The sequence below is a fragment of the Episyrphus balteatus genome, chromosome 4, assembly GCF_945859705.1.
Source record: "Episyrphus balteatus chromosome 4, idEpiBalt1.1, whole genome shotgun sequence".
Lineage (NCBI taxonomy): Eukaryota > Metazoa > Arthropoda > Insecta > Diptera > Syrphidae > Episyrphus > Episyrphus balteatus.
In genome coordinates, this window is record NC_079137.1 from 48,444,751 (window position 1) to 48,561,532 (window position 116,782).

At 31.2% G+C, this 116,782-nt stretch overlaps 13 protein-coding genes, 1 long non-coding RNA gene and 5 other non-coding genes across 27 annotated transcripts; 10 read left to right on the top strand and 9 right to left on the bottom strand.

Moving 5' to 3' along the window:
• The first annotated feature begins 539 nt into the window (after positions 1 to 539).
• LOC129918278 (heat shock factor protein) lies at positions 540 to 15,169 on the top strand. Of its 2 annotated transcripts, XM_055998732.1 has the most exons (11): positions 540 to 872; positions 6,938 to 7,046; positions 7,118 to 7,449; positions 7,516 to 7,724; positions 7,800 to 8,541; positions 8,602 to 8,837; positions 8,911 to 9,016; positions 9,318 to 9,383; positions 13,280 to 13,355; positions 13,442 to 13,513; positions 13,574 to 15,169. In XM_055998732.1, the coding sequence occupies exons 1-11, from the start codon at positions 768 to 770 to the stop codon at positions 13,654 to 13,656; spliced, it is 2,136 nt and encodes a 711-aa protein (XP_055854707.1). In that variant the 5' UTR covers positions 540 to 767; the 3' UTR covers positions 13,657 to 15,169. The 2 variants fall into 2 exon arrangements, with proteins under 2 accessions (XP_055854707.1, XP_055854708.1); XM_055998733.1 differs by lacking the exon at positions 9,318 to 9,383.
• Positions 15,170 to 20,263: 5,094 nt separating this feature from the next.
• Positions 20,264 to 20,940, bottom strand: LOC129918600 (essential MCU regulator, mitochondrial). Its single transcript, XM_055999222.1, has one exon. It carries the CDS (start codon positions 20,766 to 20,768, stop codon positions 20,484 to 20,486), a length of 285 nt encoding a protein of 94 aa, XP_055855197.1. The 5' UTR covers positions 20,769 to 20,940; the 3' UTR covers positions 20,264 to 20,483.
• A 2,284-nt stretch (positions 20,941 to 23,224) lies between these two features.
• Positions 23,225 to 26,095, bottom strand: LOC129918952 (ankyrin repeat domain-containing protein 13C). Its single transcript, XM_055999721.1, has one exon. The coding sequence runs from the start codon at positions 25,977 to 25,979 to the stop codon at positions 24,648 to 24,650; it is 1,332 nt and encodes a 443-aa protein (XP_055855696.1). The 5' UTR covers positions 25,980 to 26,095; the 3' UTR covers positions 23,225 to 24,647.
• A 2,312-nt stretch (positions 26,096 to 28,407) lies between these two features.
• Positions 28,408 to 35,242, top strand: LOC129918528 (peroxisomal ATPase PEX6). Of its 4 annotated transcripts, none has more exons than XM_055999122.1 (5): positions 32,001 to 32,068; positions 32,151 to 32,214; positions 32,296 to 33,594; positions 33,653 to 34,898; positions 34,962 to 35,242. In XM_055999122.1, the coding sequence occupies exons 1-5, from the start codon at positions 32,016 to 32,018 to the stop codon at positions 35,126 to 35,128; spliced, it is 2,829 nt and encodes a 942-aa protein (XP_055855097.1). In that variant the 5' UTR covers positions 32,001 to 32,015; the 3' UTR covers positions 35,129 to 35,242. The 4 variants fall into 4 exon arrangements, with proteins under 4 accessions (XP_055855099.1, XP_055855100.1, XP_055855097.1 ...); XM_055999123.1 differs by having other exon boundaries at positions 34,968 to 35,242; XM_055999124.1 differs by lacking the exons at positions 32,001 to 32,068; positions 32,151 to 32,214 and adding an exon at positions 28,408 to 28,523.
• Positions 28,716 to 30,383, top strand: LOC129918529 (protein fuzzy homolog). Its single transcript, XM_055999127.1, has one exon. It carries the CDS (start codon positions 29,096 to 29,098, stop codon positions 30,311 to 30,313), a length of 1,218 nt encoding a protein of 405 aa, XP_055855102.1. The 5' UTR covers positions 28,716 to 29,095; the 3' UTR covers positions 30,314 to 30,383.
• A 3,339-nt stretch (positions 35,243 to 38,581) lies between the features above and the next one.
• On the top strand, positions 38,582 to 39,598 carry LOC129918598 (uncharacterized). The gene is made up of 2 exons (XM_055999219.1): positions 38,582 to 39,063; positions 39,131 to 39,598. The coding sequence occupies exons 1-2, from the start codon at positions 38,706 to 38,708 to the stop codon at positions 39,403 to 39,405; spliced, it is 633 nt and encodes a 210-aa protein (XP_055855194.1). The 5' UTR covers positions 38,582 to 38,705; the 3' UTR covers positions 39,406 to 39,598.
• Positions 39,599 to 42,091: 2,493 nt separating this feature from the next.
• On the bottom strand, positions 42,092 to 48,489 carry LOC129918852 (cysteine--tRNA ligase, cytoplasmic). Its single transcript, XM_055999597.1, has 6 exons — positions 48,120 to 48,489; positions 47,553 to 48,036; positions 43,353 to 44,039; positions 43,117 to 43,261; positions 42,450 to 43,051; positions 42,092 to 42,388 (listed from the first exon to the last, which is right to left on the bottom strand). The coding sequence occupies exons 1-6, from the start codon at positions 48,296 to 48,298 to the stop codon at positions 42,263 to 42,265; spliced, it is 2,223 nt and encodes a 740-aa protein (XP_055855572.1). The 5' UTR covers positions 48,299 to 48,489; the 3' UTR covers positions 42,092 to 42,262.
• Positions 48,490 to 51,277: 2,788 nt separating this feature from the next.
• On the top strand, positions 51,278 to 56,964 carry LOC129919557 (nuclear inhibitor of protein phosphatase 1). The gene is made up of 6 exons (XM_056000479.1): positions 51,278 to 51,449; positions 51,520 to 51,734; positions 55,856 to 56,073; positions 56,131 to 56,205; positions 56,257 to 56,692; positions 56,754 to 56,964. The coding sequence occupies exons 1-6, from the start codon at positions 51,421 to 51,423 to the stop codon at positions 56,861 to 56,863; spliced, it is 1,083 nt and encodes a 360-aa protein (XP_055856454.1). The 5' UTR covers positions 51,278 to 51,420; the 3' UTR covers positions 56,864 to 56,964.
• Positions 56,965 to 58,090: 1,126 nt separating this feature from the next.
• Positions 58,091 to 62,709, bottom strand: LOC129919623 (protein C1orf43 homolog). 3 transcript variants are annotated; one of them, XM_056000568.1, is made up of 5 exons: positions 62,519 to 62,709; positions 62,073 to 62,408; positions 59,109 to 59,268; positions 58,827 to 59,046; positions 58,091 to 58,747 (listed from the first exon to the last, which is right to left on the bottom strand). In XM_056000568.1, the coding sequence occupies exons 2-5, from the start codon at positions 62,283 to 62,285 to the stop codon at positions 58,387 to 58,389; spliced, it is 954 nt and encodes a 317-aa protein (XP_055856543.1). In that variant the 5' UTR covers positions 62,286 to 62,408; positions 62,519 to 62,709; the 3' UTR covers positions 58,091 to 58,386. The 3 variants fall into 3 exon arrangements, with proteins under 3 accessions (XP_055856543.1, XP_055856542.1, XP_055856544.1); XM_056000567.1 differs by having other exon boundaries at positions 62,073 to 62,415; XM_056000569.1 differs by having other exon boundaries at positions 62,483 to 62,709.
• Positions 62,710 to 64,280: 1,571 nt separating this feature from the next.
• LOC129919472 (uncharacterized) lies at positions 64,281 to 65,666 on the top strand. Of its 2 annotated transcripts, XR_008773076.1 has the most exons (4): positions 64,281 to 64,490; positions 64,582 to 64,652; positions 64,704 to 65,095; positions 65,154 to 65,666. It is a non-coding gene; the product is annotated as an uncharacterized LOC129919472 (long non-coding RNA). The 2 variants fall into 2 exon arrangements; XR_008773075.1 differs by having other exon boundaries at positions 64,286 to 64,652.
• Positions 65,667 to 65,889: 223 nt separating this feature from the next.
• Positions 65,890 to 67,530, bottom strand: LOC129919471 (cytoplasmic dynein 1 intermediate chain-like). 2 transcript variants are annotated; one of them, XR_008773074.1, is made up of 5 exons: positions 67,203 to 67,530; positions 66,866 to 67,148; positions 66,403 to 66,810; positions 66,185 to 66,344; positions 65,890 to 66,123 (listed from the first exon to the last, which is right to left on the bottom strand). XR_008773074.1 is itself a non-coding variant. In XM_056000354.1 (2 exons), the coding sequence occupies exons 1-2, from the start codon at positions 66,361 to 66,363 to the stop codon at positions 65,979 to 65,981; spliced, it is 324 nt and encodes a 107-aa protein (XP_055856329.1). In that variant the 5' UTR covers positions 66,364 to 66,395; the 3' UTR covers positions 65,890 to 65,978. The 2 variants fall into 2 exon arrangements, 1 of the variants encoding a protein (XP_055856329.1); XM_056000354.1 differs by lacking the exons at positions 66,403 to 66,810; positions 66,866 to 67,148; positions 67,203 to 67,530 and having other exon boundaries at positions 66,185 to 66,395.
• Positions 67,531 to 68,269: 739 nt separating this feature from the next.
• LOC129919724 (uncharacterized) lies at positions 68,270 to 81,536 on the top strand. The gene is made up of 15 exons (XM_056000703.1): positions 68,270 to 68,463; positions 68,526 to 68,655; positions 68,725 to 69,021; positions 69,094 to 69,427; positions 71,775 to 71,846; positions 71,906 to 72,839; positions 72,908 to 72,937; positions 73,005 to 73,163; positions 73,220 to 73,409; positions 73,468 to 73,596; positions 75,672 to 76,551; positions 76,617 to 76,750; positions 79,799 to 80,127; positions 80,188 to 80,555; positions 80,623 to 81,536. Exons 1-15 carry the CDS (start codon positions 68,384 to 68,386, stop codon positions 81,345 to 81,347), a joined length of 4,791 nt encoding a protein of 1,596 aa, XP_055856678.1. The 5' UTR covers positions 68,270 to 68,383; the 3' UTR covers positions 81,348 to 81,536.
• A 1,631-nt stretch (positions 81,537 to 83,167) lies between these two features.
• Positions 83,168 to 84,161, bottom strand: LOC129919728 (18S rRNA aminocarboxypropyltransferase). The gene has a single exon (XM_056000709.1). It carries the CDS (start codon positions 84,059 to 84,061, stop codon positions 83,264 to 83,266), a length of 798 nt encoding a protein of 265 aa, XP_055856684.1. The 5' UTR covers positions 84,062 to 84,161; the 3' UTR covers positions 83,168 to 83,263.
• Positions 84,162 to 85,926: 1,765 nt separating this feature from the next.
• Positions 85,927 to 87,840, top strand: LOC129919726 (CAAX prenyl protease 1 homolog). The gene is made up of 2 exons (XM_056000707.1): positions 85,927 to 86,202; positions 86,308 to 87,840. The coding sequence occupies exons 1-2, from the start codon at positions 86,107 to 86,109 to the stop codon at positions 87,571 to 87,573; spliced, it is 1,362 nt and encodes a 453-aa protein (XP_055856682.1). The 5' UTR covers positions 85,927 to 86,106; the 3' UTR covers positions 87,574 to 87,840.
• Positions 87,841 to 101,689: 13,849 nt separating this feature from the next.
• Positions 101,690 to 101,761, top strand: Trnam-cau (transfer RNA methionine (anticodon CAU)). The gene has a single exon. It is a non-coding gene; the product is annotated as a tRNA-Met (tRNA).
• Positions 101,762 to 102,182: 421 nt separating this feature from the next.
• On the bottom strand, positions 102,183 to 102,254 carry Trnam-cau (transfer RNA methionine (anticodon CAU)). The gene has a single exon. It is a non-coding gene; the product is annotated as a tRNA-Met (tRNA).
• Positions 102,255 to 103,419: 1,165 nt separating this feature from the next.
• Positions 103,420 to 103,491, top strand: Trnam-cau (transfer RNA methionine (anticodon CAU)). The gene has a single exon. It is a non-coding gene; the product is annotated as a tRNA-Met (tRNA).
• Positions 103,492 to 103,846: 355 nt separating this feature from the next.
• Trnam-cau (transfer RNA methionine (anticodon CAU)) lies at positions 103,847 to 103,918 on the bottom strand. Its single transcript has one exon. It is a non-coding gene; the product is annotated as a tRNA-Met (tRNA).
• Positions 103,919 to 104,803: 885 nt separating this feature from the next.
• On the bottom strand, positions 104,804 to 104,875 carry Trnam-cau (transfer RNA methionine (anticodon CAU)). The gene has a single exon. It is a non-coding gene; the product is annotated as a tRNA-Met (tRNA).
• Positions 104,876 to 116,782: the final 11,907 nt, after the last annotated feature.

Genomic DNA, 116,782 nt, shown 5'->3' on the forward strand with positions numbered 1-116,782 from the left:
ACTAACTATTAAATAAATATTTAAAATAATAATTGTCATTCCAAACATCAGTTTTGATGTTTATAAACATATTCTAAACAATTTACGAACAAGTTAATTTGGTAGCACAGATTTAAATCCAGAGAAATCTCCGGGCTAAACAACTAAGCCCACGGGGCTAAAGTGTTGTTGTATTTAACATGTAAATTGCTTAGCCCCGACTGCGTTTTTTTTGTCCAGTTAAGACCAGTTGTAATAAAAATCACACCTATAGATAAACAAAAAAACACACCTAATATAACAGAAACACCCTCTTTTTGAGAAAAAACAACCAAAGTTTGAGAATCACTGATGCCCATACCAAAACCACAACCAACTTCGCTCATATTTTCGCGCACATTGGAAGTTTGTGAAAGACTGGAAAACAAAATCAGTCGTCATTTTCTAATAAATACTTTTTTCGCCTACTTACAAAAAAAAAAGTGCAATATTAAAAGAATTGAAAAAAAATACCAAGAACTTGAAAAATCATAAATTATTGATAATTAAATAAAAATTTATTAATAAACAATATCGGAATATATAAAATTGATAGAAAAACTAACAAGTATTTGCTTGAAAATCGTGTTTAAGTTTTTATGTATTTTTTTTTATTTTTACAAATTTTTCATAACCCCACTTAAATAATAATTTTTTCTCTTTTTTTTAACTCGAAAGTAATAAATTTTTTTATAACAAAAAAAAAAAATAAAAAAAGAAAACAAGTAAAAAAAATAAGTGCCATTAAAATGCACACATTTAGTGATACAGGAGCTGGAGTTCCTGCCTTTTTGGCTAAACTTTGGAGACTCGTCGAAGATCCTGAGACGAATAATTTAATTTGTTGGAGTAAGGTAAGTTTAGTTCTCAACAATGAATAATGCACCTTTCAGACTTTACCTTTGTCGTTTTGTCGATGGCGATGTCGATGAATGGATCCACCATTTGTGTGTGGGTTGGGTAAAGAAAAAAGTGTTAACAGCAGAAAAGCAACAACAAAATGTTTTTTTTTTTTCTTTTATTTTCATTAAACTAATTTATAATTTCGTATTGATATTTTTTGAAATTCAATTAAAAGTCGAATCTTCAACTTTAGGCTTCAGGGGGCTGTGAATGACAATTTTCTTGCTTATTTTTGTCTGCCGTGTGTTCGACATGCATGTATTACACTCGTTGAGGGGGTGAGAGAGTATTGTGGTGTTTCAAAAAGTTTTGAAGAAGGAAGAAGTTGTTCAAAGTAATTTATTTTTTTTACCACAACTTATCTAAACTTTTTGCTGATTGTTTTCATTTTTGTTAGACTGCTTAGCGACCACAAGAAAATATAACTTGTTTGGGTCACACCATTTCCGACCATTTTGGGGCCGTAGACAGAGGGGGGGGGGGGGGGCAATGGTATTTAAAATGCCCTATCTTAAAAAATGTCATACCTTCAAAAATGCTCCAACGTTAAAAATTTCTTCCCTAAAAATGCCCTACTTTAAAACATGCCCTACCTATGAAAATGTCTTCAAAAAAGCTCTAGCTTTTAAAATGTCCAACTCATAAAGATGCCGTACCTTCAAAAATGCTCCAACGTTAAAAATTCCTGCCTTATTATTCACTAGTTTAAAAAAAAACATCTGGATGTAAAATTGTCAAATGTCAAAAATAAATCCAAATCCAAAATAGTTATCCCGATTTTAACTATGAAAATAGTTAAAAATGACTATTTTTTTTCTCTGTGTGATAGTGAATATTATGGATTTGGATTTATTTTTGACATTTCAATTCCTTTACATCCAGATGTATTTTTTAAACTAGTGAATAATATGGCTGTTAAAAATGATTTTTAAGGCCTACGCCGTGTGACAAAAACTAACATTTACGGCCATATTATTTACTACTTTAAAAAATAAATCTGGATGTAAAATTGTCAAATTTCAAAAATAAATCCAAAATAGTTATCCTGATTTTTACTATGAAAATAGTTTAAAAATAGTTAGAAATGACTATTTTTTGGCTGTGTGATAGTGAATATCATGGATTTGAATTTATTTTTGACATTTAAATTTCCTTACATCCAGATGTATTTTTTAAACTAGTGAATAATATGGCCGTTAAAGATTAGATGCTTTAGTCACGATTTAGTACGTTTTGTGGAACATAGAACCACTACTTTTGTTAAGGCATCATGAGACTTTCCTTAAAAAACTATACTCTGAAATCTTTATTTAATGAAAAATTTGTTATATACAACATGTAATCATAAAAAGTAAAACCCAAATCATAAAAATAAAATATTAAATGTTAATCATGAAAAATCATAAGGTAAAATTATCAAGTAAACATGCAAAATAAAAAGTATGTAAAAAAAATAATCTATGTACTTTCAAAGAACAGTAAAATGATCATCCAATTATACCGCTTAAGAAATGTAATGAAGGCAAAAAGATTAAACTGTAGACATTCTTCGTTGTACCACACATCAGTGAACAATATTAAAATTGAATTTATGTATATAAAACTCGAGTTGTACTTTTAATTCGTCATTTTATTGTTGAACGTTGATTAAATTTCGTTGATTCGCACCAAAGAGAATATAGTGAAAAACCCTTCCCTCAACAACTTTCTTTCTTCATTATACCCCAAAAATTTGGATTTAGGGCAAAAAAAAAAAACAAACAATTTTTTTCGACCTTTGTTCAGCAATTGCAAAAATCCTAGCATTGTCAATTTTCAACTGACTTGAGTGTAGGAAAAGATATTTAGGCCATTTCAGGAAGATGTGGTTTTGATTAAAAAAAACCTAGACCTTGTAAGATGAAGAATTTCAAGAAAACTGTTTTTAACTAAATTTTTTTCACTTTGTTATCAATTTAAGTTTTACACTATTAAAAAAAATGTAATTTTTTAATTTTTATATTATTATATAATATAAAATACATAAATACTAGGGTGGGTCAAAAAAATCGAATTTTTTTTTTTTTTTATTTTGTAGGTATACCTATCTTCTAAACAGTTCAGTTAAAGCAATCAATTTGATGCCAAAGAATTCTTTGTAGAACGTTTAAGCCCCTATAAGAATACATCTTGTTAACTTGATAATAATGAATTTTCAATGAATTAGAAAATTTTGAAAAGTAAAAAATGTTTTTATAATTTTTTTTTAACTTTAACCTCGAATAGATATGTTTCAAATGGTTAGATTAATAAAAAAAGTTAACAAGACCTTGATTTTTATAATTTTTCAATTTGTTACAAAATTAAGAACAAAAAACGAATTTTCAAAGATTTTCTCGATTTTTGGACCTCAAATGTCTATTAAAGGAAAAAAGTGTAAAAGGCCTTTTTTGTAGAGCGTTCAATTTCTTACAAGAATGTGTAACAAATATGCTAAAAAGTCAATTAATAAAAATATGATTTTTTTAGAAGCTTGATGTAAAAATGATAAGACCGTTGCCCTACTTTAAATTTATCTCTGGTTACGGGCCTGCACCATTCCTTTTGTGTTTTATCGATAAGAGTGGACTTCTTCATTTCTCTCACTCGACAAGCTCTTTTTCAATCACTTTCCATTCTACATAACTAAAAATTATTTAAAATAAATATATTTTTGTAATTTTCGAGTTCAGAGTGATTTGAAAATGCAAAAAACAAAAAAAAAAAATAAGCAAATAAAAAAGACGTCCCCCTTCTTAGAACTAATTCAATAGAAGTAGAGAGAAAGTTGTGTCGTTTGCCGAGTATGAAAATGAAAACGACTGAAAGAGCTTTTGTTGTGTGTGACTTTGATGTGAAAATTTACATTAAAGTGCAATGGCATTTGGTTGATAAGCTGCTGCTGCTGCTGCAGCAGGCAGGCAGAGGCAGGCATTCAATGTGTGTGCATTGAAATTAGAACAAACAAAAATGCATTTAAACTTTTTATTTTTGTTTTCAAGTTTTATTACGACAATTTGATTGATGATTTTTCTTCAACGACCTACCTCAAACAAATTTATAGAAATTTATTTTGCAACAATTTGTGTATTTTTGATGATAAGGAAGATTATAAATATCTATAATTGTCTTATTTAATGGCGATAACAATTGAAGGGTTAGTGGATAAAACGATAAGCAATTGTTTGTACTTTTATTTAGAATTCAAGTTTTTAACTTGCAAGTAAATGGGATTTTACAATTCAAAAAAATATTTTTACAAGAATACCAAATATGTCGAACACCAAAAAAATAGGTATATCTATGATCATATAAAGAGAGTCAAATACGAAAACTTTACTCTTATACCTTTTCTTTTTCGACCTGGTTAAGTAAAAAATTCGTTCCTTTAGTTATCATGACAATGATTAGAAATGTCTATACAGCTAGTATTGAACATGCTATTGAAGATAGGTATTATGCATCTTCAATTAGCCTTGCAAACCCCCCTTCGTCTTCTCAACTAGTCTAATTTCAGGACAACGAATTCCTGTCGAACTTTTATAGAAGGTGCAATCCTAAAAAAGTCAGTAAGTAAGATTTTATTGATTTCTGGTTTCTGTTATAAATTAAATATTTGTACCAATTTTCATTTGGGAACCATTTTGGTTGCAGTTTTTGTGGTACTAATTCTAAATTTCATCACGACAGATAATTTTGTAGACCATTTAGATTCCTTGTTATATACAGTTGTGTTCATAATAATAGCAGTGCTCCCCAAATAAAACAAAAAAGCTAATATTTTCAACGTTATAATATTTTTCACAAAACTTCAAATAGCAAATTAAAGTATTTTATTAATATTACCAGAAAAAATTCAAATTGATTTTTTACCGTTGCTTTTGTCGCGGATACATCAATTTTAAAAATTTTGTGGTTGTTCACAAAAATAGCAGTGTATAGCATTTTACTGCATCTATAAGGCAAAAAGTAAGAAAACTATTAAAAGTTGTATGAAAGTGTGTTAATTATTAAAGATTACCATTAATACTTTGTGCAGTAACCATTATTTTAATTACTGGAATGCATCTTCGGGGCATAGAGTCCATTTAAATTTGACACTTCTCGACTGGTATTGAAATCCACGAATCTCGCACTATCTGCCTCAAATCTTTCTAATTTTTTGGTTTCACGTCATGGACCTCATCTTTTACATTCCCCCATAAGTTTTAAAAGGGGTTAGGGTCGGGGGATTGTGCGGGCAACTTCCTAGCGCATACCTTTTTCTTCTGAAACCATCATTTTGCCGCTTTCGAAGTACGCTTTGGGCCATTATCTTGTAGTATACGGTATACCCAAACCAAAAGCATTTCCTCTTTAGCATAGGGTAACATAACCTCTTCGAGAATTTTTACGTACTCCAGAATACCCTTGATGGGCCCTGATGGGATTAATAGGCCCAACACCGTTGTATGAAAAGCATCAGTTTCGCTCTGATATGCTTCACCGTTTTCACGATGTATCGTGGATCGTTTGATGCATTTTTTGATCTTTTCACATACCCCTCTTGGGATCCAAGGGTCGTCGGGAGTATGTGAGAAGATCAAAAAATATTATGACGTTGAAAATATTAGCCTTTTTGTTTTATTTGGGGAGCACTGCTATTATTATGAACACAACTGTATATAAGGAAACGTTTTCATTAAGTTTAAAAATTTACCAAATTTATGTCAACCTTTAAAAAATACCCTTTCACGAAATTTTTTTTTAACAACTTTATGGATCCTTTGTTCCTGCTTTATCTAAAAGCTCCATTCCGAATTTCATCAGTGTATCATATTTTTCACATGGGTTTCGATTATATTTTACATGATGAAGTCAATAAATAAGCTTATTCGGCAATAACTCTTCTCTCTCTTCTTATGTCATTAAATTCAGCATCAAAAATAACCTATGATTATATTCAACAAGAAATTATTTTCAATGTTTTGTTGACCTTCATCCCTTCCACTCTTCCACCCAATTTTTTTATAGACCCTTTTGATCCTTAGCAAACTTTTATCCAAGTTTCATAAGGGTAACCACTTTTTTAAAAAAGCTTATTCTACCTGTTCATAGTATTTCAAAGTAGGCAGTTGTTTTACGAAATTTCACAAGAACTGCATTTAATCAAAAACCCTAAAAATTTGGCGTTATTAAATTAACTTAAGATAAACTTTTACCAAAATCCGTTTGAAACATCACTTTTGGGACACTCAGTTTACCCAGTCATGCATTTTATTTAGATCAAATAGAAATATATTTCTCAATGATTTGTTTTAGAGGGTGTCCTTTTGGTAGGTATGGGTAGGCGAAAGTGAAATTGATTGTAAATTTCAATCACCTTGTTTGTTATAAGAGTTGTATGTATTTGTGTTTTCATTTGATTGTCGCGTCGGAAATAACTATTGACAAAAGATATTTTGCGATTGAATAAAAGAAATTGAGAAAGTTACGCTTGACTGCATATAAAATTGTGTTCGTTGAATCGAAAAGTCTATGAATATTTAATGATTCTGTTTTATTGATTTTTTTTATTTTCTTGAAGAGCCCTTAACAAATGACAAGTAATATACAAAATTGACCTTTGTACTCTACCTGGTCAAAATGTCCAGAGTCACAGTATGCATTCATTTAATCTCATTTTGTTATCTCAATGTATTTCGTGTTTTGTTCGTACTTTTTTCATACAGCCGAAAAAATAAAATGCAACCTTTTGGAACTTCCATATAGAAATTTACATAATTCCACTATAACGTACTTTGTACGTATGTAAAATGTGTATACATGTGAATAACAAAGACGATTGTTTTAGGCAAACAGAGACTTTGACAAATCAAACTTAACTTTTGCACTGAAATCATTAACAATTCTTATTTAAAAATGCGCAAAGAACAACCCATGGCTTTTGAAACTCATCCATGAGGCAAATTCCTTGATCTTAAAAATTTACTTACAAACCTTCTTATCTTCTTTTCAGGATGGTCGAAGCTTCATCATTCAAAATCAGGCTCAATTTGCTCGCGAACTGCTACCGCTCAATTATAAGCACAACAATATGGCAAGCTTCATTCGTCAACTTAATATGTGTAAGTAAATACAAAATAATAACCTTTTTAGTAATGGTTTCTAATCTTAATATCTTTTTGTTCTACTTTAGATGGATTTCATAAGATTACTTCAATTGACAATGGTGGCTTGAAATTCGATCGTGATGACATGGAATTCTCACATCCATGTTTCAAACGCAATTGTCCATATCTTTTGGAGCATATTAAGCGAAAAATTGCAAATACCAAATCAATTGACGAAAAGGCAACTGTCAAACCTGAAGCCGTTAGCAAGGTATTGAATGATGTCAAGGCAATGCGCGGACGTCAGGATTCGTTAGATTCTAGATTTTCGGTAATGAAACAAGAAAACGAAGCTCTATGGCGTGAAATTGCATCACTTCGACAAAAACATGCTAAACAACAACAAATTGTTAACAAGGTATATAACCAAGAAACTCAAAAGACATCGACTTCATATTTATCTAACAAATCTATCTATTTTCAGCTCATTCAATTCCTAATTACAATTGTACAACCATCAAGAAACAATATGACCAGTGTCAAACGTCATATGCAATTAATGATCAACGATACCCCAGAACAAGCTAAACTAAGGAAGGCAAGTGAATCTGGATCAGAATGTGGACCTGTAATTCATGAACTTGGCGAAGAGCTTTTTGACGAAGCAAATGCTGAAAATGATTCTGATTTAGAGTAAGGAATAATTTGTCTCAAAAGTCATCTTGATGAATTTATTTAATGTATTTTTTTTTTTAAATTTTTGTTTAGTGCTCCAATGAGCCCATATGCAAATTTGCCATCAGTTGGTTCCAGTCACAATGACAACGATAGTCCTGTACCAAAAATTGAGCGTCCTCAATCCAATGGCAGCATCAACAGTCATCTATTCGAATACTCGAATCAAAGTGCAGATGATGCTCAGGCAGCGGCCGCCCCCGGAAACATTACACCAGGAAGATCAGGAGCTGTTATTAACACAGTCAACCCAGACGGATCTCAAATCGTTTATCATGTAACTGAAGTCGCTGATAGTGCACCACAAACTCCTGAGTCAGTTATAAATGATGATAACCATCTCACTACACCCATGGTAAAGGAAATGAATCGCAACAAAATGTCTCAAATGAAGAACAAAGCAAATAAACGCAAAATGGGTGCTGTTTCTTCAACAATAACAACCTCTACATCGACATCTTCAAGTCCTGCAACTAAAATGCTACGATCTTCTGGAAATGGAACTGAACAAATGCTAATTAAAACAGAAAAAACTGATGTTGATCCAATGACATTCTGGAATGCATTGAATAATGATAATACAACAGGAACACCGGAACCTCTTGCAAGTTCAAGTAACAGCACACTTAATTTGAATGTTACTTTGGATCCTCGTTTATTATCACCAATGAATGATCAGAATTTACAATCTGCTGCAAAAATGTCAAATGATGCGGCAGATATGTATAATGCAGATAACTTTATTGCATCCGATATGCCATCTCAACTTTTTGAAGTGAGTTTAATTTTTATTAATATCGCAAAGCTTTGAGTGCAACTTATATATTTCGTTTAGGATTCACCCATAATTGATGACACAAGCCTTGTGAGTGGTGGCAGCTATAATCCTAAATTTGATTTTCGACAAAATCCTTCCTCGTCTGGTGGTCTACAACAGAAGCAGTTGCAATCGCTTGGAAAGTTTGCTGACTACAATAACCAGGCACTTTCATCAACATCAAAAAATAATTCAAAACTTCAATTGTCCAAAGTGAACAATAGCAACAATATTCTTAATAGCAACGATATGCGGTAGGGTATTGATTTTATAAATTTATTTATCTTATTTTAATACAATATTACATTTATTCTTCTTATTTTTTAGTGAGGAAGTTTCTATGCACTTGGATACTGTTCAAGATGATTTGGATACACTCAAAGATTTACTACGAACCGATTCATATTCTCTTGATGCAAATACTTTGTTGGGAGTAAGTTTTCATTTTAAATTAGAAAAAAATAAGACAAATTCAAATGAATTGTGCATTGTTTTTAAACATTTTATTTTGAAAAAATATATATTTCAGACAAATGAATACATAAATATGAGATGTTTACCCTTTTGAAACAGTCACTATTTATTCAGGTTTTTTTTTTCCTTGTCTATATATTAATTTAAATTGCAAATGAATGAAAAACAAGCTTCAATACTGAGTGTATCATTTAATATTGTCTTTAGATTTTTTTCGGTTTCTAATCACAAAAATTATAAAACTCTATTCAATTCCACAGAATGGAACACCTCCAGCTGGGCGAATTTATTTACCTCCTCAACTGGAAGCTGATATTTTCAATAAGGTCAGAATGAATTCTTAAAACACAAAATAAAAAAAATTTAAAGATTTACGTCTCTACGTAAAATCTTTTTTCCATTTTCACTATACTCGATAAAGTTTTATTGTTTATATTTGATATAATCTCGATTAAGCCATCGGCATGAAGATTTCTTTGAGTTTCCAAGTCAGTTTTTGATAATTAATCTTTCTACTGGGCATTGGGTCGTACGCAAAGAAAATGAGCTTAAGCTGTTTTCTCACTTTTCATAAGAAAATGTGCTGGAAATTGAGACAAGAGCTTAAGCTCGTCTTTTTGTACATATATGACCCATTATTACATACAGAAACAAATATAGATATACAGGGTGTCCCAAAAGTAATGGTTCAAACGAAATATGCTGATAGGCCAACTTTAGGGCTCTCAGAATTTGGTAACTTGTTCATCCCAAATCTTTACGGTTTTCGATTTAATGCAGTTTTTGTGAAATTTCGATAAATCCCGACTTTGCAACAGTATTTTGCTTCCTCCGCTCATAATTGATTTTTGTTTTTTACAATTCTTTCACTAAAACATTGCCTAATAATAAGAAATAATTAATTAATCCAAATATTTTTCATTTCATTCGCCATTTTGCTGCAAATTAATTAACAGTTCCATGTTTTATAAAAACCCAATTTGTTACTTTTATTTCAGAGCAACACCCTGAAAAAAATTTGTATGGTGTGACCATGGTTTATTATTTTGAAAAATTGACGTGTTATTGCAGTTTTCAAAAATGTATAAAAGTTTCCAAAGTTAAAGTTAGAACTAAAGATATAACAATTTAAAAGCAACAAAACAGGGTCTATCAGAGAAAAATAACAAAGAAAAATAAACAAATTTTGTCGACTGTTGTTTGTTTATTTCTTTTTGAATAAAAGCCTCGATTTTTGTTTGTTATTTTGCTCTGAAAACCTCTGTTTTTTTGCATTGAAATTGTAATATCTTTCGTTCTAATTTCATCTTTGGAAACTTTTATACATTTTTGAAATCTGCAATAACACGGCAAGTTTTCAAAATAATAAACCAGGGTCACACCATACAAATTTTTTTCAGGGTGTTGCTCTGAAATAAAAGTGAGAAATTGAGTTTTCATAAAACATGGAACTGTTAATTCATTTGCAGCAAAATGGCGAATGAAATAAAAAATATTTTGATTAATTAATTATATCTTATTATTAGGCAATGTTTTAGTGAAAGAATTGTAAAAAACAAAAATCAATTATGAGCGGAGGAAGCAAAATACTGTTGCAAAGTCAGGATTTATCGAAATTTCACAAAAACTGCATTAAATCGAAAACCGTAAAGATTTGAGATGAACAAGTTACCAAATTCTGAGAGCCCTAAAGTTGGCCTATCAGCATATTTCGTTTGAACCATTACTTTTGGGACACCCTGTAGAATGACTTAAAAAAAAACTTTATTGAGTTTTTATTTTGTTTTTAAACATATACAAACATACTCCTTTTTTCAATCAGTATAATTTGTCATGAGACATAAATGTTTATTAATTTTATTCTTGAAATATTATGTGTATTTTAAAAATGAATCATTTATTTTATTTAAAAATCAAACTTCAACAAAAACCCTTTGCTGTAACAAACTTAACATTTTCCTTGAGGTTCCATTTACAACTCCTAGGGATATTCTCTTATTTTTTATTATGATCATAGGCTTTATTTGAATATTTCAAAATATTGCATTTCAGTGGTTATTTTTTTATTTATCCGTAATTATTCTTTTGCGTCAAAATAAAGTATTTCAATAAAACAACATCTTCTTTGTGTTAATTCCTTTAAATCTTATCATGAATGTGCTCAGTTGCTTTCTTTTGCATTTTTGAAAAGTTTTTACCTAAACTCATCTCAAAATACATACATAAAAATTATAAAATTAAAAAAAAAACATGCACAATTTAATCATCAGTATCTATATTATATTTTTTTAAATTAAATTTTTTTTACATACATACATATGTATTTTATATTTAAAAATCTTCGTTTAGGCTTTGTGATCAACAATTTTTAACAGACAAAGTTAGATAGTTTTTTTTAAGGCTGTTCTAGATTTTTTATATACCCTAGGACGTCTGTAAAATTTCGAAGAGAGTGAAGAAAATTCTCTTTGAAAGGAACCAAATAATGGAAAAGTCGGGAACTAGTTGAACAACATTTTACAGTTACGACGATATATTTACAGCCTTTAGTCCATACAAATTTGACGTTTCGCCAAACAAAGTTTATATTGACAGGGTATTTCACGATTAGCCAACTGATGATTCCAAGTGAACTCCATCGGAACGAAATGCCAAATTTTGTATGAACTAAAGGCCGTAAAAAGTTATATTAAATCAATAACACTGTGCTACAAAATAAAAAAAAATTAAATACACCCGACAAGTAACATAATGTAGGCTGTTCATATGGTCGAAAAATGCATAACAATATATTTGTTATATTTTTGGAACCCTCCATTTTTTTTTTATTTACAAAAAACCATTTTTACAGACTTTACGACGTAATCTATCAATATCTCAGTCATTTTTTTAACAATTCTCAATGTTTTTTATGTTTTTGGAAAGAGGGTTCTCAGACCTTTTAAATGATGTATATAAGTCTATTGTTTAAACAAATTAAGTGTAGGTTTTTATCCCATAAATCTTGAAAAAGTGATTTTTTCCTCAATTTTTTCAACTTTACGTCGTAAAGTCTTTAAAAATGGTTTTTTGTAAATAAAAAAAAATGGAGGGTTCTAAAAATATAACAAAAATATTTTTATGCATTATTCGACTATACGAACAGCCTACATATATAATTTTTCGGGTGTATTTTCAGTGTCGCACCATGTAAATTAACAAGTCCAATAATTTATATAGTGCTTATTCTTCTACTTTACTGATTTATTTCAGTAGTAGGCATATAGAATTTGTATTATAAAACCAATATTTGCCTTCTTTTTATGACGATGTAATATCTGCGTAGAAACCTAATAAATATTCGCTGACAAGCAATATTAGAACGAGTTTTGTCCTTGAGTAGTTTTTATTAAAAAAAAAAAAAAAAACATTTTCGTAATGTAAATATGTATGTCCTTATATTTTGATCAATGTTTTGCTTATTTATTCATTACATTTTATGGTTTTATATAATTGTTTGTGTCTCCTGTCCATTTTATTAGCTATACAAAAAAAAAAAAAAATAGAGTAGAAGATCTAGGGGTAGTATTTAAGCTCCATTAACTCTGTCATAAACTAATTCTTCTTCAAGAACGCAAAAAGTGCAAACAATTGCAAAGAAGGGGAGAGGGATTTTAATTTTGTTGACATTGATCAAAAAGATATCGCGGAATTATTTTCAAGCTCTTCAAATATCTTTTCTTAATTGTTCCTATTTTTGATATTTGTTTTGTTATTGTAAATGTTAATTTTGTCATAGAAATCAAAACAGAGCATGATAAAGAAGGAAGAAGAAGCAACAATCTTAGGAATCTTTATTTGACTTAAACTTATTATTTTATTGGTACACAAAAATTGAAAGCATACAAAAAAAAACTTTTTGATTTTCTTATTCGTCACGAACATTATAAAAATTGCTATTAAAAAATTATAACTCAGTTTCCTAGTTCTTGCAACTATTTAATGATTTATAATAATTGTTTGCATTGTGATCATCTGACCTCTTGTCTTCCGTGAAATTGTTTAATTTAGTGCATATTTTAATAAAAAGCGTATTTTAGAAATAAAAAATAATTTTTTTACTGGAAAATTAAATGTTGTATAATAAAAGGCTTTTGCAAATCGTTTAGTAAAACCTTCTGTTTGCTGTACACTTACAACTTAAAGCCCTAAAGTTATTTAATAATACTAAACATTTTTTCAGCTCTTCAACGATTCTGATATTTTGGGATCATATGGACTAGGAATGGTACCTGACAACAATCAACAAGATAAAAAAGGTAAGAAAAATTCCAAACAAAATTCAAAATCTTAAGTTTTAAATTTAATAAAACGAATAAAATACCAATTTTGTTTTCTAATTTAGGTTCTGAACTAATGACTTACCAGCCAATTTATGATCTTAGCGACATAATGGATATAAATAACCAAGATAAAGGTAGGTTATTCATTTCTATTCAATAAAACAAACTTTTGAAAATATTACCAAACATTTCAGAGGATGCAAATACCAATGGCAACAACAACCCAAAACCATTATCTCCTACCAGTTCGGTTTTAAACACACCCTATCACGAATGAGTACAAATTTTCATACTCAGTATCTTTTGATTGGTGTGTGATTGCGTTGTAAGAATGTCATATTTGTCGTTTGGTGCGAACTATCTTGAGTTTTGATACAAATGGGATTAACTTATAACCTCTCTTCCGAATGGCATAGTTGAGTAGTACTTTGTTGTTTTTTTTTTTTTACATTGTTTTGTAATATATTGTTCTCTAACAAAAAAAGAATCAAAAACAAAATATAATCATGACTGATTGACTTAGTCTTAAAATATTCACTGGTACTTTGAACAAAAAAAAAAAAATTAATTAAAAAAAAAAGAGAATAATAAATTATATTTATTTTTAATACTAGTATGTTACACTTATGGTTAGGAAGTTTACCTAAAATAACTTTATAATAAATAATCTAATTGTTATGTTTTTCTTAATTTCAAAAAAATATACCTACAAATATATTTAAACAAAATTACATTTTTAACATTTAATCGAAGCAAAAATGAAATTAAATTTTTATTATTTTAAGCAATTGAAGGATTCAGAATGGTAATAAATCAATTCTTCTAAATTAAATTTTAAAACTCGAAGAAACCTGTAAATTAGAAAAAAACTTAGGTACAGGGTTTACGGACTTTTCTTTAGTTAAAAAAAAAAAATTTAAGAGATTGGCGTAAACTTCTAGAATTACAATTCTTAAACCTTCAATATAAACCATTACTATTCTGATCTCAAAATTGTGTACAAAGATATGAAATACTATTTAACAATTATTTAACTACAATCACCCATACGCGCATTCTATGAAAAATTGTGAAATGTTGTGGATGTCCAAATAACTACGACTGACATGTAAATGTATGCGGCATAACTTACAAAATTAACCAATGACCTGGTTAATTTTAATTATTAAAATAATGTCTTAAAAATTTTACATTTAATAAAGGTAATCAAATCATTAAAAAAAAGAAAGCTTTAAAACCTAGGACCATGAAATATGTGGCTGAGGGATACTTAACCGATATTGAATCCTAGCGTTCAATATATTGAATTCACAAAAATTCATTATGCCAAATTATATTGAACTTGGTCTAAAGGTAAAGTATCAACCCAGCTTGCTTTAGATTCTTGTCTAATTGTTCTACGATATGGCGAAAAATTTCCCTATCTCCATGACAATCTCATATCAACTTAACCAATTTGAACACAGTTTGTGTGTTTCACGAGGAAATCCCTCCTACATCCCTCATTATACGAAATTATTCTATTCAGTTAGAAAAATTTGAAAGGCTTGGAGCTCCCAAACTTTTTTCAGTTTTTCTATCGGCCCATAATTAAACAAATACATTTAACAAAAAAAAAAACAAATTTAATTTTTAAACAAATGGTTTAGCTGGAAATTAGACAGCTTCACCACACTCATAAACACGTTCATTTATAAAATGACAAAAAAAGCAATTCCAAAAAAAAAAAGTTTTTATGGAAATCTACTTTATGAAAGTAACAGTGATATGCTCTTACTCGTTTTTTTTTTTTTAAAGAAAAATAAATTTCCTCATCACCCGAATTATCTTAATATTTGGTCACAGTCTTTAAATAATTCTTTAATTATTTAAACCAAAAATAGTTTAGCACTTATTATTTATCACAATTATTTACTTTCGAATTTATAAGATTGTCTTTTTAAACAATTTTAAGACAGTTCTAAGAAGAATAATCATAGATATATAGCAGAGAAACACATTTTTAGTTCCTTTAATGAAATCTATTAAAACATTTGAAATGTTGACGAAGAAAATCTTAGTTATTTGGACAGCCAAAACAAATTTGAGCATTGTTGGAATCGGCTAAGATGATAGTCGACTGTCGCTAATATTGATAATTGTTTTTGATTTTTTTTTTTACTATTTTTGCTCGATAATTTTACAAATTTTCAAATGAATTGATTGGTTTAATTTTTGTTAACTTTTAAAATATGGGATAAAACCCGAAGTGAAAATTTAAAAGGTAGCACTGCTAGTCGGAAAGCTATTCATGATTTAATTAACAGTCAAAAATCACATTAACCGAGTCCATGCTAGAATATTTAAATATCAAAAGTGATCGCCGTTGTGTTTTAGTTATTATTTAAGCCGAACCTTTCCAAAATGACTTGAATCTTAAAATTTATGTTTTTGCTCGATTTTTTTTTGTTTTTTTTTTTTTTTTTTACATTTTAATCATAATATATTAAATTTAGAAATATTATTTTAAGTTGCGCTGGATCAAAAACAAAAAATATAGAATTTAAAATTCTAGTATTAGAAAAAAAAAAGTTTTCTTATAAAATTATTATGTATGTGTTATGTCAATTTTATTCAAAATTCATTTTATTTTTTATATGAATGAAAAATGATATGTAGTTTTGATAAATATAATACAAATAAGAGAACAGACTAATTTTTAAAATTGTTTGTACTTTTATTGAATATGTAAGTTTCACTGAACAAAAACATCATCCAAAGGAACAAGATAATATAAGAAAACTATACAAAATTTGATAAGGCAGATATACACTCCCGGTCAAAAGTTTGGAAACCCTGAACAAAAAATTAATTTTTTATCTTTGGTGCAATATTATAGGCCATTTATGAATTTTATTGAATGTCAATGACTACAGTAGCGGTACTTGTAGCATTTGCTAAACAGTTAAATAAATTTCTATTTAAAACAACCATTTTAAGACATGAGAAATCAAAAGAAATCAGACCAACTTCTTTTCGTCGATAAAGACGCCTTTTGCTTTTATGATAGCAGCACATATTCGGGGCATTCTGTTGACCAGATTTTGAAGTTTTTTGACTTGAAAGTTATTCCAAACTTTATTTAGACAATTCCACATTGAAATTTGGCTGGTTGGTTTCAAATCCCTTACTTGGCAGTCCATTTCTTCCCACTATAATTCGATGGGATTAACATCGGGAGATTGCGGTTACCAAACCATTTTTTGCAGCACACCTTCTTCTTCTTTTCGTTCTAAATAGGTGGAACACAACTTAGAAGTGTGTTTGGGGTCATTGTCTTGTTGGTAACTGAAACCATATCGTATAAGGCCGACCCCAGACAGTATTGCACTGTACTGTAGAATACGATGATAACCTTCTTTTCTCGTTATGCCATCAATTCACCAACTCCGTCGTAACTAAAACAGCCCCATACAGTCACTGACCCTCCACCATTCTTGACCGTTGGCGAAATGCACTTCGAATTATATTTTTCATTCGCTTTACGGCGAACATATTACCGACGATGCGACCCAAATATTTCGAATTTTGATTCGTCCGACCATAACACTTCTTTCCATTGGTCAATGGTCCAGTTTTTGTGTTGCATGGCGAATTCGAGTCTCTTCTTCTTATTCTGTGGTCGCAGAAGTGGTTTTTTTGCAGCCAATCTCCCTAACATACCTTTTTCACGCAGTCTTCGCTGTACAGTAGTTACGGAAATTGCTAAATCCAAACGTTCATTTATTTTGCTTCTGATTTTTTAAGCCCTTTCAAAACGATTTGCATAGCTGATGGTGTATATTTTGCCATCATCTCTTTTTGATGTTTTCCGAGGTCAACCAGATCGTTTTTTGTCAGTGTTTGTGCCCGTTTCCCGATTTCTTCTAAGTGTTTTTGAAACCGTTCCTTGGAAATGTTTAAAATTTTGGCTATTTCGTTAAAAGTTTTCCCTATTTTTTTGTAAGATAACAATATTAGCCCGTTTCTCAATAGATAATTCCTTAGTTTTCGCCATTTTAAACTAACTTTACCAAAAAAAATCGTTAAATCCGCGAAATTTATTGCGTTTTCACAAATCTGTATTAAATGTCTCTTTGTGTTTCCATTTTTATAAAAAAAAGACATCATAATTACTGTACAGTATATTTAAAGTGAAAATAATGCAGGTTTTTTGCCAAATTTTAAAAATTGAGACAAAAAAACGCAATATTTTGTGTGCAAGAATTCATATGAAAAATGTTCTTTGAAAGTAAATATGTCCAGTGGTCGTTTAAAATGGTTGAATTTTTAAAATTTGTATAAAATGTCTAGATTATAACACAAGCTTAAGAAAAAGTTAAGAAAAATATAGAAACAAAATTGTTTTGAACCCGGGAAGCACCAATAAACATGAAAACTTGATTTTTTATTTAGAGTTTCCAAACTTTTGACCGGCAGTGTATATACATAAATAAAATTATAATCAGAAAAACACTATTCAAATGAGTTTTATTACATCATTTATATAATAATGCAATTTGTAGAGCAGCACCTTAAACAGATGGATCGGTGTTTTTGGGATCAGAAATAAATAAACAAGGTGCGATCTAAAAGTAAGGTAAGTTTTTGAATTTCGCGAAATAATAAAGTCGTTGTTCTCCAAGCACTCATAATTTACGACACTCATAGTTAAATTTTCGGAGTCAGCGATCATAACTTTAGAATGTTGTGAACGGCATCTCGTTTGGCAAAGTTTTTTTAACGGATATTTTAGACATATTCAGTATGTTTATTTTTAAAACTGCTTAATCTTCATTTTGACCAGAAGAATCATCGCGTGGGTATACCTACCACAGGAGTTATTAATGATGTTAATTATGTATACTGCTGACTGTAAATAACCCTAAGAATATGGAGATTTACAATTATTGAGGAGATTAAGATCACATCAATTGAAGAGCTCAAGGCTATATCAAAAATTACTTGAAGGATTGAAAAAAGCACTAGCACACTATCAGCCCTATTTCTCTATCCTTCGGGGAAAATATTTAATAAATAATCACCAATCAGTCGGGGTCGGTAATATCGGTAAATTTCAACCCTATCTTGATATTCTTCTATTTTTCGATGGCGAAACATTGTCTTTGTTTGATTTTTAAATTTCCAAGAAAAACTACTGGGAATGTTTCTCCTCTACCAGTGTTGACTTTTGATCTGGGATAAAAAAAAAACTCGGCCTTATTATGATTTCCATTCGTATCGAAAATTTGCTACGATTCCCGAAAAAATAATCACGGAATCCGTCCGTATTGGAAAATTTCATACAAATCGTCACCACAATTGGATTTTGTGATTGTTTTATTCGGGAATCGTGGAAAATCGATGGAATACGTGATAAGGCCGACTATCTCTTTTGGCAAATAGAATTATACCAGGGGATCTATAACGTAATACGAAACGAGCGGCAAGACAACAATACTGAAGTAAGCGATAGACACGACATAGAGCGAGAAAGTCGTAAGGCTAAACTAAACCGAAAAAAATATTTGCTCACATGCGTTCTACCAGCAGACGCAATAATATTAGGACAGCTAAATGAAAACGAAAGTCAAACGATAGGTAATTAGCTGTCATAAAAATTAACGAGTATCTTTGAAGTAAAACGATCATCGTAATACGTAATCGCTTTCAAACGGTAACGAAGTAGTTTCAACGATAATCGTTTTACAAAATAGAACCCCAGTATTTTTCAGAATTTTTTATAGATGATCAAAAATAATAGATTTTTTGTGGAAAATGGAAATTCACATTAAAAAGATAAAAACGATCGACTTCTTTCTCAAATATGACGTAGTCAAAACTGGATCAATTTATGATGGGACCACACGGGAAGGACCAGCTTAAAAAAAAAATAAATATTAATATGGTTTCACCCATCGAAATTTCATAGTAAGACCAAATAAAAAAAATATATTATCGAATTAAGAATCTCCTCGGTTTTAAAAATCAGCATTACAATGGTAGAGAAGTCCAAAGTACTGGGGTGACTTTCTGTATCGCATAAGCGAACAAACTGTTTCGCGTGTGCGAAAGATTTGCTTCATGGCCTAAAGCAAATTTTTCGCACACGTGAAAACGTTTGTTCGTTTATGCGGTACAGAATGTCACCCCTGTTCTGTTCGTCGTAATGCCTGGGTGTCCATCTTTACATCGAGTCCCAGCCCAAATAGGTGGATGGATTTGATTCACATGATTTTATAAACGACTTCAAAAAAGGAGGCGTTTCTCATTTCCACTACGTGCACCGATTTTGATGCTTCATTTAATTTGGTCCTTTTTAATTTGGTCCAGTTCTGTTTATGGCATCTATGAAAAAAACATAAGTTTCCCAATTTCTATCCATATGGATCTTTTTTGATAAAATTTATATTATTTTTATTGAAATTATCTTTTGAATCTCTTTCAGAAGGGATACATCTCATGTTACGGTTTGGGTCGCTAAAATTATCTCCAAAACGATTCTTAACGATTTCGATTAAATTTGATATATAGTGGTTCTAACGAAAATCCATCATCTATTTTTAATCGAAATTTCCCTTTTTTTGGGGTGTTTCGGTATGTCTCATAAAAGCTATTCGATTTTCTTTCAATCTTTTTAGAAAGATACTTCTCGTCATTTGAAAAATACCTTGGAACAAAAGGTACTTCGAAGTTCAAGTGCAAGTACGTGCGACTCAATGTGGGCATTTTGGTTAAGATAAATAGGTTAAATAATCATAATTACTTTAAGAAAATTTCAATTCAAATTCAAGTTCACATTATGCACCAAATCTATTGATTTTCATAAATCTTCCTTTTTCTGTGATTAAAAAAAAAAAAACACATTTTCTGTTTTTCTTTTCAACATTAATTTTATTTGGACTTCTATATAGACAAATTTTAAAATAAATAAATAAAAAGACAAAAATATTCTTCAAGAGAGAATCAACATTTTTCTTTTATATCAACAAAATAACTATAATTAAAAGGTTTACTTGGTCACATCGCATCGCATCGTTTCGTCATCGACCATGGCCGTGGACTATTATTTTATTTATTGTTCTTCTAATCCTCATCATCATCATCGTCGTCAGCGGGTACAAATAGTTCGTTTTCCTCCAGGAAATTTGCCACACTTTTGCTAATAGCTGCACCAATAAATAATCCAGGAATTACGGCACACATAACTCCAACCAAACCTAAAGGCATGGTTTCTGGCCTTGGTTTCAATGCTCCACTGCGATAGTGTGTGGCTGTGCGGATGGTAGTTTGTTGAGTTTTTTGTTTGATCAAAACTTGGTTGAGTAATTTGCGTAGTGCGTTAAATTGAGCAATTTTGGATGCATTCATTTCGAATGAAGAATTATTTTTTTATTGAATTTGACTAAAAATTTAAAATTTGTGCAGGACTACGGATTTGTGCTAGGAAGTAATTTTTAATAGATTTCCAGTCGATTCGATTTTCGATGTGTGATGATGGAACTGGAAAAAATATACTTGACAGCTCTGCGACTGAAAAGAAATATTCCTGTTATGGCATTTTGTATTTTGACATTTCATATTTTTAGGCCTGTTCATATTGTTGAGATAGAGAGATCTCCAGTCAGATTCCGGAATACGGATTTATATAAATAATGGCCGAGCTCAGCGCAGAGCACCTGGCATATGATAAGCTGCACTTGTTGGAATTATGGTAGGTGCCTTACAGATTTTTTAAAATAAATATTAAAAACTATTTGAAATCCTCCGAACCGTTTTATTTTTAATATAATATTATTAATTATATATTATTTATATTTATTTATTTTATTATTATTAATATTAGAAGTTATAGGTACTTCTTTGTGTTTATAAAAATTTATGTATGTTTTTTTTAGGGCTTTATTATATTTTTCATGCTTTTAATATGCTTAAAAAAAAAAACATGCATGTCCTGACTAAACCCCTTGTCGTAGAAGATGGTTAATCTCTTTGAAAACGGTGTTGAGGGCCAGTTGTACAAACTTGGGTCAACCTCGGTTCAGGGATTTAACTCTTGGATTTAGGCGGATTAACTGTGGATCAAGTTTGGTTCAAGCACAACTTTAGCTATTTTAACATAAATGGACCCTGAACCAGTGCTAAAGTTAAACTGCACCTTTAACACCGATTTCAGAAGATAAAAAATGTTGAACCACGGATTAAATATTTGTACAACTGGCTCTTAATGTAGACAAGAGCCTCATTAATCCTTTTTCCTTAAAAGCTATATTTCAAAAAAATTACCTCATAAGTCAACATCCCTACAAACAATTTTGCTTTATAGAAGGAACGGTAGCATCTATAAAGCTTTATAGAAGCAAAATTGTTAGTTGGGATATACCTACATATTTCAAATGGAAACAAAACTTGACCCTTTTGGGGCGCCATCTAGCGTACAAAGAAGTCTGTTTATTATTTTTTAATAGTTTTTCCACTTAGGAACCTAATTCTCGAAAAACCATTAAATAACGAACGCCCTAATGTACCTATGTATTTAAAGATATACAAACATTTTTCATTCCCACTTCCCACATTAAAAATTAATTTCAAGAAAATTTATTGAAACAAAATCATTTTTCAAAAATAAAAATAAAAATAAAAATAAATACCTACACAAATAAAAAAATATTTGCTGCTATGGTAAAAGTTGCTTCTTAAAAGCTTTTTAAAAATTTATAAAAGATTTTTTTCAAGAAATAAAAAAAAAATATAAAGTTTGGTTTAAAGTTAATAAAATATATCCTTGATTGGTTTTGACCTCCAAACGAAAGTATAATACTTAATTTCTTGAATAAAGAATTTTTAGAAACAAAATTTTGAATATCGTCAAAGCCCTTTTTTAAATTGTTTCATTTATATACATAAATAAATAAAAAAAAAAAATAAAAAACAATTTGATAATGCCATTAAAAAGGGAATATTAACTCACACTTAAAAACAAAAAATCAATAAAATTCATTAGAGCTTTATCAAAAAATTGATTTTTCGAAAAAAAAAATTGAATTTATTTTTTTAAAGACAAGAATTATTTTTTTGGAAAATGTTTGTTAATTTTGACATTAGAGTACCTAAACCGTTTTTGTCATTGAAATCCGTCATTGAAAGCCGTAAACAATGGCTCGAAAAATCTTTTTTTTTTATATTTCAAAAGTATCTTTTACTTATAAGCCACATAACATGTATTTTTATTTATCAAAATCCTTTTCCATTTTGGTCATATGTAATATGACCGTTAATTTTGGTCAAAAAAAAAAAATTCAATTTCCCCTTGAGCTGTGTAATCTTCACTGTCATACTTTTTTAAGTTTTTGCATTGTAAAAAAGTTTTGTTATTTTCACTAGCACCTTATGTTTTTTAATCAATCCGATTATGAATGAAAGCTCCTGGAGAAATGAAAGAAGCGCTCATAATCGAAAAATCCCCAGAACATCATTCCATTTCCGTATTAAATTTTCAAAGATTTTCGTTAATATTTACGACTAGAAAACTATTACGTCTGCCAATAGAAATTCTGTGCGACCTAAAAAAATTATTTTTTTCGGTTTAGTTTGGACTTACGACTTTCTCGTTTTACATAATCGTACTCTATTGTAAATAAAACCCACGTACATTTTTAAATTACTACCATTTATTACATCATTATGTTTTCTGAATTTATCTCCACATTCTTTTTTTCATCATTTTTTACTTTTTCTCATCTTAAGCAAAATACAAAGTGTATAGAATAGCATTTTGTACTATGTATATAATATGTATGTAAATTTCAAATAAATAATTCTTCTACTTTTAATTTTTTTTTTCTTTTTAATAACAAATAATTTTTTTTCTGTAATTTTTTTTTTTATTTTTTAAATTTAATTTTCAACTAAAATGGAACGTGTGTTTTTTGTTGTTTGTTTAACAAATAAATACAAATACATTACTCTCTTAAATACAATGTTTATATAGTTTTTGTTTTGTTCTTTTTTTGTCCTAAAAATGTAGAATGGGATGTTTATTTTTGTTTTTTATCTATTTTTTTTCTTTACTGAACATTAATAAAGTTCATTGTCTTTATTTATTATTTATTTATTTTTGTTTTTTTTTTTCTAAAACAAAGTGTGTAGATGAAGTATTTTGTAGAAGTTTTTTAGGTATACATAATTTCAAATATAATAATAATAATGATATTTAGCGATAGAGATAGTGGCAAAGGAAAAATAGTAGTTCTATAATAGATATGGACAGTAAATTATTTTATATATGTATCTTTTGTATGTATTTTATTTTACATTTTTTTTTTCTTACTTATTTATTATTTGGGAAATTGTGTTTACACAGTAAAAATAAACAAATAAATATATAATATGAATGAAATGAAATAATATTTTGCAATATAACTGTGTAATAATTGACACGTTTTGTGTATTTTTTTTTTTATATGTGTCTTATTGGGAATATGTAATTTGGTACACAATCACTTGGTAATTCTAATGCTTTTACGTACAATGTAAGATCTATCTTATTTATCTAACGATACTAGATATTAAAACAGTCTTATAAAATAAAAGAATTAGCATTACCAAGTGAATATTTGGGTACTTATATTTTTTATACTCATAAGATTATGGGCAATCAGATTTCTTTTAAACTTTTCATTTTTTTCTCTGCGAAAGAAGGCAATTGACGGCCTTGACACTTATTTTTTCTTTTTGTTTACTTTTATTTTAATAGAAATAGAATAAAATAGTGTGTAAAATACTTATATACTTATAATATTTTTTTCTTCTTTTTAAAGTTTTTTTTTTTTGTTTTTGTTAAATAAACTTATATTGGTCTTGCCTAGCAAAACTCTCTATAAATCTTATACTGGTCAGTGATAGGCAGGTGTGTCTAATAGAGTTTCGTGTATTGTTTGTTTGTATGGTGTAGTTGTTTTGTGTTGTTACTTCTTTTTTTGGGAAAACAAAGTACGTGCTGCTATAATGTTTTTTTGGTCTTCGAAGAATATACGAAAGAATGAGAGAGTTTTTATTATATAATTATTTTTTTTTTTATATCAACATCTAAGATACTTCATCTGAACCCTGTGGATCTAAGTACTCATCTTCGTCCTCATCATCTTCATCTTCTTCCTCTCCATCATTCTCCACTTCTTCTGCCTCATCTTCGTTTTCCTCTTCGGTAACACTTAATTCATTTTTATTGAGATCAACTTCTTGCTGGGGTCATAAGTCCGGAAATCGACGATTATCCTCTACATAGTGATTGGGAATTTCAAACAATTCCTGTGCTATGTAATCACAAAATTCGAATTTTTGAAATGTTATTTTTGCTGATACTGTCGTCAGGACGGGTATTTCGATTTTCACTGGAAATCCACTGGGCAATTTTAATGTTACAAATTCTCTCAACTTACTGAAATGTTTAAACGGTGCTATGACCTCCAACACATTCAACAACATCTCGACACTAAGAGGAAAATCTTTACTCATAGCGACTGTTGCTCGCAGACACTTGTTGGACTGCTTGAAAACTATATCACGCCCGAGTTTGGGATATTTCCCAACCTCAGCCGAAATGTATTCATTCCAAGTGACAGTGGTTTCTGGTGGTGGCAGTAATGAATTTCGTCGACCCAGATCACCATTGGCATCGATACTAGCTCGTCGACCTTTAGTTATAGTTTCAACAAGAGCTTTATTCTTTTTCAAATCATCTGTGGATAAATGCTCACGTCGTTTGCGTGACTTAAGTACCAAACCATTGATCGAATATAGATCACAATTGTACTGCCCGCCAACGACCTCTTTCCGATCCTCACGGAATATCCAGCCTGATTGTGCTCGCGAGAATTGTATGGCTTTGGTGGACATTTGGGCGGCAAGAATATCGCTCGACATTAGCACATCGACTTCTTCTTCAATGTCGTTCTCTTCGTAGCGCATTCGCTGATAGCATTGGAATTCGTTATCTAGCACAGTCAATGACTCATGGGTGCTCTTATCGCCACGAAAGATAAACGAAATATCACCGCGCTCCCAGCGCATATCAGTGAAATCGACCAAGGTCGTATCTAAGCGTATAGATGAGCCAGATTTGTGGATTTTACAAATGTCTGAAGGCAGAATACGCGACACCAAGGGAACCCATGAATGGAAATCCCATTTGAGTTCCATGTAAAAATCCTTCATTTGGCGCAGAGCATTGATTAGATTTGCTCGACGTGATTCCATTTGCTGACGTGATTGCTGTTTTAGTTTGCGAAGGAGAGAGGAGATTGTCTGACGATCGCCGTAGCTAATGGCCTCGGCTAGGGGGGACCAACCTTCGAGGTTTTTGATTTTGACAGGTGCTCCATGGGCGAGCAGAAGGTGGGTACACTCTTTGTGGCCGAGCATTACGGATAAGTGGAGGGCGGTGTTTCCATGTTTGTCTTTTAGTGAGACGTCGTTAGTGAGTTGTTGTAGATGTTGGGAAAGGCGTTTTATATCGTTATTAAAAACACTATTGTGCAAAGGAAATTCCTCAGCGAGGCTGTCAATTTTTTCTTCAGCCATTTGTTTTTGAAATGATAACACACAACACGCACACAAACTCACTTCACTTCATTTTTCATATTTGAGTTGAGACGAGGCAGGCAACACACACACACAAGGTGCGCAGAAATTTCTTTTTTTGGAAATTTTTTTGTAATCGAAAATTCGAAATTGGTTTTTCGAAATTAAATAAACAAAATGGCTTGAAGTGATGCCAGTATGGTTAATATATTTTATTGATTTTTTATTTTCTACGAGTTTACATGATTAGACTTGGGTTGTGATCCAAATCTCAAAGGTACAATGGCAGTGGTACAAGTACAACGCATAGTTGTATTTGACCCAAAAAGGTGATCAACATTATTTTTAAATGAAAAGGGTTCTCAAAAAGTGAAATTAATAAATAAAAAAAAATTACTTACCATATTTTACAATTAGGGCCAGTTGTACAAACGTGGTTAAGCCACGAATCAGGAATTTAACCCACCGATTTCGGCGGATTAGCTGCGGGTCAACTTCGGTTCAAGCATGGATGTGGCTATTTTTACATATGTGGACCTTGCATCAGTGCTAAACCGGAACCTTACCACCGATTTCAGAAGATAAAAATTTCTGAACCACGGATTAAATATTTGTACAACTGGCCCTTAGTATTGACCAATAACTGGCTGAATACAATAGGGGTATTCACGATCTGGTGCAACAGGCCTAGTAAAAATGTAAAATTTTATTTTTTTACAATAGATCGTGAACGCCCCTCTTCTTATATATATTTCCTCCACCGTTGCTTCTTCTTTTTTTCCATTTTTTATAATTTAATTCTTTGTTTTGTTCGGGTTAATTAATTTTCACTAATTATTTTACATCAAAAGAAACTAAATTACGGGACATGAGTAGCGACAACCATTATAAACAGAATAAAAAAGACAAACTGTTTATCATGGGCGACGCGACGGTGGTGAGCTGCCATCTGTCAAAAATAATTTTACTCCATTGTATTTTTATTTTGCAATAGGGTTAGGGTATAGCAAAAGTAAAATTTCAATCCATATATTTTGTTGTTGTAGTGTTGTAAGATTTTACACTTTTGCACTTTTGCAATGATACTAGACCAGTTGCATCGGATCGTGAATACCCCAAATGGTTAAACTGTGGCTGTAGTTTGTAGTTCTATCAAAATTTTACTGAGGGTAAACCCTACAAAAGTTGGCGGCAGCTGAACAAAAAGTTGAGAATTCTTCAACTTGCGCTACAAGCTACAGCCACAGCTACACCATTGTATTCAGGGGGTAGGTAAGGGATTTCAATATAAAAAAAGTTACACATACACCACAGTGACCTGCAGTTAGGACGCTAGCAAAATAATTAAAATAAATTTATAGCTGAGCAAAAAATTACACCAGTTAACCTTTGTTGACCATTTAATAAGTGTCAAAATTTTACGTATGGGATGCTAAGATTTCGGAGCCATTTCAGCATATAATTCTTTATTGCAAAAAAAAAAAAAAAACAATTTACATGATTTTTTGCAATTTCCTCAAAATTTTGAGGGTGTTTTAGCAAAACTGAATTCGGATTCAGCACGTCAAAATACATAAAGGTAAGCAAAAGTGTTGGCACTTTTTTTTATCATGGGCAAGAAAAAATTACAATGAGTAAAATTTTTCCTAAAAGTTAAGACAATTATAAATTTTCTACAATTAGTATGAACAGAGAAGTTAGTTTAGTTTCGATTGATTAATTTTCTTTCTCGAGTAAAATATTCATATTTTCCACAATTTCTAACTTATTTTATTCAAAAAAAAAATTATTTGATTCAACATGAATAGAACAGTAGAACTGTTAATAAAAAAATTTTCAAAACACAAAATGTAGCTTAAAACTGTCTCCGAATTCTAAAAAAACGGTAAGAAAATGTTGTATTTTGAGATTTAGTCCATAAAATCTACACTCAATTTAGTGCTTGAACAAAATAAAAAATATTTTCAAAAAGAGCAAGTACTCCTCTGTATGTCGTTGAAATGTGAAAACATTGAAAAACTGTTTTTTGACGATAACTTGAAATTTTGAGGATCTATGAAAAATTTCAAGTGCTGAAATATGGTTTACTCAGTAATACTTACAACCTCTGCTAGGTCACTTCCAAAGTAATTAACATGATTTGTATTTTGTAACACAGTGTAATGGGTCAAGTCCATTTAAGGTCCATATTTGTAAAAATAGCCACATCCATGCTTGAATCGCAGTCGACCCGCATAAGGCTATAAAACTGCATACTCACATTTTGGTTATACCTCCACTCGCAAAATTTTCTGTGGGATCTCGGCCTATTCGAGGTGAGGCATTTTTCTATTTATTTAATTTTCCACTTCTTTTTATAAATTGTAACCAAAAAATTCATTAAATCCAAAATTAATTTTGAATTTTGGCATCACTTTCATTATAAAGAGCTTTTTTTCTCACCTTGTCTCTCTTAAAAAGCTTCATTCCACCTGTCATCTCTAAAAATTCAAACAGCTGTTTTTGTGTCAAAAATTTATGAAGAAAAGAGTGGTGATCAAAAAGGTAAATATCAAAAAATATTCGCATAATTTCATATAAAAATTTCTTGGCAATTGTCCAAAATTACTCACACAAAATGTCCAGTGCATCATGAACGTGGTTTTTGTCAAATTAATTTATAATTTTTAAATTCTTCATAAATTATCTAATCAATTTCACCTAAAAAGAATGGTAAGAAGTTCTTTTTTCTTAAAATGCATTAAATTCTTCTATGATGGTAAAGTTGATATAGCTTTTCAGAGTTAAAAAAAAAAAAAAAACTGGTTGGCACTTTTGATTAGTGCAGGTAGTAGTTTTATGGAAATTAAAAAAAAAGAGTGGTATTGGCTAAGAATTTACCTGTTGCCTCTTCATTCTACAGTGACCTACAAATTAAGAGAGACCAAGTTCTTCCTGTAGAAACGAAATTAAAGTAATACAAATTCTTGAAAAAGAAAACAAAAAAGTATTAAAATAAATCAAACAAATATAAACAGAATAAATAATATTACTTATTCTTCTACTTCACTGATTTCAATAGTATATAGAATTTGTATTACAAAACCAATCTTCTTCTTCTTTATAAACAAATAACAATGACCATTCACGTAATGTGTCTTACTGCCGATGGGGGATTGCCCATATTCACCCGAAAAAAGGGAGAATGTGAGAATTTACCTTTCTCCACTGTAGCCTCATTGAATGGCGTACACATGTTCTTTAAATCCATGGGCGTTTGTATGAATTCGACAATTGCCGAAGACTGGACTCTTCTCTGGAAAGATTATGAATCAGCTATTACACTTATTGTATGTGGCAGAAACATGTCGGAAAAGAAGCTAGAATTGCTTTCCGATTTGGTATTTAACTCGTTTAAACTATTCGTAAACTCAGAAGATTTACAAACTTCCACCAAAATTGTAGATCGTTTAAAAAGAGAAGCAAAGCAATATATGCCAATAGTCGATAGACTACTTGACTCCTTGGCAACTGACATTCTTGGATTTAACGATTGTATACTATCCACAGATAATGCCCACCTTCTGATGAAATTGAACGAATTCAGTGTCCAATGTGACTCACTCTTTTGTTGCATAGTTGTTAACCAAAAACTAGCAGTGGGAACAGAAGGTTGGTGGGATTTGGACTTGATCGATCGCAAATTGCTTATAACAATGCTAAACTCAGCAGATCGATCACAAAACGATGTGCCTGTTTACTTGCCCAAGAAGAGCTCAAACACGGCATATCGATTTGTGTCTGTTCCCATAGCTGGTTGTGGTATATTATGTGTGATTTGCGGTGCAGATCCAACATATCAGGAGATCAGCAATATTGCACAGAATGTCTTTCGCAATGAGAATGAAATTATGAAAAGTGTCGAACGTTGTATTTCGAAAAATTTCCTACCCGAAACAATTGAAAGCAATGTGAATGTATTGGAAATTGTTTTACTCAATAAAACAACAAAGAAATATGTTTTTTTGAAAAATCCAGAACATTCGTTGAGTGAACAACAATATTCAATACTTGGACAAAATAGTTTGGAAAATATTCGAATGTATATTGATCAAATGCTTGAAACGGATGAGAATATTTTGAAAGAGAGGAGTGATGAAAATTTGCAATCGATTGCTGTGAGTTGTGCAAATCAACATTGGCTATCGGAAAATCACAATTGCTATGCTTATTGTGATGAACATGAGAATATATTCTTTGTGCTGTTTACATTTCAAGTTCCAGTTTATGCTATGAAGATATTTAGTGAGAAGATTTTTGCTGCATTGATGCAGGAGCGAAATATCTGTTGGTAGCGAAAAAAAGATGAAAAATTAATTTTGTATGATTCTATAAAATAAATGCTTTTATAATTTTTTATAAAAACTCTGTTTTCAATTTATCTATATTGGCTTGTTTAGCTGTTTGTTTTTTTTTTCACTATTTCATACTACTGCAAAGCGATCAGGAGTCCTATTGTGTCTCTGGGAATGGAAAGTTGGGTTTTTTGATCATAGACTACGCACGAGTCCGGGCAATGGTTCTTGGGCCTCTTTAAAAATTGATCCAAGTGGCAAGGATGGACTCTATTACTTCTGCTTCGTAAAACTAACTTTTTTGAACTGTTGCGACAGTGATAAAAAAAATTACGATAGTGATTTTTTGAGCATAACTGTCTCTTCACTATAAGTCTTAAATTTTTGGAAGCAAATTAACTTCAAAAATGACTGTGAGTCTGGCTATCAATCTAAATGTCTATTTTGGTGATACTGGCAGCAAAATTAATTTTTACAGTTTCTTCTTGTACAACGTCAACTTTTATTTCAACCTTTTATATAAATTTCGCTTGAACTCGTTATTTTCTTTTCCATGATATCACGAGTATTCTCAATAGTTCTCTACGCTCTAAAGCTTAGGTAGTCCATAAATCGAATCCGTGCACGAAGTGATGACGTTCCTAGAACGAGAGCTTATTCATTCAGGATCTTAGATTGCAACTTGGAAAAGTCATTCAACTCTGAAGGCTTAGCTACACAAATAATGCAATTAACCTACAAAAAATTTTCCTGGATATCACTGTCACTAGTTAAGTTAATCACCGGAAATTGGACTTAGGTCCAATTTATTCACACTCCATTAAATTTAAAGTCACCATTAAAAAAGGGAAGTTTTAAAATTTGTATGCGATTTGACAGTTTTATAATTTTTAATGGAGCCTTTAAAAATAATGGAGAGTGAATAAATTGGGCCTTAGTCAATCACTTATATTTTTCATAAAATCTTTATTTGGAATAGCCAACCCTTACAAATTTTTGTTTGAATTAAGAAAAAACTGTTCTTACAAATCGATCCATTTAAATAGACTTTACACAAAACGGAGCCTGCAGCAAATCCGGATATTTTGAACTTTTTTTTTGGTAATAACACAAATCTCTCGCAAACTGATTTTGTTTGTGTTGTTAACTCTTAAAGGTTTTTCAGGATATTATAAAAAATTATGCAACACCATTCAAAATCTGGATACGATCATAAAATCGCAAAAATATTTCTAATTTTTTGGTTTTAATTCAAAGACAAAAACTCGTATTCAGTTAAAAACCCAAAAACAAAATTACTTTTTTTATTTATTACCTATATATATTGTATATTATTATATTTGGTCTTAAAAACTCGAAAATTTTTGTATTTAGTCTTTCTCTGACCCAAAATTTGCATCCAATTTTTATATCATTTAAACATTTCAAGTAATAAATAATTTATTGGTTCAATTTATCCCATCGCACTGCAATTTGACCTGCATCGTTTTTTATTTTAAGAATGAACTAATCCGCTTCATTTTGTTGTTAAATGTTCTCACAATCACTTCTAAATACATAAAAAATGTTAATTTGCTTTTCATTTGGGCCGTTTTTCTTTTTCATGAGTCAGTCTAATATCAAACCGTTTATCCGAGGCTATTTGTTTTTTCATTACGATAGGATTTTCCTTTCATGGCCGATCCATAAACCCTGCCCAAGAATGAAATCCTTTGTGAACTGGTTTTTCACAGCCATATCCAACTTCCTGAGAAGGTAACAGTTGTCACGTTTTCAGGATTTGTTGGATTCAATGTTATTAATCTATTTTTTTCACCACTGTCTTTATTTGCCTTAGCTGGGTGGGTATGAAGAGCCTGACAACTGAGCAGCGACTTGATGAACAGCTCGAATGCATTAATGTGATTTATTTTTAACTGTTTTACATAGATCAAATAAAATAAATTTGATTAAATTTTATTAAAAAAAAATTTTTTTTTCAGAAACAAAAAGCCTCGCTGAAATCCCCATCGCGAGAGAAGGATAATGTTTCACCTGGCAAAACGACAAGTCAAGAGCCTGCACCAGCAGTGCAACCTCCAACCGAGCAACCCAGCTCATACCGTTACACTGGTCGTATGAAAGAAATTGTTCAAGCCTACAATGCAGCAGCGACTATTCTTCATCCCAAATGCCCTTGGTATGTCTTTCCCGGTTTTCTAGCCCATGCACTAGTCCGACGTTATCAGGAGAATTATCAAGGAAAATTCAAACTAGTTCCAATTCCCAATATTCTCTATGAACTGTTGATTAAAAATGAATTCATTAAATCGGAACATGTCATCTTCTCATCTGAAGAAATATTCAATCAATATGCAGAGAACCGTGAAGCAAACTTTGTCAATTTGCTCGTAACCGGTCGACTGGGAGCAATCACAACAACTGGCAATGAAATTGTTCAGAAAATGCTTCAAAAAGCTCCTCAAACTATTGTCACACAACTAGTTCCAGTGCAAAATTGTTCAGATGGTTGTCTCTATGTCCAAGAGAATTTCTATTCGAATTTAATGGACCGCTTCCGATACAATCAAGGATTCTGGGTAGAATTGGAGCCATTTTCTGATTCACAACAAATTCCATCAATTGCCACAAAAGTTCACATCTATATGTTAAATAATCCCTACGAACTGCCTCCAGAAATTGTTGATACTATTTTGGGAAATTACTTCAATACACCACGAATTTTGCATCGCGGTCATACTTATCGTGTTGAAGTGAATGCCAAACTACTTGGAACTTCGGTTCTTGCAACGTTCTATCATATATTTGCCTATCTCAAGTACATTCACTTCCGTTGTGTTCATTTGGAATTGAAAGGCAGTGAGTTTGAAATGCAAGCAATTGTGGCGAGGAATTTTACAAATCTCATGCAAATTCCCCATACGCATCACTTTTTGCCACGACAAATTCTGGATAATGTTGCAATTGTGGAGAACTATCCTAGTGGTTTGAGAGATGCTTATTCACTGTTGCGTTCGTCAATTGATGCATTTTTACCAAAGAAATCTGCTTGTTTGTCATCCAAACATATTTATCCTTTGTTCATGCTGCAAGGAGAACGTGGTTCGGGCAAAACAAAGTTGGTTAACGCTGTTGCCCAGGATTTGGGATTACATTTATATGGAGTTGATTGTGCTGATGTTGTTTCGTTAATACCCTCGCACACCGAATTGAAGCTAAAGGGACTTTTTGCTAAGAGCTTGCAATGCGAACCGATGCTTTTTGTCTTCCATAATTTTGAGGTAAATTAAAAGGAATTCAAAATAGTAAACTTGATTCATTTTTTAATTTTTATTTCAGATCTTTGGCATCGATAATGAAGGAAATGAAGATCTACGACTGTTGTCGTCTTTTCAAGCTCAAATCCAGGAGCTCTTTGCAAGAGATCGTGACCATCCGATAATCATTGTTGCCCTAACCAATGAGAAAAATCTTAAACCAATGATCCAACGGTTGTTCCTTGAAATCGTTCATATAGAAATTTTGGACAAAGAGGAACGTTTTGAGATCCTCAAATGGTTGCACATCCGTGAATGTTTCAATGATGAAATATTCAACCGTGGAAGTTTAGAACGATTACCACTTTTTGCAATGGAGTCTCGCGAACGATTTCTTCGTGAATTTTTCAACTGGGTCGAAGCAAAGTCGCTTCTAACAGAAGTAGCTGAGAAATCACAAGGATTTATTTTAGGTGATTTACAATTGCTTTACGACAATGCCATTCGTGATTTGCGAAGAGAGCCCAAACGAGCTGTTCTTAGTATGCGTCATTTCAAGAAGAACTTGACTGAGATGCAATCTTCATTTGCCAACAGTCTAGGAGCACCGAAAGTTCCTAAAGTTCTTTGGTCAGATATTGGTGGTTTGGCAAAGATTAAGGATGAAATTCAGAGCAGCATAGGTCTGCCTTTGAAACATGTTCATTTAATGGGTAAGAATCTTCGAAGATCTGGAATCTTGTTGTACGGACCACCGGGAACTGGAAAGACACTTGTCGCCAAGGCAGTTGCAACGGAATGTAACTTAAGTTTCTTATCTGTGCAAGGACCCGAGTTGCTTAATATGTATGTTGGCCAGAGTGAACAGAATGTCCGTGAGGTATTCTCTCGAGCACGTTCAACTGCACCGTGTGTACTCTTTTTGGATGAGCTAGATTCTCTAGCTCCTAATAGAGGTGTTGCTGGTGATTCTGGTGGTGTAATGGATCGTGTTGTTAGTCAGTTGTTAGCCGAAATGGATGGCATGGGAGATCCTTCGAAACCTATTTTCATTTTGGCTGCAACAAATCGACCAGATCTTATTGATCCAGCCTTATTAAGGCCAGGACGCTTTGACAAGTTATTCTATGTTGGGCCATGTACAACGGCGGATGATAAAATATCTGTTCTCAAAGCTCAAACAAAGAAATTCAAACTTACCAAAGATTTGGGTTTGGAAAAGATCGTTGATATTTTGAATGAAGATATGTCTGGAGCAGATTTGTATTCGATATGTTCGAATGCTTGGTTATCTGCTGTTAGAAGAGCTATTGAAAAGCATCGTCAAGGTAAGGCTAATATAAAAATGTTAAGAAAACTACTTAAATATAATGTTGATTTGGTTTTTGCAGAAGAAGCTGAAGCTGAAGATGAAGATAGCGAAGTAGATGAACTCTTGCCAGAAGACATTATTGTGCGTATGGAAGACTTTGAAAGATCCTTTGAGAAATATATACCATCAATTGCTAAAAAAGATTTGGAATATTTCAATAAGTTGAAATCGACGTACAGTGTTTGATTTAATACATGGTTTTATGTATTTAACTTCATTTATAAAGTGGCATTACTTACGTATACCTATTTATTTAAATAAAAATATGTAACCAGGTTTATAGAATAATTGAAAGTTTTTTGTGAAAAGGCAATCAATATCGATGAAAATTTATGTGTAGGTAAAAAAAGCAGCCAAGTAGTACCTCATTTAAATATGCTATTTAGGTATTAGAATAATTATTGGAGAATAGGGAGAAAAGGCGAAGTTTTTATTTCTAATATTGAAAACTGTCAGCAAAAAAACACTAGGAAATAACAGCTAAAAGTATTTGTGATTCAATAATAATTAGAAAATATTTCTCTACATCACCTGTATTGCGAATGTCAACTATCAATTGATAGTTGATAAATAATGAAATTTAGTGTTTCAAAACCAAATTTATGGGAAAACTGATGAACTTTTTATACACAAGGGTATTTAGGGTAAAATTATGCACAGCATTTTTATTGGTGAAAATTGTTGCCAGCAATACCCTTACTCATATAGTCAAAGTCTCAACGAAACCCATTTGGTGAAAAACCAAGAACCAAAAGAATGCATCGAAATATTTTGGATTTAAGTTTGTTTTTTTTTTTTTTTTAAGAGGAAGAAAAAAGTACCAAAACACCCTATAAATAAATCATAGAAATAAAAAAATTGGTTAAAATATTTCGATGGTCGTTGGTATCAAGAATAAAAAAAAGACCGTAAGCATATCATAGGTGAAAAAGTGTTTTTTACTTGCTCTATAGGGCAAGTATTGGTTTCGTGTAGAAAAAAAAAATCGAGGTTTTAATCAAAACCAACATTACGATGATGGAGAAGATCAAAAAAGTGGTTTTCGTCATGCCGTCCGTCGGTCTGTGCGTCTGTGCGTCCATCTGTACATCGAGCTAGCGCCTAAACGGGTGGATGGATTTGCTTGAAACTTGGTACAGATGATTTTTACGTAATTCCCTAGGTCCGTTTTTTTTATTTTTTTAATATCTCCAATTTAACGCATATCTCCCATATAACGTTTTCGAGGTATTTCAAATTTCTCGAAAACGGCTCTAACGATTTCGTTTAAATTTGGTGTGCGCAGTACTCTTATTGATTCCAACAAAACTGCGTTTTTAGTTTTTCTCAAAAAATGCTAAGAGCGGAAATATGGCGTTGCCGTTTTTCAAAAATTGACATGTTTTTTAAGTCCATATATTTCATCAAAGCATAAGTCAATTTTTTCAAAATTTACAGACATCATAGGTATTGAAGTGTAAAATGTAAAAAAAAATTAAAAAACAAAGTTTTTCAAAAATTTTTTAAAAAATTGAATTTTTTTAACTTTCGATTTTTTTTTTGTTTTTATTTTTTTTTTTTTCTTCACAAAATCTTAAATTTCCAATAGATATTTAAGATAAAGATGCTTTGAACTACAAGAGCAAGTACGTGCGACCCAGTCGTGCATTTTATTTTAATATACTTCATTTAAATTGTTTTTTATGGGTTGTTGGTTTTCTGGATAATAATAAAAATCCAATATAAATTCAGTTTAATATAAAAAAAACAACGTTGAAAGTTTTGAATGAACTACAACTTGTGTTTGTTACCACCACGTTCATAAGCTGGAGTTATATATATCTATTTCACGGAGATCAACCCTGTCTAGTGGTGCTATGTTGCTTTATGTTCAATATACTTTAAGAATATCTCTACCCGAGCTTGGACTTGAAAAAGCCTAAAGATCCTACATCCCTGCAACTTTTGAAGTATGGGTAAATGTTTTGGAAGGAAGTGGGTACAAATCGTCGGCGTAAAGCAAAATTATTCTAAGTCCTTAAGAAATCCAATGTACTTAGAACAATTTTGCTTTATGCCGACGAAATAATAGCGGAAAAGCTAGAGGACTTATGCTTTTTATAGCCGAAATGTTCCAATACGAAAAGCGCCAGCATTTACTTGGCCTCAGAAGGAGACAATTCAAAACCATGAAGCTAGCCGACGATTTATAGGTGAAACAGGCCAACCTCACAGACAGATACGTAGAGTAACCCCTCCACATCGAGATCTTTTATGATTAAACGAATAAAAAACAAGATTATCATACAATTTTCTTCCTGTTCTACAGGTCTCTTACTTTTTGCCATTACCCTCTTGAAGCAGGATTACTCAAATTTGACTTTAACTATGTATTAACTATACAGTGATCATGATTATGCCTCATGATGTCCTCAAAGTTTGCAAACCTTTTACCACCGTTAAACCAATATGCTTCTGGATCATTTCCAGCACAAGATAAACACTACACAATCGATTTATTTAAAATTTCAGCGCTATGACCATCAGTTTAACCATTATCTTTAGTCAATTCATTGGTTAATTAAATTGTTCTTTTAAAACTTTTCCACTAACTTTTAAACTTCTTCAAAAAAATCACTGTTCAACTATTTTAATTTTAATTCTTGTTTGTTGATAAACACAAAAAAGAAAACTGTCGACGGAACTGTTATCGAGGCTCGAAGTTCCGTTTGAATTACACTCCGATTCCATAGAAAATTATGTAAAACAAATAAAAAAAAATAAAAATATTTAAGGCTTAACTACATACACCACTTTTTGAAAAAAGTACAAAAGTGAACATATTTTTTTCTGGTTAGCGCAATTGTTTGTTTGTGAAAAAGAGTATACAAATTGTTTATTACACCAAAAAATAAGCTTTCTGCATCATTTGTTTTAATTTTTCAGGTCGAAAAACTATACAAAAATGAGTTTGAAAATGTTCACTTTTGTACTTTTTCACTTTTTAAGCCAATGTAGTTAAGGCCATAAACAAAAAATACCAAGACTGGAAACTCGGCGGTCAACTGACGTTTGCCTACAAGCTGCGAGGTGTGGTGAATGTCGTGAACCTATCGTTGTGTGTTCGTGTCCGATGTGTGGTGACTGTCGTGAATCTATATATGTGTGCGTGTTAACGTCACTTACCAACGTGGTGGCTTTCACATATATTCACAGACAACACTGTACACAAAATGGTTTTGGGGGGAAAGACGTACGAAAGTTTCCAGTCTTGGTATTTTTTGTTTATGGTTTTGACGTTTAAATTTGGCAAAGTCAAAAGCAACAACAATTTCCAAGATAAATTTGTTAACAACAACAATTTCAATGGGCAGCTGTCAAAACCTTAAGTAGCCATTTTTAAGTTTTGACAGTTCCCGATACAGAGTTTTTTCTAATGATCATACCTTCTCTTTTTATACCAAGACCAAAGTTAACTTTATTTAATAAAAGAACGATCTTATAAAACAAAACCAAACAGATCTAATGTGAACACACCATTAGGTTGTATGGTGTAAACAGATATAGCAATCGAGTCTCTAAATCGAATGCACTAGTTATTCTACTTAGAAGCACTTGGCATCACTTTTATTTAAATGTCACTTTTTAAATTTTCAAAAGAAAAAAAAAAAAACAACTTTCCCGGTTAAACTGTACAACACTACTCGACAGAAAAAACTTCGATTTTTTACCAAAGAAACCTCTGAAAAAAATACAATTTAAAAGAAAAATATTAATCAACAAAATGTCAACAGTTCGAAGTGATCAATTATTTTTGGATGGTGAAAATTACCAACAGCGAACCATGCCAAATAAACAATTCCATTCGGAGCGCAAGCACAACATTCGCAAACATGCCTTGGGTGAAATCAAAAATGTAATCCACAATCATGCCTCGGTAACACCATTCAAAGGTCACCAAATACCCGGTCCATCAAAAAATATCTGCACTGATTTATTTAAAAAACATTCTCAACATCTTAAATCACAATTTGATGGAGAACAACAGATCAAAATTCAACCCATTGTCACAGCCAAGACCGAAGAGCTATACAAAGAAGATTTACCAACTCCAAGGAAGTGTAACAAAAATTGTCACAAAGGTAAGGAAATTATTAGAAATTTTCTTTTATTTGAGGGGACCTTTATATGTAAAATTATTTCTATTAGGCTTGGAAGAAATATGGTCAGAAATGAATGTTCTTGAACCAGATGTATTGGAACGACTAATCAATGGCAATGGGGAAATTGAAGATGACTTCGATCTGCCAGATCGTAATATACCACCACCAACAATCGATTTTGATGATTTAGAATTCGATTTGGAATTTGATGTACAGGATCCATACGAAATGGAAAATAAGAAATTACTCGAGAAGATATTGGCTGAGGATCAAGCTCGAACTGAGTTTCCTTTGGCTAATGAGTGGATAGATAGTTTGTAAATTATAAACTGTTTATCTAAAAAATATTTATAATATGCACTTACCTGACTGCTTAATTTAGCAGCAAAGATTTATTTTATTTTTGTTTTGTATTCCTTATTTGAGTTTTATGCTCTTTTGAAGAAAAAAAGGAATATTCTTTTAATTTATTTTATTATTTGTTTCTCCAATATATAAATACATAATTACATATTAATTATAATTCGATTTAAGATTTTTGAAAAATAAAATTTAAATTTTATAAAAAAAAATAATGTATTTTTGTAAATTCTGGTTAGTTTTGTTTTTGTTGATCGTTTTTATTTAGCGCTTTTATGATCTCGATGTTGAGCGATAACTCTCCCACGTCGTATTTGCTTATTATCTCCGTTGAACTGGGAAAATGGCGGTAAGACTCGTAGATTTGTTTTGTTGCATTTGCTTGTACAAGTTAGGTTCTTAGTTCGCATTCTTACCTATTGGATGTTGTATAAAATTGAGTTTTTGATCATACTTTAAGCCGATTGTGGTCTATTTTCTTTGAAACATTTTAGCTTCCTCGGAACTTCTTACTTCTAATCTGTTCAACCTTTACTACTACTGCTGTCAAACAAAGGGTCTTCATTTCAGCTGCCGTTAGTAGGCTTAAACTTTCTATATGTACGTTATGAACATCCTTCTTTTCAACATATAACCATTTTTAGATCATGATAACAAAGTTTTTTTGGCCACTTAATCCACCCTACACTTATGCGATATGCGACGATAGATTTCTGTCATGTTCATGCTTATTACTCACTTGCCCAAACATTAACTCATTTATCAAGTGCTCCTTGCAGGAATGTGGGATCTATACTTATTTTGACACATCACACCACAGGCAAAATTTCCCAAAAACGTCCAAATTTCTTTTTTTTTTAATTTACTGTTGCAAACATTCAAACCATATAGTTTTGAAAGAAATAATGATTTACAGTTTTTTCGTATGTTTCCATACTTTGCAGTGACTGCTTTTTGTTCCGTCAATTCCATTATAATCTTTGAACAACAACAACATCTTGAAGGTGCTACCACCAAGTGCCACAATACTCAAGTGTGACGGAAGAAGTTTTTCAAATCAAATGAAAAAAAAAATTACTAGACCAAGCACCACACACAAAACTGAATAAAAGGAGTCTGATGATCGGATTGGCATCCGTGAAACAGTACTGTAACTCTAGCCATAAAACACTTGGTGGTAGCACCTTCAAGATGTTGTTGTTGTTCAAAGATTATAATGGAATTGACGGAACAAAAAGCAGTCACTGCAAAGTATGGAAACATACGAAAAAACTGTAAACTTAATATGATGAAAAATAATCATGGCCCGCGCCTAACATCTTTCTAATCACTTTCCTACTTTCGTATATGCAAACGAATTGTTGCTATGCTTAAGACTATGGAGAAAAACATGAAAGAGCCGAACAACAATAATCATACTTGAAGGAGCTAGTAAAAATGCTAAGTCTATTCATTTGCATGTTGATAAACTAAGAAAACCTGCAATTGGGTGAGGCTAATCACGTGGGTGAGGTAGCGCAGTGCGTAGTGTACTGGCTTCTGAACTCGCTTGGTCTAGGTTCAATAATCAAGTGTGACGGAAGAAGTTTTTCAAATCAAATGAACAAAAATTACTGGACCAAGCACCACACACAAAATGGAATAAAAGGAGTCTGATGATCGGATTGGCATCCGTGAAACAGTACTGTAACTCTAGCCATAAAACACTTGGTTGTAGCACCTTCAAGATGTTGTTGTTCAAAGAAATAATGATTTTTCAACAAAATATGAACCAAATTCGACTAAAATATGCAAAAAGGATACACATTATAGATTGATTGATTAACTACTTCTTCAGTAGACTAGCCATTATTTTTCTGAGTAAGTTCATAATAAAAAATCGTTTTAACATCTGTCGCATTATCCCCTTTTCACTTTAAAGCATTCTTCTTTCTTTATACATATATACTTGTACAAATTTTACAAATGTCCTTTTTTTTATTTTGATCCAAAATGTAATACTTTAAATTCCACCAGGCTTTTGTATCTGTCGCAGTAAACAAAGTGCATTTTCTTTAACATTACACTATCTGGCAATTTATAAACGAATAAATCAGTTATACATTAAAGCATATTGAATTTGTTGTGAACAGCATCCGATTATAGCGATCAGGAAAAAAGAAAAAAATATTTTTTTCTGATGTTCATTTGTAGCGATCAGGAGATTTTCCTTATGTCAGTTGGCAACCCACACAAACTAGGTACCTACCCTCTCCTCTTTCCTGATTGAAATTAACAAGAAATAGTTTTCCAATTGCAGGAACTGGAAAAGGTGGAACGATTTGTTTTATTTTGTTTGAATTGTCAATCAGATGGCAAGAAAAACGAATTTGCATCAGAAAAATAGAATAGTTCAGTTGAAAATTTTCTTTTCAATAAAATTACTTTGAGTCATTTACAATTGATATATTTGAAATTTTTTTCTCATTCATTTTCCTGATCGCTATAAGGAATGATAGTCCTAGATGTAAAGTGGTCATAGCTGTCACCATTTCATCAACTGAGGAGGGACTATTTTTCTTTTATTTATCTTCTAATTAGGGAATTTTTATCTTCGTAGCTTAAAGCTACGATAAACAAAAAACATATATTCCATCTGATGTTGTATGTATTTTTTGATTTATAAATAAAAAAAGCCGTTACAAAAAAAAAAAAAGAAAACAAAACTTAAATATGACTCTAATTATGCATTAAATAAATTATTTAACACGAATGCATGCGAAACGATTGACGAAAAAGAAAATAACAATTTTAAATCTATGAAAACTCGACATCCATATTAAGCTCCATTGACACTTTCCATATATTCCTTATACCGTGCTTCTTGTTGCTGTTGAAGTTTTTGCAATTTTTTAGTTTGTCCTTTGCTTATTTCTTTTCCGTCTTTGTCATGTGTTGGCAAACCCTTAAAGAAATAAAAATTAATTTATGTTCAAAAATGAATTCAAAATAAAAAACGAACTCACCTTGTCATCAAATGCTGAATACTTGTCTGTTTCGCTTAAGAACATCTTTTTGGGATCAATCTTCTTTTGTGCTTCCTTCGCTGCATTTGCTGCCTCAGCTGCTTGCTTTTTTCTTTCTTTTTCAGCGGCTTTTTCGGCTTCAAGAGCTTTCTTCGCTTCTCGTTCTTTCAGGAGTGTATCTTTATCAACAAGTTTTAAGGCAAATTCACCGCATTCACGATCTTCTAGACGAACTCCTAAATTTGGAAGAACATCATCACGTAACTCATCGCAGAGTTTTAATATATCAACAGCCTTTAAGGTTTTTGCTTGATCTCGAACTTGATTACGGAATTCAGCCATGGCAGTGAGATAAGACATAACGACTTTTTCCAAATCAGCATCATTGGCGCTACCATTTGCCGAATTTGATAGTGGAAATCCAATTCCACCACGTGGTCCAGCTATAACGCCAAAAATATTCAGCAAATCAGTGATGTACATTGCAATTTTACGCAAAAGCAAGGAATTCACTTTGCTGCATTTATTGTCGCGAATGTAAACGTTAGATGAAGAGACCAGATCACGTAAAGCATCTAGTGCTGATCGAGTGTCAATGTTATCTATAAAATAAATATATCGTTTGGATAAAATGTCAAACATTCTTGTTATCAATTCGGTTTCTTACCACACAAGGCTTCATGAACCAATGTTTGTGTAGCATTGTACTTGGTCTGTAAGACTTCCTCAGTTGGTCGCCATGCATCAAACTGTCTACGAGGCTTTTCGGTTGCAAAATGTCGGGTTAAGTCTTTAACATTGAGGAAGAATTCCTAAAAAAATGATTTCCATTAGATTTTAAGTCTTTGAACTCGTAAGTAAAACCTTTGGTTCAATTGTTTTTTTTTTAAATTAAAAACTTACATTCAAAAACTTCTCATACTGTACGGCCATTTCCATGGTATTCTCTGAATAATCCAAAGTGTCCTTCCACGAGTGCATAAGGAATGCCAATCGCAGCTGACTTGCTGTGTGTTTTTTCAGAGCTTGTTGAATAGTTATGAAATTTTTCAAAGACTTTGACATCTTGCATCCAGCTATGGTAAGATGTCCCGTATGAAGGAAATACTTTACCCATTCGGGGTGATCGTAGGCAGCTTCGGATTGAGCCAGCTCATTATCATGATGTGGAAATTTTAGATCAACACCACCTGTGTGAATATCCATGGTTTGACCAAAAATATCTGAAGCCATGGCAGAGCATTCAATATGCCAACCGGGACGTCCACTTCCCCAAGGACTGTCCCAGAAGGGTTCGCCAGCTTTACTTGCTTTCCATAAGGCAAAATCGTTTGGAGAACGTTTTTCTGACAAACGATCATCGGCTAGTGACAAATCACCCTCTCCTTCTTGCAGTGATTTTGTGTCACCGTATGCTTCAGGAACTAATTTCGCATAATGATGATTATTTTTCCTATCAAATCCATTGACATCGAAATAAACTGAACCATTTGCTGCATAAGCTAAGCCATTAGCAATGATACGTTGAATGAATTCTACAATTTGAGGAACATATTCGCTAACTCGGGTAAGCACATCTGGTGGAAGGATCTGAAAATATAAATAAATGAAATATTTCAGATTGAAGAGACTAATTTGTGTACAGAAGAAAAGATGCAGTCTAATAAATGCGAGCCTATCAATAACCAGGTCATTACTTTCGTTTTATACCTTACTCGTATATTTTGTAATATTTTCTCTATTAAGGAAGGTAAGTTATTTTATTATAAACAAATAGCGTTTATTTATTTATATACATATGTTATACATATACGACTATCAAAATGATTTATATCATTATCTGCTATAAAGCAACAACAAAATATAAAAAAATGTCAACAGATAATTATTTGATTAGTGTAAAGCAAAACAAAAAAAGTGAGAATGAATCATGTCTACGTAATTTATATTCAGTTTCTTATCAAGATTAACTTTATTTACTATGGTCTTAAATGTAAATTAACTTCGAAAAAATTAGCAAAAATTTTCTGCACAAGTATTTTAAACTTAATTATAAACAATTGTTTGAGGGCTTCAACGATTGTTAAGTTTAATTTTATGAAAAAAAAAAAAACATTTTTATAGAAGACATGTGAATTGTAGTCCTTTTTTCGATCTCAAATTTGCAAATTTGTTGTTTTTTTTGACGTGACACGTGATAACATCTTGTTGATGAAATTGGCATCTTAAATGCAAGTCATTTAACGCCAAGTTATTTAACGCCAAGTATAACTTGAGTCAACAGTTCAGAGTGTTAAACCGTTGAACGATTTACCTTTTGCATCAGAGATCCAGGGTTCGAGTTCCAAGACAGGCCGATATTTTTATTTTTTTTTTGCTTACAGATAATTTAAAATCATATTGGGCTGTAAAATCCTCTTTATTCTCTTTCATTTGGTATCAATTAAGGGCAACTTTTTTTTTTAATTGGATTAATGCCCAAAAACTCGTCGGTTTTCATAAATTACCCAAACTTCAATTGCATTTTTCGTCAAACTATCATTTATGACCTTATAACTAACTTTTTCAAACATTTTATTTATGTAGTATTAATATAATCAATAAAATTCGAAATAAATGAAAATTGTATTTTTTAATGAAGTCCCAAAGGTATTTATGTATTTAAAAATACCGGTCTTTCGTCAAAATCTTTTATGATTAAATGCACATTAGAATTTTAAGTGAATTCCTCAAAATGTGCCTGTTTTCTTTGAGTGCATTTTTTCGTATATTTTGTCTATTCATTGCAAATTTTGAAAAAGCACGTTGGCCAAAATACTTTTTCCACTGCTAATACAAAAATTGCAGCATCGAAGCTTAAAACCACCTACATGACTGACTTTGACCATCATAAGATTCATCGTAACAAACCTATTAAATGACCGTTTCAATCGTTACAGATTCAGATTGAAAAATGTTCATATTGTCAAAATACCTTTTCCGACTGTTGTATTTCGATTTTGCATAAAAATGCGCATCCACCGCCAAGTTAGGGTTTTTAAAGAAACACTTGCTTTAAAAACTTTAAGAGTGATAATTTTTGCCACGTTTTACTCAAAAGCTCTTCATTTTTTGAAATTTTTAGACTGAGTTATGTACACTTAGGAGCGAAAAAACGGAATCAAATAAATTATTTATATTAAAAACAAAAATTACAATGGATAAAATAATGTTTCTTCAAGTCTCATTTAAAAGCTTGAATTTTATACTTTGAATTGTTGGTAAAAACATAAAAATGCATACGTTAGTATCATCGCTATCTTGCAATAAAATGCACTTCATTTTTCTTTAAATGTTAAATTTACTCTCTGTTTCAATTTCAGTCTTTTTTTCCTTACATACTTCATTTATGTTGATTGGATTGGATCTTTATAAAGTGAACGGGTTTTTAAGTTCCTAGCATTGATTTAAAGCTTTTGAGGTCACTTGAACTTTAAAATTGAATTATATTCAATCGCTCCACTTAAAATAGAAATAATTTAAATAATTTTTATTATTTTTGTTATTTTTTTCTTCGTTATTATATCAGCCTGACCACGGGCATACATTTTTCTAAGGTCTGAATTTAAACAAATTCCCTTTGAATATTAGAATTCACAGTATATTCATGCTGTGAGTTTTATATAGTGTCGGTAAACATCGACCAAAATAAGGCGTCTTAGTAAGGGTACGACAGATCTAACTGATGAGCCCACTGTCGTGCCTGGGCGAAACGCTTTATAAATTTGGAGTTGAGGTCACTTGAACTTTAAAATTGAATTTAAAGCTTTTGTTTCAAGCTTTTTATGGGTACAATTAACATTCATGTACGTCAATTACATTCCGACCAATTATCGTTTTTACAGAACGCAAAGTTTAATTCCATTTTTTTGCTTCTAGTGTATAAAAAAAATTATACTAAAATTGGTTTGTTTTTTTTTTTACTTTTTTTTATCACGCTTAGGAAGTAAAAACCTCCCATACAAATTTTTCAAGTTAAAGTAAATTACTAGAAAACGGCTGTAACCATTTTGATTAAAATTTGCAGACGTAACATTCAAAGCAATTCCAATAAAACAACATTTTTAATTTTTCTCAAAAAATTCAAATAAAAACATTTTTTTCATTTTACAAAGTTTTGCCCTAAATGCCGGCTCTTCCCCAACTTAAATTTTTTTTAAAAAGAGTCAGCTTTTAAAATCTACAAGTAAACTAACATAAAAGTGCTTTGAACTGCAAGAGCAAGAACGTGCGACCCAGTCGTGCATTTTATTTATTTAAAGCTACATAATATTATAAATATTGTTTTTGTTTATTTTAATGAAGAATATATTTTTTAAATATTAATAATTCTTTTTCAAAAAGTTTTACTTTTGCAATGAAATACAGAGCACGAACTTGCTTCTATACAATTAATGGGGAAGGATACACAAAAATTTTAATTAAAATCCTCTCAGTAGTTTTTAAGAAAAAATATATTTTACTTAATTCAAACAAAAATGTTTACATTTATGAAAGGTACCGGTTTTTTTTTAAGACCTACAAAAATACTATTTAAAATAAAACTATCTATAATGAATCAACCAAAATCTGAAGTTCAAGCTGTTTAGTTTTTACTTTGAGATTCATCCGTACAAACAGAACTTCGAGATCTTCTATTTCTCTATCTAATTTGATTTTTTCTTTTCGAATCCTAAATTGATATTAAATATCTAAAGTAAATAAAATGTTATTGTGAAATGATTTGATGACGTTATGGTTTTTCCAAAAAAATTTAAAATTTTCCTAACAGGACAAGAATTATTCAATTCAACTTAGTTCAATTACAAACACATTTAATTTTGCTTCGACAACAGCAAATAAAAGACCTTGACCTCAATACAAATTCGTTAGAAACATTTCTCAGTTAAACTTAATTCTGATAAGAAATCCAAATATACCGGTTTATTTCCACGTACCTAACTTGATTCATAATTATCAATATGACAAGTTTAAGAGGTTTTTGACCTACACTATGTTTGAATCGTATACTTTGATGATAAAAAAAAACTGATACATTCTAATAATAGACTTCATACAACTTACATTCAATGCTTTCATATCATTATGGAATTCATCTTCCCAATAACTAGGCAATGCCTCGAATATTGAATTCTCCGTCACCTGATCACCCTCCTTTTTATCCATCCATTCGGCAATTGGATCTTTAGCTTCAGTCAAATAATTCAACTTTGCCTCTTCAATCTTTTCTACAACACCGCTAGCTACAGCTTGTTTAAGCTTCTCAACAGCTGCATTCATTTTAGCTAGTGTCTTGTCAAGCATTATTTTCTTGTCAGGGTCGGTGTTTTTATCGCAGGTTTTCTTAAAATCTTCCATGACTTCTTGTTGATCTTTTAAGAGTACTGTCAAGTCAGTAACATTCTTCTTGTATTTTTCGTAGAGATAATTTTGTCTTGCACGTTTTATAATTTTGTCATCGATGTCGGTAATGTTCATGACATATTGAATATTATAGCCAAAATAATCAGATAGAACACGTCGAAGAATATCGAAAGATATGTAAGACCTAGAAGAGAATGATGATGATATTTGATTGCATTGATTAGTCATGTTTTTGAGTGGCTTATAAAGGTGTTAACTGAAGCTTACCTGGCATGTCCCATGTGAGATGCATCGTATACAGTTGGCCCGCAACTATACCAACGCACATTATTACCATCCAATGGAATGAATTCTTCTTTTTGTCTTGTTAAACTATTGAAGAGTTTTAATTTTGATCGTTCTTGCGATTCGGGCTTTTGCCAAGCTGGCTGAGAACGTTTCGACATAATTCGATATTAACGATTTTTTTTATCCTGAAAACTTAATTAGAATCCACTATTGATTTTAGTGGAATTGAGTGTTATAATACTTTAAAAATAAGGAATTTTTTCGCAACAAAAGATCTTCACAGGAATCCACGTTTATTCATTTACAAAAATTTTTTCTCACGCAACGAAACCGCAGAGAGAAATGCCAAAACAGAAGATTTTTTTTTTTGTATGACAAGTAGTTCGATACTCGATTTATTATACCAGTGAAAGTCAAACTGTATAGTGTTCATAGACGAAAAAAATAATTTTTAGATTCGTGATTTGGTAAAGTTGAAATGTGCTACCGATTGTGTCAAAATTTGTAGTGTCAAGTAGACGTGTACCTATGGGGATGGGGATGTTAGATAACTCATGATTAGAAATCAACACAGCTGCTTCTGTAAATTAAAATCTCGCAGGTATTACTTTTCATAGAGCTTGTATACAGCTTGCTTCAGAATTTAATTGCTTGGAGAAGTTCAAACTCGTTTAACAACTTTTAATAAGTAGTTTAAATACTGTTAAAAAAACTTTACAGAGGATAGCTTGTTTTTTCGGATAAGCTTCGGGTAATAAACTTATAGAAGCTTTAAAGAAATTAGCAAGCTATGTTTTGGTTTTGAAATTGAATAATCTAGCTCGGACATTTTTTTTTTTGGTTTTGACATTGAACAATCAAGCTCAGACATTTTTTTGCTATTGGCTGAATAATCTAGCTCAGACATTTATGTGCTATTGGAAGTAATAAAGGTTTTTATTTTGCATGAATACCCCTATTATTATTAGATACACTTAAAACTAATGGAATATTAACGGCCATATTATTCACTAGTTTAAAAAATACATCTGGATGTAAACAATGTCAAATGTCAAAAATAAATCCAATTCCATAAAATTCACTACTTAAATCCAATCTTAAATCCAATTTTTTAAATCCAATCTCGTTAAATCCAAACAAATTTAAACTGCTCTCTGGAGGTCTGTTTAACTTTATAAATCCAGATGTAAAATTCATTTTCACAGTGTTCCAGTTGTTTTGTCAAGTATTTTGTGAAGGAAAAATAAAGATAAATGCAAATTATTCAAAATTAATTGAATAATCACATAATTTTTTTTCGAGCGAATAATATGAACAAAAAATTAAATCCTTGGATTTATAAGATTCAGATTTAATGGATTGGATTTAAAATTTACTTTAATCCAAACTAAATCCAGAGTGAATAATATGGCCGTAAGAGATAAATTTCATGATAATAAAATCAAATCAAAACCAATCAAAAAAGAGAATTTAACTTTTAAGGCTTTCGCGGTTTCTTAGGGCCAGTTGTACAAATATTTAATCCGTGGATCAGCAACTTTTATCTTCTTAAATCGGTAGCAAGGCTGAAGTTTAGCACTGGTTCAAGGTTCAAGGCACTTATGCCCAGTTTAACTCGCCGATTTCGGTGGATTAGCAGTAGATCAACTCTGGTTCAGGGATGGATTTAGCTACTTCAACCTATATGGACCTAGAACCAGTGCTAAAACTCAATATTTTCAGCGAATTCAGAAGATAAAAGTTGATGAACCACGGATTAAATATTTGTACAACTGGCCCTAAGAGCCAGTTGTACAAATGTGGTTCAGCCTCGGATCAAGAATTTAACTCGCCGATTTCGGCGGATTATAGGAGTGGATCAACTTTGGTTCAAGGATGGATTTAGCTATTTCAACCTATATGGACCTAGAACTAGTGCTAAAAACCAATTTTACCACCGAATTCAGAAGATAAAAGTTGCTGAACCACGGAAATATATTAGGGGTATTCACGACTCGATGCAAATGGTCTTGTATCGTTGTAAAAGTGCAAAAGTGTAACATTTTCTTAAAATAAAACAACCAAATATACAAGGGGTATTCACAATCTGGTGCAACAGGCCTAGTAAAAATGTAAAATTTTATTTTTTTACGATAGATCGTGAACGCCCCTCTTCTTATCTATAGTAAATATTGAAGCATGAATTATGTTTTTTTTCCTCCACCGTTGCTTCTTCTTTTTTTCCATTTTTTATAATTTAATTCTTTGTTTTGTTCGGGTTAATTAATTTTCACTAATTATTTTACATCAAAAGAAACTAAATTACGGGACATGAGTAGCGACAACCATTATAAACAGAATAAAAAAGACAAACTGTTTATCATGGGCGACGCGACGGTGAGCTGCCATCTGTCAAAAATAATCTTACTCCATTGTATTTTTATTTTGCAAAAGGGTTAGGGTATAGCAAAAGTGCAAGACCATTGTAAAATTTCAATCCATATATTTTGTTGTTGTAGTGTTGTAAGATTTTACACTTTTGCACTTTTGCAATGATACTAGACCAGTTGCATCGGATCGTGAATACCCCTACAGACTAAAATTTTTTTACACTTTTACACTTTTGCTATACCCCAACCCTATTGCAAAAATAAAATACAATGGTGCAAAATTTGTCTATTGTAGTTGTAGTAGTAGAAAACAAAATTTTGCATTTTTACACCTTTTTGTTACACCGGATCGTTAATACCCCTATTATATAAATATTTGTACAACTGGCCCTAAGGCCAGTTTTTATAATTTCTTTACAATTTGAACGAAACAACTATACAAGCTCTTCCGAAGCTATCTGTTAAATCTCGGTAAAGCTTCGTTTAAGCTTCTTATAGACCTTATAAGTACATTGTTATAAAGGGTCCAACTTCTATAACGTTCTCCTTTTTCCATGACTAACAACCTTACTAAAGTTAAAAGAAGGTGAAATGTTGATTCTATAATACCTTTACCGAAGCTGAAATGTTAGTTGGGTTCCGGTGTGGTCAAGTCTTTAAAAAGGTATTCTTTGCAGTTTGGGAATTATTTAAAAAAAAAAGCAAAACAAATTCCCCCATCCTGAGAACACTACTCAAATCATCTCACCCAAACTGTCATCTGTCATGTGAAATGTCATTTTTTTCAAAATGCATCCTGCCAAATAAAAAGAACAATAATTTGTTTATTATTTTCGAGTTTCATCGAAATAAATGAAAAATAAAATAAAATTATTTACATAAACGAGTTAAATCTTTTTTAAATAAAAGAAATGGCAAGCAGCTATGAAATTCCTAGTTGGTTTGTTATAAGCAAAACAATACTATCTTTATAAACTTGCTAAAAATTGTATCTATTTTTTTTTATCTAGGGCCGGGAAGCCACCAACTGGATTGCATTTAGATGTTTTAAAAGATGAGAAATTAGTTCAAAAGCTAATGGTTGACGAAAAGAAATGCTATTTATTTGGACGTAATGCTCAAATGAATGATTTTTGTATTGACCATGCATCATGCTCTCGAGTACATGCAGCGTTTGTGTATCACAAACACTTGAATATAGCCTATTTAGTTGATTTGGGATCAAGTAAGTATAGAAATATGAAAATTTACTTAGGTTTTGATATTGCACATTTTGTAAGCATTTAATGCTTAATTAAATTTGATTACAAGCTATAGATGCTAGGTATATTTAAGCTAAAACTAGATCAGTTTGTAGAAGCTAGTAGCAATCTTCTACTTAGCCAGGCTTATAGTTGAAACTGCAGCTACATCGTCCATGCGCAGAGCTTACAGAAAAATATAAGATATGTAATGTACATAGCACTCAGCTTGAACTTTTTTAACCATTTATAGCTGCCTTTGATCGCAGGAAAACCCTGCTATAAACTGCGATTTCCGAATCGATGATAGTTACAGTTCTGGATATTCATATGTATAATGTATTTATACATAGGGTGATATGCATAAAAAATAGTAAATGCTTTTACTGGAAAAATTGTAAAGTATGAACTTTTTTTATCCACATTTTTTGCATATCAAACCTAGTTTATACTTATTATAATTTCAATTTGCTAGTATTTACTATTTTTTATGCATACGGGCCATAGAGGTTGATACCGCCTATTTTGAAAAACATAATTTAAACACCAACTGCGAATACAAATAGAAATGCAAAAAAAAAAAACAGCTAATATCATGTTATCAGGAGTTAGGGTTTAACGGCATTTTGATATTATGGAACTGTGATTGATTATTGAGCTGCTGCGCCAATGGTGCAGTGGATGTATTGCTTGACTGCTGACCTAGAGGTGTGGGTTCGTGCCCCACTCTAATTAATTTTATCCCCGGGGGTGGAATCGGCTAAGGTGATAGTTGATTGTCACCTTTTTGATTGTCACTTTTGACCATAACCTATTCTTTGCTCTGAGTAAAGTGATCAGCAAAACCCTACAAGTGCAGAGATTTCGATGAGTATTCGACTCACACGCTGGAAACCGAGGTTGGATCCCTACCGGTGCCCAATTTTCTTTTTTTATTTCTTAATAAATATTTAAATATTCTTTATTTTTTCACAATAAACCATTATTTTCCTCAACGAATTAAAATTTTCGTATAAGTTTAGAATATAATGTAGTTCGCCTTTGAGGATTTCAATAAAAATAGAAAGTGAAAGTGACACCTAAATAGCTGTCACCCACAAACCATAACAAAAAGGTGATCGTCACTTTGATAATCACCTGACGTGGAGCAAAATTACTTATTGTGATGATCAACAATCACCTTAGCCGATTCCACCCCAGCTTCAACTGGACGCCACCCGTGGAGTTTTATGAGATAAAAATCATCTTATTTCTAAATTTACTGTACCAAAAAAAAAAAAAAAATAAAAACTTTCCTATTTTTCTATTTCTTTCAAATAGTGCGGTGCATTTTGCATTTAAAAGACCTTAGGGGTTACAGTTATATCGCACCCTCAGTGCAAAAGAGCGATAAGTCAAAAAATGACATTTTTGAGATAATGATGAGGAAATGTTGCTTTTTAAATTACCTTTCTTTTGAAGGGCTTGTTGTTAACGTAAACGAAAAATTCGAAAGATTATGTCTGTTTTTATCCAATTCCTACTATATTAAAAGTCAAACTCTTTCCTAATTTAAACAATTTTAAAAAATAAATTTATTAAAACTACAAAATAAACATAATGGTTCTTGTAATAGAGCTTTGACATTATGGAAATTGCTGTCCCATGGAAAGTTATAGGGGAAAGTTTAGAGTCAGTATGTATTTTGCAGAAGCGTTTTCTCGAAATGAACTTTTTTGAGTTCTCGCTCTTTTGCACTGAGGGTGCGATATAGTTGTTCTTCTTCCTTTAACTAATAAATTAATTTTGCGCTGTTATGACCACGAATATGCTTCAAACTAGTGATCATTCGCGGGGTTCGCCGGGTTGACCTCATAAATCGGCGGCAAGCCTCCCGGTTTTGTATTGTTCAATTTCTGAGAACAACTGATAGAATGCATTTGCTTGTACCAAGAGTTTTTAGTTCTACCTTCCTTTTCCCTTCGCTGTCGTATTGGAACGTCGTATATTGCTTTTTTGACGGGGTTCTCAGGATTTCTCCTTTGAACATGGTAATACCAACTGAGTCGGTCGACGGCTTTTTTTTTTCTGCTATTGTGGTTAAGAAAAGAACAAATAGATAAAGGCTTGGCCACACTGGGGGGTATGCGGTAGCGGTACGGGTAGCGGTGAGGGTACTTGTATGAAAAAAATTCCAAACTGACACATCAACGTTCAGGTGTGGAATTTTTTTAATACAAATATCGTTACCGCTACCCGTATCGCTACCGCATACCCTCCGGTGTGGCCAAGCCTTAAGAGCCCCCGCACACTACAAACTTTCTATCGGCCCACAGTTTAGTCGGTCTCTTAATCAGAATGAAAATGTATGAGAGTGCGCACACTACAACGATTAAGTATCGGCCGATCAAAAAGTTTGTTTGATCGAAAAAAAAGTTTGTTTTGCTACACAATTGCCTTCAAACTAAAATATTTCATACCCAGCCGACTATTTAGTCGCCTGCCTGTGCGCACACTAGGAGCCCAACCCGACTAAACTATCTGCCGATAGAAAGTCTGTAGTGTGCGGGGGCTCTAAAGCTCGGAAAAATATTTAATTAAGAGCCAATTTTTCAATCTTCTAATAAACAGTCAGTTAACTGTTCGACGAATAAAGTTATTAGGCTCTTAAACAATCAGATAAAAACATTGAATTTTTCAATCAAGAATAATTTATTCTACAGAATAACAAAAAAATTGTCAAATTCAAAAATATTTAAAATTAAACGTCATTTTTATTCATGATTGTTTTTATTTTCTTGTAATCCACTGTATTTTTTTTCAAAATTCTTTCAAAACAGCTTTGACAACTGACACAATATTTTTGTTGAGATTATTCCTTAGAATAATTTTTATTCGTCTCTGAAAGAAGCAGATAGTTTTATTCTTAGGAATAAGCTATATCTGCCTCTTGAAAAATTGATTTTTTCTCTATCCTTAGGAATAAGTACTAACTGACTGTTTAACTGACTATTGAAAAATTGGCCCTAATTTAAATTAATTTTGTATTCAAAAATTATTTTTTTTGAATTCACTCAGTTTGTCTATTTTTTTAAAATTACTTTCAGAGGTATTTTTTACGAAAAAAAAAACTTATTTTTTTTAAAGAAAATCAACGGCTTTAATAATAAATGCAAAAAAAATCAATACTCATTTACGTGTTTTTGGTTTGTTTTAATAATATGAAAGTGTAAAGGTTGTCCGCAGAAAAACAAGTTTTGAGACAAACTAAAACTGTAATAAATTCTGATTGGTTTAAAAAAAATCTTTCGAATCAGACGTAGTTTGGCATAGATAAAGTCAGTTAAAGGAAAAGAGAGCAAAAATCATAAAAACCGTCATAACTCGAAAACGGGACGAAAACGAGAAAATTTCCACTTAAGTTTTTTTTACTCAAAATGACCTCAGATATTCATGGTTTTCATTTGGGGCGGTGACTGTTTGACACCCTGTGACCTGTGTAAATAAAATAAAAAGAATATTTTAAAATGTTGTTTTTTTTTTAAATTTTTTCTATTAAAAACTTGTCAATTTTATTAAAAATATTTGCGAAGCGTTTCGGTTTTATAAAACCATCACCAGGCTCAATTTGTTGTTCCAAAATTATTTCCTCCACCACAACAATCGTGTTAGGTAAATGGCGGTCTTTCAGGAAAACGTTGAAACTTGAATCGAAAATTTCAGTTGTGAGAATGCCATCACATATACAAGTTTCGGTTAGTGATCAAATCTTAAGAACAGTCGCATGCTACCAATATTTTGGTAATAGCAGGAAAATTGTTGTTTATCAATGCAATGCTGCTCTTCATTTAGAGTATGTGGAAACCTTACTGGAAGTCTGAAAATAAGTTTTTGGGGTCTTTCCGTTTTTTGGACGGTGTTCAAAAGCTTTTACTTTTACACCTTCAGACCAAAATTTAGCATCAAAGATATTTCTATGTTAACAATATTTAGCTTTTACATCGCGAATAAATAATATTATTCAAGTTTATCACCAAAGTTCAATTTAAAATATTGATAAAGAAGTAAACAAAAATGTATTTTTCCTTGTTCCTAATATACAACTCATATATGAATTATTTTCAAGCTCATGGCACATATATCGGAACATTGCGTTTGGAACCGAATAAACCAACGCAACTACAAATAAAAATGACGTTTCATTTTGGAGCATCAACGCGACAATATATTCTTAGAGAAAGACCATCTGCCGGTCACAGGTCTAGTATTATTGAAGATCTTCCACTGAATGAATCTAGTGATGGAGCTTTGCTGGGCTTGCCTGAAAGTCAAACGGAATTAGACGTAAGAATTAATTACAGTGTAATTTAATAACGAACTTAAAAAAATACAACATTTTAGAACCTTACCGAATATAACACTGCTCACAATCGAAGAATATCTATGCTGGGCATCACTGACGACAGTCTTCGGAAGGTAATACGAATGCAATAAAAATATCAGTATTAATGTAACATTTTTCTTTAGAGTGCAAATAAATCTCAAAGAAAACGTCGCAGCGTTACTTTTAATGAAGAAGAAATCATCATCAATCCCGAAGATGTTGATCCAAATGTTGGTCGTTTTCGTAATCTTGTTCAAACGACGGTTGTGCCAAGCAAACGTATGCGCTTCGAACCCAATCAAATAGGAATATCTGCAAGTCATGTCAATCATATGAATTCAAATGATATGAAACACATGCATCCGACATCAAGTACACCACAACTTTATCAAGATCTTCCCGAGGCTCACGATCAGAGTTCGAATCGTTTGAATGCCGGAAATGACTTTGACATAACACCAATTGCAATGGGTACGAAATTAGGTCTATTGCTACCAAATCCAGCTCCAGATGTAACACCTACCATTGCTGAACCAGCGATTTCTAAAGGAAAACTACCCTTTCCATCTGGAGGAAATGGTATTTATTTGTTTAGTATTTATATTAGAGTTTTAAATTCTAATTCTTATTTCGATTTTAGTGCAACGCTATGAAGATCATTCAGTGCTGGAGAACAGCAATGAACCTCAAAAGAAAAAATACGCCAAGGAAGCATGGCCAGGCCGAAAACCAATGCTTGGACCGCTTTAATAATATTTTGTGTAAAGTTATAATTGTGTTCTTTTTCTTTCTGGATTTATTGTGTAACTTTTGTTTGAATAAAATACGCAATAAGCTTTGAATATGGATAACTCACGCAATTTCTCTGAATAAGCTACTCAAACAATTGGACACTGTTTTTACAAACTCAGTTACTGACCGAAGCGGTCGATCATCTCTCTTAGAGACGGAAGGGACCCTATTATCTGTTCGAAAGTTAATTTCAATTGTACTTCTTAGTCAAACTGCGTATCTTAAATGAATAATACGAATCTAAATCTTCCAAATAAAACCCAATAAAAGATTTGACATGACTAGAGCTGTACAATTTTATTTTTTACAGAATAATCTTTTGCGAATTCGAACACATTTTTTGTAGAATCGAATAACATAGTTGGGCACTAGTTTAGTATTTATCTCTTTTGGGTGACGGGACGTAGAGATATTCCAGTAAACTGTGAAACAGTCGAACTGGCCAGAATTATAAAAATTGGTTCACCCAATGCCAAATCAAAGTTAAGAGGTAACAAAAATTAAAAAAATTAAAGAACAGAAGAATTGATAACCTCCTCCTATTTGGAATTCCGTTAAAAAAGAAGCCATTTAGAGAACAAAAGATGGACAGACAAATTTACCAAAAACGTTTTTTGTTATATGGTATTATAGTAAAATACAGCACAAGACACAGCGTTTTTTTTAACGATTTTTGCAGAAAATGCATGGATGAAGAGCAAACGCTTCTGCTCTCTCTTCCCGATTCCCGAACATGGAAAATTGTATCTCTAAAGCGATTCTGGTCCAATGAAGAGATGGAAAGAGCCTTAAATCAATATTTTGAAAGCCTTCCAGACTCTTACTTCCGGGAAAAAGCAATCTAGTTGGATAAACGCTGGACCAAGTGTGTCTGGGTCCAAAAAAATTATGTAGAAAAATAAATAAATTTGTCATATGAAAATCACTGTCGATTATTGGAAATTTTCATCTTGGCTCAATTTATCAGCCGAATACTAACTTAACCCAAAGATTGATTATTCAGGCTCTTTGGGGACCCTGTGTATCAAAATTTTTTTGGAGGCCCCTCTATCTCCTAAACTTGGATACAGCTTTAAGCTTTAACAACATTGGATCGAAAAGTGAAAATTTATAAACGTATAAGGGCACCCTTTGTCCGCTTAAGAAATGCAACCTAAAACCAATAACGAATTAATTTAAAAGAGATTTCTTTTGATCAAGTTCTAAGTTTAATATCATAAAGGTAGTTTATATTTATTTTAGTATATATATTATTTAAAGATATTTATAAGCCTTAACGTAGATATGGCCTTACAATTATATCGATCGGTCCGACAATTTGAATTAATTCTACATCATCCTCTTCAACTTTTGCAGCACAAATTTATTCGAATAAATAAAAAATTAAAAAAAAAAAAACATATTCTTCACTTTGGTATCCAAGATGAAGTTGTAGATGATGATGATAAGGAGATACGTTGTAAAATCTCCCGCAATCGTAATCATACAACACTTGAACTATTATCATGATACGTTGATACGCTGACGCTAAGAATTTCATTTTCATCCCCTCCACTACCACTGCCACTGGTTGGAACATTCTTAATCCGATTGCGTACATTTTCTCGTTCTTGGTCTTGATCTTGAATATGATGTGATTGTAGGCCTAATGTTAGATTTACTTTAGAATGTTGACCACTTAGTTCGCTGCCTCCAACAACTACTGGTGAATTAGGATCCGTGTTGAGTGGAGGTGGACGCAAACGGGATGGATCTAAGAGGGAATGCATTTTAGTTTGTTTTTTTGGTGTGCGGGAGGGTGAAGTTTTGCGACTATTTGAAAAGGATTTCAATTGTTTTGCACTGGAAGGGAAGAACATATAAAAACATAAAAAAACATTTCGAATTGGGTTAAGGTTAGGTTGATTTAGGTATATCTTACGCATCGAGAAGCTTTAATAAAAGTCGATGGTAGGCTTCATATTCTTCACTTCCGAAATCATTGGGATCGTGACGAGCATGTTCGTACATATCGCAAAATTGATGGATCAATCGTTGTCCAGATCCATTAAGAGATGTCGAGGCAAGGGTCGTTAGAAGGAAAGCTCTCAAACTGTCGTAGGGATGGCGGACACTTCCATCGCATCTAGCTATTTCTTTTTCTACAAAAAAAAGGAAATTATTTAAAACTTATGGTAGAGAAGCATAAATTAGTAAAACCCACCCAGAATTTTGATATCATCAACCGCCTTCATGCGATAGTAATATGGTGGTAATGGTTGATCTGGCTTGAGAATATATTTGTCATCGTCCCACAAAAGTTTAGGTTCATGAGCGATTTTTTGTATACAGTCGAGACGACGTTCTATCTCACGTCGAATTCCCTAAAAAAAAAATTTGTTTCGTTTCGAAAATTTACAAGAATTATGGTATGGTGGGCAGGAGGAACATATAGTAAAGGATAGAGTAAAAAAAACAGCAGCGGAGAAATGGGGGATTGGAAGAAGGAAATTCGAGAAGATGTGGCTTTTCGACACCATGGTGTGGACGGTGATGGGGTATGGGGCTGAAGTATAAGGATGGAGGAGAGACAAGAAATGGAAAGGGTGCATCAGAGGTATCTCAAATGGACGATTGGGGTAGAAGAGAGCTGTGTTAATCGTTCGTTTTTGAAGATTCAATCCTTTATATGTCGTTAATTTTAATGATTCGTTCTTTTCAATCGTTCATTTTTTCAATTATTGAGGTTTCTATTTAGTTTCAAATAAACTCATTTTTTTATTTATTTCAAAGTAATAGCGTTTTCGTTTGGTAATTCTTAGAACGGTCCGGGACTGTCCGATCCGGAATGCCAATAGAACAAACTTGGATACTTCTTTTTGATTCTGAAGTTTGGGTTTCTTTGTATTTGTGAATCACCAAATAATATTTATTTTAATATAATTTAAAGTTTGGCATAGTAAAGAGTCTTAATTTTCAGAAATGAATAATGAACAAAAACACTTCATTACTTTGACGTCTTTTGTGTGAAGATGTGTGCGTGATTCTCGTTTTGGTTCTGCCTTAAAATTCGGAATCGATTTTCTCTTCTTTTCAGAATCAAAACTGTCATTGAGTGCCAAACGAACAGTTTCAGAATCGTTCGGAAGAATTCCGGAGAGTCCCGGACGACCAAACGAAAATGCTATAAGATACGAGTCTTATAAAGTTTTGAATTTAAATTAACTAAAAATTCAGTTTAATCATTTGTTCTTTTCAATCGTTCATTTTCTCAATAATTTTTGTTTCTTTTCTTCTTGGTTTCAAATAAATTTTTTTTTTTAATTTACTTATGTTTATTTTAAAGTAGAAAGATAGTCTTATTAAATTTTGCACTTAAAACCGAGCCATTTATTGGTGAATTTTCCAATCGTTAATTTTTTCAAATATTTAGGTTTTTGTTTTATTTTGGTTAGAAATTCAATGGGGAATGTTAAAATATAAAGAAGAAATACAAGAAAATATGTGCGACCAAAAGGGAAATGCTGTTGGTGCCAATGGCACAAAATTTTAAACGATTTAGTAAATTGGTAAAGCCATTTTAGTAAGTTACTAAGCCAAAAAGCATATGAATTTTTAACTAACGGCCATATTATTCACTCTGGATTTAGTTTGGATTTAAGTTAATTTTAAATCCAATCCATTAAATCTGAATTTCATAAATCCAAGGATTTAATTTTTTGTTTCACTCAAAAAAAATATGTGTTTATTCAATAAATTTTGTATAATTTGCATTTATCTTTATTTTTCCTTCACAAAATACGTGAAAAAACAACTGAACACTGTGAAAATTAATTTTACATCTGGATTTATAAAGTTAAACAGACCTCCAGAAAGCAGTTTAAATTTGTTTGGATTTAACGAGATTGGATTTAAAAAATTGGATTTAAGATTGGATTTAAGTAGTGAATATTATGAAATTGGATTTAGCAATTTACTAAATCGTTTAAAATTTTGCGGTAATGAATTTAGATAATATTTATTTTACCTTCTGTCATCAATATTGCCAGAATATTTTAAAGGCAAGGACCCGATTTTGAAAGTTTTTGGAGCCAAAAATAGCCACTTTCAAAAATGTTCCAAAATTTTGTTTGTTATAAGATTTATTTTTTTTTTAAATTTTCAGATAACCTTTGCTAAGTAGATAACAAGTATAATTTCATTTGTATTTCATTTTGTTGATATATTGTGGTTTTCATGCTCATTGAAGGGCGTGCAATTAAATTTGTAATACATAAAAATGAAAAATGTGTGCATATTGGTTGTCTCTGTTCACATCGTTGGTGTTTTTTTTTTTTTTTTTTTTTGTAAAATGCTTGGATTTTAAAGGAGCCTTTAATCGCCAAGTTAAAAATAAAAAGAGACAAATTCCAATAAATCTGAAATCAAAATTTTAAGGAGCGAGTGAAATCTTCAAGGAGTCTGTTTGGCGATAAGTAGCCGGCTCTGGCAACACTAACTCTCACTTCTAGCTTTTTGGTGAACGATTCAAAAAGATCGAATCAATCGCGATTGACACAGCTCTAGGGTAGAATTAGAATGGCAAACTGAAGGATACATGTTGAGAGAGGAAACAAAAAGAGATGAGATAATCGGCCTTATCACGAATTCCTTTCGCATCTTAAATTTTCTTCGATTCTCGAAAAAAAAAAACAATCACAGAATCCGATCGTTAAGGCGATTTGTATGAAATTTTCCACTACGAACGTATTCCGTGATTGATTTTTCAGGAATCGTAGCAAATTTCCGATACGAATGAAATTCGTGATAAGTTTGAAGAAAAACTAGCGGGTGGAAAAGGAAGCCGAAAAGCAAGAGAATGTTTAGAGGAGATAACAGAAAGACATTTCATTGTGATGGGCGGGGGAGACCTTCACGAGGACGATAGCAAGAATCAGGATAAGTAATGAGGTGAGAACAAGATGATACTGGAGGTGAGAAGGAAGTGTGTACAGTTTTTTAGGGTGAAAAAGAGAAATGGGAACATATATTAGCAAGATACAGGCCCAGCGAAAATGAAGGGAAAGTCAATAGTAGGAGTGGATAAAGGGATTAGTGGAAGTGATAAGGTGAGAATAGTAGGGATAAGATAAACTTTATAACCGATAAATCTAATAGGTACAATACAATATAAGAACTATAGAATAACCTTTTTGGCATCATTGCCTACTGGAACATGAGGACCACGTCTTGATCTCAATGTAAAACGCATTATTTGTCTTTTAGCAAATATAAACAACATAACAAAAGTCAAGACTCCTCCACCGATAATGATTATTATCATAACACCCGATAGTTGTTCCATTTTTGTTGTTATTTGTTGTTGTCCGTTGCCCAATTTGTTAACACGAATCGTATCCATAGAAAAGAATTATCTATTCTTTCCTGTTAATTAGGTGGAGTGGACTGGACACTCTGTTTTGCAATTGATTATTTCTGGTCTTTGATTTATGTTGGCTTTGATTTTGTTTTACATGGTAATACTCTATATGCTGGAGATAAGGAAATAATCTTTGAATTAATACAATTTGTAAAAAAGTAAAACGATGGGAAAACAACCATTATTTAACTTTTGTTCTAGTGTTTTATGCCCACCTTAATCAATCTAGTTTCAACATCCTTAGAATTTTGTGAGCTTCAACACCGAACAAGAGAATGAATTCTTTTTATTTCTTCTTAAGAAGAGGTTTTTATATGTTTATTTTATTGAGAAGACGATAAATTTAATAAATATTTTTCAGAAATCGATCTTTTGTTTTCTTTTTTTTCTGAATTAAGAAAAACAGCGTTCGTAAATGAAACTGTCCAGACTGTCAGTGTGACAGTAAGCTGATAAGAAAATGGGCAAGTTCAGATTTATGATGTGTTTTTGTCCATTTTGGGTCTGTTTGGGTACTGCCTAAAAACAGAAATATTTTTCTTTTTTCAACATTTTTAGCCCAAGTCCTGTTTGGGTACTCTGGAATGGTGTAGTTTTTTACATTATTTTTGACAAAAGCAGAAATATTTCTGTTTTAGGCAGTACCCACACAGACCTTTTATTGCTGTTTTTTTTTTTTAATTCATATTCTGTGAAATGGGTATTTTTTAAAGTCGGTAACAATAGGGGTATTCATGAAACGGTGTAAACTTTGTATAAATAATAAATGTGTCAGAATTTGTACAGTAGATTCATACCATAACAAAACTGTTTTAAAATTATGAGCACTAGATGGTGCTACTTGTTAATGCCTTTAGCATTTCTTTTCAAACAGTTAATTTTCATAAACCAACAACCCAAAAGAAGTATAACTTCAAAAATGTGTTTGAATTCATTCACAAGTACTAAAAAGTACTATAAATGAATGAACTCGTTTAATATCAGAACACACCCATGTTTATAATATACTTCCGAACGCGGCCGTTTACAACAGCTGTGGTCCGTTCTTTTATTGAACAATGTTAACTATTGTTGTTATGTCAAAAAAATCGTTGTATTTGTTTTTGTTACATTTTGTTACAAAATGTTAACTTTGATTTAGGAACGACTAAATGTTACATTTTGTTGATCTGTCAAAAGAAAAATTTTTGAGATTAATTTTATGAATGAATAAACAAGAAAAAATTAATTTGGTACTGAAATAATTCTTTTTAATTGAATTCTAAGCAAATTGAAACAAAAATATGCATTCAATAATTTCAAATATGGAAACAAACAAGAAATTCTCTTCTCACATCATCCCCTCTCTTCCCCATTTAGTTGTGTTTGACAAATTAACATTGAAACTCAAGTCCAGAAGCTGAGGTGCGTTCTTTTTCTAACAATAGTCAACGATCGTTGTTATGTCAAGAATTATTGTTGAAGTGTCATTGTTAGAAATCGTTGGATTTTTTACAAATCATTTAGGAACGATTTATTAGGGGGGTTCACATTGACCAACTTACCGGACAGACCGATTGTCATTTAGCCTGATGGCCGAATTATATTTTTCGTTCACACTCATCAGACAATTTTCATCAAAACCCATTTTTCAGCTTATTTTTAATATATCTTTACACTATTCTGTTCTCAAATTAGAGAGAATGGATTATCACTGTCTGCCGGACAGACATGTCGTTCAATTGACTAACATGTCCGTCCGACCACCAAAAAATCAAAATTTTTTGAAAACCATCCGGCAAACCGGACAGGTCGTCGGATGGGTGTTCACACTATCAAAACAGCATCAGATCAGACCAAACGGCGGCTGGTCTGTCCGGTAAGTTAGTCAATGTGAACCCCCCTATTAGGTGTGTTTTTTTGTTTATCTATATAGATTTTGTGCAAAAAAACGACATCGAGATATTTGAAATCAAAACAATTTACGTGTTAATTACAACAAAAACTTTATCTGTATAGATTTTTGAAAAATCCAGATAATTATCCAGATTTTACTTTCTCTCGATAGAAAACAGTGCTGCCAATGTACATAACACTTATTAAATGTCAGATTCCATTAAGCGACAGCTGCAGTTGACAGATATATGACAAAAAAATTTAATATTTAAAATTGAATTCAATTAAGAATAACAAACAACACAAATCAATGTACATAAGTACATATAAGCATATTTTTTGGAAAAAGATGAAAATTGTACCATAAACTTTGTTTTTTTTTAATTTAATTTAATAATTTTAGGATTCGCGTTTTTGCAAGAGTGCGATATCTTCCGCAAAATTAAAGAAAAAAACCTGAAAAGGAGATGGAAAGTAAATCAATTTATTCTTACAATGAGCTAGCATATTTATCTTTTTTTCTAGGAATTATTTCACAAAAGAAGAATTCTGTGTACTGTGCCCTTGTGTCTTAATCGTGTCGATACCTTCAACCCTCACAGCCAAAATGTAATGTAAAATGCTCTTGGAATGCCAGGTCGTTTGCGAAAACGTCTATTCTTTGACGATAAACATGGATAAATGTTAACAAAGCTCTTGATGTTAGTCAATTGCCTCATTAGAATGCCCACCACAAAAACAATCTCATAAATGGAATCAGAATCAAGACCTGTTGATGAAAAGCCATTTAAGAAGATGATCGCTTCACTGCCTACAAACTTGTACGACATGTGCATGTAAAGTGAAGTGTGGAAACAATGGCATCTTGAAAATGGTAATTGTTTCAAAGCATCATTTAGCTTCCCAATTGGTTGCAGGTAATATTTTTATTGATTCTCCTTTTTTGGTTCGATATATTCCTTATTCCTTCTTCAGATGTACTCTGCCTGCACTGATGTCGTCCTGTTTCTGTAGGAGATGTCTTCTAGAAATGGGTTTAAAGCCCTAATCGAGATCCCGAGAAAATGATATCTGCATGAATCTTCTTCGCAATTACTTTCCCCTCCTAAACAGTTATGCAGCGGGAGGAATTAAAGCAATACAAATGGATTCCCAACACAACCAACCCTACAATTGAAATCCGGGTCTGAGCACCTCGAGGGCAACCTAGACAGCAGACTTTTTAAATTAAGTTTATCCATGTATTATATTTTTTATATTTTATAACTTTTATTTTGTTGACCAATTTGTATTTAATAGTTTGGGTAGGAAAATGTATTTTAAAACGACCAAAAAAGCCGACGGAAAATACATTTTCCAACCCAAACCATTATTTAACGTTAGACCTCTTTGTGCCATTAAATTTTAAATGTGTCTTAGAAATAAGTTATTTTAAGGCAATTGTAAATAGCAAGTTCAATAAACCAAAATTGCAAATTTAAAACGTAATCCGGTTTGCTTTTTTTCATTAAGATTTATCTAACCAGTTTCCAATCCGATATGAAAATTAAATACAAATTTGTGCGCGCCTCACTGCATAATCTCAGAACTGTTCTTTTACATCGGACTTACAAAATGTTTCCATAAAAAATTCAACACATAACTTTGTATTAATTTTTAGAAATAAACAACATAGGTAATCAAAGAAAGAAATACTCAGCTTTTGACAAAATTCAAGGTAACTATATATTTATTTAACATTTTTTTTTTTATAAGTAGTTACTAATTTAAATATAAATATTTTTTTTCTTATTTTCATTATCATACAATCACAAAAACAATCACAGATGCTGAGGGCACTTCGGTATCCTGATTAAAATTCCATAAATCAAGGCGACCACTGCCGTCGACAGAAGCGAACAAGTCGGGGTGAATTATCTTCAAATGAATATAATGGTTAAGTGTTCTACAAGTAAATACAAAAAATGTTATACACATTGGTCGTTAGAGTAGATATTAAATTTCACCTAAGACTCCATAACTTAATTGTCCAATCAATGGACGATGTAAGTAACGAATCACCAAAATCTGGTGTAGATTGATTTGGATGAGTTGATATTCCCGTCACAGGACCCAAATGCTTCTCATAGACTTCAGACACACCCGACCGTATTCCATGTCGATAAGCTTGAGTAGAAACAACCATTTATTTATAAGCAAATGTAAAATCACAAAAAACTTTTACAATAATAAACACTGCCATCTTCACTACCCATAACCAGATTGTAAATCTCATTAGATAGAAAGGACATGCAAGTGATTGCCGTTGCTGCAATTTCAGTGTATCTTGCGGCCATCGGATGAGATCGATATTGTCTGCATTCTGTGTGCCAACCATTTGCAAACAGTACACTGGATGCGTATGTGAAGTTGCACTTAGAGGTGTCCTCTGGATGGGTGTGCGCTTTTACACTCGATTATCCCATAATACAATCTGACCGGAATACGTTCCACCGAGTATAATATTCTGATTGAATTTAGCAAAGCATGTTGACATAACGGCACTCTGACAATGGAATTCATCTTCGGGTGTTTGTTTTTTATATTTTGTGTTCCAGGCCATTACAATACTATCTTGTTCATTGGGACTCTCCTTAAAAAAGTAAGTGGGTTTAAGATAGAATCGTAGAAAAAATACAATTGCAAACCTCATTATTTGGATATGAAGCAACAACCAGTTTAGGAAAATGTGTTGACCAATCCATTGCAGTGATGCATCGATTTTTAGACCATCGGTCTTCGTAGAAAGCTCAATTCAATGGCAACCTGTGTCCTCTCATTGTTTGACTCTTCATTATCACCACCTCCAATATGTAGTCTGTGTAAATGTCGACATTCTCAAATAGAGCCCTTTCGATGACACGTCCAGCGCGTAAAAAAAACCTTTAAAAATCCTCCGACAAGATGATCATCTGTTTTTGTTCTTCCGTTCTGAAAGCACAAATGTTAATTGATGTAAAGAGAAGAGAGAAAAAATTCACTTACTCTATTTTTCTCTTCAGGTTTTTTTTTTGTGTTCAAGTGGTGTCATGGCTGATGCACCTTCCTTCCAGTGGACAAACTATGTGGTACAATTCCTGGTGGTAGTTTGGAATGGAAACCGTGGTCGATGTGTGGCAGCGATCTCTCTTCGTCATCTCCTTGGGCATCATAGGTAAAACAGGAACAATTCGATTTTTTTTGTTTGTTTTTTCTCTCATTTTTATTAGAGCTTTTTGTTTTATTAACTTTTAATTTTTTAAATAAAAAAGCAAAAGCAAACTTTTTGACAGACAGCTAATAAAGTTTGTTCGGTGCTGCCAAACTTTTACACGCATTTCAAAAATCTCGATGTCGTTTTTTTGCACAAAATCTATATAGATAAACAAAAAAACACACCTATTGTTAGAGATTGTTAGATTGTCAAACCACCAGCTAAATTTCTTTTGAGAATACTTTTATTTCCATTATTATAACGAAAAAAAATTGTTTTTTATTCAAAATAAATTATCTTTCATCAAAAAATTACAAAACTCTCTTTTTATTTTCATTTTTTCCGCTTATTTCAAAAGAAAAAAATTGTTTGTGTTTGTTTTGTAAACAAAACATTCACTTTGACACATCAACAATCTCATGAGTGTTCAACTCATATCATGGAGGTGAGTTGGAAATAGTTACGATTTTTAACTATTTGACACTTGAAAACGAGTTTAGGAACGATGTTCATCTGTCAAATAGTTACAAATCGTAACTATTTTGTAGTTTAGGAACGACAAAAGTTAACGATAGTTAACAATAGTTAACTATTGTTAGAAAAAGAACGCACCTCTGAGTTGGAAAAAGTAACAAAATGTAACTATTTGACACTTCAACACTGGATTTAGGAACGATGTTGTGACGTCACGATGTTACACTTTGTAACTTTTTTCTCATTTAAGAACGATGAAAGTTAACTATTGTTAACAATAGTTAACATCGTCGAATAAAAGAACGCATCACTGCTTTCGCCATTTTTTTTTTCATAACCATTTTGACATTTACTTACGTTACGTTGTTGTTTTCATGTAAAATCATGAGCCGTATTTTTTTTGTATGTTTCTGCTACAAAATTTAGCATTTATTTACAAAATTTAATATAAATAAATTTAAAATTATTATAAAAACATCTATTATATAAACAATTAATAATGCCTAGTAATTCTACAAATAAAAAACGTTCAACTTCCATCGATTCGACTCAAAAATGCCAACCCAAAGGAAGAAAAAGGTTTGCACTTTACTTTCTTTCTTTTCCTATTTTTCAAACAAAATTTATATATTTTTATTTAGAAAAAGATCTATATCCACCGACGAGGAAGATGTTGAATTAGATGAAAGTGCAACTGCAATAGAGAAAAAACTTCGAAGTGTTGCCAAAATGAATAATCTATCCCAGGTGGAGATGAAAAAATTGATCAAGGTAAAGAAGTTGTATACAAATACGAAAAACACTTGTTAACTAAATTTTGTGAAATATTTTGATTTTCAGAAATTAGTAGTCAATGATCACGTTTTGGCATTTATAACTCTCAAAGCTGAAGACGAGCTAGCTAGAGAGAAAGAAGAAGCTGAAAAATCACAAACTGCTGCAGTTATAGTCAAAGATATTGATCCATCAATTCCAAAACTAACTCGTGCCAAAGCTCGTGAATTGAATAAGCCACCAATGATAGCTTTGCCTTCATTGATGGAACCACAGACATCTGAAATTGCAACACTTATTCAGGAAGATTTGCATTCGGATGAAGAAGATGAAGAGTATACATTTAAAGAGGAAGATTTTGCTGTGAGTTATTTTAAACCCACTTTTTTTTTTAACCTTTTCTTTTATTCAAATCAAATTTCTACCCAATTCAAGTCTGATGAAGATCAAAATCTGACTTCATCGGATATGGAATCTCAGCCTCGAACTCCAATGACTCCACATCAATCTCAAGAATTGATGGAATCTCCACAGAAGTTTTCTGCTGATGGAGTTTTTAAGGTTCCTCGTGAGATTGAGGGAGAAACTGTTGGTGATGAAATAATCGCCACTCGAACTAGATCAAAATTTTGCCTTCAAAAGACGACAATTGAAGATCTTCAATCAGAATTTATTCCACCTGATGATCATCTGGATGTGACGGATACTGAAGTTTGTGGCAATGATCAAGAGTGGATGGAGTTTCTTAATACTTTTTCGAAACCTTTGAGTAAGTCACTAAACGACCAATTTCTTCACAGAGTCATAGCGTTAATATCGGTACTAGTCCTAAAGTTAGTACTTAAATCAATATCATCTCATTTCTTCACTCAAGAATTAAGCCCTAGGACTGTCAATTTAGTACCGAGTACTAGTTATTACTGTATACTAGCTAGCTCCTTAAAACCAGCTAGGACATGGATAGTAGGTAGGGTTCGAAATTTTACTTTTTTTTATTTTATACTCTGAAAAATTGACTTCTTAACCTTTCTAGAATATACTCACCAAATATGAGCTCTTTATATTAATAGGAAGGTCCTCTGCAATTTTTCATTTTTACATAAATCTTCTACTAAAAAAAATCATTTTTTTATAAATCGACTTTTTAGCAAATTTCTGTAGGTACATATTTTTGTGGGGAATTGAACGCTCTACAAAAAAGGCCTTAAACACTTTTTTTTTCGTTTATCTAATCGTTTAAAAGATATTTGGGGTTAAAAAATTGAGAAAATCTTTAAAAATTCGTTTATTTGTTCTTAATTTTGTAACAAATTGAAAAATTTATAATAATTAAACGAGCAAGACAGATTCATGTAGGAAAGAGATTTCTCCACAAAAAAAGGTCCTCTAAACTTTTTACATTAATCTAACCATTTGAAAGATATTCGAAGTCAAAGTTAAAAAAAAATTATAAAAAAAATTTTTACTTTTCAAAATTTTCTAATTCACTGAAAAGACATTAGGCGTGTTTTTTCTAATACCCAGTAGCTACTCTACTCTACTATTTGTTTTTATTTTTTTTTTTTGAATAAAATAAAAAAATGAGTAGCTACTGAGTTGTAAAAAAACACGCATATTATTATCAAATTCTTGTAGGGGCTTAAACGTTCTACAAAAATGTCCTTGGCATCAAATTGATTTCTTTAACCGTTTAGAAGATATTCTTTTCCAAATCCCAATACATACTGGTCTAAACGAAACTATTGAAATCAATGGGCATTAGAGTTTGGATAAGAATATCTTCTGATACCAACCGTTAGTGATTAGTTAGGAATCGGTATTAGTTAGGCACCCTAACGACATTAATCCTCGAATGAAAGCAATGGATATTATTTTTTTAAAGAGATATTTAATTTTTTTAAGCTCCGGTAACTTGAAATAATGCCAAACGAATAATCACAAAATCTCATGTTTGGTATTATTTTCAAAACGAAATTAGACCAATTTTGCCCTATTTCGGTATCCATTGTAAAAAAAAATTACGGTAATAACCCCAAATATTCGGCCCTATTCTGCTATTTGATTCACGTGAACTAGAAGATTCCTTTCCTTTATCACATGAAATTGGCTTTGAAATACTTCTAACTTTCGATAGCAAAGGGTTGTTTCTGTCTGTTTTAAAAATTCTAAAAAAAAAAATGTCTAAATTTAATTTTAACCGCCTATTAAACGCTTCTTATTTTAGACTTTTACATGAATCGCATAGAAGAATAGATTAATTAACACCTGTTGGTTAAAATCAAACCGGAATTATTAACATAAAAGTTCAAGCTAATTTTTTGATACCCCCCCCCCTCGAATTTTTTCTTTGTTTATAATTATCCTTCCGGCCCGATTTTAAAATCTGAATTGCATGTTAAATTAGTTTCGTAAATGTGTTTGAAAAAGGCTTCTGTTTACGTGCAGTTACGTGCTGTGCTGAAAGCCAAAGTCATGATAAAATAATGCGATTTGCACGAATTAATAACAAAAAGACATACAAAAAAGACTCCAAAAGGCTTAAAACTGCGTTTTCTAATATTTACTCTTTATTAAAACAAATTTATGTAAACTATGCGCAAACCATCGTGAGCTTAATATGGTTCTTCTACTTTAAATCCGGCAATTAGCTCTCCATCGTTAACTCACGCACTTGAATGTCTTTTTCTTAGTAACCTGATTTTCAGCCTTCTCGACATTTAGACAATCACCTTTTTCAATTGTCATGCATTTATTTTTCATTCGTGACTTAAGTTTCATCACAATTTTTGTTTATTTTTTCAATGATTAAGTATTTATTCCTTTTTGCATGTTTTTATTTAAATAAAAATTAGCTCAATTTTAAAATTAAATATTTCAAACTTTAAAATATTTTAAAAATCATAGTTAGACCAGTTTTAAAAGTTTTAGTTCTAAGCACTTTCTTGTGAACTTAAATCGGGTCCTATATTTGTGAAGAAATGCTAGGGTACTAACTTTTCCTTAAGACCGAGTACCAGTGCTACACCGGGCACTAAGCTAGGCTAGTACTTTTATGAAGAAATTGTCCGTTAAAAGGTTTATACAATACAATTTGTTCTATGGTGAAATTCTTTTAGATAACAGTTTTGTTGGAGATGATGATGATCCAGTCAATGATCCTGAATATGTAGCAGCTGAGAAAGTTCCATGTAAGTTTATAACTTTATTTTATTATATCTCAGTTAAGAATTTTTCATTTACTTCTCAGTTGATGCTGAAGAACTTCGAGATGTGAACATTTCGAAAAAAGAACTCACAGAGCTGGTAGCAGAACTCTTCGAAGGTCTTTTAAATGAAGGTGTTTGCATGGAAAGTATTGAACTTGAGACTCCTAAAAAATTTATAGAAAATAATAAATCGGCATCATCTAAGGAAGAATCCCCAAATATTTCTATGAATGAAACCAATCATCATTTAAGTCTAGTAAACACAACCCAGCCACAAAGTGCGCACAATGCAACAATCCCAGCTTCATCAAACTTTACCCAGTTGCAAGAATTTTCTTTTCAACCGGGTGTCATGTCTACGCCTCAAGGACCTCCAATCAGACCACGCACAATAAATAATGAACTTTTTATCAAAACACGTGATGATGAAATTGAAATAGCTTGTCCCGAATTTACCTATCCAACTGTCCCACCACCAATTCCTGTTCAAAATTCATTCGAAATATCTTACACTGATCCAACAGGTACAGCAGAAAATCGTGTTGTTTTTATTCCCAAAACAGAAGCATTAGTATCCGAAGTTATTAATCCTTGGCACCGTAATAGATATGTTCCCACCCAACGACTCATCAAAGATGAATATGTACAAAAATTTGAAAAACTGAAACACATGAAAGCCCCGGAGGAACATTTGACAAACGAGCCTACTGGATTTACCAATCAGCAGTATCACATTATGCAACAACAGCTGCAAATTCATGTACAATTTTGTGTGCAGAACTTTTTTCAAACGTATTCTCATCCAGATTTGTGGAAGTGTGCAGCGCAACAGAAACAAATGCTTAAAGAATTAGAAGCAAAGGGAGAAGAGAATGCCACATTTAATGTGTGGAATTTGAAGCCGGCATTAGAATTGGTAGAAGAATGGGAAAAGGAACTAAATGAAGATACAGAGGAGAATTCTCAGTTAATGAAGTGAGTGCAATAGGTTTATGTCTTGTTTCGCATCAAATTAAAACTTATTTTAATTTCATTTTATTTAGGTTTATTTATAGAGAATTGCGACGGACACCGTAAGTTTTTTCAAAATTATATAAATACAAGGTAAATACTAATAAAATATATTCTTTTTTTTTTCAGAGTACGATCACGAACAAACTATCAAGTTTCTCGATTTTCTCCTCGTATCATGAAGAAATTGCTTTCTAGTCGTGCAATAATGTATCCAAGTTATTTACCTAAAATACCTTTCGCTAGCCAACGAATAAGTTTTCAATGCTTTGCACCTGCTGAATCGATGTGAGTTAATTTTTTTTTGTCTTGTTTCCTTAAAACATATCTAATTAAATCTTCAGCTTGATTGCAATGGGTTTGGAAAGATATTTAAATGACGCTTTGGTATCAAAACGAACATATCGTCGTGAAACAGCAATGTCAATTGTTTGTCAGCGTATTTGCAACACCTTGATCTATGGAAAGAAGTTTAGACGCTTGCGAGATCATATAAGTTATTTGAGAAAATCAGACACGTATAATCCCGTTAAGGTTTGTATTTCTATTTCTTGAAAATAGAAATATAAATATATTTGATTATTATCTTCAGTATTATTTTGAACATCAAAAAGCACCACCAGTTGAACATAATCTAATATGGATAGACTTTTCAAATGTATTGCCGCCAAATCAGAGAATAGCTGAATTGCCTTTGGTATGGCAGGACTTTCTTCATGTGGTAAGTTTTAAAATATTGATTATACCTTTTTATTATGCATTCAGTTAAAAAAAAATACATTTTATTTTTTTTTTTTTTTTTGATTTTCGAAAAACATCCAAGAGGTACCCCTTGCCAAAAAAAATTCATTTTCAAAAATTTCCTCTAAATCCATTGAGTGAGACATCAAAAGAAAAGTCTCTTTAAGCTCAATTCATAACTGAAAACTAAAAGTTTCTTGAAGGTCTGGTTTCTGAGATATTTCCATGCAAACATTCTTTTTTTTTTACGAAGGCGATATCTTTTTACCAAAGTCCCAAAATTGATTTTTAATTGAAAACATGATTTTATAATCAACAGGCCTATACATTCAGGTTAATTTTTTTTTTTTTGAATTTTCGAAAAATAAAATGCATTTTCAAAAATGTCCTCCAAATCATTCGAGTGAGACATCAAAAGAAAGTTCACTTTAAGCTCTATTTATAACTCAAAACAAAAATTTTCTCAGAGATGTAGTTGGTGAGTTATTTGCATCCAAAAATTTTTTTTGTTTCATTTTTTTTTTCATAGAAAATATACACATTTTTTATATTTGTATCCTTTGTATTTTCTTAGGCTTAGAGTTTTAATTTTATGGAATATGATTTTTACAAAATCCTATTTATGTGTATGTCAAGGAGATCGCTTAAGATGTTTTGCCTGGGGGGATAACTGATCCATTTTCTTACAAGTAATGATAATGATAGTAGGGGTTATTTATAAATTTCAATGGAACTGAATTTAAATGTAAACGGCAAAGATTCGGAATGAACAAGTTCCAAATTCCAAGAGCACTTAAGTTGGTCTTTCAGCATATTATTTCGTTTGGACCATACATTTTGGGACACCTTGTGTATATTAGCTGAGTTCCTTTGGGCTCCAGTATCTACTCCAAAGAGTTGAATGCAAAGAAGTACTACGCAGCAGGGTTGTAAAAATATCAATTGTGCCCTTAATTATGAAAGTGGACTATGTCACTCCTAAAAATGCCATTACATCTAGCCTATAAATAATTATTATTTAAGGGGTAAAGTTTATTTGAAATCGAAATTGCAGTAAATAAACTTCTTTATTGTTCCTCCAGTGATTTCATAAAAGAAATATAATAAAATCGTTATAAGAAAATTATTATTTTGTAAGTTTTTCTTTAAACAATGCAAAAAGTGACTTAGTCCGCTTTCATAATCATGGGCACAATTAAAAAAAATGCATTTGAAATTAAAAAAAAAATATTTATTGCAAATAAAAAAAAAATTGCATTGAAAAAAAAATATTTATTGCAATTGAAAAATATTTGCATTAAAAAAAAATTTATTGCAACTGAAAAATATTTTTCATTAAAAAAAAAAATGTCATTGCAAAATGAAAAAAAATATTTTGCATTGCAAAAAAAAAATTAATTTAAAAATATTTTTCTTTGCAATAAAAATTTTATTTTAAATGCAATTTTTTTCATTTGCAATCATTTTTTTTTAATGCAAAATATTTGTAGTTGCAATACCTAAATATTTTCAGTTGCAATAAAAATTTTAATTTTCAATGCAAATTTTTTTATTTGCAACAGATATTTTTTTTTTAAATTTGTAATAGATAGCAAATGCATTAAAAATAAAATGATTTTTTACAACCCTGCTTAACAGTAGATACTGGATCCCAAAAGAACACAGCCTTTAAAACCATAAAGAAAGTTCATTCAATAAATTTGCAAAAAAAATGAAATGCACTAAAAATAGTAAAATTCAATAATTTTGAATGTAGAAAATCTACTCGCCAAAAAAAAATTCCAATTTTGAAGTTCTCCTCAGTGGTCAATGGAAATTGAAAATGATCAAATACATTTCTACTATAATCGTGCCCTTAAAAAAAAGTTTGCAAAAAACACTATTGTGAATTGGTCATGTTTGTTATGACATAAATGACATTTTCCCATGACATTTCATTACATATTTTAAAAATTCACCCAGAAGAGAGAAAAATTAAACAAAAAATCAAATAAAATTTGCATTTTAACAAAATAAAAATTAAACAATTTAATTGAATAAATATATTTTTCACAGCTTAATGCAGGTGGCATTATAAACAATACTTATCCCGAAAATAACATTAGTTACGTCAAAGAAATAACAGGAGAACAAATCGATTTCCCATCGACCAAATTTTCAAACAGGTCTGTAAAATGGTCCCAGAAACAACCAAAAGTCGAAAAAGAAAATGAAACTCCTTCTGTGACGATAAATATAAATTATATGTTTGGTCAAGCTCCAGAAATATTTCCAGTTTTTAATGAAAGCCATCAAATTGCCAATAACTTATTGCCATTGCCTGAAAATCCACCCGAAACTAACATTTCTCTTTGTCAATCGCCACTGAAAAACACTACAAACACATCGACTACCACAACTCCAGAACGACAAAAGAAACTTACTGATTACTTTGCAATAAAAGCAAAGGAAAACATCAATAAATCCCTTGAAGACAGTCGAGACAAATCATCTCGAACAAAAACAACAACAAAACGAAACAAATCTAGATTTAGTTTGAAAACAAAATATTCTAGTTGTTACTTTAGCAAAAAGCTTCAATTAACTGCAAAGAAATTTCGCTCAGCAAAGAATCTACAAAAACGATATGAAAATCTTTTGTCAGTCTACAGACTGAATTTGGAAAACGAATTTCTTAGCTATAAGCATCGTGGGCTTCGATCTATCTTTCGTAATTGTAAGGCACTTGAGTTGTATACGAATTTGTTGAGAGATTTAAAGATGAATTGTAAAAAGGCTAAACCGTCTGATGAGATGGGAGGAGTTGGCAATGGTAAACGAAAAGCAACTGAAGAGCAAGAAGTTCCGAAAAGTCGCAAGGCCAATAGGCAAGAGGAAAATTTGAGACACATGTTGTTGCCAGATAGTGCAGAAGATGCCAATCGAAAAGATGCAAGTGAGTATTTTTTTTTGTTTTACTTAAATTGAAATGGTAATCATTTTTTTGTTTCTCTTTTACAGTTTATGCATTTAATTTTTATGAGAAGGTCGAGGAAGTACTTAAGCAATCCAAAAGGCCAGAAGACTGCAAGAAATTCAATTACATTTTGAGATCGTTTAATCCAAAGAAGGATAAAGTTTCTGAACTGTATTATGTAAGTATGAGATTTCTTTAAAGTATTTCTAACAAAAAAAAAAGAAAAAAAAAGCTGTTGCTTTGGACAGGAAACAAAAGACTGACAAATTTCCATTTCCATTTAAAAGTCTAGGTTCGAATCGGCTTATAAGACATAATTGCATAATATTTTCATGTGTTTTTGTTTGTCGAGTTTTATTTTACTTGTGTTGGATGTAGTTTAGAAACGTCGAACAAGCCTCGTATACGGACGGATTTAATGAAAAATGACGACCCTAGCAAACGAAATACGGACAATAAGTTTCGGATCTGCACGTGTTATAGACCACGTGCAGCCGAACAATTATCCGCGGCCCTGCTATCAGACAGATATAACTGCAATGCAAGACATTAGATAGGAAAGCCCGTGGAATAGAAAATCGAAGACCCATGACATCTACTACAGCGACTGCTATCGCCAACAGCGCACATTTGGATGCGAATTTTCGTTGAAGACGGGCTCATGCAGAATGTTGTATCGATGAACCCCGGCTGCTCCCACAACAAACTTGACTCATTCTCTTCTTCTGCCTGTTAGTAGTTTGTAATAGATTGCAATTTCATTTTAACCAATTCATTCATAAACAACGAATAGCTTAAATGTATCATAGATACAAAATTCTACTACATCTTATTTTGAAAGAAATATCCTAAACGTGAACACTAAAAAAGGAATTTTAAAAATTCAATCATTAAATAGGGTAAATATGGGTAAAATGATAGGGTTTAAAAAAATGTTATTTTCTAAATGGTAAGTTGTAGAGAGTTCAATTTTGTTTAAACCGATAAATAATTTTATTAGAAAAAGGAAGAGGGTTTATAAAAAAAGTAAGGGGAGACCTTCGACAAAGTGGTAGAAGAAATAGGTAGAGAAATTACAGAAACTTGAGTTATAGCAATGGAAAGATAATGGAAACAAATTAGGGGCTTGATCCGGATTTTTTTCTAGGGCCCTAATTTTGAAAATATGAATTTTTGAAAAACACCTAATTTTTTTGGGTGAGTGGTTTTTATTTTTGGAAAATTACAAAAAATTACAGGACAGGATAGGTGAAATTAATTAAAATAATTTTTTTTTCGAATAACGCCAAAAGCAATTTTTTTGACCGAATTATTTTTACCGTTTTTATCCGTTTTTTATTTATATCTTTTTTATTTTAATAGATAGATTAAATTGATAAAAAAGGTAGATAGCAGGCAGGACATTATTTGTGCAATATTTCAGTTATTTTTTATACTCGCATTTCTGAGATAACAGTAAAAGATGGTATTTTTTTTTAAACATAATGTGTTTTTAGATAGAGCATTTACACTTTATTCTGCAAAGAGATAATTTATAACCTTGCATTTGATTTATCATACATAACCGTTTATGTTCTACAAGCAGCACAATCATAAGTAATGTCTTTGCGTGAAAGAAATGGCCGGCCTTAATAGGGTGGATTTGTACCTGAAAGAGAAGACAAAATTGTTTGTGCTAATTTTTAGTTAAGCATCAAATTAGAAATAATAATAATCCATACTACAAATGGACAAAAGTTTAACGATGACACTTTACGGCGCTTTTTTGTTATTGTCCAAGAATTAAAAAAAAATATTTTTAAACTTAAAAAAATGTGTTTCAATAATAACACTGGTCGACAAAAAACAAAAAAAGTCGGGAGCAAGAACTCTGTAAGGTGATTTTAATAAACTTGAGTGTGCTGAATTCAAAACTGTTTACAGATTTATTCCATCACGGCTAGTTTTTCAGCTCTTTTCATCACAATTTTATAAATCCCAAAAACTAATTTTGAATGAATGTTTTATGACCTTTGATCTAAAAATATTATTTTTCCGTAATATTTTGCATTATTTGATCCGAATCAGGGCCCCTGTTCTGTAAGTTTATCACTGGCGATAAACGTTTTTCAACGTCTCTAAAATCCATTTTCTTCCATAAATAAAGCAAATTTTTTTTTCAAATTCAGAATTTATGAATTGAGAAATTATGATTTTGAACAAAATTTCTTTTATTTTGATAAGATAAAATGCATTTTAAAGTCATTCAAATATTTTATCGCCCGTGATAAAAGTTACAGAACATGGGCACAGGAGTCGAAAACTGGAATTTACTTCAAATCTAATAAATTAAAAGTTACCTTAACCACCAAGATTTTGAGATATCATACATTTCTATACCAAATATCTTTAAGAAAAAAATAATTTTGAAAAAAATATACATATTTAAGACAGTAAAATATGGCTTTTGGAGATTACATAAGTGGTTTTGCGAAAAAAAATTAACGGTGATGAAATTCAACGCCAAAATTACCAAAAACGCGTTTCTGACCTGTTAATATTTAAATATTTCGAAAACCTGACGTGATAGTGATATTTTGACTTTGGATTCGGAATCAAAAGTCCTTTAGAAAATTATGGTTTGGTTCAAGCACCATTTTCGTTGCCGACCAGTGTAATTAGTTAATAGTAATAGAATCTGCCTTTTTTTTTTTACAAATAACAAATGGAATGTAAAAATAAATACCAATAGCATTTTCCGACATTTTTTTTTTCAACTTACTCACTTTTATAAATACTTGTCAACTCGCGAACTGTAAAAAAGTGAGTGAGCAAATCTTGAATGATTAGAAAGAGATGCTTCCCATGAAAATATTTTTTGTTTTTTGTTATTTCAGCCTTACGGTATTTTTTTTTTTTTTTGTAAGGAAAACAACTTTATTTTCTTAAGTATGGTGAATAATTAAGGTGGACGTCTACAACCAAGCAGTATATTGCTATAGAATGTTTAATTTAAGGCCTTAGTCACTGCAGCGTGTTCCAGCTGATATTTTTAGCGATTTAAGAAGTTTTTCTTGACTAAGAGAAAACGTGACATCAACTTCTTACTTCCGCTATCTTTGCAGAATAAAGTAGGTCATCCTGGTGTTAATCTGTTCATTCTTCAAAAAAAATGTACACTTAATTTTGTCATCAACATCAATTTCGAATTTCCCATTAAAACAATTTTTTTTTTGTTTCTTTTCAGAAATTAGAAAAACTCTTTGTCCCAGATCATCCAGAACTCGCGCATGTATTCCTTACCTTTCTCTTGCCCCATGAAGCAGCTGCAATTGGCAAATTCTTTGAGCATTTTATGTACACAAATGCTGGAACGTTTTTCAGCAAATTAAATGTTTACTTTAACAAGCAACCAGCACAAATAAGAAAAATCTATGCTTGCATAAGTGAATTATCTAACGATCCCGATGTTAATGTTGAAAAGATGAAATCAAAGATTTTTCCACTTCTCAAGGGAAATACATTTCTTATTGATTGGTTTACTCAACTATTCTCATCAGAACCACCTCCAGATAGGTAATAAAATAAATCAAAATTATGAAAAATCTCTTTTATGTAAATGTTTTTTCTTTTAAGTCTTTACAGTTCAGCAGAAAACACCAATATGAAAGAAGTTGTTTCGAATCAAGCTGGCGATTATATCGAAACACTTCATCCAAATGATCTTCTTGATTCTCCCACAGAATCACAAACATGCCAACTCAGGTACATAAATGGAAGAATATTCTATGGAACAAAAATTCCATTGCCTGCTAAGCTATCGTTTATTGCGAAAAGCTATCAAGCCGATGAGCTAAATGAATCACTTGAAGATGAAAAACATACACCGACTGAAAGTGGTTGTGTTCATGGTATTCGGGAATATGGAGAGAAAAGACTTTCTGCATCAATAAACGATTGCAGTAGTGATGATAATGAAAAATCCGAAGAGGAGGATTTTAAAGGTACCTATCCTTAAAACGGAAAATTATTTATTCTATATTTTTTTCAATTTAAATATTTTTTTCTTAGCTATCTTGAATGACATAAATGAAAACGAACAATTTGAGATTTGTGATGATGTTACGCTGCGCGCTCATGCAATACGTCTCAATCCCTCTTATTATTCGAATGATTCTTTCAATACCTCCATAAACAATCTGCCAAGTAGTTGTCATCGTCCACTAAAGTTGACATCATCATCAATCGAAGATGGAAAAGGGTCTCCGCGAAAAATATACAAGGCAAGTCCATCATCAACAATTACAAGTGGTGTGGCAGCATTTAAAGAAAGACGCAAATCTCCAAAGAAAAATTTGGTAAAATCTCCTATTGCAGCATGCAAACGACCGGCTACTGATACGCCCTCTACCAAGTCTAATGCCATAGCCACAGCAAAGAAACTTAAGAATCTCATCGAAGAAGAATCTATTTCCGATCCTGATGGAGCAAAGAAAAAGTTGCTTCCAAAAAGAAAAGAAGATGATTCTAAAGCAAATGAAGATTCACAAATTCAGGCGACAAAAGATGATATTAGACTGTCGCCAAAGAAAGAATTTATAAAACTTGAAGTTGTTACACAACCTTGGACACGTGATGAGGACAAGGTGATTCTTGAAGAAATTAAATCAGGATTCAAGGATCAGTTGTTGTATGAAAGAATTAATTCAAAAATAATTAATCGAAGTTTGTTAGAAATTGAGGAACGACATAAGTTTTTAATGGATTTTCTTTCAAAGTTGCAAAGTAGTAAATAGATTAACAAAACGTTACTTTAAAAAAAGTATTCATACATATATCCATACAAATTTATATTTTTTTGTTTATAACAAATATTATTTACTCGTAAGGCTGTAGATTTATGTTATTTATATTCATATGAAGTTAATTTTAATACAAAGATCTTTTAATTCATTCACATCATTAAATTTAAAAAAAGAAAGTGTTTTGTGTTTTTTACAAGAAAAAGATTGCAACGCCATCAAAGAATTTTAAAGCAGCAGGCCACGTTTTGGTTGAAATTAGGTCAGTGCTCTCTTAAATAAAGATGAAAATGGTCTCAAAGTAGACTACAAACATTCTTCACAGGTAGCGACAGTTTTGTAGTGGGCTTTTAAATAAGCAGTTTCCCAGGATAAACTTTCCAACACTCGAACCTAATTTAGAAGAATTACCCAACCTTACCTTACTCCTAGAAAGGAAAAGCGATTGATCCAGACGAAAACCCTCTAAGTTCTGGAACAAAAGGAAACATCGGGTTCAAATGGCTAACGACACGATTCTAAACTTCCAGCTCATCGGCAATGACCAAATTAATGGAGAGAAAATTAACTCGTCCCAATCAACAATGGGGAAGGGGGACACACGAAACTCCAATAACTACCGTATTTAGCTGATGTCACACAACATGAAGATCGTTGAACAGATATTATATGGCCGACTTCGAAAAATAATACGGCTCTCTGATGAATAATAGTACGGTTTTGTAAATCAACCAGTCGATACCGCATTATTTGCGAAAAAGAGAGAATATTTATGCAAAATGAAATCTTGAGAACCCAGGTCAAAAAGCGGTAGAATACGACGTTCCAAAAACGTTTCCTAAGGTCAACCCAGCGAAGCCCATATGTGGAGCCTTAATGTGATGTGGGGAGTTGTGATCCCATCCGAGGTAATGAATGCCGTCGATAATGGAGAAGAGGCGCTGAATTTGTTTCAATTTTATAACGTACACAGTCAATTGAGCAGCAAAGCCCTCTTACGAGCATATAAAGTGTCCATATACAAGTCTCTTTTAGTGAAGGTATAGTGCAGTCATGGACCCTGACCCTGACGAAATGTTCAGTTCGGAGATATCAATGAAACACTGGAAAGTGGGGTATCCAACACATCATCAATTGAGGTTAGTCAAAACAAGCAAAATTAGCCAGAATATGTGGAATTAGAGAAGGATTTAAATGTTAAACCAAGTGATGTTCCTCCTGATATTATAGAACAAGAAGCAAAGTACTTCTTATCAACAAAAAGCTTCAGTTCTAGAACATCAAGAAATAGATATGATATTAGCATTGGGCAGACTGAAAGATCAATTAAACTGGTTCCACCGATTAGATTAATCGAAGAAGTTAATGTTATACAATGTACTGATAAAGAACCAAGAAAACTGAAGGATTTAATTTCTAGTAATCAGAAGGAACATTGGCTTGATGTTATGAGAGATGAGATGGAATCTTTAAAAGAAAACTGGACTTGGATGTTATGTGAGTTGTCAAGAGACCGAACTGCTGATTTAATTAATTTTCAAATTAAAAACAAGTTCGAATGATAATGGAAAACGATTAAGGATCAGAATATTATTATCAATTGAAGGGTTTAAAGTTCAACAGAGGCCTGGCGTCATAAAGGAAGTCCATGTCTAAGATGGCGCACGAAAGTGGGAAGGGATTTGTAAAAACCTAGCTTGTGTAACTGGAGCAGCTGGCTACTCACGGTTACAATGTTGGCCACCATAAATAAAGTGTGAAGATGTCCCTCAAACTTTTTTTTTCAAAATGTAAAATAATTTATTTTTATCATTTAAATTATAAACAATTTATACAAATCATAAAAGTTAAAACTATGTAGGTACCATTACTCTATTGTTCTGAGCAATGTAGGCCAAATAACCCCAAACTTATTCGTCGTCATCACTGCTACTACTGCTCGATGATGGAAAGAATTCCTTATAATCCTTTGGCTGATCTCTCAACTTTTGTTCTTGTTCAATGTATTCGTTTTGAACTTTTAAAACCTCTTCGCTACTTTTGCATTCGGCATATTTGTCCAAAAGTGTTTCATTTAATTCAATAAACGAGTGTCCCCATGAAAATTTTCCCATATACCAATGAGCTTCTTGTTTGAATCCAGTTATATACAAAGTGGCTGCAATAGCTTCCACACAACTTAGCTTACATGGTTTTCCATAATTAATTGGATTGGCAGCAACTAAAAAAGGCAACAATCTTGGATGAGGACTTTTCATTTTTCCAAATGGAGTTTCATCTAGCTTAGCCCAAGAACAATCGACTACAGCCAATCCATTTGCTGAGACAACATCTCTGTCGAGTGGACTGACACAATTGGTGCCGACAGGAGTTAAGACAACTCCAGGAAATCTTTGTCCTAAACGTAAGTTGTCAATTATACCTAAACGTGATAGTTTTCTTCCTGAACACTTTTTTGGATCGCAATGATTAAGGTCCCACATTGCAACGGGAAATGATGGTGGATCTCCATGCTTGTCCAAGTTCGTTGAACTACCTGAAGAGGATGAGGCATCGCTGTCATCACTTTCGTTGCTGCTGTTTTTGGTATGATGCTGCGAGAGTTCGTTTGCATGTTGGGCAAATTTACGATCGCAATTTTTCTTTTGTTTACCATTCCGGAAATGTCGATTGCTGCCACTGGGCTTATGTTTATTTCTTCCACTCATTTGGTTTATTTTTATTTACGTTTTTTTTAAAGAAATTGTGCAAAATGGTTTATAAAATTTAACTTCGTTTTGGTTGAAGCTTTGAGGTTAGAAAAGTTTTTTATTTTGTTTTGACATTTGGGTTTTTGACATTTCCTTTTTTTATCGTTTTCCATTCACAACTCTCACTTTTTTTAAATCTGTTTGATTTCTCATTTGCGAGAAAATATTTTATGCCTGGTTCACAATAATGCGAGATGACGAGACGAGAGCGTTTTGTCTTTTCTCAACGTTTCTATTTAAAAAAAATGCTTTTAAAATCGTTACGCAATTCACAATGCTCTTATTTTTTGTTCATGTAAATGTACATGAAATGTAAAAATAAAAAATCAAAACATTCTTTGAGATATGAACCTTTCCCAGTGAGATTGTAAATCAATTTACAATTTCTCTACTATAATGATCTTGAAGGTATAACTACAACGGCCACTTTTTGCAAAAAGTCAAAAAGTGAAAATTTTCAAACACATTTTTTTATAGTTTTTTCTACCAAAAAATTAAAAGAAAGCTTATTTTTTGGTTTGAAAAACAATTTTTGTAGTTATTTCCAAAAACAAATGGAGCTTGAAAGAAAGAAATTTTTTTTACTTTTGTAAATTTACCACTTTTTCACTTTTTAGGTCATTGTAGTTAAACCTTGAGAAGCTTTTCATCATGATTAATTTCACAGCTAAAAAACATGTAAAAGACTTGTAAGGTGCAGTGGAAACTTTTTGCAAAAGTACAAAGTCAGCTATTACATGAAGCCTCAAGAGGCGCGACTCTTTTTTCGAATTTTCTTTTGATAATCATTCTGTGAGGCGCGTACTATTACACGATGCCTCTTGAGTCAAAGACTCAAATTTGACATTTCTCTTTTGATTTGAGTATTGTTGTTGTTGTATTCCACCAAGAAGCAAAAAGGAATGAAAGGGAATGTTGAAAAAAGAAAGAGTGGAAAAAGAAACGTCAAAAGAATTTTGGCCCACGACTCTCCGGTCGGATAATTTTTTGTTTTATCTTCTTTCTCTTTTGCACTCATTGGTTTTGAAAAGAGGCGCGCCTCTTGAGGCTTCATGTAATAGCTGACAAAGAAAAATGTTTTTTGTTCCCACAATCGCAATTTGTTGGTAGCGAGAAAAAAAATTTTTCACTTTTGTACTTTTGCCAAAAAAAAGACTAAAAATGTAGTTTACGGCCATATTATTCACTAGTTTAAAAAATACATCTGGATGTAAAGAAATTGAAATGTCAAAAATAAATCCAAATCCATGATATTCACTATCACACGGAGAAAAAATAGTCATTTTGAACTATTTTTAACTATTTTCATTGTTAAAATCGGGATAACTATTTGGATTTATTTTTGACACTCTAGACAATTTTAAAAAAGAAATTTTTTTTCTTTTTCAATTGGTTTTGATAGGATTTTATATCATGAATGTTTTTTTTTTATCTGAAATATTTTCACTACAGCTAGAATAAGATATTTTCACAATTAATTTCAAATTAATTTTTTTTCTATATGATTTGACACTCGAAAAGAGATAATTTGCGAAATTATCTCATTTTCATTGGGTTCTAGTGAAAACAAACTATAATAGAGATAGTAAAAACAGCAAATGAGTTGACAAACCATATAATTTGCAATGAACATATTTCCCAAATTATTTCATATTCAAATTATAAACACTCGTTTTAAAAACTAATTGGTGTGTTATAGCCCTTATACAAAATAAGAAAACACCCCTTCAATTGAAACAAACAGAACTCCATCATTTTCCAACTCTACCCCAAAAAATTAATAATTTCCCATTGTGAATCATCCTTAAAACCACCCTTAATTTTTGACAACCAACCGGTGCTTGACAAACTTGTCACCATCATCATAATTTTTTTCTTATTCAATAAAAAAAAAAAATTGATAAAGAAAAAGATAATTATTTTTTGTTGAAAACGAAAGAAAAAGAAAATCAATTAAAAAAAAAAAAATACCAAACATATAAAAAAGCGCACATTTCAACACGATGGATCAGTTAATAAATGCTGATGTAGTTCTCTATGGAATTCTCAGTTTAATTATTTTGGAAAATGCTCTGGAAATTTACATATCATCGCGTCAGGTGATAAATTTTCTCCCAAACACATTACAAACTCAAAAAACAAAAAAAAACCCTAATTCCCATGTGTTTCTTTTCTTTTTTTTCTATAAATTTTGTTAATTTCAGGTAAAAGTATACAAAACCACCCAAACCGTCCCAAAAGAACTCGAAAATGTTATGAATGAAGAAACATTCCACAAAGCCCGCTTGTACGGCCTCGACCGTGAACAATTTGGAATTTTCAAAGCCATCCTCATGGATGTCATGCTACTAACATTGGAATTGTATTTTGGTTTTATTGCATTCCTCTGGAGTAAGGCTGAATTGTTGGCAATTCGATTGACACTCGATCCTAGCAGCGAAATAATTGTCAGTTGTTTATTCTTGGCTATTGTCAGTTCAATAAGCATGGTCAAAGATATGCCATTTAAAGTTTATAAGACTTTTGTGTTGGAAGAAAAGCACGGATTTAATAAACAAACTGCTAGATTCTTTGTAATTGATCAAATTAAAGGGTTCCTAGTTTCGCAAGTAATTTCAACGCCAATTGTTGCGGCAATTATTTTTATTGTCCAACGAGGTGGAGAGCATTTCTTCATTTGGTTGTGGTTGTTTACAGGAATTGTCTCACTTGTTTTACTTACAATTCATCCAATATTTATTGCTCCTCTTTTTGATAAATATACTCCACTTGAAGATGGCCCGTTAAGGGAATCCATTGAAAATCTTGCTGCTTCGTTGAAATTCCCACTTACAAAGTTGTATGTGGTTGATGGGTCTAAGAGAAGTGCCCACAGCAATGCCTATTTCTATGGATTGTGGGGATCCAAGAGAATTGTCTTATTCGATACTTTACTCTTAAACAAGGGAAAGAAAGATGATTCAGAGTTAAAAGAGGAAGAACGTGGAAAAGGATGCACAGATGAGGAGGTTTTGGCTGTGCTTGGACATGAACTTGGTCATTGGAAGTTGGGTCATGTCACCAAAAACATCGTCATCATACAAGTTCATTTGTTGCTTATGTTTGCAACATTTGGATATCTCTTTCAATATGGTCCATTTTATGAGGCAGTTGGATTTGAAGCTGGACAGCGACCCATTTTGGTTGGACTACTTGTCGTTATGACTTATGTAATGGCACCTTATAACGCTTTGATTAACTTTGGAATGACAATGTTGTCACGTAAATTTGAATATGAAGCTGATGCATTTGCTCAAAAACTTGGATTCTCGGAATTGTTGAGCAAAGCTTTGATTAAATTGAATTTGGATAATTTGGGTTTCCCGGTTTACGATTGGTTGTATTCGTCGTGGAATCATTCACATCCAACGCTGTTGCAACGTATGGATAGGCTGAAGGAAATTGAAGAAGCATCAAAGAAGACAAATTAAATTTAAATTAAAAAAAAAAAAAAAAAATAATGAAATAAGAATTTTAATTTCTCTCAATGGATGCAGGGTAAATCACGCGTTTGTAACATTGAACGCGGATGCCATAAGCTTCTTTTTTTTTTTGTCCGCTTTAGTTTTTAGATTTATAAATCTTTGATTTGATTTTATAATAATGAACAAAAAACAAACAAATTTTTTTTTGTATTTCCATCCTTTTTTCGTCTTTTTGTCGATCAAATATACTTTTATATTATTTATTGGCGAAAATTGTGGTTTTTATTATTTACTTTTCTTTCTGGACTTGCAGAGGCGAGTTTCAATTTAAAGTTCCTACATGCGGAGTTCTCTCAACTTGTAACGAAAAGCTGCGGAAGCTACATGCCTTAGAGAGGCGTCCCACAATGGGGCAAAATAGGAAAAAGGTGGCATTAAATCAACCAATAGAGCTAGACACTTGAAATTTGGAACAAGTATTACTGATACAAATGTTAGTTCATAGCCAAAATATCGAATGGCCACGCCCATTATTAGGGTTACCACCCATACACTTTTTTAATATTTTCGAAATTTCTCGGAAAATCCTCAATCAGTTTCAATTAAACTTTGAATGCCATTTATAAAATAGTAATGCAATTGCAATTATATATAAAAAAAAAATTAAAATTAGGGTTGCCACTTTTGAAATTTTTTATGTTTTTTTTTTTATTATTTTATTTTTATTTTGTTTAAATAAATTTATTCAATTAAGTTTTCTTAAATATTTTATTATACATAAGTACACATTTAATAAATGAACCAATTTAATAATTTAAATGTCTTTATCACTCTCAATTTCGACTAAAAAATGAGCATTTATGGAAAATGACGTCACCAACTAAAAATGAACGATTCTCACAGGGTAGCAAAAAGTAGCAAGAAAACTTTTCATATTCTAAAACTAGATAAAAACTTGAACAAAATGACATCTAAAACTTATTGGCGTTTTACGGCGATCACAACTAAAAGACTAAGGTTTTCAGAAGAGTGCATAAAACACATTATTTTTAGGTTATTTTTCATTTTTGACTAGGAATTAAAATATTTTGAATACATATTTTTCATAAAAAGAAAATTTATTAGAACGTACTAGACCTCACTGATTCCATTTCAAAAAGATTCAACTTTGTACAAGTAATAAATAATAAACAGTACACAATTTATTGAAACAACCCAAAATGATAGAAAGTCGTAAAAATTCTACCCAGAAGTGATATTTCTCTTCCTTTGAGACAATCTCCTGAATTACACGTATTTTAAATTAATTTTTTCTCTCTCATTTCTGATTCTCTATTATTTTCCAAAGAGAAATCGTTGGGTTATTCAAAACAAAGCTCAACTTTATGATTCGATTAAATGCCAGCTTTTTGGAATTTTGCCCCATTGTGCGTCGTCGGCGATGGACGACGTAGAGAAATGTTTTGTTTTTATTTTTTTTTTCTAGAAAAATACTTTTAAGAAAGTATTCTTCGACTAGTTAGGAATTGCAGTTTTTCTCGCAAGAAGTGTTAATTTAATAATCTTAAATAGTTGTAGCACAGAAGGGTCTCCTATTCAAAATAAAGATAAGAACATTTCGAGTTCGAAATGAAAAGAATGGTCTGGTCAAAAATAAATAAATTTTCGAAAAGTGAAAGAATTTTGGTGAAATAATGTGCAAAATTTGTGAGTTTTCAAGGAAAATCGTTTAAATTTTTGGAATCTTCAATCATAAAAAAAAATTAAATGAGCTACAAAGTTTCATTTTGTTTCTGCTCGATTCATATTTTTAAACTCAACGAATATTTAACAAAATTAAACTTAAGTTATTCCATTATTTGGTCATAAGAAAATAACATTTTTATTACTTGTTCAAATTTTTCTTTAGAAGAAAAGGTTACGCATACGCCACAGTGACAGCGTTAAATTTGATTAACCACACATTGATAAATATTTAAAAAAAAAAAATGAAGTTCGTGGAGATTTTTTGGTAATTCACTGATGTTGATGATGCTAACAACTCGCAGCCCTTAAGTTGTTCATTTATGCCTTTACTGATGTTAATGATGAATTCTCTGTTAATAATAAAATGGTAGAAACTTAAGGTTTTAATTTTTTTTAACATATGTTATTCATTCCTGCTTTAAAATGTTTTTGATATATGTCTTGGTTCCTCAGATATTAATTTTTAAAGGCTCTCCATTTTTTCTTACCCATGAAAATTATTGACTTTGAGGTCACTTTTCTTCGAGAAATATTTTCTTATGAAGAAAAGATAATAAACAGTAAAGTTATTTTATTTTACTTGGAAAAACCTGCACCATGTAAAATCTTAAGAAAATGTCCTTGCACACCGGTAAGAAAATGTACTTGTGCTGCTTGTGTTATCAATTTATATTATAAGTATATGTATATTAACTAGTATCGTACGTAACATAGAAGAAAAAAATAAAAAAAAAAAACAAGTCATCCAAATTTAAATTCAAAGTCGGTTATTCAAATAAAATACGTTTAAAGAAATCTTCTTTTGTCATCTCATAAGCCTAATAGACTCACTGAGATTTACTTCACGGCACAGGTTCGGCGTTCGAATCCCACTGTAGCAAAGAAGTTTTTTTTTATTTTAGCCAAAAGAAATGAAAACTAATACAATGGTTATGGTGTTTATGCAGTTGAAATAAAAATGATAACGTTGTTGCGTATTTTGTGATCAATTAAATGACAAATGGAGGGAAATTCAAAATTGTTTGAAGTCTTGAAACATAATTTTTGCATTGGAGCTTTAATCAAAAGGAGGGCAAGTCTAAATTAAAATTTTTGTGGGATATTAAAAAAAAACTCTTTACAAAAATTTAAGAATGTTTTAAAATGATATGCTATTTAATAAATTTGCATATCTACATACTTTGCTTAAATAAATAAAATGCACGACTGGGTCGCACGTACTTGCTCTAATGGTAAAAGTAGCTCTTATCTTAAAACTTTTTATGAATATAAAAATTAGGGAAAATTATAATTTCATTTTACTAAAGCATAATGCAAAATTTGTTTTTATAAATAATAAATCCCCGTTTTTTAAGGGCTTTGATCACAAAACGAAGAATGACATCTGATTTCTTATATAAAAAGGAATTTTTTGAAAAAATCGTTAGAGTCGTTCAAAAATATTATACATATAGACAAATTTAACATTTTTCATAATAAGAGCCATTTTTGAAGAAAATTTACTTTTCTAATTCCGTTATATGGCCGTTAGTTATATGGTACCGTTAGTTTTAGTCCTAAAAAAAATTGCAATTTCTCCTCTAGGGAATCACCCAAAAATGTTAACTATTAAATTTGAAGAAAATCGATTTACTAGTTTTGGCTGTTAAAATCGCGACAATTGCCTTTCTGAAGGACAGAAGGAGTCGTTTGTTATTTTAGCAAAAACAATGATAAAGTGAAAATGCTTCTTCTTCGTGATTAATCAGTAACTACACATACCTAAACATCATATCATCGAAATTAAACTCTACATAATTACAAAGGTACAAATAAACCTACGAATCTTATCTAATTAAAGATTTGTATATTACATTATCAACTCATAATAAATGGTAGCATATACCAAATGTCAACTTTCGAATAAAGTACATACAATGCAACAGCAGCAAAAAGTCTATCTACCTCACATATTTTCCATAATAACTTATAATTGACAGGTAATTATTTTTCTTTTAAGACTCTAACCTGACGGATTGTCTAAATGCCAAGCTACCGAACCTTTCAATTTCGAATACAATCAACAATACGGTTTCTTACTATTTTCTATAAACATTTGTGCATAGATCTACAGGAAACTTAAGCTCAATGGAACTTTTAAACAGTGATTGATTAATGATAAAATTTAAACAATTTTTCAACCGTTATGAAGGTTTCCATTTAACCTAGAAAGTCCTTTAACATTGAAAGCTTCGAACAATGCACTAAGCTAAATATTCGTTGAATGTTTGTCCTTGTTGAATCTAAAAAAGTGAAAACATGTTGAATAGAGAAAAGATTCAGGTGAAGACGATCATCTTGATCAATCGACTGATTGTCAATTCATAATGACCTCTTCAAAAAACCTCATCTTCATATCTTCTAAAGTTTGATTTTCAAAATGAAAAGAAAAAACTGCGATATACGAGACATAAGATTAATAATCCAGTTAAATAAGGGTTTAACCTCGGAATGAATGTTAGTAGAAATTTTTTTTGCTCAATATCTTCCTTTTGCCATTCTATAACATATCTCAAAAGTCTAGAAAAATCTCATGTCCGCTTGTCGCGATTTCAAGGTCAAATCGCGAAATGGAGATTTTGAAAATTAGCAAAAATAGGCTATGGTATTATATACACATATGATACATGATTTCAATTTATTTTTTAATGCTGATTCCAAAAAATCTAAAATCAGGACAATCTGACGTCTCTGGAAAAAGTTATACCTGTTTTTCATCTGTCAACTCATATTATTATAACAGTTGCAAACTTACTGCCGAAAAACCCTTAAAAGTTATGGTAGATGAACCAAATTTTGCATGAAGATTTTAGAATCCATCATTATTAAAAATCAAAACAATCCCTTACAAAAAATATATATACCTACGAAATAATGGTATTTTTTGATGGAGGGGCAAATTTTAGGATATGCACTAAAGAAGATTCTTGTTCATCTTAGGAATAAGTGCAAATAGGCTAATTTTCATTTTAATCTTTGTTTGGATATTCTTTAACTACCATCAAAAATCTAAAAAAATCTTATGTCCGCAAGTCCTAATTTTCTTGGTTTGAAAATAAGGTGCAGATTTTAAAAAATTAATAAGAAAAGTTTAAATTTTTATATGTATATCAACATAAGCGACATGATTTAAAGCTATTTTTTAACACTAATTCCAACAAAACTCACAAACAAGTCAACCTGACCATCCCTGAAAAGTAATGCACCTTATTCATGTTGATCTGACACAAATATCTGAAGTGTAGTTTTCCAATTTTTTAAAATCTGCACCTTATTTTCAAACCAAGAAAATTAGGACTTGCGGACATGAGATTTTTTTAGATTTTTGAGGGTAGTTAAAGAATATCCAAACAAAGATTAAAATGAAAAAATTACCCAACTAACAATTTTATTTCCAATAGTGTCAATACAGGCTAATTTTTTATTTGTAAAATAACAACAGCAAATCTTATACAAGCCACTTTGGCGTAAATTACCGAGGTTATTTAGTTCCTTAAGACTTTCTTTCACAAGTGCTATGAAATTAATAAGCTTTTTTAACAACATTTTAACAAGGTCTTTCAAAAGTTAGCAAAGACACATATAGTGTGTTCAGAAAACGCTATTTAGCTTCTTAAAGAACATCATAATACAGTATGAATAAGGCTTTCATATAAAAGAAAAAAAATATTCACATGTGAATTTATATATTTTATTTATTTCTTTTATAATTTGTATTTTTTTTTCTTTTTGGTACTTCTTCTGCATTTTTTCTTTTTCCTGAAATGAAATAAATTTATTTTAATTGAAAAAACATTACTTTACTTACAAAGGCCCAGGTAGGAATTGAACCCACGTATCCCGCATACCAGCCCAGCACGCATCCACCAGACCAAACTCAATGTAAAAGAGAACTGGAAAATTGTGAATATATTGGTTTTGTAATTTGTCGCTTACTATATTCTCCAAAATTGAGATAGCTAATACTTTGCAAAATTATTTTTCAAATAAATGAAAATATATTTCATATCTTTGTTTGCATTTTTGTTCGATAAAAAAAAAATTGCGTAGGTTTATTATTTATAACTTTTTTTTTTATTCAGATTTACCACTGTTATTGTTCGTATACATATGTATGTAATTCATTAAATATCCGACCCTCTTCTTAACTTGAGTTTGGTGATGGAGATATCCGACTGCAAATATCAGCGAAAGCGATTAATATTTTTCTAATTACAATTTTATCATTTCATTATAGCCACAACAAAACCAATACAAAGTGCTAAAAAGAGATTTAATTCACTAACAAAAAAATATTAAAGTAAAATTCAATTGGACACCATTTATGTTTACTTACAAATTGGAAATGTCACAAATTAAAAAAAGCAAACATTTCTATCAAACGTTTACTTACAACAGCAAATAGCTTTATTAACAAGGCGTTGATAAAATGGGTTATGTATTTGGTAAACCTCTTTAAACAGGTCTTAATGATGCTTAGACAAACAGGTCTTTTTGTAAATATCTTTAAGTTGTTCTTAAGAAGACCATTTGTAATTTATATATACAAGTGTTGTTCAGAACTCTATAAAAAGGCTTTAAGGAGGTCTTCTTTTACTTCCAAATGGTTGAACTGCATAATTAAACTTTAAATAAACTTTTTATTAGCTATAACTTGCCGAATTGAAAAAATCGAACCTAATGAAAGCTAAATTGTTAGTTGGGTAGCCTATTTGCACTTATTCCTAAGATGAACAAGAATCTTCTTTAGTGCATATCCTAAAATTTGCCCCTCCATCAAAAAATACCATTATTTCGTAGGTATATATATTTTTTGTAAGGGATTGTTTTGAAATTTAATAATGATGGATTCTAAAATCTTCATGCAAAATTTGGTTCATCTACCATAACTTTTAAGGGTTTTTCGGCAGTAAGTTTGCAACTGTTATAATAATATGAGTTTGACAGATGAAAAACAGGTATAACTTTTTCCAGAGACGTCAGATTGTCTTGATTTTAGACTTTTTGGAATCAGCATTAAAAAATACCTTGAAATCATGTATCATATGTGTATATACTACCATAGCCTATTTGTGCTAATTTTGAAAATCTTAATTTCGCGATATGACCTTGAAATCGCGACAAGCGGACATGAGATTTTTCTAGACTTTTGAGATATGTTATAGAATGGCAAAAGGAAGATATTGAGCAAAAAAAATTTCTACTAACATTCATTCCGAGATTTACCCCTTTTTTCTCCTTATTTTACTGTATTATAAGCTTTTTTACTTACCGGCCATTGAAAGTGATTTATTGTGATTGTGATATGCCTTGAGGAGGTTTATATCTATGTATATCTTTGTATATTGAATATACTTAACCTACCACATATCGGGTGTTAGTTTAACATGATTCAATTAAGCAATTTTCCACATGCAAATGTTTTGCTACCGCGGCCAACTCAATTTGTGTGAAGATGTTGCCAAACATACTCGCACACGCAAGGACGACTAGGCGTCATTAAGTTTTTTTTTCTACTTCTTCTTCTTAAGTTTCATCTATATAAAACACCTATGGCTACTGGTCTTGAGATAGCCAGAAAGAAGCTGCAATGGATTGGATATTTACTCATGGTTGAATATGATCAGCCAACCTGTAACGCTTTTTTTGCTATGCCATGATAGATGAAGATTGCTTTAGTGATACATTAATGTTGTGTTTCATGTAATGATGTCCTCGGGCGCCTTGAGATCGCGTGTAAGATCCCAACTGCAAGTGTGGCGAAAGAAAAGTGATATGTTGCGCTTCTTGCTTGCTAGCTGCAATGATCTTCTTCTTCCGTAGGTATGTTGTTGCGTCTCCTCTACCACTTAGATTGCTTAAATTATCATCATCTTTGAGGTCTTGAGGAGCGATGGTAAGGTAATCGAGATGATTTAAGTTGAATTTGTTAAGTGTTTTTTTTACTTAGTTTAATTTAATAGTTTCTGTGTAGTTTGAAAACGAACAGATGTCGCAATTGTGTCGTATTTTGGTCTTATCAAAGTTCTTTAATTAAGGAATTTTAATATTAAAATGTAACAAACCTAGTTCTGTGAAAATTTGTGAGAGATTTTATGTCTTATTCCAAGCCAACCAAAAATTTTGCTTCTATAAAGCCTTAAAGAAGCTATAGACATAGTAGCATCATCTGTCAAGCCTTATAAGAGCGAAATAAATATTTAAAAAATTTATTCCAAACCAACCTCAATTTCGCTTCTATAAAGCTTTAAACAAGCATTTGTCAGGCAAAGTTATTAAATGAGAAGAGTGTATTTAACATAATTTTTTCGAGACAACCAACAATATTGTTTCTATAACGTCTTAAAGAAGCAATAAAATCAACTGACTTCAGAACTATTAAATCAACTGACTTCAGAACTAAATGTTTTTATCCCGACAAACAATGTTGGTTCTATAAAGATTTACAGATGCAATTGTTGCTTCTGTAAAGCATTATAGAAGCAAAATTGTTAGTAGGGATAAAGGGCTAAAAATCAAAAAAATGGTTTTATACATGAATTCAGGGGTCTTAACGCTAAAGTAACAATTTTAGAACTTAATTGAAGGAAAAACATGTCAAATAATGACTAAGGTTTAACTTAAATGCCCAAGTTACGTCTTAACGATTAAACGATTAAAATACTAAAATCCTTGCCTCAGGAAATGTCTTTTTCTTTCACTTTATTTGACAATCTCCTTAATTTTCTACACCTTGATTACCTACATTACATTCGAGTTTGCTGTTGGCCGTCAAATAATGAGCTTTTTATCTCTGTGAAACGATACTTTGTAGCCATTTTATTCATGTTAACTTAATTTAGAAGTCCAATACTCTGTGAAAATCCAACACTTGATAGGATTATGAGAAACAAGCTGACGTTAAGACACACTCTCACCTGACCTGTCATCAAACAGGAATATAAGATATATAATATCCTTATCCTTTCCTTTATAAAAAAAAAACAACAAGCGTATCGCGACATCATCGTCGTTGCTGCCGCCAAACCGCCATTATACTGCTGATGATGATGGTGTGACTATATTTTTGTGTCTCTATTTTTCCCGCCTTTCATTTCTCCATTTCAATTTGTTTTCAATCTATAACCGAACTGCAGCAATGCATTACATAGAGAGGAATGCAACTAAACATTAATCAAATCTTGTCAATAACTGATCATGTTGTGCCTGAGCCGTACCCAGAAATAAACGTATGACCAATCTAATTAGCTGCAGCGTACCGCGATTATATGCAAATTCAACCATAAACTAAGCCAAGCTTAGTCTTAATTTATGATCCGATCCACCATATCAACCATCATCCGTGTGTCTATCTATATAATATCTCTGCTTCCATAGGGGAGAGAAAATTACACAAAACTAGCTTTTGAACAAATATTTTCATTTATTAATTCATATTTATGCAAATTGAATTATAGTAACATGCATTTAAGTCAGGGTCGTATCTAAGGCTATAAGTTGTATAAAAAGGCGTTTACATCTAACCAACAATATTGCATCTATAAAGTCTTAAAGAAACTTAAGTAGTATCTGTCAGACATTATAGGAGCAAAATTCACACATCTTTGCTTCTATAAAGCCATAAAGAAGCTAAAGTAGCATTCTGTCAGGCCTTATAGGAGCAAAATTGTTAGTAAGGCAGAAAGTATTGAAAATTTTTTTTCGAAGCCAACAAGCAACTTTGCTTCTATAAAGCCCTAAAGAAGCTAAAGTAGCATTTGTCACACTTTATAGAAGCAAAATAAATAATTAAAACACTTTTTCTAAGTCAACCTTTAATTTAACCTCTATAAAGCTTTAAAGAAGTTTGAGTTGCATCTCATAGAAGCCTCATGGAAGCAAATTTTTTTATTCGGGAGAAAACATGTAGAATACTTTTTCCAAGCCAACTAACAATTGTGCTTCTATAAAGTCTTATAGAATTAAAGAAGCTAAGGTATGTCAGGCCTTATAGAAGCGAAATTGTAAGTTGGGGAGAGCGCATTTAAATTATTTTTTCCAAGTCAACCTACAATTCGTCGGCGGAAAGCAAAATTGTTCTAAGTCCTTAACTAATCCTATGGTGTTAGAACAATTTTGATTTCCGCAGGTGAATTATGCTTCTATAAAACCTAACAGAAGCCATTGTACCAGGCCTTATAGAAGCTATAAGCTAAAGATAACTTCCTAGAGAATCTATCTCTGATTGTAAAAAAAAAAATCTTAAAACATTAGAACATTGTATATAGCCGTCTTGAGTAAAGGCCCAATCCACCTTCATTGCTACACTTTATTTAGACGTTATAGTGTAACTCTTCGATGGCGGCAGCAGCCAATGATCGAAAATCGATCAAATCACGTAACTATATCCAAACTGGTCGGTATAGAAAACGATCGCGTAGACAGAGACGACGGAGTTTCTTTTATATCGAGAAAATCAATCGATCACCAACGAGAGTGGCGCAGATCAATATAATTGGGAGCACGCGTCAAATGCACTTGGAGTTGGAGTTGCGCGAAGCCCGACTTGTAATTTAACCGCCTACATCTTGTATTGATGATTGTACAGATTGTCGCTGCTGCACATACAGAGACCTCACTCACATAGCATAGAGGAGAACCTGATTAATGGCGGCTTGATTTAAGCATAAAGTGATATTTAAATCACAGAGACAGAGATCGTGCTTCTATACGCCTTTTGAGTACTTACGAGAATAGCGAATTTATCTATTGAATGTAGACTTTTTTTCAAAACAACGATTAACAGTTTATGCCCGGTTTAATTCAATTGTCAAGTGTGGGCATACAAAATGCTAGATAATGTCTTTGAAGCTATCCATTATATTGCGCCAATCGATTTGAATGAGCCTTTTCATTTTTAAACGGTTTGGTGGTGGCGCGCGCGTTGAGATAACAAACAACTGGCACTGTGACTTGACATGCTATCTGTCGATTGTCAACATATGAGATTTGTAGGTGTTGATGTTGGGTCATGCATCATAGTCATAGGTCTTTTATATGCCATGGTTAGAGTTACTTTGTATAGGGAATTAACAAAGACTCGTGTTTTTGTTTTGATTTATTTGATCGTTGGAAAATAAGTACATAGGTTACAGTCAAGGTTTGGTAACATATCTAATCCACTATGATAAACAATAGATTGAAGTTTAAGATCAACAAAACCCGACTATAGACAGCTGTAAATTGGGTTCAGTTAAGATGCTATTGAACTTACGTTTTACACCATTCTTTGTTGCACGGTTAAACGATATGGAAAGTCATTGATCGACTATAGTAGTCTAGGATAGTCCAGTTTGAAGGTTGAAAAGCTTGATATGTCGATTATTCCTTCCAATCAGAAATGACATTACAATATGATAGATGATGCAAAAATATTGGATCCCGAAATACTGTTTGTCTGTGCGTTTGTCTTTTCTTCTCGAGCTACAGCCTAAACTATTAAAGCGATTTGTTTCTAACTTCTTGAGGGAATATAGAATTTTTTCGAATCAAAATTGACAGAATCTTCATCAATATGCAAAAGCTTAATTTAATCAAAAAACATCTATATAACAATTTTGCTTAAATATATTATGCATACCTATTTTCGCAAATGGGATTATACCAACTTCTGAAATTAAAAAAATATATTCTTTAGCCTTCATTAATGTTTTTGACTTTCCATTTTCTCCTTAACCACTCAGCCGATTTAAACCAAATATATTTTTACAGAAACGTTTGAGTAGCCGATGTATTTTACAAGATTTTCAAAAAACTCATTTTTAATTTTTGTTTTCTAAATTTTTTGTAAGCGGTTATGAGATAAAAGTTCAAAATTAATAGCTTCCTATTCCTACCTTCAAGTCATTTTGAAAGAGCTCTAGGCTCTAGGGTAAGGACCAAGGAATACACCACATACAAAAATCGAGGTTTTAATCAAAACAAACATTACAATGATGGAGGAGCCTAAAAAAGAAGGAAACTTATAAAAACAAAGTAACTAAGCAAAAAGATAAAATATTTAATATGAATCACTTCGGACACCAGAGAAATTATATTCTTCAATCTTCATTGTAATGCATATTGCATTGGTAACTAATCTCATAACATGCATAGTGTATACATACATATAAATATAATAGGTATTCCTCTAGAAAAAAATATTACCTCAGGGGGCCCAACAAATAGGTAGGGTAGAGTTGCTAGTAGCCGGCCCCTTAAGGAGTTTGTCTCATAAAATAAAGCACAGAAACGTCAAATATCAACATTTTCGAAAAATTCTTGAAATGAAATGTACTTTATTTATTAATTTTTCGGTGTGGTTAAAAAAAAAGTTAATAATATTTCCCAAAAATATTTTATTTAAGTTTTTGTATAAAAAAGTCCGATTCTCCTAAATCCGGCCTTTGTTTCCTATTTTCGGCCATCTAGTGTCCCATTTCCGGCCACTGACTTTATTTGGTCAAGTTTAAATAAATTGAATGTTTTTTATTTAAATTTGTGTGTTTTTTAGAATTTAGAAACAATTTTGATTGTTAATAAGTTATAACATCAAATGATTCAAAAAAAAATGTACTTATTTTTCCCCATTTTTTAAACTTTTATCAATAAAAGGGGGACGAATACAGGAAACTCTTGAATTTCAAAGCATTTTTCTGTGTTCTATCTCCGGCCCCCTTAAAATTACCAAAATTCACATCTTCTTCCTATTTAAAAACTATTTTATTTGAAGAATATTATATATTTAATGAGAAAAACAACATTTCAAAGCATTTGCTCGGAAATTGTTTCCACAAAACACTAATTACGGTAGTAGGTTTCGGCAGTAAAATTACAAAAAAACTATACCCGATTGGATCACTTCACAAAAAGTTATTTTTTCTAAGAAAACTGAATAACAAGAATAATAAGAATAATGTTATTTTAGGAGGGACATTTAAAAGAACAGCATAAGAGCAAAAATTTGGAATAAATTATACGAAATCACTAGTTATAACGATTTTTCTGAAAGGTGGCCGGCTACTGGAGACGGCCGGAATTAGGCAACTCTACCCTATATTAATTTTTTTTAAAGATAAAATTGAATAATATGTGTAGGTATTATCTTAAGCCCCAAAAAATATTACTTGCATACTCTTAGCGGCCATCAAATAATACATTAGGAGCCTCTCCCATCTCAAAACAAAAAAGTATGGCGTATACGTACTTTTTTTTTAAATTTTTTCTTCGGTTTGTATTATGTATGTAGGTATATCAAATAGGCCCCAAACATTGGAAGAAATATGTATGTACGAGCAGGCAAGTAAACTACATCAAAAGTACAAATCAGATATGTATGTATGTATGTACAATAGGCCGGTCCTTATTTGCTTTTTTTTTTCGAAAATTTATGAAGACATCCGCTCAATCGTCTCCAAATAAATAAAAAAAAAATTCTCTAATTTTTTCAGATTTTTATCTATATCTACCCCTTATACTTTTTTTTAGATTTTTAAAAAAGGGCTTTTCGCAAACTTCGTCAACACGTTAATAGATAATGTTTAAATAATGTTGCATATTAAAATTTTGCTTAGTGTTTTAATTTCCTTGTAAAATATATCATAAAACTTTTTAAATTTACAAGGAAACTAAAACACAAATAATAATTTTAATATACAACATTATTTAAACATTATCTATTAACGCGTTGAAGAAGTTTGCGAAAAATAACTTGAGTCGTTTTTGAGAAATCTAAAAAAAAGTATACTTCAAGTTATAGGTACGAAAAAAATCGATTTCATTTTCGACTTTTTTCTGGTTCAAGAATGTATTTTTAAAAATATCTTAGAATGCAATATTACTAAGGATGATTTTTAGTATAATTGTGCAAAATTAGAACAAAATCAATCAAGTCGTAAAAGAGATATATGGAAATAATAAAAAAAATCAGACCCAAAGTCCATGTACAAGAATTTCACCTTATTACAGGGCCAGTAAGGGGTATAGATAAAAATCTGAAAAATTTGGAGGAATTTTTTTTTTTATTTATTTGGAGTAGATTGAGCGGATGTCTTAATGAACTTTGTGTTAAGGACCACCCTAATACAATGTAGGTATAGGGTATACATATAAATATTTTTTAAATAATTACAAAGATTCTTTTTACCCTTTTCGAAACTTTCAATTAATTAAGTGAAATCAAAACAAACTAAATCCAAACACACCTTCATTAAATTCAATTGAATCGAACAATGTCATCGTTTTTAAATTGTATTTTCTTCATTGCACATGAGCAGAAATCGATTTAGTAGTTATAGACTATTTGACACCACCATCCACAAGCAGAGTGGCGCAGTGGAAGCGTGCTGGGCCCATAACCCAGAGGTCCGAGGATCGAAACCTTGTTCTGCTAAAGATGTTTTTTTTTTTTAATTTTACCTTTGATGTACGGTTAATAGATTGATATTAAATAAAGAAAATTAAACTCTTGCAATCCTATTACGAGTCGTTTTATTTATTCATTAAAAAAAAAAAGAATTTTAATACCTAATAATAATAACAATAAGCTATCAAATATAAGATACTTCTATCTAACAATAAGTTAATTTGGATTTTATTGAATACTATCTGTCAGCAGATTTAAATACAGTGGTAGTAAGGAACCTACTGAAATCTATGCTATAATGAGTCAGATGAAACATCAACCAATATTCAATTCAAAAAACGAATTATTTATTTCATACAAATTTAGGTACCAACCTATGTATCTTTATTTGTTTTATCTTTTTATTTATTTAGTATCTCTCATGCTGTTAAATAAAAAAAAACCTCTTTAGCAGAACAAGGTTTCGATCCTCGGACCTCTGGGTTATGGGCCCAGCACGCTTCCACTGCGCCACTCTGCTTGAGAAAACCTATGCTCAAACATTTATTTGAGGTTGAGAGAGAAAATATGTACAGTATTGTGCAAAATACATGCAACTATTATTTATATTTAGCATTTCGTTTTAGTTTTTGTCACTAGGGTAATTCAAAGTAAGTTGACCAAATAGGCAAAAAATGAAACTGAACTTACATTATATAAGAAATAAAATTTTGATATTAAAATACTTTAATAATTTCATATCAGTTTAATTTTTTATATACATATGCACCTCAATCTGAAAATTAAAAAAAAAAAAAATGATGAGTTTGAAGTATGTAAAAGATGGGAAAAATTTACACTAAGTTTTCAAGGCAAGCATTATTTTAAAAAATCAATATTAAACCGTACTGCCAGTGGACACTCATTTTTATCCAAAATTGACAATTATTGTGTATATAGGTAGTGCTTAAATATTTGAAATTTGAAGTTTTTTTTTCTTTGATGTTTCTTTATACATATGTTGTAAAAATAAGTTTTTTAATACACCTGTTACAAAAATGTGTCACACCCGTTACATTTTTGAATTTTTATAATAACACAGTTTTGTTTTTTAATAAATTTCCTTTAAATATTATGCTTACTAGAAACATACATATTTAGATCTTCTTTAATAATTAAATAAGATATCCATGACATTAAAAAATCTACAAAATGACTTAAAAAAGTCACCAAAGCAGACTGAATCGATTTTTTAACATCATACAGTTTGCATATCATATCTTAACAAAATGTAATTTTAAAAACATTTTAACAACTAAATACATTTGGTATTGAAGCTATTAAATACCTTATAAAGTATACACAAACCAGGAACAAAAAATGAAATTGTGTCACACCCGTTACAATGGAAATACCCACTAGTAGAGTAACTAAAGCAAAAAAAAAATGGAAATATATAAGGGAAACAGCTCAAATTTTGAATATTGTTTTTACAGCGTAGTCGGTAATTATAAATACTTTAACCTTTATGGGTTAAAAATTGCCGGTGTTACCGTATGGTTTTTTTCTATTTAAATTTTTTGATATCAATTAATTAAATTTTATTTTTATTTTTTAATTTAAAAAATAGTTGCTTAAATTTTGCACAATACTGTAAATATTTTCTTCCTCAACCTCAAATAAATGCTTGAGCACAGGTTTTTTCAAGCAGAGTGGCGCAGTGGAAGCGTGCTGGGCCCATAACCCAGAGGTCCGAGGATCGAAACCTTGTTCTGCTAAAGAGGTTTTTTTTTATTTATTACATGATAGTAAGCTGTGAATTCGTCAAATAAATGAAAAGAATTTAAAAAATAAAGATAAATTGTTAAAAAATAATTTGTATGAAATACAAATTCGTTGTAAGAATTGGATATTGATTTATCTGACTCATCATTGCATAGATTTCAGTAGGTACATGGTACATCACTGTATTTAAATCTATTGACAGATAGTATTAAATAAAATCCGAATTTCGTTAGATAGGAGTACCCAATAAGTGATTTACTACCTATCATTCCTGAACAGCGTACAATAGTATCTACATTTATTATTTTATAACCGTACATCAAAGGTAAAATAAAAAAAAAACATCTTTAGCAGAACAAGGTTTCGATCCTCGGACCTCTGGGTTATGGGCCCAGCACGCTTCCACTGCGCCACTCTGCTTGTGGATAGTGGTGTCAAATAGTCTATAAGAACTTAGACGGTTTTTACTCAGTTACAATGAAGAAAATAAAATTGAGAGAAGATGAAGTTTATTGTGTATATTAATATGAATGAAGGTTTGTTTGATTTGCTGTCGCTTTATTTCCAACCCTTATTTTGAAAATCTTCCGAAGTGTATGTAGATATGCGTTATGTTTGAAAAAAAATCCAAACTGGAAGCTGGAACGTCGATGTTCAGGTGTGTAACTTTTTTCTTAACATTAATAATGACGATAATTTTACATAATTTATTGGGGTTCGAACCCCAGGCCTCCTCTGGTAAAAAGAAAAATCGTTCAACGTATGGCTGTCTTAAGTCTTGGACTTTCGGCTTCATATGGCTTGGTTTTTAAGATAAAATTGCGATAAAAGGCTCAGGTGGAACGTCAGGTGAGTCATACGTGAATGTAGCCAATGTTCATTGATTTATAAAACGTTATCAAGTAAAAACTAGTTAATTTTTAATTGAATTATATTCAATCGCTCCGCTTAAAAATACAAATAATTTTCATTATATTTTTTCCTTTATTTGTTTCAAAATCGCCGCTGAAATGAAAAACTAGTTATTCTATTCTCTATAAGTAATTTGCCACTAATTATAAATTAGATAGATAAAAATCTTTAACACGGTTACAAAAAACACTATCTACTCAAAAATTTACTATCAAAACTTTTGATACTTATAGGTAATCTTTTTCTATACAAACTAACAAAAGCAGAATGAAATTTATTTCATCAGGAAAAGAGTTGACTTTCTACCACTCTATACATGCAAGGCAAAGCAAAATAATTTATCCATATCTCCCTAACGAAATATAGTGTAAAAAATAAAAAAAAAAACTACTTTAGCAGAACAAGGTTTCGATCCTCGGACCTCTGGGTTATGGGCCCAGCACGCTTCCACTGCGCCACTCTGCTTGAAAATTGTGTGTGTCACTTGTGCATCTTGAGCGTAAGCCATTGAAAATGATTGAAATAGCTATCTGTGAAAGGTAGTGGAATTTCCACGTGCCTCCAAATGTTCTCCTTGACACAGTTTTATTTTATTCCCAGCAGCAAGGTACAAATAAAATAGAACTAAAAATGCAACCCCTGGTATTATGAATAAAAACATGGTTGTTTCCTTCCTATTAATTGTAGTCCAGTCAAGTTATACTTTTGCTGAGAAATAATTCGCAACTGCAATTCGTACCTAAAATATGAAAGTACACTAGTACAGGAACTAAACCCCCCATTTTCCTAACAAATGTCTGGACGACTTTGGCCGCCATTTTGTTTTGAACAGTTTTGCGACTATCGCTTGTAGTTCGGCTAGTTTTGGTGTTAGAGAAAAATAATATGACACAAACTTGTAGTTAATTTTATTTCCCACAAAATATATTTTATAACTTTTTACTCTAAAACCCACCATTTAGGAATTATAATGATTTTCGTAAAATGCTATTCTCACTTTTTTTTTTATAAGCACCATAACTTTTTATTTTAAACTTTTATCAAAAAATTGTTGTTATAAAAATTGAAGAACTATTAATTAACTATGTTTTTCTCATATAAGGTTTTTTTCTCCGACGTACCGTTCCCTCACTCGAACGAAAAATCAATAAAAAAAATTATAAAAAAACAGGGTGAGGGGAGAGCACGATAAATATGGCGCTGAGATTTTATAACTGTATTTTGTAGAAGGGTTCAATACAAGTATTTTTTACTTTGGGAGGGGGGGTCTATCTAACCCCGTTTATGCGGGAGGGGAAATTTTCTAAAAAAACAACCTAATATTTAAAAAAAATATTAAAAAACAACGGCAACACTAAGAGTTATGAAGGATATTTTTTCAAAAGCCACAATTAAACGCTTTATTTTAATTTTTAAATACATAGTGTTTTTAAAATTAATAGTTTTTGAAATAATCGATCTCAAAGTTAAGATTAGCGAAACAAATTAAAAAAAAAAAAACACTTCCAATACTATTTTTGTCATGACCATTAATTTCAATACAAATTAACAATAAAACTACCTTCGCTGATTTTCTATGCCTTCTTGTTTTTGAGAAAATTGAAAAATGAAACAAAAAAAAAAAACAGATTAACGATTTTTTATTTTTTTTTTTTTGCTGTTTTGATAACTTTGGTACTAACAATATCATAAACAAAAAAGATCTTATGTATTTATTACATATAGAGTTAGTTGAGAGCTTTATGCGTTAAAAAAAAAAACATTTTAGCTCACCACAGAGATGCTGAGAACCCGCAAAGCAGGGCAGGCAAGGTACTTTTAAGTTAAAAAACTGTTGACATTGGCGCCTACCTGACGACTTTTCGTACCCTAAGTGGAGCAGAAAATTGCCAACTTTTTTGTTGATGGCCAAAGTTATCAGAATAGCAAAAAAAAAAATAAGTGAACATATGATAAAAAAGTATTTTTTTTTTTTAATTTTCTCAAAAACTAGAAGTCATGAAATATACGGTTTTCAGTGTTTGACAGAAAATCAGCCAAGGTAGTAAATTTTGTATTGAAATTTATGGTCATGACAAAAATAGTATTGGAAGTGTTTTTTTTTTTTTAATTTGTTTCGCTAATCTTAACTTTGAGATCGATTATTTTAAAAACTATTAATTTTAAAAACACTATTTAAAAATTAAAATATAGCGTTTAATTGTGGCTTTTGAAAAAATATCCTTCATAACTCTTAGTGTTGCCGTTGTTTTTTAATATTTTTTTAAATATTAGGTTGTTTTTTAGAAAATTTCCCCTCCCGCCTAAACGGGGTTAGATAGACCCCCCTCCCAGAGTAAAAAATACTTGTATTGAACCCTTCTACAAAATACAGTTATCAAATCTCAGCGCCATAGTTATCGTGCTCTCCCCTCACCCTGTTTTTTTATAATTTTTTTATTGATTTTTCGTTCGAGTGAGGGAACGGTACGTCGGAGAAAAAAAAACCTTATATGAGAAAAACATAGTTAATTAATAGTTCTTCAATTTTTATAACAACAATTTTTTGATAAAAGTTTAAAATAAAAAGTTATGGTGCTTATAAAAAAAAAGTGAGCATAGCATTTTACGAAAATCATTATAATTCCTAAATGGTGGGTTTTAGAGTAAAAAGTTATAAAATATATTTTGTGGGAAATAAAATTTACTACAAGTTTGTGTCATATTATTTTTCTCTAACACCAAAACTAGCCGAACTACAAGCGATAGTCGCAAAACTGTTCAAAACAAAATGGCGGCCAAAGTCGTCCAGACATTTGTTAGGAAAATGGGGGGTTTAGTTCCTGTACTAGTGTACTTTCATATTTTAGGTACGAATTGCAGTTGCGAATTATTTCTCAGACCTCCATACAACCAAATATAATTTGACTGGACTATTGCAGACTTTAACGATTTTTTTTCTTCAATTTTATCAATAAATATGTTATAGGTATGTAGGTACATTATTGCAGATGTAGATGTAGATAGGTAAGGTAGGTTCAGAGATGTCTATACAAATTTCGGTCCGGTCGGTAGCAATTGCTTTGTTTTTTTCTTTTCTTTTTTTTGTTTTTTTTGATTGATTTATAGAGACATTATTGTTCCTTGACCGAAACGAGGCAGCTTGTGTGACTGATGAACTGTCACGGTCAATGCTAAAAGTGGTGGTACCTATTTTGAGTTGTGACTCTAGTCTTCCACAGGAATGTCATGAAATTTTGTACAATGTAGGTATGTATGTTTTTGAAAGAGGGCGGTTGATGTTTTAATCGATGCCTATGATAATGACAGAAATTGCATCATTTCACATACCAGCAGTATAGCTTAAATTATTTCGCGACAAATAGCTGACAGAACATAGGGTAATTTGAAGATTTATTAGGCATCTTAGCCCTCCCCTTTAACATTCGGTTAGGTAGGTATTTTGAATAGAGACAATCATGTTACAATGTACAGATGGCAATTTAGTAGGTATGTTGTTATTAATTAACATCTGCATTAGGGCTATTCCATCGATTCGGGTGTAAGATAAATTTTATAACATGAATAACCACGATTATTACATTAAAGGCTTATTAAACACCTTTCATCTAGTATAAATAAGGTTGTATAATCATTTAAAATGAGATAAATATTGACAAAAATGACCCATTTTGGGTTCTATTTTTACTTAGAGTATAGGTAGGTACCTACTAGCAGTCGCGTACATAATATTGGGACATGCTAAGGCTAAGCAAGGCCGCGGAGCCCCAAATTGATTGCAGAGTTGCAGTTGCACTTAAATTAGAGTTTTTAAATGTTTGTATAGATTTTGGATCAGATTAGGTTAAATTTTATTTAAATTCAATATTGAGTGTTATATATGTAAGTTTTTTGCAAATCTTAAATGACATGTCAAAACTCAAAAGCCGTCTGCCACTATTATTTTCTTCAAAAAAGAAATATCAATTTTTTTTTAGATGCTTGAACATTTTTGTATATGAAAAAATACTAAAAAAAAACCAGCTCTAATGATTTAAAACTTTTTTCTATACAAGAAACCAAATGAATAAAATTGAATAAAAAAAGAATTATTTTTTTCAAACAACATCGTTTCTAATTAGTTTTCAACATTGTAAAAAAGTCAGTCTATGCATTTTAAGAAATATTTGAGACCAGTTAAAACAACAAGAGTTAAGAAAGTTCTAAAGTTAAAGTATTATAATGAGGTGGTGTGTTTTTTATTAGTTAGAAAAAGCAGACATTTGTGTTCAAAGCTGGCAAAATTTTAAGAAGCAGAATTAAAAAAAAAAAAAACAGAATGCAGAATTTTGAGAAGTTTAGGATTCGGGAATAAAATTGAACTCGAGATAACAAAAAAGAAGTGTGTCTCGCAAGTCGCAATGCTGTCCGTCTCACATAGGGGTATTTGCCAGTTTTATGCGGACAAAATTATTTTTCCGGTTTTTCTTCATCGACAAGGTAAAAGCTTGTATTTAGTACTTGAATTAAATATTTTAACTGTTGATTTCAATGAAAACATTTTTCATCCAAAACCAATTTTTGATCAAACAAAAAAGTGTCAAGAATGGATCCAAATGGTTTGTTAAAATGCTTATAAATGCAGTTTTATTAATGGTATCGCCAAGATAAAGGTCTTTAAATTTAGGAAAAATTATAATGAATCAGGTTTTGTTATTAAGGAAGTTGAATCTTTAAAAAAACTTAAAATATGGATGCATGAAAACAAGGTAAGTATATTTCAAAACCTAAATGTGTCGAAGTTGCACTTAGTTGCAATTTTTTTTTGCAGATTCAATTAGATAAGAGTTCAAACTAGAGCCTACTATTGCACGTGTATTAAGGTACACGTGCTACACGTGTATTTAAATAATTCGTGCCGAAGCACGTGTATTTGTAAATACACGTGTATTTATATTTACACGTGTATTTATATTTACACGTGTAAATAGCGTTCGAACAGGTAGATTTGGTGGCGATTTCCTAAAATATGTATTATATTGAATGAAAAGGATATTGTTCAGGTTTTTGCGGTTATTGGCTAGATTTACACATTGAAATTACACGGAAAATTTAATTGGAAATTCTTATTCAACCCTAGCCATATAAATCTTGGAAAAAAATTTTGACCCGATTCCCATTATCGTATCGAACTGAACTTTGTACACATATGAAGTTTGGATTGCAACGCAATATTTTGGGGTCCGAACTCAGGGGAGGGGCATTGGGGGGTTGAAACACCCCAAATCTATTTTATCCCATTCTAAATATCGCAAAAGCTTTTGTAGGTAAATTGCAAGAGAGGGGCTTTGGGAGCTCATACCACCCAAGCAAATTATCATCTTCTTTCAAATATTATACGACTAAAAAGTAAAAAAATAAAGCAGATTAGATTAGATTACCAAGCAACAAAACATATAAAATAATTAAATTGACTCCATGGAGTCCCTTTAAATGCCGTCCAAGGGCTCCGGTTGTTCCACCGGGACAAGAAAAACGGTTGTTTTGTTGTGAACTACATAAGTCACAGTAGGCATTTGTCCCTTCTCGGTGGGCATATTGCCATACCCAACTCCTTGGCTTCATATTTTAGTTTTATTTTAAAATTTATTTTGATTGAATTTGTCGCTTTATTTATAAAACACCTTTTACACTTTCACTATGAACTTAGTAAACCATATGATCTTCAAATAAACGGTGATTAACAAAAAAAAAACATGTAACAGTTGGTACACTTTCTTCTGAGAAAGACACAGTAGGCAATATGCAAATATATCTTGGAAAAATTTATTAGCTTTTTTTTAATGAAAAGGCACATCATTATTTTTAATTTTTGAATAAATTATTTATAAGGTCTTCAAAAAGTTCAAATACTATTTTTCCAATTCGAACTATTTATTTGCACAATAATCTTCAGTTGTTTAGTTTTAAAAACTTTTATTTTACCCCCAAAAAGCAAAAAAATCACTTTGTTTCGTATTTACACGTGTAAATATAAATACACGTGTATTTAATAAATACACGTGTAAATAAGATACACGTGTAAACGTTTTTTAGATACACGTGTACACGTGTATCGGGTACACGTGTAATTAAATACACGAACAAAATCGTAGGCTCTAGTTCAAACCTTTAGAAAACATTTAATTTTATCACACAATAATTTGAAATTGTATATTAAATAAAAATAAAATAATTTTTTTTTTACGTTTAATTTATATTAAGATTCAACTTATCATTTTTTATTTATAAAGTAATATAACATTTAGATACAGCATTTAGTAGACAGTTTCGTATCTCTTTATCAAAATGCCATCAAATTTTTTTCCTATAACAACTTCAAAAAAAAAGTACTCACTTAGGCACTGTCGCTGAAAACTTTGAACTCTAGACCGCTGCTGTTAGTCACCTGGAGTGATAATCAATTTTAAAACTATAAGAAAATGCTAAGCAAGTTATATACTTTAAGTAGGATGTTGATTTTTTACATTTGAATCAGTTTAAAATTTCTGGTTTTGTCCGCCTAAATTGACTAAATACCCCTCTATGTGCGTCTATCTGTTTCTATCTGTAGCTGCAACCTAAGCCACTGAAGCCATTTGCTTTCAACTTCGTGGTTAAGGAGGAAATTGGAAATTTCATAGGACCAAAATCAACGATAAGATAAAATAGAAAAATAAACAAAGGGGGTTTTCTCAAAAACGACTCCATGGATTTTGGTAAAAAAAATAATCATGCTCTATTTCAAATACGGTTCTACTTTTAAAATTAAACAAAAATTTGTTGTACCATTATTAACGGAAAACATGTAAGTATTTTTTATTAAAAAATAACGACAGTTAAGTTAAAATGGTTCGTATTTTTGAAAAGTTATTTTAATCCGAAGATGTACAGGATTTGAAGTCGTTTTCCTTGAATCAACTTCTGAGTATATTCCAGATTTAGGTACTTACCCTTTTTCTGGATTGATTGAACATCCCAGAAAATATTTATGTAAACGTTCAATTAAACATTCACTTAATGTAAAGAAAGAATTATTCGAATAACATTAATTGCACTGAAAATAATAAATTTCGTAAAATTACGAAAATCGTTTCATACACTACATTTTCGTTGGCCCAACGAAACTTTCGTTGGCTCAACGAAAATATGTGAGTTTTCGTAATATGAAAATATTCATCAATTAATGAAAACGTTTCATACACTTTTGCTCCCTTTTTAGTTCCAAAAAAATCAAATTTAATGAAAAGATTCATCAATTAACAAAAAATTTCATACTCATTTTAAAGAATAAAAATAAGAATTTTTTCCTTACTTTATTAAACTTTGAATTAAGTAACGAAAAAATTCATTAACTTATGAAATTCAACATTAACTAACGAAAATCTTCATAAACTTATGAAAATTCTTCATATACTAATGAAATATTACATCGGCTTATGAAAAATACATCAGTTAACGAAAACAAATCGTTGCCTTACTAAATCTTGCTGGATATAGTTCACATTAGGTTTTTGTTTAAAAATCTATGTAAATTGAGCTGAATATAAAAAATATTTGCGTATTGACAAATTGTCTCACGATAAGTCAACTGATGAGTCCAAGTGAACTCCACTGGGACGAAACGCCAATTTATTAAAAAAATCAAAATATGTTTTTTTTTATGGTTAAAATTTTTCAGCGGATTTTCTGAACTTCAGGTTTTTTAATATGAAATGAATGAAAAATTTCGTAGGTTAACGAAAAAATTCGTAATTCTACGAAAACAATGCAAGTATCAGCGTTGCCAACCCATTCAGTCAAAATTATCACTTGAAAAAAAATTATGCCTTTTCAAATAAATTATGCCTCAATTTAAATTTCTTAGTTTATGCTTAAAAAATTATTATATACAAAAAGTACACAAGTACACAAAACGAAATGTTTATTTAATCAATTAATACATTAAGGGCCAATTTTTCAATAGTCAGATAAACCTCAGATAGAGATTATTCCTAGGAATAAAATATTTTATATTGAAATTTATTCTTCTGGATAGTCTAACTGACGATTGAAAAATCGGGGCTAATGCAACTTATTTGTCACGTAACGCGTAACGGAAACTTATTTTCTTCGAAAGGAATATTTCAAAACGTTGCTTCATATAATTGGAAGAAATTAGCGGCCAATTTTTTTCACCAATAAAAAATATTAGCCTATTTGCAAGCGTTTCAGACCTTTTTACAGCAACAAAATTAGATTCTTTTCTAGTAAAAGTGATTAGTGTGAAAAAAAATTCTTCGAAAAATTAAACACTACCAAGAGTTAAATGGTAAAAACAAATTCTGTAGATAAAATTTCGAACAACCTTTATTTAAAAGATATAGAAAATATTAGTTTTTAGTCTTTTTATCAAAATATTTAAAAAATTATAACAAACTTTTAAAATATAAATCAAGAGTAGAATGAAAAAAATTATGCCTTTTTGGCAAAAAATAAGCCTCAATGCCTTAGCTAATAAAATTATGCCTAAAAGGCATAATTATGAATCAGTTGGCATCAGTGGCAAGTATAATCTACTAAAAAAAAAATAATTTATACAACGAAAAGTTTCGTAAGCTAAAGAATATTTTTTCGTAATTTAATTAAAATATTCATAAAATTTACGAAAAAATTCAATAGCTAACGAAAGTTCCTTTCATAAATTAATCAAAAAATACATTGACTAACGAAAAATATCACCGTGGTTAATTAAATTTTACGTTAATCGATGAAAAAATTTCGTAAAATGATGTAAAAATTCATTAATTCTCGATCAAAAAATTTTATGAAAAATTTCATTAAAATACTACAGTTTTCGTTGATTGATGAAGTTCTTCATTAACGTATGAAAGCCATTTCGTTGAGCCAATTAAATTTTTCATCGGCTGAAAATTAATTAAATTTTCGTTGGCTCAACGAATTTTTTTGTTGTATTTACGTAAGGATTTGGTTCAGTGTGGCTCTATATTACACGTGCCATCTAGAATTTTGGCAGAACAGATTTGAGAAACATTTAGACAATTATTATAAAAATCAGTTCAATAGATTATTTCGTCAGTGATATTAAGTTTGTTATAACTTTTGGTGTTTTCTCTATAAAAAAAATAAAAGTTACGCATACACCACAGTGACCCACAAATGATGACCTTTGTGGTAGTGTTTGAAAGTTTAAGTGCAATGAATTTTTTTTTTTTTTAATCTTTACATTGTAAAGTGACTCTCTGTTATAAGCATAAGCAAGCATATCTGAATTTCATTTTTAAAATTAATTCTTGGAATCCTCAACTTCAATGCTTGTTTTCTTATTAAAAAAAATATTTTAAAAAATGTCAATGTAAAATTGAGAAGTTAAAATTGATTTCATTTTTAAATGAGTGATCAGGTGAGAATCCTTCGATTTGTTATCAAAGGTGGTGGTCGTAAATTAAAATCGTCCATTCTTCTTCTTTTCATTCCAATCGGACATTAATTTATGTATAATTTTGCAAAGAATCTCTCGTCGACTTAAAATAACCATTACCATTTGACACACACGGCCAATACAAATAAAACCGCATCTCTTGCCCTCCTTTGTCTTTGCAATCCAACATAAAATTTAAAAGATCAAAACCAAACAAAAAAATCCTTACTTAATCAGAGTGCCAAAAAACTCCATTGAAGGTATCGATTTTAGCGACACCCGCTGAGAGTATTTTTATTTCTTTTTCGGTTCTTGTTTTTTTTATAATATAAAATCACAATCAATGAAGATGTCAGTTCAAAACGGTTTCGAGGATCCTCCAAATTCATACACATAAAAACAGGATGTAGGTATAAAGTAGGTATATGCTTAAAGGTATATTCTGGATGATCAAAGACTTTTTATTTAATGTTGGCAAAATTTACGATTTGCTATCGATAAATGAGTGTTGAATGTGAGTTATGTGTTTGGGGGGCCGCCATTATAAATGCTGAAACATGATATCGAATCAAGCACACATTCGAAAGCGATCTTTTATGGGACGATAATTCCCTCTAAAATGAGAGAATCTGTCTGACCTCTGTGGATGATTTTTTTGGGTCTTAATTAAAGTCGCATTTTTTTTTCTGTTCTGTTTGGGTCTTTGGCAAAAGTGTTAATGATATTTTTTTCGCCCGAATGTCTATAAATCTTGTCACACTATGGCGAGAAGAGTCATGCTATTCGAGCGATCTTCGAAAGGTGAGGATGAAGACTTGATTTATTGATCGAATGTTAGTGAGCTATTAACAAAATTTTATTATAAAAATCCCTACAAGATGTATATTGTGAGAACAATGCAAAATGCATTTTGGTAAGGATTCTCATATAGTCTGAAGTTGGCTTATAATTTTCTTTGGAATTTTCGACACAGACATAATATTTTTTAATATATTAAAATTAAGGCGCCACTTTCCGACAATCAGACCGCAAAATTAACTCCTTTTAATTTTTTGGTCGTAAAAGTCCAAGTCGATCCACTTCATTATAACTTGAGCCATTAAAAAAAATGTTCCATTTTATTCTTATTTTTATATATTTTTAGGCAAAGTTCAGACGACAGAAATTTAATTGCTTGATCTTGGTATTCATTTTCGAGGTCACATTAAAGTTCCTTTTTATGATGATACATTAAACGAGACCGCTACTCTCGTTGGCTATCTAGATGGCTTCTTTTAGTGATCGACACATGTCTACAACGATTTGATTGCCCAGTTTAACTGATACTTTTTTTTTTTTAATGTATTTTGAGCCTTCCTTCTGTACAGTGTACAACAATATCCTGTTCAGTGATGGGTCTTTCTTCTTAAGAAAAAAAAAAAAAAAAAATTAACACAAGAAAGTACCTAAAAAACAAAACAAAACAAAAATCAAACAATTTTTTGCAGACGCATGGACTTGGAATTTCGGTTTAATTGCGTGAATTTAAGTTGTAAATCATTACGTTAAGTGCCCTTTAATGTCATTAAAGGGTTATTCATTTGGGAATCGTATGTAGTAAATGTTGGAACGAAATCGATCGCCGCTGGCGATGGTCAATAAATTGATGAAGCCATCGTTATTTGGTACAATTTTGCATAAATAATTTTTTGTTGTTGTTGTTGTGTTTTATTTTTATTTTTTGAATTTTATGTGTGGATCTTCTTTACGCACTTTAAATTAAGATGTATTTTAAGGCATTGTATATGATTTATAATAATAAAAAATAAGTTTTACAAATTAGATACCTACATTATATGCCTTAAAAATCAACCTATACAGCTTATATTTTGATCTTTTGATTTAAAAACAGTTTGACTGTTTTAGAATTATATATTTTTTAAATGAATGGTTTTTAACTAACAAAGTGGTCAAACTGCGGAATGAATCCAATTGACATTTTTAAATGCAGTTATCTTTATTTTGTTATTGCAATCTTAGAAATTGGAAATTGGGTGTCAAAAAACTAGCAACGCTGTTTCAGAGTAAACACTTTATAACTTTTGACAAAATAACATATCGATGCTTTTCGTAGAATTTCAAATAATACACAAATTTTGTAGAGAAACTTTTTAAAACAAATTTACTGTTATAGTGTTTTATACACAATAAAACTTTTTTTCTAAATCTTTTGACTTTTTAAAATATTTAAAATAGTTGTATCTTGGAACTCATAACCTTATAAATCTATAAATTGAGCGTGAAAGTTATTTTTGGCTTTTATTTTTTTTCTTAAAAAAATATCTTATAAAAAATATATGTATACATATATAATACTTAATAACTGTACAAAAGGCTGGGTCACAAATGTATGGAGAAATTTTTTTTGCTGATTTTTTTACGGGCACAGTGATGAAAAGGTGCCAAACTGTGAATAGAACAATAATATAAAGTTTGGTTATAATCAGACTTTATCTTCTGCCTCCGGTTGCCCAGCCAAGTTCTCTATGAACTTTGGTCCTAAAACCTTAGGAAAAAACTCAGGCCTTTTTCGAACCATTCTAACTTTTGTTTCAATAATGTCAAACATTTCACACTCGTTTTATTTGTTAACATAGTCCAAATGAAGCTTCTCAAAAACTTTCAGCTACGTAGGATTAGTAGTTTCTGAGTAAAAGGCTTTACAAAATCGCAAAAAGAGTAGCTGATTTACTCACTAACACACTACCTAACATATGATAAAAATTATGGCAAACTTCTAGATTTCATAGAAACTTGTTATGGTCATGGATCTTGAAGTATATACAAAGAAAAAAATCGAAAAATTGAGATTTTACATTCAGGGGGCGTGGTAACCGCCCATTTTGGTAGAATTGATATCAATTATTAAAAAGTATACTTCTGAATACCCTAGA

Excerpts from the sequence above, each read along its gene's own strand:
- LOC129919726 (XM_056000707.1), top strand. The coding sequence starts at position 86,107 with ATGGATCAGTTAATAAATGCTGATGTAGTTCTCTATGGAATTCTCAGT. Across the intron at positions 86,203-86,307 it reads TTTACATATCATCGCGTCAG|GTAAAAGTATACAAAACCAC; the intron begins GTGATAAATTTT and ends TGTTAATTTCAG.
- LOC129918278 (XM_055998732.1), top strand. The coding sequence starts at position 768 with ATGCACACATTTAGTGATACAGGAGCTGGAGTTCCTGCCTTTTTGGCT. Across the intron at positions 9,017-9,317 it reads ATGCAAATACTTTGTTGGGA|AATGGAACACCTCCAGCTGG; the intron begins GTAAGTTTTCAT and ends TCAATTCCACAG. Across the intron at positions 13,514-13,573 it reads TATAAATAACCAAGATAAAG|AGGATGCAAATACCAATGGC; the intron begins GTAGGTTATTCA and ends CAAACATTTCAG.
- LOC129918598 (XM_055999219.1), top strand. The coding sequence starts at position 38,706 with ATGTCAACAGTTCGAAGTGATCAATTATTTTTGGATGGTGAAAATTAC. Across the intron at positions 39,064-39,130 it reads TAACAAAAATTGTCACAAAG|GCTTGGAAGAAATATGGTCA; the intron begins GTAAGGAAATTA and ends TATTTCTATTAG.
- LOC129918600 (XM_055999222.1), bottom strand. The coding sequence starts at position 20,768 with ATGAATGCATCCAAAATTGCTCAATTTAACGCACTACGCAAATTACTC.
- LOC129918528 (XM_055999122.1), top strand. The coding sequence starts at position 32,016 with ATGAAATCCTTTGTGAACTGGTTTTTCACAGCCATATCCAACTTCCTG. Across the intron at positions 33,595-33,652 it reads TTGTCTTCCATAATTTTGAG|ATCTTTGGCATCGATAATGA; the intron begins GTAAATTAAAAG and ends TTTTTATTTCAG. Across the intron at positions 34,899-34,961 it reads TATTGAAAAGCATCGTCAAG|AAGAAGCTGAAGCTGAAGAT; the intron begins GTAAGGCTAATA and ends TGGTTTTTGCAG.
- LOC129919728 (XM_056000709.1), bottom strand. The coding sequence starts at position 84,061 with ATGAGTGGAAGAAATAAACATAAGCCCAGTGGCAGCAATCGACATTTC.
- LOC129918852 (XM_055999597.1), bottom strand. The coding sequence starts at position 48,298 with ATGTCGAAACGTTCTCAGCCAGCTTGGCAAAAGCCCGAATCGCAAGAA. Across the intron at positions 43,262-43,352 it reads AGTATGAGAAGTTTTTGAAT|GAATTCTTCCTCAATGTTAA; the intron begins GTAAGTTTTTAA and ends TCATTTTTTTAG. Across the intron at positions 43,052-43,116 it reads GGTTCATGAAGCCTTGTGTG|ATAACATTGACACTCGATCA; the intron begins GTAAGAAACCGA and ends TTTATTTTATAG.
- LOC129918952 (XM_055999721.1), bottom strand. The coding sequence starts at position 25,979 with ATGGCTGAAGAAAAAATTGACAGCCTCGCTGAGGAATTTCCTTTGCAC.
- LOC129919724 (XM_056000703.1), top strand. The coding sequence starts at position 68,384 with ATGCCTAGTAATTCTACAAATAAAAAACGTTCAACTTCCATCGATTCG. Across the intron at positions 71,847-71,905 it reads AGCAGCTGAGAAAGTTCCAT|TTGATGCTGAAGAACTTCGA; the intron begins GTAAGTTTATAA and ends TTTACTTCTCAG. Across the intron at positions 80,556-80,622 it reads CGAAGAGGAGGATTTTAAAG|CTATCTTGAATGACATAAAT; the intron begins GTACCTATCCTT and ends TTTTTTTCTTAG.
- LOC129919623 (XM_056000568.1), bottom strand. The coding sequence starts at position 62,285 with ATGGATACGATTCGTGTTAACAAATTGGGCAACGGACAACAACAAATA. Across the intron at positions 59,269-62,072 it reads TAGGCAATGATGCCAAAAAG|GGAATTCGACGTGAGATAGA; the intron begins GTTATTCTATAG and ends TTTTTTTTTTAG. Across the intron at positions 59,047-59,108 it reads TGATGATATCAAAATTCTGG|AAAAAGAAATAGCTAGATGC; the intron begins GTGGGTTTTACT and ends TTTTTTTTGTAG.
- LOC129919471 (XM_056000354.1), bottom strand. The coding sequence starts at position 66,363 with ATGGTTGTTTCTACTCAAGCTTATCGACATGGAATACGGTCGGGTGTG. Across the intron at positions 66,124-66,184 it reads ATTAAGTTATGGAGTCTTAG|AACACTTAACCATTATATTC; the intron begins GTGAAATTTAAT and ends ATTTACTTGTAG.
- LOC129918529 (XM_055999127.1), top strand. The coding sequence starts at position 29,096 with ATGACCATTCACGTAATGTGTCTTACTGCCGATGGGGGATTGCCCATA.
- LOC129919557 (XM_056000479.1), top strand. The coding sequence starts at position 51,421 with ATGGCAAGCAGCTATGAAATTCCTAGTTG. Across the intron at positions 56,074-56,130 it reads AAAGTCAAACGGAATTAGAC|AACCTTACCGAATATAACAC; the intron begins GTAAGAATTAAT and ends ACAACATTTTAG. Across the intron at positions 56,693-56,753 it reads CTTTCCATCTGGAGGAAATG|TGCAACGCTATGAAGATCAT; the intron begins GTATTTATTTGT and ends TTTCGATTTTAG.